Consider the following 144,179-nt stretch of genomic DNA (forward strand, 5'->3'; position numbering starts at 1 on the left):
ACCGGACCAGGATTGGACTGATGGGTTGTGCTCGCCTACCAGCAGGTGGAGACTGAGAAAAACTCTAACTCTAGAGAGCCAATAGGAGCCCTGGCCATGTGACCTTAGCCTCAGTATTTGAATAACAAAGCAGGAAAGAAAGAAAGAAAGACCATCTGTGCCGTATGGAATCCTAGCAGCCACAAAGCACTCGGCAATGCCAAGTATCAGAGCTCACCAACAACTCTTACCAGAGAAGTGGTATGGCCCGATTTGTATTACAGCTCACCAGCAACTCTCACCAGAGAAGTGGTATGGCTCCCTTGTCTTACAGCTCACCAGCAACTCTCACCAGAGAAGTGGTATGGCTCACTTGTCTTATAGCTCACCAGCAACTCTCACCAGAGAAGTGGTATGGCTCACTTGTCTTATAGCTCACCAGCAACTCTCACCAGAGAAGTGGTATGGCTCACTTGTCTTATAGCTCACCAGCAACTCTCACCAGAGAAGTGGTATGGCTCACTTGTCTTATAGCTCACCAGCAACTCTCACCAGAGAAGTGGTATGGCTCACTTGTCTTATAGCTCACCAGCAACTCTCACCAGAGAAGTGGTATTGCTTACTTAAAGTTTCACATATGTATACTAGCATGGCTTACTTAAAGGTTCACATATATATATACCAGCAATTGGGTACCCAGCAACTCTCACCAGAGAAGTGGTATGTCCCTTTTGTAGGAAAGCTCACCAGCAATCCTACCAGAGAAGTGGTATGGCTCACTTGAATTAGAACTCACCTGCAACTCTCAGCACAGAAGTGCTAAGGACCTCAAAGTTCTATACATATATAGATATATAAATATATACATACATATAGATATATAAATACATACATACACATATATTCCAGCAACTGAACCCACCAGCAACTCCGACCAGAGACGTGGCATGGTCCACTTAAAGTCCTATATATGTACAAGCGTCTTTGTTTTTCTTTTTTCTTTTTTTTTAATACCCCGTTGAAAAAGTGACAAAATATGGGAGGGGCCTGGTCCGGTCCGGAGGGACTAAAGGAAAGCAAATTAGCAGGTAAGATCTAATTTCTCCTTCCTTAGCGTCCCTCCGGACCGGACCAGGATTGGACTGATGGGAAGTACCAAAGCAGTAACCTTAAGGGAGGGACCCTTTCAAACCCCTAAGCATCTCCGAGTTGCATAGATCACCTCCTGGCGACCATGAACATGTAGAGTGTATATCAATCAAAAGAGAATGAAGATAAGCTCAAAATGGCACCGTACAAAATGTGCACCTAGTGCACCAAAAATCGCTGTGCGAAGGAAAGAACCCCGCTTCTCAAGATGGAGCATATGTTAACACTCTCAGGAAATGGTCCCCCAGTGAGTAGACAAATAGAAGGTATGAATTCCTTAATACGTCGAGATATAGTGAGGCCGAAACAACGGCAACCTTACCTTGACTAGAAGTACCAAAAGGAAGGAACAAATAGCTTGTAACAGCTCTCTAAATATATAAGATCTGTTTTAATATATAAAGCATATATAAAGCATATAATTTCCTGTGATCTTGAACGCCAGTAGAAGAGTCCAGACCAGTAAGAAAAAAGTGATTGGAAAAGATGAAAAATGGGAAACTACGGTAGAGTGAAAAAGAAATACCCAGGTAAAGAAGTACCTCTTACCTAGACGTACTAGCTGATTGGAAAAAAAGAAAACCTTGAGAGAAACTTGCAGTCCTGACCCTGCTAGCTGAAGCCATGGCTACTAACAACAGTGTCTGAAAGGAGAAAGAAACCTTAAAGGAAACAAGATGATTTTGAATTATCGTGCGAAGAATAACAACACCCTGTCCCTCTGACAATGTCACTAAGGCACAGAGGCTAAAAGCTGAGAAGAGAATACTGCAACTACAAAAGATGCCATCCTGCTTAGCAAGGCTGAATGCCTGTCCCAGACTGAGAGCATGCACCAGCCTGAGCAAGAGAGAAACAAAGAGGCCGGACTGGGGAAGAGAGAAGGTCCTCTAGAGAAAACAGAAAACCCCCTCGGCTCCATAAAAAGTCAAGATGACAACCTAAAAGGCAGCCTGGTATATCTGCAAGGATAAATATCTAAGCGAAATGCCCGACCTGAAGAAAAGGCCCCCATGCCAGAAGGGGATGGCATGCTTCAGGGCTGGTCAGATGGTAGATCCATACAAATGACTCCCCTTGAATAAAACAGACATCAGCCATGAACTAAACCAAACGTCAGTGCGGATGTGAACCCACCTAGGAGGCAGGACGACTAGAGTCAGAGTGAGAACCGAAGCTGGGCCTCCCGGATGACATCTCACTGCACTGTTCGCTAGATTACCCCTTAGGCAGCTTACAGAGAAAAGTGAAAACATGCAAAAATAAAATGACATACATGTCAATCGTGTAAAGGGGGGCACATGCAAGCCCTGTAAAGAAACAGAAAGGATGTACCTTCAATACACAAGAAGACCAGAGACCTACCAAGGGCCTCAATATGTAGCCTAAGAAGGCAACAGACCTACCAGGAGACCGCAGACCATTCTGAAAGAACATAAGCTAGAAACAGTCCTGCCAGAGAGCAGGATTGAGTCTTTGAAGTAACCTAAGATGATAACAGTCCTATGAGAGTCCAGAAAGAGCATTCCGGACTAACATAACATGGCAACAATGCTGACCAAAGACAGAGTGCTCAGAATCAAACGCTAGCCCTCAGGGATACCTCCTTGCTCCGAGAGCGACTGACAGTCCCCTAGTTTCAATGTAAAGAGACCACATGGTAATCCTGAAAGCAAACCGAATGCCAAGAGCCAAGAAGGAAAAAATTAAGTTGCAAAGTAAAGAGACCACATGGTAGTCCTGGAAGTAACAACCAAATGCCTGGAGGAATGTCCTACTCAACTAATGCCGAAAAGAAGAGCAGCAGTCTCGGGGAAAAAAACAAAAGGGAAGCTGCAAATGCTTCAGAACACTCAAAAAGATAAAGAGCACGGGAGTGCAGCTCATGAGACTGCAAAAGGCAATTGCCCAGGGAAAAAACCTTGCAACTATGTCGCACGTAACCCCAAAATATTGTGGAGACTGCAAAATATTTAGACGACTCTTTACCACCAGTACTAGGCATCCTGAGAAGCATAAAAATTGCACTTCTCGGTCTGCGACTTGCTGACTTGTCGACAAGAGGTTTTTTTTTTTTTGTTTGTTTGTTTGTTTGTTTTTTTAAATAGCTAGCTGACTCGCCATGAGAGAAAAATCTCCCCTTTTCTGAGGGGTAGCATAACTATGATGAACTTTTAGAGACTGGAAAACAGTGTTGTGAAGGGACATTATTGCGCATTGTGAGCTGGTCACCCTTCCAGGACCCAGCCCGGGCGGACCCTGCTTAGCTTCCTTCACACCGGGCTCTATCCTTCTCAGAAACTCTCCTAAGAGAAATATGCAGAAAAGTTTGTATCAAAAAATGTGCTGCACGAAGCTTCACTATGGATCGAAGGCTTTCATGAAAAAGACTTGAGACTTTGAGAGCGCTCTTGACAGCATTTAGAATTGACATAGGAGGAAGGAAAATTCCTTCTTAGGAACTAGGTTCTTGTGATAAAGATTTGAGACATTGAAAGTGCGCATGACGGCAGTGAGATTCCAAATAGGAGGAAGGGAGATCCATTCTTAGGAACTAGAAATTAAAATTGCATTCGGAAGAATCAAGAGAGAAAATGGTCTAAGATCCAAGAGTCTATGTAGGGAGACCCCTACTTCACATGCCTTGCCGTGAGAGCGATAGAGAAAGGAGGCAAAATGAAAAGCATAACCATCTAAAAATAAAACCGCAAGAACTCCTGTACAGAGGAAATAAGAAAATGACTGTCATGTAAGAGTAGCCTGCAACTATGATTTCATGACACAAAGTTAAACAGGTGAGAGTGGCATGTACCTATGACAACATCCTTACTGCCCCCATGCCTGTGGAAGAACAAACGTATAGCTGACATATAGGAAATATCCTGGAATGGAAAGCAACCTTTCGAAAAATGCTATAACAAAAAAAAAACACAACTGTGAACTACCTTCCAACAGTCACATTGGAGCAGACTCTGTGGGTGCTTGAGCACCCCCAATATTGAGAAAAACTCATGTATATGTCCAAGGAGGGGTCATTTCCATTGGACTTAGCACCCCCAATAATTTTGAAAAGTTGGCTCCTAGCCCACAGACAAACGCCACCCGAGATTATAAAGAAACAAACATCAAACAGGCTGGCCACGTGATGAATATATAGTGGGACATAGACATACAGGAGTCCAAGATAGAGAAATAAATTGCTAAAACTTGGACCTGCACCCAGTTCTGTAGCCCACCTTTTGATGCTGCTTTTAACTCCTAACCCTTATTCACTCTGTTCAGAACCCTTATTTTAAACCTGCTCACTTTAAAATCTCCTTGTTTGTTTTGTCTGACCTAATGAGATTGTAAGATCTGAGGAGCAGGGACTGTCTCTTCATATTCAAGTGTACAGCGCTGCGTTTTTCTAGTAGCGCTTTAGAAATGATAAATAGTAGTAGTAGCAGCTTCAGAGACTGTAGTGCTGACTATTAGGCTACAGCAACCAGCTACTCAACATTAAAAACATAAAAAGCAAAGAAATGACCCCCCTAAAGAACATAGGCGACTCCTGAGAAAGATCGGCCCCAAACGGCCCGAAGACGGCGAAAGAGAAAGTCCCGACGCACCCCCCAGTGGCGCACAATATTTACAGGAGCCGGAAGAGGAGATCCCCGACCCTGGCATACAGCGCGTCTCAGCTTCTCGGACATGACGGTAACGCGCGTGCACGCGCGTACCCGATTCGCGCCAAAATCTCTTTTTTTTTTTTTTTTTTAAGCCCTGCGCCGCCGAACAAACCGCTAAGGGAAGAACACAAACGGCAGTGCTAAATAAAATACAGCTCAACTCAAAGAGGGCTGAAAACAAAATGCTGCCGCTTACTCTTTTTTTTTTTTTTTTTTTTTTTACACAGCTGACTCACAGCATTCCCATGCAAACAGAGCTGTCTGCTCATTCAGTCAGTGGGGACAAGTTGTCTTTATTTTATTTATTTTTTTTTTTTTACACCTAAACTCCTCCAAATTACTGCTGCCTCTTTTTTTTTTTTTTTTTTTTTTTAACCAGCTAGATAAAATAGACACCTAAAACAGCAACCAGAGCTGCCTGCTCGTTAAAGTAATGGGGAAAACTCCGCTGAAGAGTAATAGAACAACACATAGCTGTCTGCTCGTTAGAAGCCGGGGGATGTAGCTTGCTCCTTAAAATGCTTATAAAATTTAACTTTCTATAGTGGCTGCCTCTCCCAAAGACATACACCTTTCTAAACAAAGGGTAGTCCTTCCCAGCTATGTATGGGAGATGGGGAGGAAGGGGGGAGGGACCCGGAGACATCCGAGTTTGACACCCCCAGAGGCTATAAAAGAAAGGAAAAGAAGTCCCTACCTGACCAGCGTCTAACAGAGAATTCCTAGGCACAGAAGAAGAGGTAGCAATGTTGTTCTTATTGTAAACCTCTAAAAGAGAAAGAGAGAGACTAATGGGCTCGCTTCCTACCTGCTGGGAGACTGAGAAAATACTGGGGCTAAGGTCACATGGCCAGGGCTCCTATTGGCTCTCTAGAGTTAGAGTTTTTCTCAGTCTCCACCTGCTGGTAGGCGAGCACAACCCATCAGTCCAATCCTGGTCCGGTCCGGAGGGACGCTAAGGAAACACACTGATTGGCTGAGACCTGGAGGAGGGAGCTGTGCCTTCTTGGATCCTGGACTAGAGCGATCTCTCCTGTTACAGTAGCCGCTGACAGGCTGAAAGTTCTGGGCAGCCGACTGGATCACACACGGAGGGAGGGAGCAAGCCAGGACACCAGGGGCAGGAGGGAGGGAGCAAGCGAGAGAAAGACCGTCACAGACGGGGAGGGAGCAGGACAAGGAGTAGTCACAGAGATGCACAGGCAGGAACCCAGAGACGGTTCTGGGGGCAGCTAAGCCCTTGTGCAGCGGGATCGGACGTGCTTTTTTTTTTTTTTGAGTGAAGGACGTCCATAAAGGACGTCCTTGGCATGTGCAGAGCAGCCAGCATAACACTTGGCTGCTCTGCACATACTCGACTGGCCGACTGTTTACCGATGGAATAGAGAATGCAAGTGAGCTACAACGAGCAGCTCATTTGCATTCATTTTCCTTGATGCATGCCCGTTCCTTTAACAATTCGTTAGTGCACCTCCCCCTAATACCCAAGCAGAACCAGGACCCAGTTAACACCAACTTGAAAATGAGCCCTTAGGTGTATTCTAACAGACTGCAATTTTCCATAGGGACAGTCACTACTAGTGTTACAGATAAGAACCACCTACCAGATCTGATTACTGTTTCTCCTTCCCTTTGGTAGGGGAACAACACTTACCACCTGTGTCACATCTGAATGCATGGACCTTTAATTTCAAGATTCACTGGCCCAGCATTTCAGGTATGCTCTGGCAGCTTCAATCACTGCTGGTTGGAGGGCTAGAGGTAAAAATCATGCAACATCTGGCTCAAAGGGACAAGAAGGCTGAGCAAACTTAAAAGGGTGGCACAAAACGGAAAAACAAAAGCTCAATCTACTCTCAAAATTGCCATGTCCCAAACCTCACATATTTTTGTTTATTGGTGCTGTACTTTACTATATTAAAATCCCTCTGTAACAGAAGGAGGTGTTTCTGTGGCACAAAAAAAAACCACAGAAACCCTATTCAGCCATGGCGAATTATGGATAGCCTTTTAAAATGCTTCATTTCTTATGTATACATTGCTTCAGAAAAGCTTTTACAGGGAAAGTATAAATGAAATAAAACATTTCCTTGCCTAAAGTCCTTTAAAGTAGCTTCCTCTACTCTCCTGACAGAAGCCTGGTTGGCAAACACAACCCCAGGCGCCAACACATTTGTGATATCTGGGTCAACCTAGAAGCCTAACACAGCAGAACTACTGAAAGATGCAACTAAAGGTGATTCTAGAACACCTCAACTGGTCCGATTATCTAGAGGGCCTGCCTCTCAAGTGTAATGCAGTTAAAATAAATCAGCTGATCCACTATCTGAACTTGTTATGCTGCCACTATCTGAACTTGTTATGCTGCTTTGTTTATAGACTTCTCAAAATCGTGGCTTAATCCAAACAATTATTCCTGGCACCTTCAGTATATAATCAAACTCTCTCAGGTGTCCAGCCAAATATAAAGAAGCCAATACTTTCTTCACCCGTAACTGTCTTCTCTGTATTTAGATTGTAAGCTCTTGAGCAGGGACTGTCTCTTTGTATCAGGTGTTCAGTGCTGCGTGCGCCTGGTAGCGCTATACAAATGCTAATAATAATAATGAAAATACTTGAGAAATTTTTCATCTAAGTATTGACTTTATATTTGGCTGACACCTGAAAAAGTTTGCTTATAGACATGTCATATTTCTGTAATGCGCTGATTAGATTTTTTTATTCCTTCCAAACTGTACTGCAGATATCCCAATCGCCAATTCTGTTGGAATGTAATTGTATTTTACATGCATTGCCTGTCACCTATTATTTCTCTGTGATTACTCTGTGACCTCTGATGTGAATTACTTAGAGAGGTCACAGCTATGCAACTTCCTGTGGGGGTTAGATGCAACAGATGCAGCACATGGAGCACATGGAGCTCATGATCTCTCCTAACCTGAGAGGATCTATGGTGGTGTGAGCATCCATTACCATCTAAGCACATGGAAGGAGCTGATAATACAAATGTATAGTAATATGTATATATAAGCCTGTCTGATTATAATCTAACTACAAACTGTGAGTAAACAGATGTTTTGTTACTTCAACTTTAAAGTGACTCAGCAGTGAATTATTCAGGGGTGAATGAGAGAGAGATGAAGAAAGAAATTAACATTTCTAAAGCTGAAGCTGTGTGTACTAAAATCTGCTAATTATTTACTACAAATAATCCAACAAAAGGGTTATGGGCCCAGGGCTCAGGAATTGAAAAAGAAGAGAAATATTACCAGGCAGAAAAAAAGGCCACATTTTTTCTCTTAAGTTTTAAAGGAAAGATTCAGTCTGTCTCTCTCTCCCCCCACACAGCAGACAGAAGGCTAAGAAAATGGCTGAGGGAAGAAATTCACCATTTTTCTATTCTCTCAAGGTGCCTAAATTAACTGAGTTTAATTATCAGCAGTGGGAATTAAGATTCATATGTCTCCTTCGAGCAAAAAGATTAAATATATGCTTAGACCAAGACAGAACAGCTGAAAATATGGCTGAATGGGACAATGCAAACTATTATGTGAAGTGCATGCTTTTGGAAGCTCTCTCAGAGAAACAAGCCATATTAGTGGAGGGAAAAGATACACCAAAGGACATTTTATATAAACTGAGAACTATGTATGCAACTACATATGCAAAGCAGCAACCAATTTGGTTAGCAGAGTTGAATGAAACCAAATTAAGGGATAAAAGTAAATGTAATGATCACATTATGCATCTTATGTCTTCATTTCAAAAACTAGAACTTTCTGGAATTCCCATGTGTGATGCATTGAAAAGAGCATTTCTTTTTACCTCACTATCAAAGAAGTTTGATGTTTTTAGGTCTGTAAATGAGGCCATTGAAGGGCAATCTTTTGAACAGACAACATCAAAACTAAGGCAGGAATGCATAATAAATGATTCTGAGGAGATGTGTTCTCAAAGTCAGTCAGAGAGAAATGAAACAAATTTCTTGGCAAAGAACAGAGGAAGGTGGAGCTATGGGAAAACTCCACCCAAGGGCAAGCTGATTTGCTACTCATGTGGAAAGGAGGGACATGTATCTAAATGGTGTAAGGAAACACAAAACACTCCCTCTAGCTCACCTAAGCCAATGGAACTAAAGAATTTTCAAACCAGGAAATGTATGAAGGACAAAGATAAACACAAGGGCTTTCTAATGGCAGAAAAATCTTTGACTATGGTAAATAATAATTCAAATGAAAGTACTTGGATTTTGGATTCGGGGAGTACATGCCATTTAACCAATTGTAAGAATTTCTTTCAGGAAATGTGTCCAGAGGAAGGTATTCTTAAAACTGCAAACGCAGGGACTGCTAAGATCCAAGCAAAAGGTATTGGATTCTTAAAATGCAAAGTGTCTAATGAAGTTAAAGAAATTCCTGTAAGTGATGTCTTGTATATTCCCCAAGCAGTTTGCAATATGCTTAGTGTATCTACATTAGATAAGAAGGGATTTGTGATTCATTTTGAAAACAGTAAGTGCACAATCTCTAAAAATGATGAAGTGTATGCTGAAGCTTTTATGCATAATGATGTTTATAAACTGAGCATTTCAGGTGAAGCCTCACATATGGCGCAAGTAAGGAAGAATGATGGTAAATGTAGTCTGGAAATCCGGCACCGCCGCCTGGGACATCGTGATTTTAAGGTGATCCAGGATCTTTACAGTAAGCAACTGGCCACCGGCATTCAGATAAGTGCAGATGCTGGTAAAATGGAGAAATGCATAGACTGTGTTACTCAAAAAGGTGTGAGACCCTCATTTCCTGCATACACAGGAAATAGGAGTAATAAAGTACTGGACTTAATACACAGTGACTTATGTGGACCGTTTAATATCCCATCATTGGGAAATAACAGATTTGTGCTAATATTCTTGGATGATTTCTCTAGATATTGTGTGGCCTATTTGCTGAAAGAGAAAAGTCAAGTCACAGACATGCTGAAGAAATACGTAGCCATGGTGAGAAATAAATTTGAAAGAAAACCAAAGGTTCTTCAGACCGACAATGGTGGTGAGTTCATTTCACAAAGCATGCGCACATTTCTAGAACAAGAAGGCATTCAACATATCACAACAGTAGCTTATACACCAGAGCAAAATTCTGTTGCAGAGAGAAAATTTAGGTCACTTGTGGAAATGACCAGATGTATGCTGTCAGATAGCAATCTCCCTAAAAGACTATGGGGGGAAGCCATTCTCACAGCAGTGTACCTACAAAACAGAATGCCAACTAAAGGCGCTGAGCGCACACCACATGAGACATGGCATGGTAGGAAGCCAAACCTGTCACACATAAGAACATTTGGAAGTACAGCATATGCTCATGTACCAAAGCAAAGAAGGCATAAGCTGGATTCCACAACAGAAAGGGGCATTTTAGTTGGCTATGCTCCAGGACACAAAGGATATAGAATTTTGAATCTGAAAACTGGCATTGTTGGCATAAGACATGTTACATATTTTGATGAAAACAAAAGGGTTGATAAAGGCTGGATTATCCCAGATGAGCCTTATCATCCAGAATATGAAACTAGAACCATAATAGACATGCCAGTGTATATAAATGCCATACCAAGGCAGATGTCTGAAAGCAACTCACCTGTATCTAACGAGGAACAGGCAGAGGAAGCAGACACAGAAAGGATCATTGAAGAAGACAGTACAGTTGGAGAAGGGGAATCAATTGGAGAAGGACTCTCAGATTTAGAGGATGCGGAAAGGTCAGACCAACCTGTAGTCAGACGCTCATCCAGGGAAAACAAAGGTGTTCCACCCCAAGACTGTCTTACCTAACAAAGTCAGCAGAAGCTCAAGAGCCCTTAACATGGGATGAGATTGAGAAAATGCCAGCAGAAGAAGCTGCTGAATGGCATAAAGCTGCACAAGAAGAAATTGATGCATTGGATAAAAATAATACTTGGATTCTTACAAAATTACCTCCTGGCAAGAAAGCTATAGGATGCAAATGGGTATTCAAGTTAAAAAGGAATGCACAAGGAAAAGTGGAAAGGTATAAAGCCAGATTAGTGGCAAAGGGATATCTTCAAAAATATGGAGAAGATTTTGATGAAGTGTTTGCACCTGTAGTGAAACACACGACAATCAGAACACTTCTGAGCATTGCAGTCTCAAAAGGCATGCAAGTCAAACACATTGATGTGAAAACAGCGTTTCTTCATGGAGATATAACTGAAGACTTGTACATGGAACAACCAACAGGTTTCATAAATACAAAACAAAGACAGCTAGTGTGTAAATTAAACAAAGGTCTTTATGGATTAAAGCAAAGTGCAAAATGTTGGAATGATAAATTGCATGAAATATTGACAAATTTAGGATTTAAGCAAGGTGAAGCAGATAAATGCTTGTACACTAGGTGCAGAAATGGACAATATGCATACATTTTAGCTTTTGTTGATGATCTGCTCATTGCAAGCGAAAGTGAGCAAGAGTACAAGGACATTGTAAAGTGTTTAAACCTCAATGTTGAGATAAAAGAACTTGGTAATGTGTCATACTATCTTGGTATAGAAATTGAGAAACAAAATGATGGTTCTTATCTTCTAAGCCAGAAGCAGAAAATAAATGAGCTTATTGAAAGTTTAGGTATGCAAGATGCCCAAGTTGTAAGCACTCCCATGATCACTGATTTTCTGAAGGATGAAACAGTAAGAGAACCTTTACCAGATAACATCCAATATAGATCAGCCATAGGTAAGCTTTTATATCTAGCTACCACATACAGGGCTGATATAGCAAATGCAGTAGGAATTTTGAGCAGAAGGGTCAGCTCACCTACCAAATCAGATTGGACTGCAGTTAAAAGGATGGTAAGGTATTTAAAGGGTACCATTGATTGTAAATTAAAGATTTCAGCCAATAGTAATCCAAAACTAATATGTTACTGTGATTCAGATTGGGCAGGGGATCATTCTGATTATAAATCCACAAGTGGATATGTGTTTATGTATGGAAATGTACAAATTTCATGGGCCAGTCATAAACAAAGTATTGTGAGTTTGTCTTCTACAGAAGCTGAATATGTGGCTGTATCGGAAGCGTGCAGAGAACTGATGTGGATTGAAAAACTTTTGCTGGATTTTGGAATAGCTGAAAAGAGACCAATCCAGATAATGGAAGATAATCAGAGCTGCATCCGACTGTCACAGAATGACAAGGTTCAGTCACGCACCAAGCACATCGCAACGAAATACCACAACGTGCGAGAGTTGGCGAAAGAAGGGGTCATCAGTCTACACTATTGTCACACCAGTGAGATGACAGCTGACATCATGACCAAACCGTTACCCAGAGAACATTTTGTGAATCTGCGTATAAAGCTTGGACTTTGTATGAATAAATAATTGCATGACAGTTATGCATGAGAAGGGGTTTGTTGGAATGTAATTGTATTTTACATGCATTGCCTGTCACCTATTATTTCTCTGTGATTACTCTGTGACCTCTGATGTGAATTACTTAGAGAGGTCACAGCTATGCAACTTCCTGTGGGGGTTAGATGCAACAGATGCAGCACATGGAGCACATGGAGCTCATGATCTCTCCTAACCTGAGAGGATCTATGGTGGTGTGAGCATCCATTACCATCTAAGCACATGGAAGGAGCTGATAATACAAATGTATAGTAATATGTATATATAAGCCTGTCTGATTATAATCTAACTACAAACTGTGAGTAAACAGATGTTTTGTTACTTCAACTTTAAAGTGACTCAGCAGTGAATTATTCAGGGGTGAATGAGAGAGAGATGAAGAAAGAAATTAACATTTCTAAAGCTGAAGCTGTGTGTACTAAAATCTGCTAATTATTTACTACAAATAATCCAACAAATTCAACATGACACCACACTTTTCACATACTTTTTATTAGTAATTTCACCGTACAGCCCTCTTAGAAGACAAAAAGATACTGCCTAAGACTTATTTGGTGGTCTTCTTTTCCTTGAGTTTCAGCTGTTAAAAAAAAAAAAAAAAAAAAAAAAGATTTTTTTTAAAAATTAAGTTTACATTAAGCCTATATTACCCCCTGCTATACTAGACCAATCTCTATGTACATAAGCTCAAAAACATTACAACTCACCAAGACCTTCCAAGGCTGCCATCCATCTACAGCAATGGTTCTCAAGCCCTGTCAATAGTTCAGGACTTCCACAATGAATATGAATGGATAAATCTGCAAGCAGACTTCTGCCATATATATTCATTATGGAAATCCTGAAAACATGACAAAACTGTATTTGAATTCAAAAAGCAAGGGACAAGTGTGGATGAAAACCTCTAGTCTACAGCTGTAACAGCCAAATCTTTCCAGTTATTTATTTTCACAAGTAACAGCCCTATGCCAGAACTGGATGACAGCACTTGTTACCCTACATGTTCCTGTTCACCATTTACTTGAAAAAGTACACTCAGTAGCTGCTTTAAGATGCACTCACTGCAAAAATCAATTGGAATTGAACACTCTCTCATCTAACAATTCTCCATGTTAAGACATTAATGAATAGATTTGTAGTATGGAATGTTGCTACTCTTTAGGATTCCAGAATCTTGCTATTCTCTTTGGGATTCTACATGGAATGATTCTACTATTTGAGTTTCTGCATGGAATCTTGTCACTCTTTAGTATTCCAGAATTCTTTGGGGTTCTACATGGAATGTTGCCACGATTTGGGTTTCTGCCAGGTACTTGTGACCTGGCTTGGCCACTGTTTGGAAAACAGGATACCGGGCTAGATGGACCATTGGTCTGACCCAGTATGGCTACTCTTATGTTCTTATGTACATACACTAGAAGCACTGTTTGTAGATATTTTTCGTATCAACTGAGGGTAATTCTGAACACTGGAACTAACTGGTAATGAATCCTGCATGAAGATGACAGCAGTGCTCTACTCACGTTCTGAGCCTGACGCAGGATGGCACGGCGGCGGACAGTCTTGGCATATGGGTTCAGTTTCAACATAACTCTCAAGTTCTTCAGTGGGTTCTTCTTCAGAACTCTGCGTTTTATCTTCTTGCTGTTTTTAATATAAGGGACACGTGTGTTTAAAATCAATGACCTCAACATAATATACTATGCCATACTCTGTATTAGAAAAATATTCAATTGCTTGTTTAATTTAGTCTTACTGTACGCTGCCTTGAGTGAATTCCTTCACAACAGTAGTTAAATAAATCCTAATAGAACAGTGCTTGAAATTTCCTGATTCCCAAATATATGTGTGTTACTTGAGAACTCAAACTGAAAAATACAATCTTCTAGCCACTGGAAATCTACCACAATGGCCTTTTGGTGCTACATGTGTTGTCACGTAAATGCTAAGCTTGAAAAACCTTCAGATGCTTGCCAACACTTTGTATTTCATAATCTCTTCACATAGCTCTAACTGCATGCCTTCAAATGCCATACGATGCCAGATTAACACTTACATTGGAGCACGCAAAGCTTTTTGGATCTCTTGACTCTTCAAGATTCTACTAAGGTCAGTGTTTGTCATCTTGTGCATAGGAAGGCTGGAATACAAAAATGAAGAATTTTCAGACGCGATTGACTCACAGCCGCAGTGCTGCAATGGGCAGACTGAAGTTACAGCTCTTCTGTGAATACTGCAATGGAATGGAAACCCAAGCCCTTACTTGTAGTTGGATTTCAGGGTGGCAGCTTTGCGCCAGGTGCCATACAAGTCATCCAGTTTGCGGAAAGCACTTTCTGTCCAAATACAGAAACGTCCAACATGCCCTCCTGGAGCCAATCTCAAGAGATTCAGTTTGTTTACATTAAGAAGAGTGATGCCTTAAAAAAAAAATCACAATATCAGTATGACCAAGTCTCTTCCTTTTTAAGGTGCATTTCTCAGACTGCATCTTTCATCCATCTATCTGCATCTTTCATCCATCTATTTGCATGTGTAAAATACATAGACACAGAGTACAGGGCAGCCAGCAGCTGGGTAATGGACACATGACAAGTAGGTGGTAGATGTTGACGAGCCCCACTGTGAAAGCTGGTGGCAGCTGTGGAAGGAGCTGCAAGACTAGAAAGCTACCACAATGCAGAAGCCTGGCTGGGAGCAGGCAGCATGCACCCTACTCCTCACAGATATTCACATTTCAATAAAGGATAGTAGGACTATGATCAATTATTCAAGAAAATACTAGCCAATTGCTGGGATCTACCTTGAGTTAGCACTCAAGAAAAAGATCTACGTGTCACTGTAGACAATACACTGAAATCTTATGTCCAGTGTTCGACAGTGGCCAAAAAAGCAAACAGGATGCTAGGAATTATTAGGAAAAGGAATGCAAAATAAGATTATAATGCCTCAATGTTCCATGGTGCAACCTCATCTTAAGTATTGCGTTCCATTCTGGTCACTGTCTCAAAAAAGAGATAGTGGAATTCAAAAGGTTCAGAGAAGAGTGACTAAAATGATGCAGGGGATGGAACTCCTCCCATATAAGGAAAGGCTAAAGAGGTTAGGGTTCTTCAGCTTGGAAATGGGAAAAAGTGAATTGATTTTTCAGTCTTTCAAAAAGTACACAGACCAGGGGACACTCAATGAACTTACATAAAAATACTTAAAAAACCCCCCAGGAAATATTTTTTCACTCAAAGAATAGTTGAGCTCTAGAACTTGTTTCTGGAGGATGTGGTAACAGTGGTTAGTGTATCTGGGTTTAAAAAAAAAAAAAAAAAAGGTTTGGACAAGGTCCAAGAGGAAAAGTCCATAGTCTGGCTGTTCTTATGTTATCAACTCACTCTAAACTCCATTCACATAGGAGCTCAGACCTAAATTATCAACCACACAACCCAACTGTTCTCCCTGTAAGAAAATTTAAACTACTGAAATGGTCAGAACTTCCAGTGAAAACATGAAATTCAGAAACAAACCAGATCAATGAAGTGGAATTTATCATCCCATTTACTGCAATAAGATTACCTGGTATATTTCTGAAAGCCTTGATGATACCATTGTCCTCATTGTATATGATGCATGGTCCCCTGCGCTGAATGCGACGACGGTTCCTCATTTTACCCTTACCAGCACGCATACGCTGAGAGGCATAGACCTGAAACAAACACACTGTGAAAGTCAATCAGAAACAGACCAAAAAAAAAAAAAACCAACCCAAAACAAAACGTTTAATTCATTGTACCAGACCAGTCCAGAATGAAATGGATTATGCTCTTCTATCAACAGAGGGAGACAGAACAGCTAGTGAACTCCTGTATAATATAAAGCATAGTGAAGCCCCAATCACTTCAGTTTATGTATAAACAAACTCCCTCAAAGATTACCCCAAGAGAGGGGATCCATACTCTAATATATGTCCCAACTGGGATACCAGGAAAAGGATAAAAAAAAGGGTATTTCTCTTTCCCTGGAGCACTCACAATCTAAGTTTGTACTTGAGGCAATGTGCTATTAACGTGGAGGCGCTAAGCACTTGTACGTTAAGTGTGCAAGACAACGCCAACATGACATCACCATAATAAAATGCAGGGACTGGCCCTACAAATTGCCACGTTAGATCTGGACTTTGTGTATGGTAAGATTCTGCATTACAGCACATTAAGCCCAGATTTTAACTCATTTCACTATAAGGGCCCCCAAGTGTTTATATAGCAAAATTAATTTACGTAAATTAGATTAGCTAAGACTCGTCCTGCTCAAGGTAATACTTTAACTTAGCACGTTTATTTAAAACACTAATATACCCCAGAGCTCAGGAGTAGCTTAGTGGTTTAGAGCACTAGTCTTGACATCCAGAGGTGGCTGGTTCAAATCCCACTGCTGCTCCTTGTGATCTTGGGCTAGTCACTCAACCCTCTATTAGTTACTGTGCAGTAACTCCAGCACACTAACTGAAGGGAGTGCTCCACTCATTCTCTGCCCAGTAACACCTAACCCAAAACTCCACTAATGCACAACTTACTGCTCGCTAGTTGAGTTTTTACTGGAAAGACAGGTTAATGCATTCTTTTAGTTGTGTGCTAAACCATGAGTTAACAGCTAACACAACTTAGTAAAAATCCCTTAATTCTATGTAAGCTTTGCAGAGAAAAATCTGAGTCTACTGAAACGGGCTATAATACACACCTTATTAAATATGTACTAAAGGAAATTCATACTGGACAAGAGTTAAGATTTATCATCATCTGATATACTGCCCACTGCAGAACATCTGAGCGGTATACCACAACTAAAGTATATACCAAACACAGTATAAAAAGATAATCAGCTATACGTCAGACAACAGGTTTGTCTGAAAAGACTTTTCACCAACAGCATTCAGTGCAAGTCACCTTTTTTATGTCATTCCATGCTTTCAGCTTCTTTAGAAGTAGCACTGCCTCCTTGGTCTTTTTGTAATTCTCTACTTTATCTTCAACCACTAGAGGAACTTCTGGGATCTCTTCAATGCGGTGACCTTGAAAACATGGGTAGGAAAACAATTATGTTATCTAATTATGTTCACAGCTACAAGCAAAAAAAAAAAAAAAAAAATCATATCATATACCAGAAAGCACAATGCCATGTGTCATTAGGGCAATTCTTTCTGTAGGAGAAAAAGGGTACAGTAACAAGTGTACCATACCACTGATAAATCACTTGCAGGGGCAGAGCTTCAGAAGAAAAACACAAAAATACACATCTTCAAAGTTTTATGGTTAGCACTTAATTTGGCTTGCTTTATGTATTTTTAACCACATTAAATTTTAGAGGAAGAGTTGAGAGGCAATGGATTCATGTTAAGTTGTACCACTTGCAGTTTCCACTATCCAAAGTTTCTCCCTGCCACACCGAGCCGATAGCCTGGCTCCAAATCTAAAGCTGAAATTTGTACATTACCTCTAAGGTGATTACAAAATGTAAGAATTGACATACTAGGTCAGATCGAAGATCCCATCAAACCCATTCATTTTGTCAACCTCTCCTCTCTCCGTATGCCCTTCTGGGGAAAAGTCCATACACCATAAGGGGGGGGGGGGGGGCTTAGGGAAAACGCTGCTTACCCCAGGAACGAGCAGCGTTTTCCCTAAGCCCCCCCCCCTTCTTATGGTGTATGGACTTTTCCCCAGAAGGGCATACGGAGAGAGTAGAGGTTGACAAAATGATGAGCCAACGCAGACATGTTGCTTGAATATTCCTTTGATCAAAGCACCAGGAAAAGGTCTTCCTCCTGGTGCTTTGATCAAAGAAATTTTCAAGCAACATCTTCGTATTGGCTCATCCTTTGGTCAACCTCTACTCTCTCCTGGTTTGTTTGGTATGGACTCCCCCCCCAGTAAATTGTCAAACTTTTATTTTTAAACCCAGCTATGTTAAGAGCTATTCCCTTGGTAAAAAATTCCAGAACTTGATTATGCTTTTGTGTGAAAAAAAAAATCATTTTTCTTCAATTTGTTTTAAAATGTACTACTTAGTTAATTGAATGTCCCCTAACCTCTGTACTTTAGGACAGCGTAAACCCCCAATTCATATTTCCCTGTTCCAATCCGCTCAGAATTTTATAGACCTTAACATATCTCACCAAAGCAGAAACAGCCCTAGACTCTTTTACTTCTGCTAAGAGGGCCATTCCAGCTCCTTTTCCATTTTGGTCATCTCTCACACAATGCTCAAGGTGCGATTGCATCATGGAGCTACAGAGACATTATGACAGTATTAGGACAAGAAACAATAAAATGAGACTAACATTCTACTTGTTTTCTTGGCTGCCACTACACCCCCAAAGGATTTCAACATTGTCCACAATTGACACTTAAATCTCTTTCCTGAGTGTTGACTCCTAATATTGAACCTAGCCCTATGAAGCTATAATTTCCATTTGTCCATATTAAATTTAATCTCTTATTTGGATGCCCATTCTCCTAGTCTTGAAAAGAAATTACAAGCTCTTGTCATTCAAGAACTTTAAATAATTTTATCTAAAAGTCAGAAACGGGAACAAGCGAAAATCAAAACTTATGTTGGTCCCAGTATTGTACCAATAACTCATGCTTTAATGTAGAATTCATTTATTCCAGAGAGATCAGAACTTCCACTGAAATCATGTGTCTCATAAACACGGACCAATGAAGTGGAAATCATCATTTTTAGAAAGAATCCTTAGAAATACACTAAAGAATTCTCCACTAGCATGGTAGGTTTTTGGAAGTAGAAGAGCTGTGAACATGCCATATTTATATGTCAAGTGCTTACCCTTAGACATAACCAGTGCTGGAAGAGCTGACGCTGCCAGGGCAGAGCAAATGGCGTAACGCTTCTGGGTTGTGTTCACACGGCGGTGCCAGCGCCTCCACGTTTTGGTTGGGGCAAACATGCGACCTCCACGACACATCTAGATTTTTTTCCAATTAAGAAACTAACACATTCTGAATGAGGTTTTGCCTTTTTTTTTTTAATTGTTGCTCAGATAATACATTTTCGTCAATCATCTGCACTGGCATAAAGACAGCAGGCAACTGTCACCATGTACAGAGTAAGACGCAAATTACAACATCACAGCAAGTAAAATTCATTAAAAAAAAAAATTAGTACTGGAGTGTTCAAAAGCACATTAATGTTCAACAACTTGCAGAATGTCTTCTTCATTACTGAGAAAGAGTCATTATCACAAAAGGCACCTTACATTAGTCATAGAGCAAAGGATACATTTCCAAAAGCACCTTGGCCAGAGCGATGAGTACCACCACCACGCACTCGGGGAATACGAGCAACAGCACGCCCGGTGCCCCAGGATTCAGCACTGGTTTGGTGTCCTGGGGAGGGGGGGGGGGGGGGGGGGGGGGGGGGGGGAGAGAAAAAAAAGGTTTCAAATGGTAATTGTGCAAGTTCAAAAGGACAGAAAACCCATACCTTACACACTAATGAAAAGCAAAGATCAGAACTTCCACAGAAATCATGCGTTTCAGAAACACGGACCATGAAGTGGAAATCATCATGTCTGCACAAAGGTGCACATTAACAGCAGAACCTGACAATCTTACTGGTTAGGGCATGGCCAACATTTTGGCCTTCTTGCTTCAACATGTCTCCATGAAATTGTTTGGCACAATGCAAATATTAAATTACTAGTAATAAATTAGCAACAGATAATGTCAACATAGCCTGATATGAGCAGTGTTCTTCTGGTCATATGTGCAAACAAAACAAACAAGATAGTCCAATAAAGTTCTTGCCTTAATAGATATTTTGACAAGTGAGAAAGGATAAGTGGCTAGAATGATCATTCAGAAGATGACAAAGCAGTAGAATTTTCTAATGTGATAAACCCAGATCATTTTCTGTCCTGTCAGGTGTGTGGGAAGTATTTTCTCATCTTAAACTTTGAAGTTACCTCTTGGTATTTTGATAGAAAGTCACTAAGTACCCAGGTTCTGCAAAATGCTCCCCTGTAAGAGGTGTCATCTTTTGTTTGATTTGTGGCGTTTGATGTGGTGCCTGAGAGTTCATGGATAAATGTCTTACGTGATGACTTTCTTTTCTTTAGCCAGCAACAGTTCTGAACCAGGTGTTATTCCTTCCTATCAGGAGGTGGAGAAAATTAATTCTGTCAATGACATCAGCAGCATAAGAACAGGTAGACAAAAGCAGGCCCATCTGACTGCCCCAGTCTACCTTGGCCCAGGGCTCCAGCATCTCTGCTGTCCCCAGCTCTCTGGGTGTGCCTACAGGGAAATTCCCTACTTGGTACTTTACAATAGCATTAGCCCCTGACAAAGGGCATGAAGCTAGCCAGGCCATTTTTTGTGTGTGTGGTATATGTGCTGCCAAACAAGCACTTTTGGAAACCCTGGGAGCTGCAGGGGGAGCCTGTGCAGAGTACACCCAAACAGGGTGAACAGACAAGAGGGGTGAGGGGATGGGGATCTGCACCCCTTGGGCCAGGCCCCACAGGACCGAGCCAAACCTCACACAATGGCTCCAAAAAGAGTGACTAAGGACTGTGGGACCCTAACTCTGAGCTCAACCAGGTATGGTCCTGAGACTGACCTGAGAATGGCCATTAGGCTTGGTCATGCTGTGTGTGCCTGTAGCCAGAGCATGGAGCTACACCAGGGACAGGAGCACAGTCAGCACAACCTACCATCTGCTGAAGGTAGAGAAAAATACTGGGATTGTTCCAGGGAGCACCTCTGCTTATGCTGGTGATGTCGCTGGCAAGATTCAGTTTTGCTGGTCGGCAGGGATGACATCTTATTTTTAGCATCTATTCTGTCTTTTCAAAGCATGTTCTGCACCAAATATACAGAACATTTAAGGAAGAGCATGTGTATATAATGCTGCACACATCTAGTTGTGTTACAGAAATTAGTAATCATACTAAAACAAAACCTGAAGCTTAATGGATATTGTTGAAGCCACAATGATTCTTTTACCAAATCCATATAGCCATAGTCAGTAATTTTATGAACCAATTTGGTGTTTAGACTTATTCCTCACCTTTCCCTGAGCTCAAAGCAAGTTCTATCTTTGCTCAAATTGGCTTACTATTTAGCTGGAGCTGTACATGGAAGGTAAACCGACTTGTCCAAGAACACAGAGCATCAGTGGGAGAAGCAGATTTGAACCCTGGCTTCTGACCTGCTTTTCTAACCACTGAGCTATTATGTCTCTGCTCAGGATGCTTATGTTGTGAATGGTGCAACGTAAGTATCTACAGAAATAACATAAGTGCCTGTATGAAATTCCTCCCCAAATGCTCCTATACAAAGATACACCTTGTGAAAGGCAGGCTAGCTTTTTCTCTTAAGCTTGCACCACCATGCCCAGGTATACCAATTAGGGCTGCACCAAATATTTATATTTGATTTGGCCCTGAATAGTGCCCCAAATATTAAATTTTAATTGGCCAAATAGTGATTTGAATACAAATAATTCAGGGCTCTGTGCTAAATCCTACCAAAATAAACACTTGATCTCCGATGTGACATTGCTTCTTTTATGATTTGTGTTAAAGCTCAATGCCCATTATTCTTAGTCGGCCAAATATTTTTCATATATAGTAAAATATGCTATTCGGTACTTCTGTTAATATATACCCAGAGGTAATTTTATAAGCACTTAGATGCACAACACTTACGTTACCCTAACTACTTATCCATTTCTAGTAATTAATAAAAACTAAAGTCAAGGTTTCAGAATGAAAACAAGAATAAGTTATGTGTATGTACTACCTCACCTGCTAGTTCACTCACAGCATAGGGCTGCCTGTTATTCTTGCGTAAATTTGTGTGAACAAAATTTACGATATCTGGGCGAATAGGAGCCTTGAAGACAGCTGGGAGAGTAACATTTTTGCCCGATGCCTCCCCCTTTTCAGAGTATACCGATATTAAAGGACGTGCACAAGCCTGAAATGAAAAAGGATGACAGTAAATGCAGACTTAGTTATGCAACATAATCCAGATAATATATCAGGCGACAGGTTTGACCTATTCTTCACCACCTCATCAATAGGAACATAGGCATGTGTGGCTGTAAGGGAAGCTTGTTTTGAACTGGTGTCAGTCTTTTCACATTGTAATGCAAGCTATCTAGGTCTATTTTAGTTTGTCCTAAAACCCCTACTATAAAGGCTACAAAGAGCCTAGAAAATGGCCAACTTGGTTGCCAGTTGTCACCTTTGTTGTCTGCCTTACACAAGTTTTCCTTGGGGGGGGGGGGGGGGGGGGGGGGGGGGAAGGGAATGGGACTTACATACCACCTTTCTGTGGGTTTTCCAACTACATTCAAAGCGGTTTACATATTATATACAGGTACTTATTTGTACCTGGAACAATGGAGGATTAAGTGACTTGCCCAGAGTCACAAGGATCTGCAGTGGGAATCAAACCCAGTTCCCCAGGATCAGAGTCCGCTGCACTAACCAAAGGGATATACAGAACCTGGACTTCTTAGAGAAAGACAGCAGCACATTCTTAGCTGGTTTCATAGAATATAACTATATTCTACACCACTAGCACCTTCCAGAACACTCTTCCTTTGGAACCAAAAGCAATATCAAACTATGTACAATTCTACCAGGCTGTGGCTGCCTTAATTTTCCATATAATAAATTACAGTATTTTGGTAAAGTATAGATTTTTTTTTGAATTGATGAATATATGAAACAATTCCATGCCAATCGGTATAACTTTGGTAATAAGCATTTCAAACCTGTACTAATACAGCTAAACAGCTATCATCAACATTTTTTCTTTTGTATTCCCCCATCCCCCCTTTCCGTATTAATATATTGATTAACTTTGGCATATATATGCAAATGTGCTGTACATAACTATTGTCAAGAAACCTATATTTTAACTTTGAAATGTATCAAGTAGCAACCTGGGCATTACTCAACAAAAAGTTTTTGAAAAATAAAATGTAGACTGCTGACAACATTCTGTGGTCTTGGTTATGTATTTCATTGCTCTATTCATGTAATTTCTTCCCCGCCCTATACTGTAATTCTGCCAATCAACAATGTATCATCCACTAAGCAGGAGAATCACATCGCATCCGTGTGGTGCCACTATCTCTGTCCCTACTACTACTTAGCATTTCTATAGCGCTGCCAGGGTTACGCAGCGCTGTACAAGTTTAGACATGGGGAAGGACAGTCCCTGCTCAAAAGAGCTTACAATCTAACGGTAACAAGCTATGTAGCCAGTGTAGGTATCAGGAAAGGGGAAGGTGGTTAGGCGCCAAAAGCAAGGGAGAAGAGATGGGCCTTGAGTAAGGACTTGAAAATGGGCAGGGAGGGCGCACGGCGTATGGGCTCAGGAAGTCTGTTCCACCCCCAGAAGCTTCCCTCCCCCCTATACTGTGCCTACCCTCTCATCCCCCCCCCCCCTAAGGTATCTTCCAGAGATAACCGACCTATACCCTATGCCCACCTCCTTCAAAATCAAAGGGAATTTAGTACTGGTATAGATTTTATATATAGCATTTTAACATAAAATGTAAACCACACTGCTCTATTCAAAGACAGTAGGTTGTGTAATAAATTTTGTAAATCAAACACCATTTCCTTTAAAGATTATCAAGCCCAAGAACAGAGTGACTACTACATATTTAAGGGTTCAGACTTAATTCTGGGTGAATCTCTTCATAAAGGCGGTTAATAAATCCCAATAAATAAAAATTCTGGCTCAATCCTCAAATGACCAGCCCCCTCCTCCCGCACTGGCAAAAAGGTATCACCCCTGGCTTGAACATCAATATTGTAATACTTCACAAGAAGGAGTGGAGAGAGAGTTGTGTCATCACTTTGCAAATATCCTCTGGGCTGATTCCCAAGCCTCCATAGAGGCTGCCTGTGCTCTGGAAGCATGAATGCAAGGATCTCCTCCTAGGCAAGCACATAGGTAACTAAAATCACTTCATTAGTCCAACAGCCATGACAGTTTCATGGCTGCGGGTACTTTGCACGGCCCACAAAAAAAGCACCAATAGCCCGTCTGACAACAAAATGGATTCATTATCTCCAGTATCACAGAGAGGGCCACCATCCTTAGGAGCTGACCAATCAGAGGACATGGGGAAGATGTACAGATTTCCCATCCTTGGCCAAGGTTGGAGCAGGGTATTGATTCGTGCTGAGCCCCAGTCTTTTCTGCAGCAGAAGACACTTCATTTCAGATTTCGGTTTCAGCTGAAATACCAAGTGACAACTCTTGCTCCGGGATACATGACAGACTTGATCAACCTACCAACTAGAAACACATCCGAATCAACATAAACGTACCTAAATCTGCACTACCCAAGCTGCAAACTTACACGTCCAGTTTTTCCTACAAAAGCACAAAATTGTGGGACACATTGAAAACTACGAACGACCACTTAACTTCCGGAAAACACTAAAAACCTGTTTAAAAAGGCATACCCTACCGATCCAACATAAATGCCTGATCTCTGCAACACAACAAAACTAAAGAACGTAATGGACATTACACAACTCTTCCCTTGTACGATTCCCTAGTGTGGCTGTGCCACATGAACTTTATCTTACCACATCACTTTGTATTTGTTTACACCGGAGTCTGTAACTCCTCTCCAGTAGTATGTAAGCCACATTCAGCCTACAAATAGGTGGGAAAACGTGGGATATAAATGTAAAATAAATTCTCACTCCCCTAGATCCTAGGCATGCCTCCTGAGAAAACCCACTTGCACGTTGTGAGACTCTGGTACCCCACTTTGCAGGAACAAACATGAGAGCTCCCGAACTTCCTAGTTATAAGGGCTGTATACAAATGGAATACGACGGAAAAAATGGAAAGCAGGAAACATGCAGTTTCTTCTAAACCACAACAAAAACCCCACAATTCAAGGGCATAAAATCCCATGTGCCAAGTGCAATTTTTAAGTGTCAAGAATAGAGAGGTGTGCTAGCCGTGTTAGTCCACTTTTAAAGGTAATCAATACAAATAAAACATGGAAAATAAAATATGATACCTTTTTTATTGGACATAACTTAATACCTTTCTTGATTAGCTTTCAAAGATTGCCCTTCGTCAGATCGGAGCAATCTGGCACCTGGGATTTGTCAAGCCCTGTCCCTGCCATAAAGGCAATCAAGGGACAGAAATATCCAGAGTACCTCCTGGGACAGAGAAATATCCAGAGTACCTGAATGTAACTCACCCTGAGCTACTACTGAAAAAGGTGTGAGCAAAATATAAAAAAAAAAAAGATGAACTGGGACAAATTAGTGCAGGGACAATTTAAAAGTGTACTGATCAACTCCAGATCTCAGGGAAAAGGAAAGTTCCTCTGCAGAGGTTAATGCTGTCAATAAGGCTAAAGTTACCCCCTCCAGACCAGAGGTCCCAGGGCAGAAAAACTGCCAACAAATCCCCTTAATACCTGTTATTTTATTTATTAAAATGTATCTACTGCCTTTTTGAAATAATTCACTCAAGGCACTGTACTGTAAGAATAAATCAATATAAGCAATAGACAATTTATTTTTTGGGTACCCTGTAAGGAAGAATGGCAAGCAGCAGGAAGGGTGAACAGAGGTTGGGGAGCAATGTGTCACCACCAGGTGTACCCCATCCCCCCAAAAAAGTAGGCACCAATTAGCTTAAATACCCTGAAGCTTCACTGAACCCAGAAACACAGGACAGGAACTGTAGTAGCAGAGAAGGGATGGAGCTTGCCAGAGTCCGTTCACCCTCTGCTGGAGATAGAGAACATTACCTGGCCAAGGAGCTTATCCCCTATAACACATAGTTCAGTTTAGTGCTATCTCCAGATGTTGGTAGACATCATGGCCCACAAGTCTCTGGATTCATCTGCTGCTCAGAAGGAAATAATGACTTGGAAAACTTCACCCCACCATCGGGGCTATCCAGTTGTACAAGACATAGTGCCACTGTGTATGTCTAGTAGCACTATACAAATGGTAAGTACTGGAAGTAGTAATATAAAAAAAAAAATAAAGCTTGCTATTGCCTAACTAAATCCTGATCTTGTTAGGTTTAGTCACACCCAAGACAAAAACCAGAATCTGTATAAATCACACTATCACAGCCCTCTCCCCCCTCCCAAAAAGAAATTAGAAAGTGATGGGCTGTGGAGCATAACTAACCCCCCCCCCCCCCCCCGTTTATTAAATTTTAGCTCAAGTTATTTGCAGCAGGGCCCATTTTATTCCTATGGGCCCTGCTGCAGATAACTTGAGGTAAGCTTTAGAAGCCAACTCCCCCCCCCTAAAAAAAAAGGATATGAATGAGCACGCAGGTACCCACGGCCTCCTGAAATAAGAACTCTTCTCCCCATCCAAATATGCACTACTTGGTCACCTTTGGCATAAGAATGTAAAATATTGACTGAATTTAGCCAGGGTTTTTTTTTTGAGGGGGTACTGAGTACCGGCACCTTTTCCATTGTCTGCAAAAATTGACCCACGGTCCCCAAGTTTTAATGAAAGAGCTTATTTATTGCATTTGTATCCCACATTTTCCCACCTCTTTGCAGGCTCAATGCGGCTTACAATACATCATGGATAGTGGAAATGAGAAGAGAACAGGCACTTGGTGTTACAGAAGGATTTTGGGTTACATGCTCAGGCTCTACACACCAATTCTATCTTGTCATAGATTCTCTGACTGGCTTCATGTGGGGCCTAGCTATTTTATTTATTGCATTTGTATCCCACATTTTCCCACCTTTTTGTGGGTTCAGTGTGGCTTACAATACGTTATGAAAGCTGGAAATACAGTTTATTACAACTCAGTTATGGATTACATTATGAGGAGTTATGCGAGACAAAGTCAAGTATCATCAAGGAATATAACAATGGAAAAGATCATTGAAACATTGGAAAAGAACCAGCGGGAAACTAAAAGGGGCGATACATTGGGAAGGAACCAGCGGGGAAACTAAAAGGGGCGATACATTGGGAAGGAACCAGCGGGGAAACTAAAAGGGGCGATACATTGGGAAGGAACCAGCGGGGAAACTAAAAGGGGCGATACATTGGAAGGAACCAGCGGGGAAACTAAAAGGGGCGATACATTGGAAGGAACCTGCGGGAAACTAAAAGGGGCGATACATTGGAAGGAACCAGCGGGGAAACTAAAAGGGGCGATACATTGGAAGGAACCAGCGGGAAACTAAAAGGGGTGATACATTGGAAGGAACCAGCGGGGAAACTAAAAGGGGCGATACATTGGGAAGGAACCAGCGGGGAAACTAAAAGGGGCGATACATTGGGAAGGAACCAGCGGGGAAACTAAAAGGGGCGATACATTGGGAAGGAACCAGCGGGGAAACTAAAAGGGGCGATACATTGGGAAGGAACCAGCGGGAAACTAAAAGGGGCGATACATTGGAAAGGAACCAGCGGGAAACTAAAAGGGGTGATACATTGGAAAGGAACCAGCGGGAAACTAAAAGGGGTGATACCTTGGAAAGGAACCAGCGGGAAACTAAAAGGGGCGATACATTGGGAAGGAACCAGCGGGGAAACTAAAAGGGGCGATACATTGGGAAGGAACCAGCGGGAAACTAAAAGGGGTGATACCTTGGAAAGGAACCAGCGGGAAACTAAAAGGGGTGATACCTTGGAAAGGAACCAGCGGGGAAACTAAAAGGGGCGATACATTGGGAAGGAACCAGCGGGGAAACTAAAAGGGGTGATACCTTGGAAAGGAACCAGCGGGAAACTAAAAGGGGTGATACCTTGGAAAGGAACCAGCGGGAAACTAAGAGGGGCGATACATTGGAAGGAACCAGCGGGAAACTAAAAGGGGCAGTATATAATGACAGGAAAGCATTTGGTATACATTTTCTGTGAGTAGAGAGAGGTACGAGCGTGGTGAGATTACGGGGGGGGGGGGGGGGGGGGGGGATGAGAAATTCAGAGTGGCTGTAATGAAGCACTGTTGAACAGTGAGTGTGGGCTTTGTGTGTTTTGGTTCTTTTCGTAAATTTTCTCAAAAAGATGGGTCTTGAGTAGTTTGCGGAAGGTGGTTTTGCTCGTAGATCGTATTGTGGGACGAGCCCCTCGGTGATCACCCCACCCCTGAAGGGTGGCCTAGCATTTGAGTACCTACACCTTTTGCTAGGAACCCCCCCCCCCCGAACTGAATTTAGCCCAAACACTAGAGACTCCCTCTGTAGCGCCCACCGAAGTCACACATACGCCGGGTCCACTTATTAAGAACAAAAAACAGGCAACTGAAAAGTTTATTATTATTTTTTTTTTACAGCCATAATAAAGCACATTCCAAGCCTTTAAACTACTCTGAAAGCAGCAGCAGTCGACGCGCCCCTCCCCCACCCCCTAAGACACGCTGCAGCCACAGCGCTAAAATGGCTCCGGCAGGGCCAAGGCTCCGGCCGCCACATTTCGCCTTCATTCCTTCACCCACGCTCGTAGGTCCTCACTACACCACTCCTAACGGCTCCCTTTCCCCCCCTTCTCCCTCGGCTACGCCGCCCCGGCCCCACCGCCTCACCATGGCTGGCAGGAGTCCCCTCGGCTCGCCGAGCTCCACGCGCTCCTCTCTGTCGACGGCGGCCACGGAAGGAAAAAGGAAGCGCGCACTACTCCCCGGGAACTATATATGTCTCCAGGAGCCCTCACACCTGGCTCACAAAACCAGAACAGTCCCGGACGAAAGCGCTGCGGAAAAATTCTCCAGCCGGGTCTCCGAGGATTTCTGCCTGCAAAAGTCTTCTTCCAGCCTTCTTTTGCTGATCTATCTGGGCCAGAAGCGAGGCACTACTTTTACCGCGGAGGAACACGTAACAGGAAGGACTCATCGAAAATATTCATCGCTTTTGACTAATCGATATTATTTTTCACGGACGCGAAAACTTGTTTAATAAACATTTAGAGCTACTACTTTATCACAGTGTTTCAAATTATTATATTTTAGAAAAAAAAAAAAATATATATATATCTCCGGAAGTGACGCGCCGAGCCCGCGCGATTCGGTTGTGTTGTGACATTAGAGGGCGGAAGTTTGTTCAACAAATGGTCTTTTTTCCCCCCTTAGTTTAGACGAATGATGAGATAACACTACAAATATGTGGAAAAGCCGACATCAGGCAGCTGTGGAGTGGCACACATTTTTGCAAAGGTACGTTAGGTTGTAGGTTATATATTTTTTTGAAGCTTTATAAAGAAAATGTGTGTTATTTTAGAAGGTTTTGGGTATTTCCCATGTCATAAATCTTAGCTTGAAAAATTAGATCATAATTTTTCCTTCTTGATCTCAGAGTAAAATGAAGTAAAAGAGATTTTTGTATGCTGTCAAAAGGTGAGGATCCCATTCAGACGGTTTCCATACGTCCTGCTTTCAGACATGTTCTCCAGTTTATTGAATATGCCTGTGGCCAATTTATCTGCGCTACTTAATTGGGTAATGAGCTAATTAGGGATGATAATTGGCTGATAAATATCACTTACTGGCAATAATTGGAATTTATGTGCCTTTCTTTTTAAGCATATTTTTAAAAGAAATGCTAGCTGAAAAGGGGGTGTGGCCATGGGAGTAGTGTGGGCATGTCAGGGGTGTCAATCACATTTGCGCATGTTGTTTTAGAATTCAGGGGAATGCACGTACATTTAGGTGCAGGCATTTACACCACATTTTCAGTGGTGTAAATGTCTGTGTCTAGATATGCCCGTTCCAACGCACGTTATTCCAACACGCCTGAATTTTGGATGCCATATACAGAATGTAGCCCATAATGAGCGAAACCATCTCTGGCTTATTAGTCACTCTGGACACTTGAGAGTGCTAAAGAGAGAAATACATTCATGATCTCCTTTCTGTTTTCCTGCTATTTGAATCTGTCAAAGGGTGCATCACAACTTTAAGCATATGTCATGCAAAGAAGTACACGTATCTCAAAAGCCAGCTGAAGTTGTCATTAAAAAAAACAACAATGAAATCACTAACTACCGTCCAGTAGCATCCATCCCATTGTCAGTCAAACTGATGGAAAGCATGGTAACCAAACAACTGACAGATTACATAAACAAATTCTCAATACTACATGAATCACAGTCAGAACGCATTGCCTTCAAAATCTGCACTACGGTTCACAAAAATATCTACAGCGAAGCCCCGGGATACATGACAGACCTGATCAACCTACCAACTAGAAAGACATCCGGATCAACACGAACGTACCTAAATCTGCACTACCCAAGCTCCAAAAGAACTCAAATACAAATCTACGTATGCATCTAATTTCTCCTACATAGGCACACAACTGTGGAACGCATTACCAAAAGCCTTGAAAACTACGTACGACCACCTAAACTTCCGGAAATCACTAAAAACCTGTTTAAAAAGGCATACCCTACAAACACAACATAAATGCCGATTTCTACAACATACTAATACTAAAATAAGTAAAGGACATAACACAACACTTCCGTTGTATGCTTCCCTAATGTGGCTATGCCACATGAACTGTATCTTGCCACAATCATAAGTACATAAGTAATACCACACTGGGAAAAGACCAAGGGTCCATCGAGCCCAGCATCCTGTCCAAGACAGCGGCCAATCCAGGCCAAGGGCACCTGACAAGCTTCCCAAACGTACAAACATTCTATACATGTTATTCCCGGAATTGTGGATTTTTCCCAAGTCCATTTAGTAGCGGTTTATGGACTTGTCCTTTAGGAAACCATCTAACCCCCTTTTAAACTCTGTCAAGCTAACCGCCTTTTAAACTTTGTATTTGTTTACACCGGAGTCTGCAAACGCCACTCCGGTACTATGTAAGCCACATTGAGCCTACAAATAGGTGGGAAAATGTGGGATACAAATGTAACAAATAAATAAAATACTGATAGGAACTGCTGCACAGTAGGCTCTATCGTTCTCTCTATCTCCACCTACTGGTAGATATGCATAACCCACAAGTTCTGGATTGATCTGTTGGGATGGTAAAATGACAGATGATATAGGTCAGGGTGGGAGTGGCCTCTCAAGTCAGTTGTTAGTCACCTTTGAGATGTTTGAAGGTGCCCATGTCCTTCTAAAGTGTGGGATAGGTTTTTGGTCTGTTGATGTGTGGGTCATTCCATGCCAAGTGGTCTAAAATTAAAAAAAGTTCCCACCATCATGTTTTCCAATTTTGTTCAAATTTTATCTGTTGTGCGAGTCAGGTGTTAAACGAAGTTTCCCAAAATTTGAGTAACTGCAATAGTTGCAGATCTAGACCCCCTTTTCTGAAAGGTTGTCAGTCCATGAGCGCGCAACATTTACCAAAATGCCATTTTTGTGGTCTAATAAAATCCGAACACATTTATAAGAATGGCTAAAAAATTCAAATCCTGTACAGTTTTTGATGCTAATTCCGATGAAATACATTTTAACATTATGGATGCAAAATCCAGTCAAACAAGTTGACTAAGTGTGCATCAAAATTGGTCGCGACTCATCGGAACATATTTGGACAAATATTCAGACTGCAACAACTTCCATGCAAACAAAGATACGGACTTGAAATTTTGAACAAGCATTATGCTTGTGCTGGACATAATACTGCCAGATTTGCAACTAACCAGCACCTATAACTGCCCTGCAGGATCTCTTCAAAGTTGTACCAAAGTTCAAAGACAATTATTAAAAAAGAGTCTGCCTGAATCAGCTTGTGAACAGTATCATCTGAAAGAGAAAATTGTGTTCTACAACACTGATATGTTTAGTGAGGTAAGATTTCTCTTGACTAAATGCACGCTGGCTTTGTCTCATAGCACATAAGCACCGCCATACTGGGAAAAGACCAAGGGTCCATCAAGCCCAGCATCCCGTCTCCGACAGCGGCCAATCCAGGCTTGAAGAACCCGGCAAACACCCCCCCCCCAAAAAAAAATAATATATATAATAATCCAATATAATAAAACGCACCTCCAACATTCTGAAGCTTACTGCATGGCTGAGGCATTCCTGCTCTCTGTATCCATCTCCTGAATTGACATCACGTACTTCCGGGTTCGGCACAAGCAGAAGTGACCAACCACACGAGGTTTCTCGGCTTCAGAATGTTGGAGGTGCATTCTATTAAATAGGATTGGTCAGTTCCTTGAAGCACAGCCAGAGCTCAGCATCCTGCACAGTAACACTCAGACACCAGAGGGAGGGAGGGAGGGGGGGGCCTAACACCTGAGAGGGGCGGGTATCTCTGTCACACACACACACACACACACACACACTCTCTCTCTCACAGTTAATGTCTTTCTCTCTCTCACTCTCACACACTGTCTCTCACACACTCTATGTCTCACACTGTATCACATTCACTCTATGTGTCACACAGTCATTCACACACTCTCTTGGTCTCATACACTCAATCTCACAGGGAGTCTGTGTCTCACACACACTCTCTCTCTCGCACTCACTGTATCTGTGTGAAACACACTCTCTTTCTCTCACACTGTGTCTCGCATATGCACTTGCACATACTCTCATTCTCACAGACACACTCGCACCCAGACTCACTCACTCTCTCTCTCTCACACACACACACACTCGCACATTCACTCTCTCTCTCTCACACACAGTCATTCTCTCAAACATACACACTCCGAGGAAAACCTTGCTAGCACCCGTTTAATTTGTGTCAGAAATGGGCCTTTTTTACTAGTTTTTTAATAATGTTAAATGGACTTTTCCTTCAGGAATCTGTCCAAACCCCCCTTAAACTCTGTAAGGCCAGCTGCTGTCACTACGTTCTCCAGCAACGAGTTCCAGAGTCCAACTACACGCTGTCCTTGATTTCATCAAGAAATTTTATCTCTCTGGCGTGTACCGATGTTACATTAACCCAGTCTATATCCGGATAATTGAAATTACCCATTATTATTACATTGCCCATTTTATTTGCTTCCCTAATTTCCTTTGACATTGCTGCGTCCGTTCTGTCGTTCTGGCCAGGCGGACGGTAGTACTCTCCTATCACCATTATTCCATTCTTATGTATATGCTCTATAATTTTGTTCTTTATAATAGTCTCTACCATTTTGCCCGGCACTGACATCAGGCGCACTGGTCTATAATTTCCTGGATCACCTCTAGAACCCTTTAAAAAAATTTGCGGTACGTTGGCCACCCTCCAATCATCCGGTACCATGCTTGATTTTTAAAGATAAATTATATATTATGAACAACAGTTCTGCAAGTTCATTTTTCCATTCTGTCAGTACTCTGGGATTATATACCATCTGGTCCTGGTGATTTGCTACTCTTCAATGTGTCAAATTGCCCCACTACATCTTCCAGGTTTATAGAGATTTGATTCAGTTTCTCTGAATTGTCAGCATTAATACTATTTTTGGCATTGGTATGTCTCCCACATCGTCCTCGGTGAAGACCGAAGCAAAGAATTAATCTAATCTCTCCACTTTGGCCTTGTCGTTCCTGAGTGCCCCTTTTACCCCTCTGTCATCTAGCAGTCCAACAGATTCTTTTGCCAGCTTCTTGCTTCTAATATGCCTGAAAAAGTTTTTACTAGGGGGCTCATTTTCAAAGCACTTAGACTTACAAAGTTCCATAGGTTACTATCCAGCTTATTTTTGAAAGAGAAAGATGCCCATATTTTGACCCAAATTGGGAGATGGGCATCTTTCTCCCGTGGGCATCCAAATCGGTATAATCGAAACCCGATTTTGGGCGTCTTCAACTGCAATCTGTCGTGGAAACGGCCAAAGTTGATGGGGGCGTGTCGGAGGCGTGGTGAAGGCGGGACTGAGGTGTGTTTATCGGCCGAGGAGAGATGAGCGTCCTCGGCCGATAATCGAAAAAAGAAAGGCGTTTTTAGCGCGAATTTGGGTCACTTTTTTGGACCCTTTTTTTTCACGAACAAGTCCCAAAAAAGTGCCCTAAATGACCAGATGACCACCGGAGGGAATCGAGGATGACCACCCCTGACTCCCCCAGTGGTCACTAACCCCCTCCCACCCAAAAAAAAACAACTTTAAAACTTTTTTTTTTCCAGCCTGTATGCCAGCCTAAAAAGTCATACCCAGCTCCATCACAGCAGTATGCAGGTCCCTGAAGCAGTTGTTAGTGGGTGCAGTGGACTTCAGCCAGGTGGACCCAGGCCCATCCCCCCCTACCTGTTACACGTGTGGTGGTAAATGGGAGCGCTCCAAACCGCCCCCAAAACCCACGTTACCCACATCTAGGTGCCCCCCTTCAGCCATAAGTGCTATGGTAATGGTGTAGAGTTGTGGGGCTCAGCGCCCAAAGGAGGGGAGCTATGGACTTCAGAGGTAGTTTGCTTTGTTTTTTTAATTGTTACAAGTGCCCCCGAGGGTGCCCGGTTGGTGTTCTGGCATGTCAGGGGGACCAGTGCACTACGAATCCTGGCCCCTCCCACAACCCAATGCCTTGGATTTGGTCATTTTTGAGCTGGGCGCCTTTGGTTTCCATTATCGCTGAAAAACGAATCTGCCCAGCTCAATCCGCACAAATCCGATGCATTTGGCTGGCACAAACCGTATTATCGGAAAAAAGATGGACGCCCATTTTTTTCAAAAATACAGTTTGTCCCACCCCTTCACGTATCCGTTCTCGGAGATAGATGCCCATGGAGATGGGCATTCGCGTTCGATTATGCCCCTCCACGGAACTTTGTAAGTTTAAGTGCTTTGAAAATATGCCTCTATGTGTGTTTGCCTCCAGCACAATCTTCTTTTAAAATCTTTGTCTTCCTTATCAATGCTTTGCTTTTATATTTCTACTAGTAAAAAAGCCCCGTTTCTGATGCAAATGAAACGGGGGCTAGCAATGGTTTCTTCTGTGTGCATGTGGGAGTGTGTGTGTCCCTGCCCTCTGGCCTCTCTCCCCTCCCCCCTCTGAGTCCTTCACTGTTACAGAGCCAGCGATTTGATTGATTTGATTTCGTGCTCTGCTGTTTTCCTTCACTGACTGTGTTACAGAGAGGGCGGGGCAGACACTCATAGGGAAACCGGATATCTCCCCCCTTCACACTTCCGGCTGGAGGCTTCATAGAACGTTGGTGTTGCCTTTTATATAGAGAGATTATTTTCGGTCAGATCCTTCTTCCATTTTCTGAAGGATTTTTTTTTAGTTCTAATAGCTTCCTTCACCTCACTTTTTAGCCATGCTTCTGTCGTTTGGCCTTTCTTCCTCCTTTTCTAATACATGGAATATATCTGGTCTGGGCTTCCAGGATAGTATTTTTGACTAGGAATGTAATACCAAAACAGAAAAAAAAAGTTTTTAACAAATGAAACTTCAAAAGCTCCCAGTGAGGATATTTAAACACGAATATGTGTGCAGCTAATAGGCTGACCCCCAACTTTAATGGAGTGGGACATTATCATTGGTTTCTATATCATAAAAGGGGGGGGGGGAGAAGAATCAATGAAAAAAACTACAATCTGGAGAGAAAGGATTGATTCTAAAAAAATCTACCCTATACCATTGCTAACTAAGAAACCATGAAAGACTGTACTTTATAATGTATAAAAAACAACGAAAGTGCTACACCATAAATTTCAAAAATCAACAATGTATATCAAAAAAACTGAACTAGAAATATTCAAAGCAATTTTTGCAAACAACCAGTACTTATCAATATCAACACTCCAACTTCATGAATCCTCCCATGGATCCTTTTGTCGAATGATGTACCGGACTAAGTTAAAATGATATCAAATCCACTGTTGAATCTAACATGAAGTTTTTCAGACTCGTCTTCTTTTTCAACAAGAGTGCCTTGTTTCGCTAGAGCCGGCTGCTTCAGGAAGAAACCGATCCATTATTTCACTTGCTGAATCCTTTTATACAGACTGAAAAAATATTTTTGGTATTAAATTGTTAATCAGTTTATATATCCTTTATATTGGAATTTTTGAACCGCATCCATGCCTGATGTAAATTTTTGACTCAACGTGTAATTAAACTTTGGAATTTGTTGCCAGAGAATGTGGTAAAGGCTGTTAGCTTAGCGGGGTTTAAAAAGGGTCTGGACGGCTTCCTAAAGTTCTGGGATAACATCATAAAATGTATTGAGCTTTTCTGGGATCTTGCCAGGTATTTGTGACCTGGATTGGCCACTGTTGTTGGAAACAGGATACCGGGCTTGATGGACCTTTGGTCTGTCCCAGTGTGGCAATACTTATGTACTTATGACTTGGGAGAGGCGAGTGGGAGAGAGTTGCCGGACTGTGCATGGGGGTTGGGGAGAGATGCTGGATTCAAGAGAGGCGAGAGGGAGAGAGGTGCTAGACTGCGTACAAGAAGGGGGAAACTGCTTGAGGTGGCGAGAAGGAGAGAGATGCTGGAATATCTGTGGTGGTGCTGGACTAAGGGGAGCTGGGAGAGAGAGGAGTGCAGGACTCGGTGGGAGGGTGAGGAAGAGAGAAGTAGAGACACTGGGTCCACAGAGGGAAGGAGAGAGAGAGAGAGAGAGACTGAGGGGAAGAGGGTAGAGGAGAAAGATGTTTACTGGTGGGGGTGGTGGACATGGGCACAAATAGAGACATAGAAGGGGTAATGCTGTACAGTGAGGGGATGGGAACACAGAAAGCATATTATAGTAACTTAGTAAATGACGGCAGATAAAGACCTGTACGGTCCATCCAGTCTGCCCAACAAGATAAACTCATTTTATAATTATGAATATGAAAGGAGAGAGGATAGGGTGAGAGACACAGAAAGGAGATGCCGGACGCAGAGGGAATGTATGATGGACATGGAGAGAGATGCTGAAGGGGAAGAGAAACAAGAGATGCTGCATTGGATTGGGGGGGGGGGTGTGGAGAGAAAGCAAGAGTGAGGAGGATGCTGATTTATGGATTGCAAGGGGGGGGGGGCCACCAGAAATCCTAACACCAGCAAGACGTGGCAAATCCAAGAGGGTCGTCCAGCCCACTTGGTTATTTATTTATTTTATTTGTTACATTTGTATCCGCCTTGACCGATATACTCATATCACCCCTCTCCTCAAGTCACTTCACTGGCTTCCGATCAGATACCGCATACAGTTCAAGCTTCTCCTACTAACCTACAAATGCACTCGATCTGCAGCCCCTCCTTACCTCTCTCCCATCATCTCCCCTTACGTCCCTACCCGTAACCTCCGCTCTCAAGACAAATCCCTCCTTTCAGTACCCTTCTCCACCACTGCCAACTCTAGGCTCTGCCCTTTCTGCCTCGCCTCACCCCATGCTTGGAACAAACTCCCTGAGCACATACGCCACGCCCCCTCCCTACCCATCTTCAAATCATTGCTCAAAGCCCACCTCTTCAATGTCGCTTTCGGCACCTAATCACAACACCTCTACTCAGGAAATCTAGACTACCCCAACTTGACATTTCGTCCTTTAGATTGTAAGCTCTTCTGAGCAGGGACCATCCTTAGTTATTAATTTGTACAGCGCTGCGTAACCCTAGTAGCGCTCTAGAAATGTTAAGTAGTAGTATATATATAATATAATATATGTGCACAGGAGTCCTCATAGACAGAGTTAGAATCTGTCTTTTAGGGGATAATGGTAGGCAGTGGCTTTTGCTTCCATTGCACCCCTTCTCTAAGTGCCTTATTGTGGTTATGCAGGTCTGGAAGTTCAATACCTTAGGCGAGGAGTCATGTGAGTTATCATCACTTCCTCCTGCCTGGCCTAGGTGGAGCTGATTGCCTGGGACCCCGCCCAGAACAGGATCATACCTGGTCCTTTATTTAAGGCACCTTTTTGTGTCTTATTGGTTAAGAAAACAGGTCTAGACCAAAACGTTGAAGTTTTCACCCTAGACGTTTTGTTTTTATTCCATTATGGCTGTAAAACATCCAAGTGTTAGGCACACCCTAAGCCTACCCTAATCCCACCTTCGAAATGCCCCCTTTTGATTTGGACACACTACAGACAAAATACGTAGGTAGACCTCTGCAAAACAGGTTTCGAAAATACTGATTTGGATGTTTTGAGAAGAAATCCACCCAAATGGTGCTTTGACAATTTTTGGACGTTTTTCTATTTCAAAAATGAACCCCTATGTAACTTTGTAAGTCGGTGTTCTTTGAAAATAAGCACCAAAATGTTTATTCAAATTGCTTGCTCTTAGAATATGAGTGAGCCTTTTTATCAGTGTAGCTATCACTTTTTTAATCCATTTGCATATTTTTTTTCCTCTTTGCAGAATATATAATGAAGAAAAGACTCCAACAGTCCCATTTATCTATGAGGTAATTAACATTATCGCTTGTATTATTTGTGTCTTTGTTTTCTTGTCAGTGATTCTAAGTGAACAGAAGAATCTTTTACTGACTGAGGGCTAGAATAGTTCTGAAAGCAAATTCTTCTGTGCTGTCTTTTGCTAGCAGAGCCACCATACTTCTTGTATGCACAGCCTAATCACTTCTATAAAAATACTCAAACCCATACAGTCCTGAGGTTTCTGCCAGGTACTTGTAACCACTCGCCTCCACCTACCCTCCTCTCTTCCTTCCCGTTCACATTAATTGATTTGATTTGCTTACTTTATTTATTTTTTGTCTATTAGATTGTAAGCTCTTTGAGCAGGGACTGTCTTTCTTCTATGTTTGTGCAGCGCTGCGTATGCCTTGTAGCGCTATAGAAATGCTAAATAGTAGTAGTAGTAGTAGTACTTGTGACCTGGCTTGGCCACTGTTTGGAAAATAGGATACTAGGCTAGATGGACCATTGGTCTGATCCAATGTGGCTACTCTTATGTTCTTATGGGAAACCCACAGTGACCTCTCAACTCTACATCTTCAATGCTCAAATTGCCCTAAACAGTGTAATAAAGATAAGTAGTATTCCAACAAGGTAGCTTAAGGCATCTAGTGCTTACAGACCCCATTAAGTAAACGAATGCTGACAAGCAGTGACTCAAGAAGTACATAAGCATTGCCATACTGGGAAAGACCAACCGTGTCCAATCCAGGTCGCAAGTACCTGACAAGATCCTAATCCCAGAAAAAGGTAGTGGGTTGTCCCAATCCATCATAATAATGGCTTAATATGGATTTTTCTGATGTGGGGTGGAGGTCCTACTGGTTTAGTGCAGTGGACTTTGATCCTGGGGAACCGAGTTCGATTCCCACTGCATCTCTTTGTGACTCTGGGCAAGTCACTTAACCCTCCATTGCCCCAGCTACAAATAAGTACCTGTATATACTATGTAAACCGCTTTGAATGTAGTTGCAAAAACCTCAGAAAGGTGGTATATCAAGTCCCATTTCCATTTCCCTTTTACAATATCTGAAAAAGCTGAAGGATCAAAGCCTCTCCTTGCCCTTCAAATAGCATTACCTGACAAATATTTTAATGATTTCTTTTCATATTCCTTTAAGGTTAAAGTAGATGCTTAAACATTGGAAGGAGTAATTTTTCAAAATATTTCTGGCTATTAAATGCTCTGTCCGTAGTAATAGAATTTTATTAATGTCCCATGTACTTGGAATACACGTTTAGCCTTATTTGTTAGGCAGTATGTTGGAAATGCACAAATTGTTTTTTGTTTTTTGTTTTTTCATTTATGACTTTGCCAGAATGATCTCCAGGTGCAATTGATCAGGAAAGGTGAAAGAAATCCTTTAGAAAGCTTTTGGAATGGAAATGATATGGCATTTATTGTGGAGAAAAAGGTAAATATTCAGAAACTTGATTCTTCTCTAAATCTCTTTTTAGTCTTTTGCCTAATGTTTTGAACCTTAGTTCATTATAGTCTTCAGTATGTTTCTTTTCACTGAAATTTTTAATGCAGAATGTAAGTTAACCTTTTGTAGCCTAAAACCTCTGAATTGTCCCAAGCTGGAAGTGCCCTGTGCGATGCATCCACAGGGAGCAAATTTTGTGCCCCCTACTTCCCCTGCACTGCTCACATAGCCCTCAGGATGGTACTGCCTAGAAGGCCATGAACCTCTTGGCTCAGACTATGGGATCTCAGCCCTGCTGAGGGTGAGAGATGTCCAGAGCCAGTTGTAAGTAAAAGAAAGAAGCAAGACCTTCCTACAGGATGGATCAGATAGAGCAACCTGGGAACTGGATTTGGGAATGAGTAGTTAAAGAATTAAAAAATGGAGTCCATATGTTTCTAAGTTCATTATTTCCTGATATACCATTTGAGTTCCTTTATTTGATATCTCCCCTTTTTCTTTTGTCCACATTCCTTGACTTAAACATGAGAACAAAAAAAGATAGGGTGGAAGTTGTAGCATCTTTGGGGGAGGGGGAGCATGCAGGAGTTAAATAGATTTTTAATAACTGTACCTGATGCATATTCCTTACTATGTTCTGTTCTGATATTGTTCCTATATGTTTGTAAGGTTGTTGTTTGCTAATTTAATAATCATGATAAACAAACAAAAAACCAAAACCATGTCACAGCATCAAGGGCCCTGAAAAACTTCCTCCAACCCCTCTTCCTGCCCCCCACCCAAACATATCACTGGTGTCTAGCAGAAGCCCCGCTGCCCCATATGACTGATTCCCCCGTTCACCTAATATTAAAAAAAAAAATACCCAGGTGGTCTGATGTCCCCCTTTCCAGTGCTAAATTCACATAAGAAGCTTTTTTTTTTTTCTTTTTGACCAATCTGCAGTAATGTTTTCTGCACTAGTTAATACTCATGCTGAAACCATTTGAGCATTGCTCAGCAAGTAAAACCTGAAGTTAGAACTAGGTTAAAACTGAGCTAATGCTTTGTGCATCGACTTCTCAGTTTTATTTGGCGTTTATGTGGGTTTTCATGTTTCGGGGGGGGGGGGGGGGGGTCCACATGAAGTACGCTTTTGCAAAATCACTTTGCACCTGAGTACATGAGCAAAATGATCATGCTCTAATTTTTCCATTTATGGAAACTCTTTTTTTCACTGTTTTGCCCTTTAGAGGCTGCAAAGGAATCTCAAATAGTTATTTTACAGTTGCATAAATGTGTTAGAAAATTTGCTAGTACTAAAAGTAGACACAAAAAGAACCTGTTCTATTTTATTCTTTGTTCTTATATACTCCTTCTACGCTTAAAAAGGTCCCGGAGTAGTTTACATCAGAAATACAAAATAAATTAATTTACAAACAGAAAATACTATTACTACTACTACTAATTGTCATCAATTCTATAGCACAGCACTAAGCAAATAGAGAGGGCAATACAGCATACAAACAAGATATACAAACAAAAAAAGCAACACTGGGCCTTCAAGACTAGGACAACAGGAGTACTTTATTGACAGATGACCTGACAGGGGCCATGTTACGGCGTCAAATGATTGCCTGCCTCAGGGGTCAAAATCTGATTCTGCAATATATAAATTGTGCAGGTCAAGTGCCTCAATACATCAAAGTGCTATAATTCAGAGATATTCGCCGCAGCGCGAAAAAAATGCTCCTGTGGAAGCTACTACTACTACTACTATTTAGCATTTCTATAGCGCTACAAAGCGTACGCAGCGCTGCACAAACATAGAAGAAAGACCGTCCCTGCTCAAAGAGCTTACAATCTAATAGACAAAAAATAAATAAAGTAATCAAATCAATTAATGTGAACAATTAAGTTGTCTCTTATGCATAAATAGCCGTGTCGGGCCATCTGTCAATAAAGTACTCCTGTTGTCCTAGTCTTGAAGGCCCAGTGTTGCTTTTTTTTGTTTGTATAGCACAGCACTGTACACATTATATGCAGGTACTTTCTCTGTCCCTAGTGGGTTCACAATCTTAGGGGGTCTTTTACAAAGTTGCAGTAGCGTTTTTAGTAGGAGGCAATCCACTAGGTGGATGAACACAAACTCCCACGAAAAACGCTACTGTATGATAGGGAGTGGGAAGTGGACCAAAGACTCCAGGGACTATGGTGATAAAAGAAACAACTTTATTCACAGACTCGACACAGTACTACCGTGTTTCGGCCACAGGCCTGCCTCAGGAGTCTCGATCAATCCTTGAAGCTTGTATGTAATATCGGGTAGTCTTGATAAAGACTATAACCATATCATTCGGGTAATATAGTGTCACTCTCTGGTGTACAAAAGACAAACGAGAAAGTGACGCTATATTACCCGAATGATATGGTTATAGTCTTTATCAAGACTACCCGATATTACATACAAGCTTCAAGGATTGATCGAGACTCCTGAGGCAGGCCTGTGGCCGAAACACGGTAGTACTGTGTCGAGTCTGTGAATAAAGTTGTTTCTTTTATCACCATAGTCCCTGGAGTCTTTGGTCCACTTCCCACTCCCTATCATACAGTAGCGTTTTTAGCACACGCTAAACATTAGAGATGCCCATAGGAATATATGGGCATCTCTAGCATTTAGCTCATGCTTAAAAACGCATGCCATTGTAAAAGGACTCCTAAGTTTTTGAGGGGTCTTTTTGTATCTGGGCCAATGGAGGGCTAACACACTGGTTTACTAAGCAGAATGGCCTGCTTTATAAAAAGACCCCTAAGTGATTTGCCCAGGGTCATAAGGAGCTACAGTGGGAATTGAACCCAGTTCTCCAGAATCCCACTCCACTGCACTAACCATTAGGCTACTCCTTCATCTAAGGTCTATATATGAGCAGAAATAGAACTAAAACTTCAACAGCATATTTCCTTAAAATAAAATGTTTTAAAACTTCTAAACAAGAAATAAGAATTTTTAGATCTAATGATTTCAAGGAGAGCATTCTATATTGAAGCTGCCTTATAAGAAAAAGATTGTTCTAGTGACTAATGCAAACACCTTTAAAAGAAGTGTACTTAAGCGTAAAATTTCTAGATTGTCTACAAGGTAGTTTTCTAGCAAGAACGCATACTATTGATAGAAACTGTTCCGGTATGTCTCCACAAAATATTTAAAACACACACACACACAAAATTTTAAAATTTGTAGTCTTAAGTGGCAGCCAATGACGTTCCGTAAAAAGAGATGAGACCTGATTGAATTTGGACTTTAAAAATCATATTAGTTGCCATATTTTGAACCAGCTGTAATTTCTTTATTAAACTAACCATAATTCCAACATAAATTGAATTACAACAATCAAGACAGCACTATATATTGGGGTCAAAATTGCAAAATGATGTTTAAAAAAAAAAAAAAAAGTCAGTCCAGTTCTCAACTGCTTTAATTAAAAAAAAAATGTTTGCATTACTCTGTTCACCTGAGGCTGAAATGTAAGCAATGAGTCCAGGGTAATTCCTAGAACTTTTGATGTGTATTCAAATGGAAGAGAAACATTTGCATTGAGGGACACATGATCTGGAAGTGACTGGGCAGAATCTGCCTTCTAGTTTGTAGATTTTCTTTGACTAAAGTTGATTTTCATGTAAGCCTTTCAGAATTGAAGAAGATGGCACCTTAGGTGAATCGCAGGCAGAAGGCAGCGTGGATGAATCTCAGAAAGATGAAAGCTTTGTTTTCAAGGGCCTTTATCTGGAGCAGACTGGATCCATTGCTTTGCCTGTTATGAAAGCGAGGTAAATTTGGGGGTTAAACTCAATTATCTTATTTAAACTCCTGTAACTATGAGAAAAAAGTTTAAAAGCAAAGATAATCATCACTTGAACTGTTTTCATTGTACTTTTGGCACAACATGAAATTGAGCTGCTTTTTTGGGATCTGTCAGACACTTGATTTGCACTGGCCACTGTCAAAAGACCGATTGCTGGGCTCAGTGGATCTTGGTCTAACTGAAAATGTCTTTTTTTTGTTTGTTTGTTCTTATACCTCCGTCTTCTACATGCTCCTTTTAGTCTAGTGTTTCCAAGTTCAAAAATGTCAATTTGTGGCTGGGTTTAGCCTGCTACATGAAGTGCTGCTTTTTAGGAAAGCTCAACTATGCCAGTTAAAGAGCAGTGCAGAGACTGGGCCATTGTCATTGCCATGGACTTGCCTGGCTTCTCACATGTGGTGTGGAAAAGCCGAGGCTATGGGTGAAAGGGAGAAGACAAAAAAGCTCCAGAATACTAAACTTCATTCTTCTGTTTAACTCGCATAGGAGAGCTTTCTTCATTTGAGCAGGCTGCATTTAGTAGAACAAAAGCCAGCTAGAACAGACATTTGTTTTAAAAATGCTCTGCAGATAAGATTTATAGAATGGCTATTCAGTTGAGTTGTAGCACGTTAAACACCTGCTTTATCAATCGCAAGTAGTTAAAACACATAAACTAGTTTGCAAAATTATTAATGTGAAGTCAGTTCTAATAGGATAATGAGATGCAAATGTGTACAAAAGACCTAATTAGCGTGTAGTGAACAGTATTCATCTTTAAAATGTGCACAATTCATTGCAGATGCAAAGATCATTTTTCTTCCTTTACAGCATATAATCCTTCAAGGCAATTTTCTGTAGGTTATACATTTTAGTGGTGATATTGTTAAGTCTCAGATGTCTACCAGAGGTATGCTAACTTGTTTTAATCCAGGGCTATCCAACCTCGGTCCTCAAAGGCTGCAGTCCAGTCGGGTTTTCAGGATTTCCCCAGTTAATATGCATGAGATCTATTTGTATGCACTGCCTCCATTGTATGCGAATGTATCTCATTCATATCATTGGGGAAAGCCTGAAAAGCTGACCTGGTGAGGGCTGAGGTTGGATACCCCTAATTTAATCTGACTGCTTATTCTATCCCTGAGAAGATTTTATATGGACAGAGAGTGATCAACACATTGTCAATAAGCATAAAATGACATGATGCATTAAAAGAATATGCTGAATGTACAAGGTAGTTCAACAATCTCTAAAGTTTTCAGCTGCGTAAGATCGCCATCTAGTGGCAAAATACAGTGGACAAAACCTTTATTTCAGAAAACAGTCTGTTTCCTGTCTCAAGAAGTCCTACAAAAATGAGTAGGAAACATTTCTTCAGGACCTTCCTGCGGTCTCCAGAATTGTACACCAGTACTCTAAATGGGGTCTCACCATATACAGTGTCACTATCACCTTCTTTTTCTCGGTGACCATTCCTCTCCCTATGCAACCAAGGAATGGCTTTTGAGTGTGTCTGTCAACCTTGTTATTCAAAGTATATTTATATTGACACATCTGTGCGGATAACAATAAAAACCTACACAGTTCAATATATAAAAACCTTATGCTATATTTAAAAAAAAATTCCCCTAATAACAAAACTACATCCACTGTTTCATATCATCAATCATAGTAGAATCTTTGATTTGTCAGTCGTCAACTTTGCAGTCGTTAGGTTATATATCATACAGGGATATCCAGTGACATCGCCCGATTCGGACCCATATCCATGGTGGACAAGATTGATTGCTAGAGCTCCCTTTCGTGCACTTGAAAAATGGAGGGTAGCACATCTTCCGCACTAGGCCCTCATGACCCCTGGTGCACTGAGACGGGACTAGCCACTGTTGGGCCACAGTGCAGCTTCTCTGGTCTGGGGCCTCCGCTCACTTCACATCCTGTGCGCTCCACGGCCGAAGTGCGGAGGGTGCTGCATCTTCCCACGACCCCAAACACACCGAAGCCCCACCGGTGCACAGAGTCCTACCGGCACACCAACACCAATCTGCTGAGCCCTGGCATGGCTTCCCCATGCTCAGGCTTTCCTTGTAGAGTGCTCATGCCCTGCAGCAGAGGGAAGCACTCGAGAGTGTGGTCCATTAGGAACGTAACATCCAAAGGGCAGAGGTGACGACAGGGGCTCGTGCCCAGGGTGGCCACGCTGACTGCACGTGTCGACGACTGTACTGAATGCCTGTACTGGTGGTGGAAGCTGGAGGAGGAAAGGTGGAAGGGGCATGGTAGCAGCTAAGCGGGCAGAGAAAGGACAGAGTGGAAAATAAATTAATTTTTAAAAATGTAAGATCCCAAAGGGCAGAGGTGACGACAGAGGCTCGTTCCACGGGCGGCCATGCTAACTGCCCATGCAAATGGCCATGCTGAATGCCGGTGCTGGTGGTGGAAGCTGGAAGAGTCACATCTTACTAATCACTAACCTGTCCTACCGATCAAGCAGAACAAACTGTAAGTAACCTCTGATTGCTTCAGAACTGGTACAGTTAGGGCCTAAGGGAAACCCTTCCCAAGCTACCACACACTTACTTAGGAGCACAAGCTCAAAGGCCACATTTTCCTAGTGCTGCCTTATTCAGAACCATCGCTTCAGTACACGGAGACAACAACAAAAAAAGACACAAAGGAACACAGCTATGCAAAGGCACTGGCTCCTAACGACATCACAGCAAAACTGAACAAATGCACTAAGTGAGCAACCCGGAGACAACACCAGCAAACTGCTAACAATAGATCACAGGCGACTGAAAAACTACACAGGAGATGAAGTCAAACACACCAAACACAGCTCCTCTGACTCTACCAGGGGAAACAACCCATCAGAAAACAAATGTAATAGGGGAAACAGGAGATACCAGAACAAATGCAGAGACAACAACCAATAGAAATTGACAAAGATAACACTAGAACCCACACACTAGGAAAGCTGTCTACCCATCCCCGTAGGCTGCATTAGCGCACAATTGGTACTAAACAAAGCAGAAATCATCAAGGACTGGATTGAAGAATTAAAATTAGGACTAATTTTTATCACAGAAACGTGGCTTCGCTCCAAAGAGGACCCAAAGCTTAAATGAGTTATGCCCACCCAGGTTAAAAAATATCACATTGGACCAGAGAAAAGAAAAGGGGAGGAGGAATAGCAGTGCTCTACAAATCTTTTTTTCAAAACCGAGACAGTTTCAGAATTCATAGCTCCCCACCTAGAAATAATCACTCTCAAAATAACCGATGAATCACTACTAGGCGGTCTTTGTGTTAACCTATTTTACAGACCACCGGGCAACTGGAAGGAGTCCCAACCAGACTTCATGGATTTTATCTCCAACACCTGTGTGACTTGTTCCGATACCATACTTATAGGGGATATCAACCTACATATGGCTGAAATAGAAGATGAAAACACTAGAGAATGTAGAGAAATACTAAAAATGTGGGATTTCCTGTATCCAACAGTAACCAAAACTCATGAAAAAGGGCATGCACTCGACTTACTAGCATACAGATTTATTGCCAGCCAAAACTTACAAATAGGAGACTATAACTGGGAGGAAATACCGTGGTCTGATCATCACAGACTGTACCTAACCCTTAACTGGAAAGAAATCTTGTCACAAACCAAGAAAGCACCGACTCAGTATGAAACCTGGGGCAAGATTAATGGCCAAGAGTTTTGGGACTGAATCCTTAAAAACACTAGAAACCTACCAACTGAAACCACAGAATTCTTCACAACTTGGGACAAAAAAATGCAAATCCTTACTAGATGAAATCACCCCAATAATGAAGAAGAAGAAATACAGAGCCAAATCATCCTCTTGATTCAATGAGGATTCAAAGGAACTAAAAAGCCAATGCAGAAAACGAGAACAGAGATGCCTCAAGTAAAAAACCGACGAGACAAAGTTGGAATGGAAAAAAGTAATAAAAACCTACAAAATTCAATTCTTGTATACCAGTAATATCCCCTTTCCAGGGTTCAGTGCAGTTTACATTCTAGGTGAGACAAAAGCAGATAGTGTTAGTGTGAGGTATGAGAAACATTAGAGACCATTGTGTGTAAAGCATGAGACTAAAAACATAAAAGGAAAGGATAATGGATGATACTAGGAAGTAGAAGTCATGATGGATTATTATGAAGCAGTCTTTGGGAAGAGAGAGGTTTTTAGCCTGTTCCTGAAGCTGAGGTAACTGTTTTCTGTTCTGATCAGAATAGGTAGAGAGTTCCATATTTTGACTCCAACAATGGGGAATAGAGAGCTGAAAATATTCTGATTTTGAATTTCTTTTGAAATGGTGATGCTAATATTAGTTCTTCTTTCAGTCTGTTAGATTGAACTAGATATAGCAAATTGGTCTTAGGAGTTCAGAGGTGAAGCCCTGTAAGATTTGAAAAACTAAACAAGCAGCTTTGAACCTGAGTCTTTCTGCTATGGGAAGCCAGTGCAGTTTGTTTAGATGAGTTGAAACACTAGTGTATCTATTCCATCTGTATATTAGTCTTGCAGCTGTATTCTGTATGATAACCTTTATGGTAGCAAATTACATAAAAGTAAGAGGAAAAGAAGGCCTCTCTGGTACTCGAATGTAGTAGCTGAAAAGATAAGGGAAAGGAAGCTAGCCTTTGCATGTTATAAGACGACTCAGAAACATGAAGAGAATACCTAAATAAGCAAAGAGAAGCTGGAAAAGCTATCAGGAAAGCGAAGCGGCAAATGGAGGAAAATACAGCTAGTACGGTAAAATTGGGGGACAAGAGGAAGTGCCATAATAGCATTGTGAGGCTCAAAGCTGAGGGAGAGAAATATGTGGAAGATGATAAGGATAAAGCTGAACTGCTTAACGATTATTTTAGCTCTGTGTTCACGAATGAAAGACCGGGGGTAGGGCTGCAGAAAACAAAGGTTAAATGGGGACCAAGACCCATTTACGGAGGACTGTGTTCGTGAGGAGCTTGGTCCTGGGGAACTGAGGAACTGAATTTGATTCCCGGCACAGGCAGCTCCTTGTGACTCTGGGCAAGTCACTTAACCCTCCATTGCCCACTGCATTGAGCCTGCCATGAGTGGGGAAAGCGCGGGGTACAAATGTAACAAAAACAAAAGTAGACAGAGTGATGAGGCCTGATGGGATACACCCGAGGGTGCTTACGGAACTCGGAGAAGTTCTGTCGGCTCCGCTGACGGACCTCTTCAGTGCTTCCTTAGAAACTGGAGTGGTCCCGGTGGACTGGAGAAGGGCGGATGTGGTTCCTTTGCACAAGAGTGGAAGTAAGGAGGAGGTTGGGAATTACAGACCTGCCAGTCTGACCAGGGCCGTGCCAACACGGTAAGCGGGGTAAGCATGGCAGGGGGGCGCCACCCTCTGGGGGGGGGGTGCTGCCGCACCATGCTCACCTCGCTCGCCCTCCCGCTCCCATTGTTCAACTGCCCGCCCTCTTCTCCCCCCCCCAACATCCCTTTTCTTTTTTTTTTCTTTTTAAATTTACCTCCATGGCGGTCCAGCAGCGTCAGTGAAGGAGGCGGCGCTCCCGACTTCTCTAACCTTCCCTTCGCTGTGTTCCGCCTTCTTCTGACCGCCACGGAGGTAAATTTAAAAAGAAAAAAAAAGAAAAGGGATGTTGGGGGAGAGAAGAGGGCGGGCAGTTGAACAATGGGAGCGGGAGGGCAGGGGAGAGAGGAGCATGGATGTGAAGGGGGGGGAGAAGAGGGCGGCGGGCCAGGCCAACTGGGACATGGGAGCGGGAGGACAGGGGAGAGAGGAGCATGGATGCGAGGGGGGGTCATGGAAGGGAGAGAGGGGAATTGCTGGATAGGGATTAATGGAGGGTGACAGAGTAGCATGGATGGGAGGGGCAGGGCTCAGGGAGAGAGGGGAATTGCTGGATAGGGAATTAGGGATGAATGGAGGGGACATAGGAGCATGGATGGGAGGGCAGGGCTCAGGGAGAGGGGAATTGCTGAATAGGGATGAATGGAGGGGACAGAGGAGCATGGATGGGAGGGCAGGGCTCAGGGAGAGAGGGGAATTGCTGGATAGGGATTAATGGAGGGGGACAGAGGAGCATGAATGGGAGGGCAGGGCTCAGGGAGAGAGGGGAATTGCTGGATAGGGATTAATGGAGGGGGACAGAGGAGCATGAATGGGAGGGCAGGGCTCAGGGAGAGAGGGGAATTGCTGGATAGGGAATTAGGGATGAATGGAGGGGACAGAGGAGCATGGATGGGAGGGCAGGGCTCAGGGAGAGAGGGGAATTGCTGGAGAGGAATGAATGGAGGGGGCATGGGACAGAGGAGCATGGATGGGAGGGCAGGGCTCAGGGAGAGAGGGGAAACTGCTGGACATAGAGGGGAGGGAAGAGAGATGAAGGAAATGAAATGAGGGAAAAGGAAGAGAGGAGAAAAACTGCACATGGATGAAGAAAATAGGCAGAAGCTGAGGACCAGAAATGAAGAAGAAAGGAGGAAAGGAAAGAAATAAATGGAAAGGAAGCCCTGGAAACGGGACAGATAGCAGCAGAATCAGATACTGGGCCAGCATGATCAGAAAAAGAAAGTCACCAGACAACAAAGGTAGAAAAAAATCATTTTAGTTTCATTTTAGTGTTTGGAATATGTCCACTTTGAGAATTTACATCTGCTATCTTATTTTGCAATGTATAGCAATTTGTTTCTAAGAATATTGCTGACAATTCCTGTCAGTGTGGCAAGTGGTGAGCGATCATTTTCACGGGGGGGGGGGGGGGGGGGCGCCGCCGCCGCCGCCAACTGATAGTCTGCAGGGGGGGGCACCAACTGATAGTCTGCAGGGGGGCGCCAGAGACCCTAGGCACGGCCCTGAGTCTGACCTTGATGGTGAGTAAGCTAATGGAAACGCTTCTAAAGAGGAGGATTGTGACAATTCTTGAACTACATGGAATGCGGGACCCGAGGCAGCATGCCTTCGCTAGTAGCAGGTCGTGTCAGATGAATCTGACTGTCTTCTTCGACTGGGTGACCAAACAGTTGGATGTGGGAGGGGCGCTTGATGTGGTATACTTGGATTTCAGCAAAGCCTTTGACACAGTTCCACACAGGCGACTAGTAAATAAATTGAGTGCCCTCGGTGTGGGACCTAGAGTAAGTGATTGGGTTAAAAATTGGTTGAATGGTAGGAGACAGAGGGTGGTAGTAAATGGAGCTTGCTCTGAAGAAAAGGATGTTGTCAGTGGCGTACCGCAGGGATCGGTCCTAGGGCCGGCTCTTTTTAACGTCTTTGTGAGCGATATTGCGGAAGGGCTGTTTAAGGTTTGTCTCTTTATGGATGATACTAAACTCTGCAACAGGGTGGACACCCTGGAGGGTGTGAATGACATGAGGAAGGACCTAGCGAAGCTAGAGGAATGGACCGATATTTGGCAGCTAAGGTTTAATCCCCAAAAATGCAGGGTCATGCACTTGGGTCGCAAAAATCCGAGGGAACGGTACAGTATAGGGGGTGTAGTGCTTCAGTTTGCGAAGGAAGAGCGGGACTTGGGGGTGATTGTATCTGACAACCTTAAAGCTTCCAAACAGGCAGAAAAAGCGACGGCCAAAGCCAGAAGGATGCTTGGGTGCATAAAGAGAGGCATGACCAGCAGGAAAAAGGAGGTTATAGTGCCGTTGTATAAGTCTCTGGTGAGGCCTCGTTTGGAGTACTGTGTGCAGTTCTGGAGACCGCACCTTAGGAAAGATATAAACAGGATGGAGTCGGTCCAGAGGGCGGCTATGAAATTAGTAAGCGGTCTTGAATGCAAAAATTATAGGGACAGGGTTATGAACCTAATACAAATATATACAGGCTTTAGCTTCATTCATTCACAAATGCTCTAGTACTACTTAAACACTTATAGGTTAGGAGAAAAAGCCCTCAGAAACCTAGGACACTTTGGAAGGCTAAGTGCTTTGAAAATATGCCTCTTTGTCTCAGGTTTTGAACACTGTTACTGAGTTAGAATCTGAGCACTGGATACATTGCAAAAAACTCATATCTATTACACTTTGTAAATTCCGTAAATACTTAGCTAAGACTTCCTCTATATCTCAAACAGACTCTTAGCTTAGGAATTCCAAGATTGCGAGTCCAGCAAATGACTTAAGGTGTTATGTTCCTTGATCGTTCAGGATATGGGCATCTGAGGATGGGGCAGCCATCTTCATTCATTCATTTCAAATTCATTTTCAAATTCATGCTTAACTCCTTCCAGTCTGCCCTTTCACTTGCCAAACAGGATTACTTCACCCAATTGACAATTTCCCTTGGCTCCAACCCTCGACTCCTGTTCGCCACACTGAACTCTCTTCTCAAGGTACCTCCATCCCCAATTCCCCCATCTCTTTCTCCTCAGACCCTAGCTGAGCACTTCCATGATAAAATCCATAAGATTAACCTTGAATTTTCATCCAAACCTTCCCCTCCTCTCTCTCCCTTAGTCCTCACCCCCTACTCTCCTTCCTCTCCTTCTTTTTCCTCCTCCTCAGACGTTTCTACTGAGGAAACTGCCCTTCTTCTTTCCTCCTCTAAATGTACTACCTGTTCCTCTGATCCCATCCCCACTTATCTACTTAACACTATCTCTCCTACTATCATCCCAATCATCTGTCACGTCCTTAATCTTTCACTGTCCACTGCAACTATTCCTATGGCCTTCAAACTTGCTGTTGTCACTCCACTCCTTAAAAAACCCTTACTTGACCCTACCTGTCCCTCCAACTATCGCCCCATCTCCCTTCTCCCTTTCCTCTCCAAATTACTTGAACGTGTTGTTCACCGCCGTTGTCTTACATAGTAACATAGTAACATAGTAGATGACGGCAGAAAAAGACCTATACGGTCCATCGAGTCTGCCCAAGATAAACTCATATGTGTATACCTTACCTTGCTTTGTACCTGTCTTTTTCAGGGCACAGACCGTATAAGTCTGCCCAGCAGTATTCCCCGCCTCCCAACCACCAGTCCCGTCTCCCATCACCGGCTCTGGCACAGACCGTATAAGTCTGCCCTCCACTATCCACACCTCCCAACCACCAACCCCTCTGCCACCCAATTTTAGCTAAGGTTCTGAGGATCCATTCCTTCTGCACAGGATTCCTTTATGCAATCCCACGCATGTTTGAATTCCGTTACCGTTTTCATCTCCACCACCTCCCGCGGGAGGGCATTCCAAGCATCCACCACCCTCTCCGTGAAAAAATACTTCCTGACATCTTTCCTGAGTCTGCCCCCCCTTCAATCTCATTTCATGTCCTCTCGTTTTACCGCCTTCCCATCTCCGGAAAAGATTCGTTTGCGGATTAATACCTTTCAAATATTTGAACGTCTGTATCATATCACCCCTGTTCCTCCTTTCCTCCAGGGTATACATGTTCAGGTCAGCAAGTCTCTCTTCATACGTCTTGGAACGCAAATCCCATACCATTCTCGTAGCTTTTCTTTGCACCGCTTCCATTTTTTTAACATCCTTCGCAAGGTACGGCCTCCAAAACTGAACACAATACTCCAGGTGGGGCCTCACCAACGTCTTATACAGGGGCATTAAAACCTCCTTTTTTCTGCTGGTCACACCTCTCTCTATACAGCCTAGCAATCTTCTAGCTACGGCCACCGCCTTGTCGCACTGTTTCGTCGCCTTCAGGTTCTCAGATACTATCACCCCAAGATCCCTCTCCCCGTCCGTGCCTAACACATACGCCTCCCTTGGATTTCTACTCCCTAAGTGCATCACTTTGCATTTCTTCACATTGAATTTTAATTGCCATACGTTAGACCATTCTTCCAGTTTCTTCAGATCTTTTTTCATGTTTTCCACTCCCTCCGGGGTGTCCACTCTGTTGCAAATCTTGGTGTCATCCACAAAAAGGCAAACTTTACCTTGTTACCCTTCGGTAATGTCACTCACAAATATATTGAACAGAATCGGCCCCAGCACCGATCCCTGAGGCACTCCACTACTCACCTTTCCCTCCTCCGAGCGAACTCCATTCACCACCACCCTCTGGCGTCTGCCCGTCAACCAGTTCCTAATCCAGTTTACCACTTCGGATCCTATCTTCAGCCCATCTAGTTTATTCAAGAGCCTCCTGTGGGGAACCGTGTCAAAAGCCTTGCTGAAATCTAAGTAGATTACGTCCATAGCACGTCCTTGATTTAATTTTCCTGTCACCCAGTCAAAGAATTCAATGAGATTCATTTGGCACGATTTCCCTTTGGTGAAACCATGTTGTCTCGGATCTTGCAACTTATTGGCTTCCAGGAAATTCACTATCCTTTCCTTCAGCATCGTTTCCATTACTTTTCCAATAACCGAAGTGAGGCTTACCGGCCTGTAGTTTCCAGCTTCTTCCCTATCACCACTTTTGTGAAGAGGGACCACCTCCGCCGTTCTCCATCGGAACCTCTCCCGTCTCCAAGGATTTATTAAACAAATCTTTAAGAGGACCCGCCAGAACCTCTCTGAGCTCCCTCAGTATTCTGGGGTGGATCCCGTCCGGTCCCATGGCTTTGTCCACCTTTAGCTTTCCAAGTTGACTTTCTTTCGTCGCAACCTATTCTTGACCCACTGCAATCTGGTTTTTGCTCTCTTCACTCTACTGAAACTGCACTTACCAAAGTCTCTAATGACCTGCTACTGGCTAAATCCAGAGGTCTCTATTCTATCCTTATCCTTCTTGACCTATCTGCTGCTTTCGACACTGCTGACCACACTATACTTCTGGATACGCTGTCCTCGCTTGGATTCCAGGGCCCTGCTCTTTCCTGGTTCTCCTCTTACCTCTCACTTCGTTCTTTCAGTGTTCACTCTAGTGGATCCTCTTCAACTTCCATCCCGCTTTCTGTTGGTGTGCCTCAGGGTTCTGTCCTTGGACCCCTCCTTTTCTCCATCTATACCTCTTCCCTTGGTACCCTGATTTCATCCCATGGCTTTCAATACCATCTTTACGCTGATGACTCTCAGATCTACATCTCCACCCCTGAAATCTCAACCTCGATCCAGGACAAAATCTCAGCCTGCTTGTCCGACATTGCTGCTTGGATGTCTCAATGCCATCTAAAGCTCAACATGACCAAAACTGAACTTCTCATTTTTCCCCCTAAACCCACCTCCCCTCTTCCCCCTTTCTCTGTCTCTGTTAATGGCTCTCACATCCTCCCTGTCTCCTCGGCTCGTAACCTTGGAGTCATCTTTGATTCCTCTCTCTCCTTCTCTGCGCATATTCAACAGATCGCCAAAACCTGTCGTTTTTTTATCTACAATATTAGCAAAATTCGCCCCTTCCTTTCTGAATACGCTGCCAGAACCCTTATCCACACTCTTGTCACCTCTCGCTTGGACTATTGCAGTTTACTTCTCACTGGTCTTCCGCTCAGCCATCTCTCTCCTCTCCAATCTGTCCAAAATTCTGCGGCACGACTTATTTTCCGCCAGAATCGTTATACCCACACTAGCCCACTCCTTGTCACTTCACTGGCTCCCTGTCCGCTTCCACATTCAGTTTAAACTTCTCGTACTGACCTTTAAATGCATCCACTCTGCAGCCCCCCATTACCTCTCCACTCTAATCTCTCCCTACATTCTTCCCCGTGAACTCCGCTCACTGGACAAATCTCTCTTGACGTTCCCCTTCTCCTCCACTGCTAACTCCAGGCTTTGCTCCTTTTCTCTTGCGGCACCTTATGCCTGGAATAGACTTCCTGGACCTATACGTCTAGCTCCATCTCTACCTGTTTTCAAATCTATGCTGAAAACCCACCTTTTCACTGCTGCTTTTTAGCTCCTAGCCACTACTCAATTGCCCTCCCCTTGTCCCTTCCTTCCTTCTCACCCATTACTTCCCTCACCCGTAACTGTCTTGTCTGTCTGTATTATTTAGATTATAAGCTCTTTTGAGCAGGGACTGTCTTTTTGTATCAGATGATCAACGCTGCGTGCGTCTGGTAGCGCTATACAAAGGTAGCGCTATACAAATGCTAATAATAATAATAATCTTGGATTTGGGTATCTCTAGGATAGGGCGGCCATTTTCCAGTGTTCCCTTTGCTATATGTGGTGGACATGGTGAAAAAGTGCCTATAAAAGGTATTGAGTATTTCTAATGAGTTGCTGCCCCCCATTGTCCGTGTACAATATCTATCTGGAATAGGTGGAGGAAGGTGCTCTGGACAGGGAGGGGATATCAGCTGTGGATCAAGAGCAGCAATCAATCTTACTGAGTTTTTGGAAAGCTCAATGGATGTAATAACTGAACACACCTCAGTCTTAGTGACATTTGCTGTAGAGCCAGATAAGAATAATAGTCCTCTGTTTTATTTTTGATGTATAAATGCAACTTTTAGGATCAAAAGTTCAAATTTTTTTCTGACTTTTCTAGAGAAATCCAAAAAAGTAGTAAGGAACCTGCTGAGGTGTTCATGGAGTCCCTAAGGGATGTGGTTTCAAAGTATCCATATTTCTCTTCTGAAATTATCTCAGAAAGTTGGTGTGTATTTGTACTCTCTTCAGGGGAAATTTGTAACTATTACTATGGCTCTGGAATAGCAGGCTGATTAAACTTGAGTGTTTTGGAGCATCCTGCACAAGCGAATCAGACTTTTTTTTTGTTTGGTGACCTTAAAAGATAGAGATATTACAGTTTGTAAAGTGGAGTATTTAGAAATCAGATTAGAACAATTTAAGGTTCTTAGCTTTGAGGCCGAGAGTCCTTGCTTTTGGTGCCACTTTTTTTGTTAAAATTTGCACGTACAATATACTTTTTTTGGATGGTCATTATTTGTATATGTTCTTCGATCTGAAAAGTTAGAATTATTGGTCCCTAAAGAAGGGGGGGGGGGGTATTTTTTTTGGTTCCTGTGAATCATTCCACTTGATAAAGAATATACTGTTACTCTGTTTTTTAGTCTGTTTTCTCCTTCTCCTGGTTTAGGTATTTTTCCTTTTTTTATGAAAATATTTCTTTGTTCTTGGCTCTTGTGGTCTGAATGAGGTGATTTATTTTTGTTACTTTTTTTTTCTTTACATTTATTGTATAACCTTTAATGTTTTTTTTTTTCTACTATATTTCCTTTCATGTACTTTATTATTTAAGGGCCCTGTTTACTAAACTGAGTTATTGGTGCGTTAGCATTTCGAACACACGTTAACTGTATATGCGCCTACAATATCTCTATAGGTGCCTACACAGCGCGCACGCTAATTGTAGGTGTTTAAAAATGCTAACGCGCCTTAGTAAACAGGGCCCTAAGTAATTTGTCATTAATTAAAAAAAAAAAAAAAACAGTTAGAGAAGTCAAGAAAGCCTGGGATAAGCACAGAAGATGAAGAGAAAGTTGTAGATTAACTGTGGTATATCACATTGCACCAGGAACTAAATTGAGTGATTAAAGCATGTTCTATGATTCTTACTTGCCATCATAAGTAGGTAGGGAGAAGCAAACTTTAGTATAAATATTATGGTGATGGAAATCAGAGGACAGTGATTCTTAACCTTCTCTCTTCTCCTATTCTTTTTTTAAAATGTCTTTTAAGGCAATTACTCTCCATTTACACTCTAGCACATAATCCAAACATGAGTAATGGCAGTCCAGTTGTTGTGCTTCCTCCGCTGTGGGTGAGATGTGATAGCTTGGATCCAGAAGGCACCTGTTGGCTTGGAGCAGAGCCGATCAAAACTAGCAACAACAAGATTGCTGAAATGAATTTCCACACAGTAACATGCAAAGGTAATGTTATGTAATGTGGCATTTGTATTCCACCACCTCCCGATAAGTTTCAAAGCAGGTAACAAAATTAAGGGCTCCTTTTACAAAGGCACACTAGCGATTTCCATGCAGCAAATGTGACAAAGCCCATAGGAATTGAATGGACTTTGTCACATTTGCCGTGCTAGAATCGGTAGCGTGGCTTTGTAAAAGGAGCCCTAAATTTTGAAGAAGATAAAAAGTATTATGACAAAAATGTCTTCAACAGATAGGTCTTCAAACATTTCTGAAAGGAAAGATAAGAGTTGACAAGAGTTGGGCAAGGAACTCAAAATTTGAATCACCCGATAGCTAACTGATTTCTCTAATATCCTCTTGAAGCATACACCTGAAAAGGAATGAAAATAGAGTCTGCAGGAATCAGTGGCCCTAGAAGATTGATGATCACTGAGACTGGGTGGGCCTGAGCCAAAAATGGGTGGGCCTGGGCCCACCCATAGCTACGCTCCTGCAGTAGAGGGAGAGGAGCATATTTTACCCCACCCCAGAGTGCATGTGTTTCATTCCATCAGCTTGTCTGCAAAAAACAAACACATCCCAGACCTGTATACAGAACAGTGTTTTCCAAGTCGGTCCAGGAGTACCCTTTGCTGGTCAGGTTTTCAGGATATCCACAATGAATATTCATGAACTTGATTTGTATACACTGCCTCCATTATATGCAAATCTGTTTCATGCATATTCATTGTGGATATCCTGACTGGCAAGGGGTTGCTCCAGGACTGACTTGGGAAACACTGATATAGAAAACCTGTCACACTAATAGAAATTAGAAACTGAAATGCAAGATATCACAGATACATAATTCCCAAAGCTGACATATTTACAATTAATACATTCAGAAAAAAAACCACAACTTTTTTCTACCTTTGTTGGTTGGTCATTGCTTTGGTCCCAGTGTCTCTTTTTTCTGTTTTTTTTTTTAGCTCTCTTTCCAGGGTCTGCTGTCTTTTTTTCCCTATGTCCACTATCCATTTTTCTTTTGTGTCCCTATCCATCCTGTCCAGTGTCTCCCCTCTGTGCCCCGTCCCTGTCCTCCTTCCATGTTCAGCAGCTGTCCTCTCAGTATCCATATTCTCCTCTATATTCAGCATCTATGTCCCTTTCCCTATGCTCCCTCCATGGTCTCAGCAATGCCTGCTGTGCTGGAGACTGAACGCCAATGAGTGAGATTTTTCTCATGGGCCACAGGCACATCTAACACCAGTTCTGGCATATGTACATTACAAAAACTGACATAGTCTAATCAATAAATAGAAAATAAAATGTATTTTTCTGCCTTTGTTGTCTGGTCATTTTATTTTTCCTCTGTCTTCTTTTAACTCTTGCAAAATAAGGAGACCCTGGCATTTCTTTTCTGTCCATGTCCATCATTTAATTCCCCTCTGTGTCTCTGCCTCTATCTCCCATGTTGAGCATCTCCACTCTGTGTCTTTATTCTTGCTCTGTCCAGCATCACCCCGCTGTGTCCCTATAGTAACATACATAGTAACATAGTAGATGACAGCAGAAAAAGACCTGCACGGTCCACCCAGTCTGCCCAACAAGATAAACTCACATGTGCCATTTTTTGTGTATACCTTACCTTGATTTGTACCTGTCTTTTTCAGGGCACAGACCGTACAAGTCTGCCCAGCACTATACCCGCCTCCCACCACCGGCTCTGGCACAGATCGTATAAGTCTGCCCAGCACTATCCCCACCTCCCAACCACCAGCCCTGCCTCCCACCACTGGCTAAGCTTCTGGGGATCCCTTCCTTCTGAGCAGGATTCCTTTATGTTTATCCCACGCATGTTTGAATTCTGTTACCGTTTTCCTCTCCACCACCTCCCGTGGGAGGGCATTCCACTGATAAGTGCAAGATTCGCTTATATGCATGGTTTAAAACCGCTCTTCTGCAGGAAAGACTCTGCATAAGCGCACGCACGGAGTATGGAAGCCGATTGGCACGTGACAAAGGGGGCGATAAATTTGAAATCTCATTGGTTAACTGCCACAGGCAGAATAAGGGAAAGAAAGTTGTTACTTCTCACAGGTCTCCCACTGAGCCATCTCTCTCCTCTTCAATCTGTTCAAAATTCTGCTGCACGACTAATATTCCGCCAGTGTCGTTATGCTCATATTAGCCCTCTCCTCAAGTCACTTCATTGACTCCCTAACCATTTCCGCATTCAGTTCAAACTCCTCTTACTGACTTACAAATGCATTCACTCTGCAGCTCCTCAATACCTCTCCACTCTCATCTCTCCCTACACTCCTCCCCGGGAACTCCGCTCACTGGGCAAATCTCTCTTATCTGCACCCTTCTCCTCCACCGCTAACTCCAGACTACGTTCCTTCTATCTTGCTGCACCGTATGCCTGGAATAAACTTCTGGTACGCCAAGCCTCATCTCTGGCCATCTTCAAATCTAGGCTAAAAACCCACCTCTTCGATGTTGCTTTTAACTCCTAAACCTTCAACTGTCCCCTATTCCTGATATGTCCTGTCTGTCCTAACCCTTATCCCTTACTTGTCCTGTCTGTCTGTCATAATTAGATTGTAAGCTCTATTGAGCAGGGACTGTCTCTCCATGTTCAAGTGTGAAGCGCTGCGTACGTCTGGTAGTGCTATAGAAATGATAGGTGGTGGTGGTGGTAAGAGTGTACACTGGAGTCGTCGTCGTCGTCACGCAACTGTAAGACTTTAACACTGGCTGAACGTTCTTAAAAAATTAGAAAACAAAGTCAAGCATGTATTGCTAAAGAATATGGTGTCAATCCCAGTCAAATTTCACGTATCTTGAAGCAGAAAGATCAGCTCCTGGAAGACTGGCAAAACAATACAAATCCACACAGGAAACATAAATGGGCAGGAAAAGCTGAGGATGTAGAAGATGCTCTTCTTCGGTGGTTTTCTCAAGTCAGGAGCAGACAGTTTCTTGTCAGTGGTCCACTGCTTATTGAGAAAGCTGATCAGCTAGCTGAAAGTCTTGGACTAACTGAATTCAAAGCCACTGTTGGATGGTTGGAAAGATGGAAGGAGAGGAACAACATAAAATTCAAGAAACAGCATGGTGAGAAACAAGATGCTGATGACTTTAGTGCTGAAAATCGGGTTGTTTCAGTTCTTCCTACCATCTTGAATGAGTTTGCACCTCATGACATTTTCAATGCTGACAAAAACGGTCTCTACTGGCGAGCAATTTCCTGATGGAACCATTTGCATTCAAACATAACTACATAAGTAATGCCACACTGGGAAAAGACCAAGGGTCCATCTAGCCCAGCATCCTGTCCTCGACAGAGGCCTATCTAGGCCAAGGGCACCTGGCAAGCTTCCTAAACGTACAAACAATTCTATACATGTTATTCCTGGAATTGTGGATTTTTCCCAAGTCCATTTAGTAGTGGTTTATGGACTTGTCCTTTAGGAAACCGTCTAACCCCTTTTTAAACTCTGCCAAGCTAACCGCCTTCACCACGTTCTCCGGCAGCGAATTCCAGAGTTTAATTATGCGTTGGGTGCTGAAACTACTGGAGGTAAAACGTTGAAGGACCAACTGACGATCCTCCTTTGCTGCAATATGGATGGGAGTGAGAAGCTGGAACCCCTCGTCATTGGAAAGAGCAAACAGCCCCGTTGCTTCAAGAAAGTTAAGCGACTTCCTGTGTCACACGAGGCTAACGCAAATTCATGGATGACTGGGGAAATTTGGAAGCAATGGCTAAAGAAGTTAGACACTAGAATATGGGCACAAAAGTGTCAGATTTTGTTGCTTTGTGATAATTGTTCTGCACACAGTGATGATGTCAGGCTGTCTAACGTCAAGGTGTTCTTCCTGCCACCAAACACAACTCTCTGATCCAACCTATGGATCATGGCATAATAGCCAATTTAAAAAAAAACATTATCGGGCTCATGTGCTACGTCGTCTGATGAGCGTTATGGATGACCAGACTGGCAAGGATAAACATACTGTTGAACTGGCCCGTAATCTGAAAATAACAAGAAACAGCATAAGGAGTGTCAAAGCAAATGCAAGGCGCAGATTAAGAAGGCCAAGAGGGAGTATGAAAAAAAGATAGCATTAGAGGCAAAAAAACATAGTAAAATTTTTTTTCGGTATATTAAAAGCAGGAAGCCGGCAAAAGAATCGGTTGGGCCGCTGGATGACCGAGGGGTAAAAGGGGCGATCAAGGAAGACAAAGACGTAGCGGAGAGACTGAATGAATTCTTTGCTTCGGTCTTCACCGAGGAAGATTTGGGTGGGATAACGGTGTCGGAAATGGTATTTCAAGCGTACGAGTCGGAGAAACTTACTGACTTCACGGTAAACCTGGAGGACGTAATGGGGCAGTTCGGCAAACTGAAGAGTAGCAAATCTCCTGGACCGGATGGTATTCATCCTAGAGTACTGATAGAACTGAAAAATGAGCTTGCGGAGCTACTGCTAGTGATATGCAACTTATCCTTAAAATTGAGCGTGGTACCGGAAGATTGGAGGGTGGCCAATGTAACGCCCATTTTTAAAAAAGGCTCCAGGGGAGATCCGGGAAATTATAGACCGGTGAGTCTGACGTCGGTGCCTGGGAAAATGGTAGAGGCTATTATTAAAAACAAAATTACAGAGCACATCCGAGGACATGGATTACTGAGACCAAGTCAGCATGGCTTTTGTGTGGGGAAATCTTGCCTGACCAATTTACTTCAATTCTTTGAAGGAGTGAACAAACATGTGGACAAAGGGGAGTCGGTTGATATTGTGTATCTGGATTTTCAAAAGGCGTTTGACAAGGTACCTCATGAAAGGCTACAGAGGAAATTGGAGGGTCATGGGATAGGAGGAAATGTCCTATTGTGGATTAAAAACTGGTTGAAGGATAGGAAACAGAGAGTGGGGTTAAATGGGCAGTATTCACAATGGAGAAGGGTAGTTAGTGGGGTTCCTCAGGGGTCCGTGCTAGGACCGCTGCTTTTTAATATATTTATAAATGATTTAGAGATGGGAGTAACTAGCGAGGTAATTAAATTTGCTGATGACACAAAGTTATTCAGAGTCGTTAAATCGCGACAGGATTGTGAAAAATTACAAGAGGACCTTACGAGACTGGGAGACTGGGCGGCTAAATGGCAGATGATGTTTAATGTGAGCAAGTGCAAGGTGATGCATGTGGGAAAAAAGAACCCGAATTATAGCTACGTCATGCAAGGTTCCACGTTAGGAGTTACGGACCAAGAAAGGGATCTGGGTGTCGTCGTCGATAACACACTGAAACCTTCTGCTCAGTGTGCTGCTGCGGCTAAGAAAGCGAATAGAATGTTGGGTATTATTAGGAAAGGTATGGAAAACAGGTGTGAGGATGTTATAATGCCGTTGTATCGCTCCATGGTGCGACCGCACCTTGAGTATTGTGTTCAATTCTGGTCGCCGCATCTCAAGAAAGATATAGTAGAATTGGAAAAGGTGCAGCGAAGGGCGACTAAAATGATAGCGGGGATGGGACGACTTCCCTATGAAGAAAGACTAAGGAGGCTAGGGCTATACAGCTTGGAGAAGAGACGGCTGAGGGGAGACATGATAGAGGTATATAAAATAATGAGTGGAGTGGAACAGGTGGATGTGAAGCTTCTGTTCACGCTTTCCAAAAATACTAGGACTAGGGGGCATGCGATGAAACTACAGTGTAGTAAATTTAAAACAAATTGGAGAAAATTTTTCTTCACCCAACGTGTAATTAAACTCTGGAATTCGTTGCCGGAGAAAGTGGTGAAGGCAGTTAGCTTAGCAGAGTTTAAAAAGGGGTTGGACGGTTTCCTAAAGGACAAGTCCATAAACCGCTACTAAATGGACTTGGAAAAATCCAAAATCCCAGGAATAACATGTATAGAATGTTTGTACGTTAGGGAAGCTTGCCAGGTGCCCTTGGCCTGGATTGGCCGCTGTCGTGGACAGGATGCTGGGCTCGATGGACCCTTGGTCTTTTCCCAGTATGGCATTACTTATGTACTTATGTAATCTATCACTGTTGGATTCACTACATATGCAGAAAGAAGCCTGGAATCATGTTACACAGGCAACCATTGTGAACTGCTACAAGCGGGCAAGCTTTGTTAAGGATGTGGAGAGAGACGAAACAGATGCAGCTGTTGCAAATGCGTCAGATGAACAGGCTATTAACTTCCCAGCCAGTGTTACTGAAAAGGAGTTTCATCGCTACGTAGCTATTGATTATGATCTACAAACAACTGACGACAGCACTGATGTCCAGATATGCGCCTACACGCAGGCAACGGCTGATGATGAAACAGATGATGAAATGAGCAGCGAGGCACATGCTGACGAAATTCAACAACCTCCTGTCACTTTTGCAAGAGCGCTGGAGAGTCTCAACACCGTGCGGGCCTATCTGGAGGCCACTGGATGTCAGTGCTATGACAGGTTTTACCGTCTGGCAGACGTAGTCTAGGAACTCACAGACACAATAGTGTACAGAGGACTATGACTGATTACTTCAAGTAAGCCTAATGTCAGTTAACGGAGACTGTATAACGTCAGTTTACGGAGACTGTATACTGTACGTATAATAAACAGTACTGTACATATGTTTATCAGATGTCAAGCTTCTTTGGGTCACAACGGTTAAGTGCACGCTCCGGTTAATTGCATGTATTTCTTTGTTCCCAGACCCTTGCACTTAAACGGATTGCACTTTATATCAAAGGCCTCTCATTTGCTTTGTTTTGGTGTGCCATCTTAAAAAAGAGGTTTATAGAGGATATTTTTCCCATAAACACAGAATGAGAGGAAATCTTTTGGCAGTCGATTAGAGTGATGGTAGGTTAGCTTTCTCTTTCTCAACTGCACCGTTCATCAGCTTTACATCTGCAAATAAATCTATTGTTTTGCTCATTTTGTTCTCTGATTCTTTTCATATATTTTTACAGGCCCTGTGGCTGAGAAAACTATTGCAAATCTGGGACAACTCATTAAGATTCACAAGGGAAGACATCATTCATCAGCTGTAGGTTTTCCAGCATGTATGAGTTCCTCTCAGCTCATGAGTAGGGCAAATGTATTGTGTTAGTTTTACTGTTTGGGAAAGATTGTTTCTTTGCCTGATCAACAGATTCTTGTAAGCAATATCACCTATTCAGTTGTTAGTAGAGTGGGGCCATCAGAAGGTTTAGTCCGGTGTAAAGTACAAACAGCTCTGTTTTGTGATTGTTTTCATGCAGAATGCATTGTGTTTGTGTGGAATGGTCTGTCCTCCCCGTTACAGTATCCTTTTGAAACAGCATCATATCTATACATTACTAAGCTTGCTGGGTCAGCTGACAAAGGGACTGGGTAATTGAGTGGAGAAGCTGGAATTTATCAGGTTTTGGTTTTGGACTAGCAGAGAATATGGCTAGACAAGATTCAGGTACTTGGCAGATGTTTACTAGACCAGTGTTTATTTGTTGTGAGGGAGTGAGTGGTACAGTGGTAGATTTCCTTAGGAACACTCCCTCACTGGTGCTGACAGTGAAGCCAGACAGGCAAACAAAAGGAGGTGACACCAAAGATGATGCAAAACAAAATGTCCAACAAGACTCAGATTTCACATCAGAAGCTTTATTCAAAGTATAATGGACTCGACACGAATCATGTTTTGGTCAGCTGTGACTTTGTAGGTGATCCTGCAACTGATACACATAGACTAGGTAATTTGCCTTCAATACCTATAGAGCACTGAGTAGCCATATTATTACAACACACAGGGACTCCTGAAGCAGACCTTTTCGTTGGACATTTTGTTTTACCTCATCTTTGGTGTCACCTCCACTGTACTTGCCTGCCTGGATTCACCTGTGTGGAGGACTTTTGCTCTTCTGTGCTTATAGGTGGAGTTTACCTTCTGAGTCAGAAAGGTGAGGCTCAGTCAGGGAGGAGGTTAAATGCCATAGAGCTCAACTCAGCCTCCAGGAGTATGTGCAAGGAAGACTGCCAAGGTAGGAGATAGCTTAGAAGTATATCCAAAGAGTACCTGATTTTGGTGTATGCCCAGACAGGGCCCAAGACAGCATTAGGAGCCACCGTGTTTGGGCCTGGCTAGGAGCCAGCCCTGTTAAGAGTATTTCCTGTGACTATATTGAGAGAGAGAAGGAGACTGTAATTAAAAGGACTAAGCCTGTGAAGTAATGGAGCTTATTAATGTCCCTTTGTATGCATAAATAAAGTATTTAGACCTCTGTGTGTGCACCACATTTCTGTGAGGTCCTGCTGCTAGCCACACTTTCACACTTGTATAGAAGATTCACTGTAAACAAAGATTGCGCACTGACTGACCTCTTGTCATCACAATTTTTGTCCAAAATATTTTTCTTCCAGATTGCAACCAGGGGCCTTGCTCAGTATGATTTGTATGGAAGTGCCACAGTGGAGAACTCAATAATTGAATCTGAGAGTAAAGTGTGTGTGGATTTTATATGGAATAATGTGGATAAAATTTTACAAATACCACCACTCACATCAGCTGCAACACTGGTAAGAACCAACAAGTGTAATCTGTTTTCTATAGTGTCATCACTAGAGCAGTTCAATACCAGAGAAATAAAATATTTTTGTGTGTTTCGCCCTTTAAGGCCCCTTAGCTACTCAGTATTCCTCTGTCTCCAGCAGATGGCAATAGGCAGAATGTGCATCTTGTGCCCCAGTTGAAGAACTGGATGTCATTTGAGCAGAGGGGTACTTCATTTGAAGTTTATGCTTCATTTAAAAAAGGCATAAAGCAATTGAATTGGATCTGGAGCAGGGATGATACTCAGGAGACCAGGTTCTTTCCCCCCCCCCCCCCCCCCCCTTGTTCACTACTGTTTTTTTGTCTTTTCCTCAAAAGAGGTTTAACTAATTGGATAGGAAGTTGCTTCCTCACTTCAAAACATTAGAAGAGCTTGAAATTTTGCGTGCTTGTTCAGGCTACTAAACCAGTTAGTGGAAACGAGTGGGAGTTTGCACTCGTACCACGAGAAAGAGTGGTTTCCTATTTTATCAGAAAGCCCTGAGGGAACTTGTGTCAGAGGCCAAGTGCCTGGGCTGGCATCGGAGCTTATTTCAGAACTGCTAGGCTGAAGCACCAGCCTTTTTGCTGGCTCAGCCCACACACCTGAGGTCATTTTCAGGGCTGACTTCTGGACGCAGGCCTCTGCAGAAGAAGATAATTCAGAGGAGTCTCAGTCTTCCTCCACCCCTCTAGTTTCTTTTTTCTTCAAGCAAGAAGGGGTGGTAGTTTAGCACCCAGCCAAAAGCGAAGCTGGAGAGGTTTCTCAGATTGAGCTATGGCCTGTGTTCTGTATGTGGAGTAAGACCTAACATGATTTCTCTTGAGGGACCTATAATTTCTGGCTTTTTTTTTTTTTTGCAGCTTTGCGTTTAAAAAAAAAATCATACTAAAGCAAGCTGGGTTATTTCTCTCTAACATAGTGAGTGATGGTCCATCTAGTCTGCCCAACAGTCACATTCATTCTCAATTCTAGATTAAATCAACAATGAACTTGTTATTATATACTTGATCATGGTCTTTCTTTGTTGTTTTTGGGACATAGACTGTAGAAGTCCACCCGGCTCTGTCCGTATGTTCCAACTACTGGAGTTGCTGTCGAAGTCTATCCGATCCGTCTGCCCGGCACTGTTTTCTCTCTCTCTCTGATAGAGAAGTGGGAAAGTTCTTGAATGCTATATGTCTACCCTCAAGCATGGCAGAGCCTGCCTAGCTCCAGTTCCTTACTTCAAACCATCTACCCCTGCGTACAAGCTTCCCAGAGTACCTTCAAGACTAGATTAGGCTTGTGATGCATGAAAAAAATTTGGAACTTGAAAATAATTTTTTTAAACTCCTGGGTGACTTGCTTCAACAGCTTCTAATGTTTGCCAGAGCATCATTCCACTGGCTGGGGCAAGGAATGAGAGCCAGTTCAGCAGACAGAGGGAGATTGCCGCCTTAAGGGGAAGAGAAACTGGTAATCCTCTAAGTCTTGATCTCTAGGTAACTCTTGAATGGGCAATGAGAGATGTTAATCTGTAGGAGGATCCTATATTTCTGAGTGACCTTTACATAAGTACATAAGTATTGCCATACCAGAACAGACCAAAGGTCCATCAAGCCCAGCATCCTGTTTCCAACAGTGGCCAATCCAGGTCACAAATACCTTGCCCCCTACCCCCCCCCCCCCACACACAATGCTTCCTGATACACTTGATAGCTGGAGAGGGATCTCCTCTGGCTGTGATACCTGATCCTAGCTTAAAGTGGCTAAGGCGAAGGATTTTATATTCTCTTCATGGAAAGAGAAGAATAAGGTGTTTGGTCACGTAGGGGGGGTTGTCCTTAAGTAGAAACATAATTAGAGGGGAAACAGTGCATTCATAGACCTCCGTGATAGGAAAATTGGAGTCTGTGTGGTAACATGAACAAGGGTAGGCCCAGAGCCTGGATAAAATGGAGCCACACAGTTGCTTAAGGTGAACAAAAATAATATTTATTCCATACGTAGTTTTCCACTATTCCAGAACCTGTGGGATAGTTGTGTCCATTAACCAGCAGGTGGTGATACAGAACTAAAAACTGAGCTGCGATATCGCTTGTCATCCAGTCCAGCTCCTCAGTATTTTCTATCTTCAGCAGGTGGATGGAAACACGTTTCAGCCTCTGGCTCTCTTTGCTCCTGGTCCAGTTGGTATTCTGGTCCCCAGTTGAGCCTTGTAGGTGGCTTGAGTCTGCAGTCATTTTTGAAGATCTTCAGATCACTGTCTCTGGTGCCCCATGAATTTACTTCTTCCCTCCCTTCACATCTCCTCTGTTTCCTGAGGAGCTCTCCTTTTCCAGCAAAACAACATAAAAAAAAAGAAAGAGGTTTACTGTAGAATGTGGGACAGAGTATCAATCCTGATTCTTTCTCATCTGGAGTAAGACTTGTGGACACTGTGAGCTTGGGGGGAGCAGCTGGCAGTGGTAAATCCAACTAAAGTTTGACTTGGAACCACTTGGAAGGCTGCAAGTTCTACTTGGTGCAGAGCAGAGATCCTAATTCTATGCTTCATTGTACTACACTGATGCCAGTGGTGTGAACAGCAAACTCCCGCGAAGGCATTTAAGCGGTTTTCCTGCTGTTGGGACCCATCAGCCAGCATCAAGGCATTGCAGTTCGTGCAAGCTGGGAATCCCACGGGGCGTGGGAGAAATATGCCAGGAATTTCAGGCTCTCCAACAGGGATAGTGTGCTGGATTGAGGCAGGAGAGCACAGGAATGGGTGCTGTTTTGTTGGGGCTGACTGGCAGTGAGGAACAACCTCTATCTGATCACACACAAAGCCCAGCAGCCATTTTACAGTCTCAGGGCCCAACAGAGCATTGTCACGACTGTTGTCATGACTCCCCATTCAGTCTCACCTTGTCTTCCGGTGGTCAGCTTCAGAGGTGGCTCCAGTCTGTTCTTTTCTTTGCATTGTTGCTTCTGGTGCCACTTCCTTTGTGTTCCAAGCCTCACTCTGGTGTTCAGTGTTCCAAGCCTCACTCTGGTGTTCAGTGTGTTTCAAGTCTCTTTCCTGTAGTCGTGACATTATCAGTGAAGGCCCTCATAAGGAAGGTGAGGACATTCATTCAGGGCCTTTGCAAAGCCAAAGGTCTCCAGGTTTGTCGGTGTGCTTGTGTAGCACTTCTGTCCTGTTTCCTAGTTGGTGTGCTTGTGTAGCACTTTCTGTCTTGTTTCCTAGTTAGTGTGCTTGGGTTAGCACTTCTGCTTTAGTTCTGTTTGTCTGTGTGCTACAGTTAGCACTTCTGCTTTAGTTCTTCTGTTTGTCTGTTTGCTAGGGTTAGCACTTCTGTCTTGGTTATTTCCTGTTTGATCTGTTATTTGTTTGGTGGCCGTGTGGCCCAGCCTAGAGTCCTGCCTAGTGTCTTCTGTTGTGTTTGGGTTCCAGTTCGGCATTGCGGCCCATATGAGAGGGCTCTGTGTGCCCGGGTTCCAGTTCGGCCTTGCGGCCCCTATGAGTGTTTTCTCTTCTGGCTTTACTTGGTTTTGTCCCAGTGTTCCCTGACTAGTCGAGTACTGTTTCTTGGTACCGTCTGTGTGCTTTGTGCACTTCTGGTCTGTTTCTGCCTGTGTGCTTATTGCACTTCTAGTCTGCTCCAATCCTGCTTGTTTAGTCCAGTCCTGGTTGGAGAGCTTGCCTACTGCTGCCGTTCGGCAACAGTAGCCCAAGAGCTCACATTGTCCCTGAGACCCTGACAGTTTGCGAAGACCCTGAGACCGTGACAAGCATTCAGCTATAACAGGATCTTTTTCTCTTGAGTTGATATCGCTCTTACACCAGACCAATCTACTAAAGCAGGGACAGTCAGAATAGCTGCAAGGTGCTTCAGTTTCTCACACTGCTGCTTCTCCGGCTCCTAAGACATCACGTTTAGCCTCATCAGTCTGTCCCTGTAGAACATGTAGAAGTGAATCGATATTTTTTAACTCTTTGAAAAAGTACAAAGATCAGTGGATGCTCAACGAAGTTATACGGAAATACTTTTAAAACAAATAGGAGGAAATATTTTTTCACTCAACAAATACTTGAGCTCTGGAACTCTTTGCTGGAGGATGTAGTAACAGCTGTTAGCATATCTGGGTTTAAAAAGGTTTGGACAAGTTCCTGGAGGAAGAGTCCATACTCTGCTATTGAGACATACATGGGGAAACTACTACTTGCTTTGGGATTGGTAGCATGGAATGTTGCTACTAATTCGGTTTCTGTCATGTGCTTGTGACCTGGATTGGCCACTGTTGGAAGAATGATACTGGCCTAGATGGACCATTGGTCTGACCCAGTATGGCTGTTCTTATGTTCCAACTATCCCACAGGTTCTGGAATAGTGGGAAGGACTAATAATAATCAGTTAAGACTACTACTACTACTACTATTTAACATTTCTAAAGCGCTACTAGGGTTACGCAGCGCTGTACAATTTAACATAGAAGGACAGTCCCTGCTCAAAGAGCTTACAATCTAAAGGACAAATGTACAGTCAGTCAAGTAGGGGCAGTCAAGATTTCCTGAAAGGTAAAAAGGTTAGGTGCCGAAAGCAACATTGAAGAGGTGGGCTTTGAGCAAGGCTTTGAAGATTGGTAGGGAAGGGGGCTTGGCGTAAGGGCTCAGGAAGTTTATTCCAAGCATAGGGTGAGGCGAGGCAGAATGGGCGGAGCCTGGAGTTGGCGGTGGTGGAGAAGGGTACTGAGAGGAGGGATTTGTCCTGTGAGCGGAGGTTTCGGGCGGGAACGTAAGGGGAGATGAGGGTAGAGAGGTAATGAGGGGCTGCAGACTGAGTGCATTTGTAGGTAAGAAGGAGAAGCTTGAACTGTATGCGGTATCTGATGGGAAGCCAGTGAAGTGACCTGAGGAGAGGGTTGATATGAGTATATTGGTTCAGGCGGAATATAAGACGTGCAGCAGAGTTCTGAACGGATTGAAGGGGGGATAGATGGTTAAGTGGGAGGCCAGTGAGGAGTAGGTTGCAGTAGTCAAGGCGAGAGGTAATGAGAGCGTGGATGAGAGTTTGGGTGGTGTGCTCAGAGAGGAAGGGGCGAATTTTGCTGATTTCTCCTTTATGAAAAGACCTAATTTCTCCTTTATGGTGTCAGGTAGAGGCTTCTGTTCAGTTCACTGATAGGAGAGAAAGTAAACACAAATCTAGTGCTTATATGTAAGAATGTCTTCTCATGGCTTGCTCCTGCAAGAATACAATAGTCCAGTAATCAAAATTAGAAACCATCAACCCAAAAAGGGCTCTAATTATTTTTCAAGGAGGTAATATTCTTCTTTTACTGTAGAGAGATTAAAAAAAATCTTTTTATAAAAATATAAACTCTTTATTTATCTACCAATATATCCATATTTTAGAATTCATGTGAAGGAGTAGCCTAATGGTTAGTGCAGTGGGCCTAGATCCTGGGGAACTGGGTTTGATTCCCACTGCAGCTTCTTGTGAGTCTGGGCAAGTCACTTAACTCTCCATTGCCCCAGGTACAAAAACTTAAATTGTGAGCCTGTTGGGGACAGAGAAAGTACCTGTATATAATAAATGTAACATAGTAACATAGTAGATGACGGCAGAAAAAGACCTGCACGGTCCATCCAGTCTGCCCAAGAAGATAAATTCATATGTGCTACTTTTTTATTTGTACTGTCCTCTTCAGGGCACAGACCGTATAAGTCTGGCCAGCCCTATCCCCGCCTCCCAACCCCCAACCCCGCCTCCCACCACCAGCTCTGGCACAGACTGTATAAGTCTGCCCAGCACTATCCTCGCCTCCCAACTACCAGTCCCGCCTCCCACCACCAGCTCTGGCACAGACCGTATAAGTCTGCCCAGCACTAGTCCCGCCTCCCAACCACCAGCCCCGGCACAGACCGTATAAGCCTGCCCAGCACTAGCCCCGCCACACAACCACCAGCTCTGCCACCCATTCTAGGCTAAGCTCCTAAGGATCCCTTCCTTCTGCACAGGATTCCTTTATGTTTATCCCACGCATGTTTGAATTCCGTTACCGTTTTCATCTCCACCACCTCCCGCGGGAGGGCATTCCAAGCATCCACCACCCTCTCCGTGAAAAAAATATATGTAAACCGCTTTGATTGTACCACAGAAAGACGGTATGTAAAATCCCATTACTTTCATACTGCCATATCTGCTCCTCTCTAACTGGTTTCACCCTCCACGGGCTTCTTCAGAATGTATCATAGATGTCGCAAGGCAGCACCGCTCATCCAAGGGTCCAATCATATGTAATACGGGATTGTGGAAATGCATAGAGGAGGTTGGAGGTTTTGAAAATAGGCATATGAATTTACGATTTGTTAGCTTTCTTCGTTCATAAATGTTTTGACCTAAAGATTTACTTAGGAGATATCTGAAAGAAGTCTTGAAACAACAACTTGAAGGTGTTTTGGAACCAAGGGAGATTGGACCCTCTGATGTCATCTGTCTTGGAAACATCAGAGGATGAACTGACAGACGGGGCTTCCCTACCAGTTACTTTCATAATCAAGAGTGGTAAAAATTTAATGCAAGCTTTTTTTTTTTTTTTTTCCAAATTTGTTTTATTATTTTCCATTAGAAACATAACAGTATCCACACTTTATCTTTGTACAGACATTAGAATTCCTCTTTCAACTAACATGTTTCCAACTAGTACCCTCCCTCCCCTATTGTTTTCCCTCCTCTTAGGAAGTTTTGTGACCAATTCTCTTTAGACTTGTCCATGTGACACATTGATCTGGGGTGTCCGAGAGGTTAACCATTGTTCATAAGGGTTCCACGTTTTATGGTACTGCGGAATACGGCCAGTGCGTAAAGCTGTCAACTTCGACATCAAATGAATATAGTCCAGTTTCCGCAACACTGACCGCAGTTCCGGAAGTGTGGGTTGCTTCCATGCCGCCGCCAGCACCAATTTGGCGGCCACGAATAGTTGTACGGCAAAGCGGTGTATGGCATTAGGAATTCCTGTAGGTCTAAAATGGAGTAAGCAGTAGTCCATTCTCATCTGGTAGTTCGCTCCTGTAACTTCACCTAGAAACTTCAATATCTCCCCCCAATACTCCTGCGCATGCTTGCATGCCCACCACACATGAGTCATATCCCCCACTACTCCACATTGCCTCCAACACAAAGCTGACCCTGTTTTAAACATTTTAACCAAGCGATGGAGAGTATAGTACCAGCTGTATAATATTTTATGACCGTTTTCAGTTAAGGCACTAGACACCGAGACTGCTAGCAGAGATCTAAGTGCCACTTTCCACTGGGGCTTTGTGTAGGTTTCCCCCATGGCCTTCTCCCACCTTGATAGGTATCGCTCCACTGGGTTAGCATGTAGAAGTAGTGCCCTATATATTCTTGAGATGCTACCCCTTCCTCCTCCCTTCATCATCGCCTCCTCCAATTTAGTTTCTGGTAGCTTTAACTCATCCTGTGCTCTGCGAACTATAAAATCCTTCACTTGATAATACTGAAAAGCTTGCAGGGGAGAGAGGCCATGCTCCTGGCATAATTCCTGGAATGGCACCGTCTTATCCGTTTCCCACATTTGGCCTAATTCATAGAGCCCCATCTCCTCCCATCGCTGGAAAGCTATATCTTGCTTGCCCGGTCTGAACTGGGGAGCAAAGCGAAGGAACATATGCCTATAATATATTCGCCCTGGGAAAAAATGTCCCCTGATCTTACTCCACGTCAATAGAGGCCAGCGCATCATAGGCGGGCTTCCCTTGATTATTTCTCCTAAATCTTCCCGTGACAACCAGGGGATAGCTCGCAGCGGAAAAGGTCCCATCCATTTTTGCTCCACCCTTGTCCAGGCCTTCCCTGTATCCTGGAGCCATGTAGCTATTACTCTAAGGTGGGCTGCTTGTAAGTAGTGTGTGAAGGAAGGAACTCCCATCCCTCCCCTCTCTTTCGATTGGTACATGACTTCTCTTTTCACCCTCGGGGGTCGTTTTCTCCAGATAAATGAGAATACCTTGTTCTGGAGGCCTCGCAAAAAACTATCTGGGATGGCTATGGGCAGGGCCATAAAAAGATACAAAATTCTAGGTAATATAACCATCTTAACTGCATTGATCCTCCCACTCCAAGACAGTGTCAATCCCTCCCATCGATGTAGTTCTGTAAAGAGCCTTTTTACCATTTCTGGGAAATTTGATTGGAATAGCTCATCCAAACTCCTCGGAATATTGACTCCCAGATATCTAATATGTCGTGCAGCCCATCGAAATGGGGAAGTAGTCTGCAACTGTGCTTTTTGTGGGGCTGGGATATTTATATCTAACGCTTCTGACTTGTCTAGGTTAACCTTGAAGCCAGACACTCTCCCATACGACTGGAGCAACTCTTGTATCTTCGGAACTGCGGGTCCTGGCTCCCGTAGCATAAGTAATATGTCATCCGCGAAGAGGAGCGCCCGTGTTTCCAGGCCCCCCACCCGTGGTCCCCTGATATCAGGGTGCGTTCGTATCTGAATAGCCAATGGCTCCATGACTATCGCGAAGAGCAATGGTGATAGCGCATAACCCTGTCGGGTCCCCCTATGTAGTTGAAATGGCTTGGAGAGTCTCCCATTTACCCTTATCGATGCTAAGGGTGCCTTATAGATCAGTTTAAGCCAGTGTGTGAATCGCCCGGTGAAACCCATCTTACCTAAGACTGTAAACAGGAAAGGCCAACTCACCCGGTCGAATGCCTTTTCTGCGTCAAGGGATAGCAGGCACATAGAAAGTTTATGTTCCTGTGTGTGATGTATCATGTGGAGGGCCCTGCGGATGTTATCAAAAGTCTGTCTTCCATGTACAAAACCCTTTTGGTCTTCATGAATTAGCGTTGGGAGGTATCTCTGGAGTCTGGTCGCTAAAATTTTTGTAAAGATCTTATAATCTACCCCCAACAAAGAAATCGGCCTGTATGATGCACATAATTGCGGGTCTTTTCCCGGCTTAGGGATAACTGTAATGCTAGCCAAATTCCATGTGGGGGGGAGCTCCTGACTAAATTCAAGCGAGTTGAAGACCCTTAATAACAGTGGAGCCAACACCCCCCCAAACACCTTATAAAATTTGTTGGTGAATCCGTCGGGCCCCGGTGCCTTACCTATAGGAAGCTCCTTGAGAGCCCGCAGGAGCTCCTCTAGCTCAATTGGTTGTGACAGGACTTGGTCTGCACTAACTGCTAGTTTAGGGAGTTCTATGTCAGCAAAATAATTCTCCATTTCCTCTTCCGGTACCTCCTCCCCTGCCATATATAGTGTTTTATAAAAGTCCCCAAATGCCGCCTCAATATACTCGGGATCTACTCGTGCTATCCCTCCCTCATCTTTTAGACTCACCACCACATTCCGGAGTGTAGTTTGTTTAAGTTTATAAGCCAAAAGCCGGCTGGCTTTATTGCCAAATTCAAAGTGGGACTGGCGGACCCGCTGAAGTTTTTCCGCCAAGTCCGCCAGCTCCAACTCATTTATCTGTTTTCGCAGTCTATGAATTTGATCGATAATCTCCACTGCCGGCCTGGGCCCATCTCGGTGAAGTGCGGTCTCCGCTTTCCCTAGTTGTCCCCGCAATTCGGCTTCTTTGGCTCTCTTTGTTCTCCCTATGTGGGTTTTTAATGCTATCAGATGTCCGCGCATGACTGCTTTGAAGCTCTCCCAAAGTACTATAGGAGTCACTTCCCCTGTATCATTGAACTGAATGTATTCCTTGATATGTCGCTCCAGGCTTAGTATGTTAGCGGGCTCTTGGAGCAAAGTGTCATCTAGTCGCCAGCCCCCTTTTTCTCGTCGAGTCTTATGGAGGATTAGTTGTAACAATATGGGAGAGTGATCTGTCCATGTGCGGGGTAGGATTTGCTGTGAGCCTATAAGCCCCTGCATCGCAGCCTCTCCTAGCCAGAAGTCTATCCTCGATGAAGACTGGTGCACTGTCGAAAAATAGGAATAGCTGCGCTTGGTATGGTTTGCCTGTCGCCAAAAATCGACCAGGTGCCAGCGCTCAATAAATTCTTGTAGCGCCACCCTATCTCTTTGGCCATATCCTGTGTGTCGTGAAGAGTTGTCTAAATGGGGCTGCAGCGTTAGATTAAAATCCCCTCTTATCAGTAATGAGCCCTCTAAGTGTTTTAAAATTATCTGGTCTAGCTCACAAAAAAAAGATCCCTGATCTGCATTGGGTGCATAAATGTTAACTAATGTATATACCTGCTCTGCTAAGGAAAAAATCACTAAGATGTAACGTCCCCCTTTATCTTTAACAATTTTTTGTATCTTCCAGGGCTTGGCTCCGTTAAATGCTATTAATACCCCTTTATTTTTGACGTTATCCCTATTGGATGCAAAGTATATACCAGGAAATTTCTTATGTTGACACAAATGCTCATGCCTAGGTAGGAGATGCGTTTCCTGTACCAGGGCCACATCCGTCCGAAGGCGGAGTAGCTCCCTGAACAGGAGCTGCCGTTTTCTAGGAATATTCAACCCTCGTGCATTAAGCAGTAGAAAATTTATTTCAGCCATGGATTATCTAAGATAATCATATAAGTTGCTTAAATTAAGTGTCCCCTCCTGTGACTCTCTCCCTTGCTTTCGAGTCATGGTCACTCTCCTCATAGTATTCGCTCTCTCCCTTTTGTTCCCCTCTTCCCTCCCCCCACCCAACCATCCCATCCCTTCTTCTTCCCCTCCCTCCCTCCCCGTCTCTCCCCCAAAAATCTATAGCTGCCCACGTTAAGTAACGTGGGTAGTGTAAGGAGAAAGTGGAAGGCGGATGGTGCCTCTCAAGTGCCCCTACAGGGCTCATTATACTAATTAACGATCCTCGACTGACATTTTTTAACTATAACCCAACAATATTTATACAGTGTCTCATTTTGTATAGCTCTATTAACTTTTGCAAACTATTTCAAACCTTTTTCCTGACTTTACGTCAAGCAGTGTCCTGTGCCCAACAGTCTTTTAGTCATGTCTCTTAGTAGATTGATTAAGGGCAAAGTCAGGTTATCTTAGCAGCCGATTGCTGCCGCTGTAGGCGTCGTGGTCCCTTCCCCGCTCTCTGCCATTTTGGGGGAGCACCCGACCTTCTTTGTGGTGGTTTCAGTGCCTTTAATGACTCCCAAGTTTTCTTCTGGCAAAATCTCCTTGGCCTCCATCAAAGATCGGATTTGTTGCATCTTTCCCTCCTTGTAGAAGACCAGCGTGAAGGGGTGTCTCCATCTGTAGCGGATACCCATCTCTTGTAATCGCTTGGTGACTGGTTTTAAATCCGCTCTGCGCTTTAGAGTGGCTGCCGCCAGATCTTGGTATATTTCTATTTCATACGAATCCCATTTAAAGTTTGGGGTCTGGCGCGCTATGTTTGCCACCTGCTCCTTCAGCTTATAGTCTTTGAAGCACACAATGATATCTTTGGGCAGATTCGATCGCGGAGTTCCGAGCGCCCTGTGAGCCCGCTCTAGATGAATCTCTGATTGTTCCAGCTGGGTTCCGCCCGTAGCCAGGAGGTCCCGTATTAGCCTCTGGATCGTGTCCTCACAATTTGAGTATGTTGGTGTCTCAGGCAGGCCCCTAAAGCGCAGATTACTTCTCCGGCTGCGATTCTCTAAATCCTCCAGTTTGTCCAGGATTTGCTGTTGGGAGGTCTGCAAGTCTCCCACTTGTTGGTCAAGTGTGCTCAGTGTTTCATCGTGGGAATCCAACCGGGTCTCCGTATCCTCTAATCGGGCCCCCAGCTCTCGTATTTCCCCTCTGAGATCTGTGCCTAAAGTTGCCAGATCGCCCCACATGGCCTTCAAGTCCGCTCTGATTTCTTGTAGCCACTGTTTCCAGTCAGGCCATTGGTCCTCCTCCGAGATTTCTGCTTCCATACCCTCCCTCTGGGGCTCTGCAGTCGATGTGCTTGCCATTTGCTGTTCTTGGGTGTGCGCCGCGGCCGCCATTTTGTTCGCCGCTCTTGCTGTCCCCGCACCCGGGAAGGCGAATCGCGAAAGATCCACTTCTGCACTTCGCGTTCAGCACAGCTGTTCGACCCGCTAAAGTGAGCAGTGATGTTTAGCGTTTTTGCGGAGAGTTCCTGCGTTCGTGTCGAGTATTATTTCTGCTTTTTCCCTGTGGGTCACTCGGAGCTCTATCTTCAGGCAGCCATTCCGCTGGTGACGTCACTTCCTCCATGCAAGCTTTTTTTTCATAACCAGGCCACTGAGTTTTGTGGTCAACCTGCATGATGTTTCCCCGACTTACGCACAGAGGCACAAGTACATAAGTATTGCCATACTGGGACAGACCAAAGGTCCATCAAGCCCAGCATCCTGTTTCCAACAGTGGCCAAAGTCATTTCTGACCCTGTGTCAAGATGTAGTGGCTAAATACCCTGGAAAGTGTTTAGTTCAATTTTCAAATATTATGATTACCAATTCAGACAGAACCACAATAGCTTAGAGTCCTGTCTGTAATGTGAACTAAAGTCACTCCGAGGGCAACTTTCAAAGCCATCGATGCGGACAAATTGACTGTCTCATAGCATCTAAAAGTATATGTAGTACAATGCAGGGGAGGAAGATGATGTGCATTTGAGATTTATTTTCCATGATAAAACTGTACAAAACAGTTGCAAGTGTCTAGAGCAACCTTTAAAGTGAAAATACAGGCATGCTTTGAAAATTGGTGCAGAGCTCACTGGTAAAAGTAAAAAAAAAATACCCGTGGAATTTCTCAATGCACACAGTTTGAAAATGTGTCCTGTAAATCTCCTTTGACCTCATTTTTAATCTAAGTGCTATCTCTGATTCTCTGTAACCAAGGGCAAGTCACTTTTTCATTGTGTACCTTGATTTATCCAACTGTTACTGTTAAAACTGGGAAAAAAATGTGTGTGTGAGAGAGATTATGATGTGCACTATGGACCCCTTTTACCAAGTGGGGGTAAAGGGGGCCCTGTGGTGTTTGGTGTGCGCTGTGGCCCCTCTTTTACAGCCACCCGGAGAAAGGAAATTCCGTCCAGGGGGTGGAAATGGCTGTGTGGTCAGTGAAACATTTGCTGTGGAACCATTTCCCAGGGGAGCCCTTACTGCCACCTATTTAGGAGGTGGTAAGAACTCGCGCGTTAACTCAGCGGTAACCATCCCGGATGCAAAAACATTTTTTAAAAATCTGACACACTGGAAATGGTGCTTGTTGGGGGCAGGCACTATCACTGGTAGTCCTGGATTGGCACACAGCAAAGCGGCAGTACGGGTACTTTGTAAAAGGGGCCCAAAGTTAGTAATTAAAATGTGTGTGAGAGAGAGAGAGATTGTGATATGTACTAAGTCAGTAATTCTTGTGCATAAATTATTTTTGGTGCTTTCAGAATATTCAACTGGAACCTGGGGATCCACGAAATCCAGTATATCAGGTTTATAAAGAACTGGATTTTCTGCTTGTGAGTACACATCTGAAGTTGCTGAATTAATATTTCAATTTTTAATCACCAGTAAGTATAAGTGAAAACTGATGCATAAGAGTTTCATGAAAACATTATTCTGTCTCCTTTGTGCTGCCAGGTTTTGGTGGAAAGCTTGAAGACTGGAATGACTGAGTGGCCAGAGCCTTTAGAGAGTAGGACAGCCATTGACCTTGTCCAGGAACTTTTGAATGGTAACTTGATTCATTTATATGGCAAAAGACAAAAGTGGAGGAGTGGCCTAGTGGTTAGGGTGGTGGACTTTGGTCCTGGGAAACTGAGGAACTGAGTTCAATTCCCACTTCAGGCAGCTCCTTGTGACTCTGGGCAAGTCACTTAACCCTCCATTGCAAGCCGCATTGAGCCTGCCATGAGTGGGAAAGTGCGGGGTACAAATGTAACAAAAAAAAGAAGTGGCCTAGTGGTTATAGCAGTGAATTGAGAACCGGAGAAGCCGGGGTTCTAAATATATGTGGTTCAAGTAGGTATGTATTTGTGAGTAAACATGCTCGGGAGTGGAGTTTTGGCATGGCGTGGTCAGTCACGATTTACATACATATTTTATATACTAACATGCCTGCTTAAAGCCTTCAATGTAACGGGATTTCTGTGGAGTTTGTGCTAGTATTTTATAGGAATGAGGGGTAACAGTGGAAATGAGAATATTGCTGCCTGGTTACTCAGTTCCAGAAAGGAGACTTTTGGCCAGATTCTATCCATTGAAATATATGGTCCATAATGCACCAAGATGAGGCTGGTAGAAATCCAGTACTAAACCAAAATCTCCCTCCTGGAACTGAGTAACTTGACAGCTCTGTGAGAATTACGGGGTAGGGGATTAAGAAGAGAGACAGCTGGGGACAAAAGAAAAATTAAGAGTGCTGTAGATAGTGTGAGAGAGTAACTGAAAGGACCTAGAGACAGAGATATTGGGGAAGACAAGGTAGGATATTGAAAAAATGGACTGGGGAAATGGGAGTGGCTGGCTATCTGCTTTTACCAGTGGCATGCAATCATTTATTAAGGGACCTGATTCCCTAAAAGTTTTTCCCCTTAGATACTATATTGTAACTGTGCATATTTAATATGATAGTGCATATTTAATACGATGGGCACTATTGAGTGCATTCGTGGTTATATTGTTGAAAATGCTGTTTTTTGCTTTGAACATCAATAAAAATCAGTAGTTGATTTTTTTTTTCTGTGTCGTCTCTTTATTGTTTCTCCAGCATGAGTGCATGGGCTCCCTTTTTCTTCTGTTTTTATTTCTGCTCATTAGTTTTCTTAGTTTTGTGGGACCTTTTAAGTTTTCTTTATTTTTGGCACAGCTCCACAGCCTGCTTAGGTTTGAGCTCCCGGTGGGGACTTCCTTTATTTTTCAAAAAATGGAGCCATGTGAATTTGCTGCAGCTATTTTTGCCACAATGCCCCTTAAAATTGCCAGTGGTTTTAAGAAATGTTCATGGTCTGTGACTGACCCTCATAATTGCTGCTTTTCGTGCCTTGGACCCAACCACCAAGCCTTCTAAAATGCATGGGCGGAAAAACCCAGAAGAGTCATAAGGCCCTGTGCAAGAAGCTTTTTGGCATTACTAAGTCTGGCCCATCAACATCAGCATTGGAGGCATTACTCCCCATGGCTGGCGGAGCTGTATCAGACACTGGGGACGTTCCGATACTGAGGAGGTCTCTACCTACCTCAATGTCGGGTGTCAGTAGGGCCCCATAGAGCCAGGCATCATCAGACCAGACACCAGGGACACAATAGGATTCGGTGTTGTCCTCGTTGGCACCGAGACCCCAATGCCATTGAGTAAAGGCAAAAAAGCATTGGTATCGGACTTCTTCGACAAAGTTCCTCATGAGATACTCCTGAGAAAATTAAAGTCATGGGATAGAAGGCAATGTCCTTGTGTGGATTAGGAATTGGTTATTGGATAGAAAACAGAGGGTAGAGTTAAATGACCATTTATCTCAGTTGAGGAGGGGGAATAGTAGAGTCCCACAGGGATCTGTACTGGGACAGGTGCTATTTAACATATTTATAAGTGATCTGGAAAACAGAATGATGAGTGAAGTGATTAAATTTGCAGATGACACAAACCTATTCAAAGTTGTCAAAACGCATGCAGATTTTGAAAAATTGCAGGAAGACCTTAGGATACTGGAAAACTGGCCATCCAAATGGCAGATGAAATTTAATGTGGACAAATGCAAAGCGATGCACATTGGGAAGAATATTCCAAATCTTAGGAGTCGGCACTTGAGAAAAAGATCTAGATATCGTTGTGGACAATATGCTGAAATCTTCTGCCCAGTGTGTGGCGGCAGCCAAGCAAGCAAACACTGTTGCAGTTATTGTGGAGAATTCTTTTTTTCTCTTGGGGGTACCACTGGAGCACAGTGATCAGCGTTCCATTCAAGTCAGTGACAGCACTTGACTTCCTCAAGAATATTAGCATTGGTTTGTCTGTTTCTTATCCCTTGGTTCTGAGGCAAATTAGTTACTTTATTGCTGTGTTGTGGAAATTCTGGCTGACTGTGAACTGCATAGGATCCTTATAGGGTGACTTCATAGAGCCAGTAATTCTCAGTCTCTGCTGGCAAGAGAGCGTATTCCCACACATCTGGACTTATCTAATGCATTTTTTTGAGGGGGTAAGCAAACATGTGGACAATGGGGAGCCGGTTGATATTGTATATCTGGATTTTCAGAAGGAGTTTGACAAAGTGCCGCACGAAAGACTCCTGAAGAAATTGCAGAGTCATGGAATCGGAGGTAGGGTATTATTATGGATTAAGAACTGGTTGAAAGATAGGAAGCAGAGAGTAGGATTGCGTGGCCAGTATTCTCAGTGGAGGAGGGTAGTTAGTGGGGTCCCGCAGGGGTCTGTGCTGGGTCCGTTGCTTTTTAATGTATTTATAAATGACCTAGAGATGGGAATAACTAGTGAGGTAATTAAATTCGCCGATGACACAAAATTATTCAGGGTCGTCAAGTCGCAGGAGGAATGTGAACGATTACAGGAGGACCTTGCGAGACTGGGAGAATGGGCGTGCAAGTGGCAGATGAAGTTCAATGTTGACAAGTGCAAAGTGATGCATGTGGGTAAGAGGAACCCGAATTATAGCTACGTCTTGCAAGGTTCCGCGTTAGGAGTTACGGATCAAGAAAGGGATCTGGGTGTCGTCGTCGATGATACGCTGAAACCTTCTGCTCAGTGTGCTGCTGCGGCTAGGAAAGCGAATAGAATGTTGGGTGTTATTAGGAAGGGTATGGAGTCCAGGTGTGCGGATGTTATAATGCCGTTGTATCGCTCCATGGTGCGACCGCACCTGGAGTATTGTGTTCAGTACTGGTCTCCGTATCTCAAAAAAGATATAGTAGAATTGGAAAAGGTACAGCGAAGGGCGACGAAAATGATAGTGGGGATGGGACGACTTTCCTATGAAGAGAGGCTGAGAAGGCTAGGGCTTTTCAGCTTGGAGAAGAGACGGCTGAGGGGAGATATGATAGAAGTGTATAAAATAATGAGTGGAATGGATCGGGTGGATGTGAAGCGACTGTTCACGCTATCCAAAAATACTAGGACTAGAGGGCATGAGTTGAAGCTACAGTGTGGTAAATTTAAAACAAATCGGAGAAAATTTTTCTTCACCCAACGTGTAATTAGACTCTGGAATTCGTTGCCGGAGAACGTGGTACGGGCGGTTAGCTTGACGGAGTTTAAAAAGGGGTTAGATAGATTCCTAAAGGACAAGTCCATAGACCGCTATTAAATGGACTTGGAAAAATTCCGCATTTTTAGGTATAACTTGTCTGGAATGTTTTTACGTTTGGGGAGCGTGCCAGGTGCCCTTGACCTGGATTGGCCACTGTCGGTGACAGGATGCTGGGCTAGATGGACCTTTGGTCTTTCCCAGTATGGCACTACTTATGTACTTATGTACTTATCTGGAGGGACTCAAGGAAACAAAATTAGCAGGTAAAATCTAATTTCTCCTTCAGGGTGATGAAGAAGCTATACATTCAGAAAAAGCTTGATAAAATTACCCCTTGCACATTGTTTTTGGATATTTTAGGTTATGAAATTGGTTTGATTTATTTGATTTGATTTATTAAAATTTAATTTATTGCTTTTCCTCCAGAGATGACAAAGCGATATACATAAAAACATAAGATTAACGTGAAAGAGGAAAAGAACATCAAAATATAATAGGAAAGAAAAGGATAACAAAGAAATAGGAGATAAAAGAAAAAGAGACGGAGGCTGCAAAGTTTGTGGATCCTGGGGGGACCACCAGGGTTGATGTGAACAGAAAAAGCGGTCTCAAAAAGGTGGAGTTTTAGGAGAGTTTTGAATTTAGAATAAGAATATTCAAGGCGGATAGGGGCAGGAAGAGAGTTTCAAAAGGAGGGTGCTAGCCAAAAAAATGGCAGGCTTCTTTGAAGGAGGGGGGTAAGTTGTAGCCAGTTATTATTTAGGGAATGAACTCTAGAAGGGGTGTAGGGGATAAGAAGGAAAGAAAGATAAGAGGAGATAACTGAGTAAAAAACCTGCTCCCTATCATGGTTTGCCTTGCAGACCGCTGAACCCTCTCCGCTTCTGGAATCTACTAAGACCGGCCTATCTCTGAATGCCATCTTCAGACTTTCCTCATATTCCCTACAGTCCTTCCTAATGATATGTCTATTGCCCTTTTTTTATTTACGCTCTCTTACCCTTTTCCTATTTCTTCTTCCTCTGTTCCTTCTATCCTATTTCATGAAATTGTAATTGTTTAATAACTGGTCTGGCTATAGCCTTTTCAGTACATTGTAAGCCACTTTGAGTCCGCATACCTGTGGAAAAAAGTGGGATATAAATGTGCAAATAAAAAAATAAATAAATTATAAGCAAGAATAAGAATTTTGTAATGGATATGGAAAAGGGATGGGAAGCCAGAGGTATGTGGAGGAGTGGCCCAGTGGTTAGGGTGGTGGACTTTGGTCCTGGGGCACTGAGGATCTGAGTTCGATTCCCACTTCAGGCACAGGCAGCTCCTTGTGACTCTGGGCAAGTCACTTAACCCTCCATTGCCCCATGTAAGCCGCATTGAGCCTGCCATGAGTGGGAAAGCGCGGGGTACAAATGTAACAAAAAAAAAAAAGCCAGAGGTAGTGTATAAAGAGAGGTGTGACAATCTAGATGCACTGGAGAGGATATGAACTGCTGTGTTTTGGATGGTTTGCAGGCGGTGAATGGAATACTGGCGAAGGCCAGAATAAACAATGCTGCAGTTGTGTAATTGTGTAATCAAGAGTTTGTGTAGAAGTGTCTTTTTTTGATTGTGACTCAAGTTAGAGAGAGAGTCTTAAATTGGCAGAGATACACGAAACAGGCACAAGCAAGAGAAGATAGCTGGCAGATGAAAGAAAGATCCTGGTCTAAAATAATGAAAGTGGGTGACAAAAGATATGGGGGAACCTGGAAAGAACAGGGATTATGATAGGGTTGATAGGGAGCCAGAGATCCAGCAAGAAACTGTTTTGGAGTGGTTAAGATCAAGACAGTTTGGAGTTAGCCAAGATTCAGTGGAAGCTAAAATTTAGTTAGGTCAGAGTTGAGTGAGCAAGTATCAAAAAAAGAAGGGTGTCGTCAACATAGTAAGAAGTGTGCATACCAAGATCTTGAATCAGAAGAGCAAGAGGACTGAGGAAAATATTAAAAAGAAGCAAGAGCGAGAACTGAGTCTTTTGGAACACCACGAGAGAAAGTGGGTGTTGGAAGTGGACCAAGCTTGATAAATGTTATCTCTCTATACCTGTTTGCTTAATTCTATTATGTAATCCATGTTCTTTATGTAATACCAATTATATCTTTTACTCTGGTATGGCGAATGCCATGACGGAACATTGTAAGCCACATTGAGCCTGCAAATAGGTGGGGAAATGTGGGATACAAATGCAACAAATAAATAAATATGAAAGGTGTATTTAGTGAGAAATGAGGAAAACCAGGAGTAGACAGTACCAGAGGTACCTAGAGATTGGTGTCTAGCTAGGAGCAAAGTGTGATCAACCAAGTTGAGTACATCAGTGAGGTCAAAGGTCAAGTATTTCATAAATACTTTTCTTTTTAACAAGGCTTATCATAATAATCAACAATAGGAATTCCAATGCATCACTACTTACTTGATAATCTGTCTGTTTTCTGATTTACTGAATTGATTATATCCACTATGTTACACTTGTTTTGTTGTATGTAACCAATTGTTTATCTACTCTTGAATGGCATCTGCCACGATGTAATATTGTAAGCCACATTGAGTCTGCAAATAGGTGGGAAAATGTGGGATACAAATGCAACAAACAAATAAATAAATAAATAAATAAATATACAAAACATAAATTAGCAGTTAGGGTGGTGGACTTTGGTCCTGGGGAACTGAGGAACTGAGTTTGATTCCCGGCACAGGCAGCTCCTTGTGACTCTGGGCAAGTCACTTAACCCTCCATTGCCCCATGTAAGCCGCATTGAGCCTGCCATGAGTAGGAAAGCGCAGGGTACAAATATAATTTAAAAAAAAAATAGAGTGTAAGTCAAAACCTTTCCCCCCTTACGTGGGACTTTTCAAGACAGGTTTCTTCTGGTTTCCCTCTAGTAGTTCCTGTACCATTTTCCCACTCCTCTGAATTACTGAACATACCAAGAAGGAGCTGCAGGGATGAGCAGCTCACTCAACAAGCTCAGCAAGGCTTTATGACAATATATTTTAATCCTACAGTATTCTTTTAAGGGAATAAAAAGTACAACAGTGTAGGAGGGGCTTGTTATGCTCGCTGGTGGTGGTAATATTTATTTTTCTCTTTTCATAGATTTAAAGAATAAACTTAATGGGGTTAGTGTGACAACTAAAAAAGACATTGAGGTATGTCATTTTACATTAGCTTTTCCATTTGTTCTGTGTTACATTTTACAATAATTCTGTCAGATATGTGCCTTTTTATCATGTTCTGCTAACATCGGCAGTGTCTCCGCAGTTTTACTGACTGATTTTCTCATGATATGAGACTGAGGTAAGAGGAATAGGCGAAAACATCCTATTACTGTAAGAAATTATCTTGAGTAAGTTATTGACAAATGCGAGCTTGGCAAATTCCACTTTATATGGAGTGGAGGAGACCTAATGGTTAGTGCAGCGGGCTTTGATCCTGGCAACCTGGGTTCAATTCCCACTGCAGTTCCTTGAGACTTTGGGCAATCGACTTAACCCTCTATTGCCCCAGGCACCAAAACTTAGATTGTGAGCCCTCTAGGGATAGAGAAAGTATCTGCATATAATGTGTACAGTGTGCTTCGTATGTCTGGTAGCACTATAGAAATGATTACTAGTAGTAGTTAAAGAAGGCCAATATGTGCAAATAGAAGTATTTGTTTATTATAGCCTTCTTTATCTATATTGACAAAGAAGGGCCCTTTGATAAAAGAAGTAACAGAGGGGCTCAAACCAACCTGTATTTATGATAGATATCTTCTTTTGGAAGAGTAAATCGTAGGCTGTATTTACCTTAAGAAAACAGATTTTTTAAAATTGTATTAGGCATTTATACTTTAGACTTTTAGCATATTTGCTTACAATAAGTTCTGTTTTCTAAAAAGATGGCTTGCTGATGCTATGGATTTCTTTATAGATGGATCAATGACCTCATCTGTGGTTTGAGGGCTACAAATATAAGCATTTGTACTGCTGGGCATCGGGGGAGATTTGGAAGTAGAGAGATTTCTCCGACAGTCTCCCTCCTTGTTAACAAGATACCTTATGCAGGTCTAATTAAAGATCAGCTTTACTGATCTTTTGTAGAGTGTATTTTATTTCTCGGAATTTAGTTTCTTCAAGGGTATCTTTGGCTGGAGCTCTTGTAGATATTGCTGCGTTAAGGTTGTTCAAACTATCTTGCAGAAAGTACAAAGTAATGTTGCAGCTGTAGACCACTCCATTCAGTCCTTCCTGACTCTGCGTGGAGACCTGGACTTTGCAGAACAGTTATGGTGCAGTATGAGAAAAAGTAGGTGTCATCTCTTAATATGTCATATTTTATTCATGTAGTTAATTTAGGTATTGCATTTTTATGCTTTTATATGGCATCAACATTCATTTTCTAAAGGGGAACCTGTTTTATACGTGAATCTACAGTGGGGGGGGGGGGGCAGAGGAAGATGTCTATATCCCTTTGCCCTGGCACAGAATCCAGGGAGAGATAAAGCCTCTAAACACTCACTAGTTCACTTCCTACTCGGTGCCTGTCGCTATCTCATCCAAGCTCAGGACCAGCCCCATAAACCACCCTATAAATTGGGAAAATGAGTTCACAGAGCGGACTGATATATATATATGTATTCAGTTAAAAGTAAAGAGTCCATAACTTCCTATCCAATATAGTCTTTGTGCTTATTTTATCTCAGCATCCCTGTAATTAGTCACTTGCATTTCAAATTAGTGATTTAGGTCTGTCTGATTATATTTAACTCATTTTTATTGGTGGTATACATTATATAGCATTGTACAAATTATATTGTATAAAGTGTATCTACACGTACCAACAATCATTTTCAAAATGTTCTCCCCAAACAACTTCCCCAACCCCTACATCTTTCTCCTAGTGATTGCTACCGCCCTCTTCCTGCCCTCCTCCCAACCTTCCCTTTAATCTACTTCTTACTCCTTCCCTTCCCATGTCCAGTGTCCTTCCATCTTTATTCATTTAATTGCTATAGATTTAACAAATGACTACGTGCTGCTGGGGTTAATGTGTTCCAAAAGGGGGTCCGCTGGTTTTGGAATTGCTTCCCCTTCACTGAGTCAATGTCTGTAATACCCAGTCGCTCCATCCGTAGTAACCATATCATTTTTGTGCGCCACTGTTGTATCGTTGGGGTTCTTGGAGTCAGCCACTCCGTCAATATCACTTGTTTGCTGATTATTATGGTGTATTTTTCAAATGTTACAAATCCTCTTGGTTTGTTGCATCCCAAACTTAAGCTCCCAAACAGCAACGCTGGGTTGTATCTCCATTTTTGGTTCCAGAGTAAATTAACATATTTTATAATGTCTTTCCAATATTTTTGTATTTTTACACATGTCCAATACATGCGGCCCAAACTTGCATCTTCTGCCCCACATTTGGGGCATTCTCCCCAAGGAGATAGTCCCATGTAAAATGCCCGCCGGGGAGGAACGTGCAGTCTAAGGGCAAATTTATATACTCCCAATGTGTTGCTTGTGTGGTTGTTTTCCTGATTGAGAGGACATGGGCCTGTATCTGTGTGTAGCTGTTATGTCCACATTGAGGTCTGTTGTCCATTTCTTTAGGTCTGTCTGATTAGTAAATGATTGACAGTTGTGCTATAATGACCCTGCAATTTCTTTCTTCTGTGTTACGGCATCTCTGACAGTTGTGCTAGTATTGGGGCAAACCATTTTAGATTAATCACTTCGTGGTCCTTTATTCATTATGAAATGTTTATCGTGTGATTTCATGTCAATATTGTGTTGTCATTGTAAGTAGTATACAATCCTTATGCTATTTACCACGTGGTATTCAAAATATTCTGCTTCAAACATCCACAGCTGCTTGTTAATCACAATTTTTAGTTCTTAATTTAATTTTATTAAGAGGACCTCAAAACTTCCCAGCTTGCCTGTTCTATTCAGAACTCATTTGCATAATATTTTCATACATGCACTCAAGCTGTTTACTGAAAGTAGTTGTTATCACTGGTCCTATATTTGCTATCAAAATCTTTCAGAGGCCAGATCTCTTAAGTCACTTGGAAAAAAAACTCCCATTTAGGAGAAAAACCAATGACTCCTGACCTCGGAAATACAGCTTCACAATGTACCGAGCAGAATATTTTCTGCAACTGATTCTGTCGTCCTTACATTTGAAAACGACTTACTACAGTGCCCAATCTTGACTGTTATCCAGCCCAGCTTATTACTGCAGCTCCCTGTCTCACAGGTTATCTTTGAACTTTCCCATTCGTTCTCTCCTTCCCATGAGTCATTAGCATTTCTTTTGCATCTTTATCCAACAAAAACAGTCTGTACTTAGCTTCAGGGCTGTCTGCAAGCTGCAGGCTGTCTGTTGGACTGCTTATTTCCTCATTCCCATTGTGTTGTTTTCTAATTCCTTCTGTCCCTTCAACAAGAACATCTCCCCTGGTGCACCTCCTTTTTGAATGTCCTAATTGACAAATGTTTTGATCGGACAATTGTCTTAAGATACAAGACGCTTTTAAGGTTCAGTCACTTTTATTTTTTTAAATACCTTCTATGGAAATCCATATTGATACCTTTTACTCTACCAGATGACGACAAACCTTTATTTGATAATTACAGTGGCACTAAAGTTAGTAATATCATACTGGAAAAATAATTAATCCATTAATGTTTACATGTGGTAGAATTGACTATTATTCAAAAAATATGAACAATCTATAATTTTTCATTCTTCAGGCATACTATCTAGACTATGCAAATGGAAAAAACTAGATGAGTACCTTGATACAACTGATTGAACTAAATGTGTATCATTTTGTAATACTCAACTATCCTTACTGTTTGTATTTTAATATTTGGTACTACCGTATTTACAATTATAAAATCAAAAATAAGATTAAAGAAAAAAAAATAAAGCAATCCCCAGTTACTTCTGTTCTAGCCGGCACCATCTCCAAAATGATGGCCCTACTGGTAGTCTTATGCTATTACTGCTAGGAGCTTCATTTTGAAGATGGCGCCAGCCAGGGCAGAAATGACTGGGGATTGCTGCTGCCCTAAAGACCACTAAACCACCATAGAAACTATTGGCCCTTTGGAATAGCAAGGGGATTGGGGGGATGACACAGGCTCTGCAGTTCAATCCAAGAGCATCAGGCTGGCTGTAGCGCTATAGAAAAATAGTAATGGTAAAATAACCCCACCCAAAGGCGCCTTGCGGTATGCACCTGGTACACACTGCATGTCACTTTGTGGTTTTTATATAGTAATGAGCTGTTCTACATGCATTTGTATGTTTTGCATCTCATTACTATGTAACATGTGGTAACCTAAATGTCACCATAGTAGAGCAAGACAAGCTTCCTTAGGGCACGTTGTCATGTTAATGGGCAAATAATGCAAAAAGTCCCTGATACAGCTTGATAACTCCCCCTTAGTTACCTAGGAATCAATTTAGATTCCTCCAATAACAGTCCTCCCTCCACCTCCCCCCCAAATTCACAGTAACGGGCACTGCTTTCCTCCAGTTCTCCCCTTCCCCCCCCCCCCCCAGCGATACTTGGATCTCTCTTCTTACCTTTTCTCATGGTCCTGGCACTGGGCTGGTGCGGGGCCTTAAGCATGCACAGATGATCAAGGACCCACACTAGTCTAGTGCTATAATCATGAGGAGAGGTAGGAAAAGAGATCCGGACTTGGGAAAAATCCAAAATTCCAGGAATAACATGTATAGAATGTTTGTACGTTTGGGAAGATTGCCAGGTGCCCTTGGCCTGGATTGGCCGCTGTCGTGGACAGGATGCTGGGCTCGATGGACCCTTGGTCTTTTCCCAGTATGGCATTACTTATGTACTTATGGAGATGGGACCGGGTAGAGAGTAGAGGAGAGCAATACTGATTATCGTGTGAAACAGGGTGCATGGGAGAAATGGTTGTCATTGCAGGGAGCAGGGGTGGAGGAGAGAAATGGTGTAGGGTACCTCCATTTATAGCCCACCCTAGACTTTAGAAAACCCATTGTTTATAATTATAGCCCAGGTGTTTATTAGAAACAATATGATATATATAAACTTCTTTGGTTGTACCATAGAAAGGCAGTATATCAAATCCATGACCCTTTACCCATTTGCCTCTTTTTCTTAGTTGTTCGCCTACTTTGATCCCAACCGATTGTCTTTCCAGTCACCAAACAAACTTTAGCAAATGCTAGCATCCTATATCCACTTCTGTAGTAAATAATATGCTCATCTAACCACTATAGTAATGTAAAATCTCATCAGATCGGAGATGCTGCAGCTACTATGACTCTGCTGGTCTGCTTAACTGGATACTATTTGTAAAGTGGTGACTTTATTTCATACTTTTATCTCACACTACTCTGTGGACCAGATCAAAGTAAGAAACGGTGTATTTGGTCTAAATGTGCTAGCCAATCTGTCTATGTGGGCTTGCAACTCCTTTTTTGATGTGCAGCATGCTCCTGAAAATAGACAATACATAAACAGTTGAGCAGACCTGAGCTTGGTAGTCACCCACTTGAGTGTTGACTCGGTCATGCTTATTAACAGGGAAGCCATTGTTTTTTCCCATAGATAGTAGGATTGATCAGGCACACAACCCTTCCCACCTCCCCAAAAGTTTTATTCATTCTTGAGCTACGGAACCAACTGAGATGGTGAGGAGACTAATGTGCACACGAAGGGCCATGAATGCTCAGAACTTTACACTAAGTTTGAGTTTTGTAAGAGCTGTTCTGTCCTGACAGTGTGATGACATCACCCACTTGTGTATGATCAATCTTGATGTCTACAGAAGACACCTTCTACAGGTGAGCAATAGTGCTGTTTCACAAGACATATTTCACATTCATGGATCCTTTCTTATAAGGAAGGTAATTGTGGGTAAACAGAGACCTGCAAGCTAAGTGGGAAGACTGAAATTGCCCTGCAGGTGTTCTTTAGAGCGATATGAATTACCTTATATACTTTCCTCTCAAAAATCATCTGCAGCAAATAATGGGTTACACTTAAGGTTGCTTAAATCAAATGTGTGGAGGAGACTTCCAATGAATAAATTGATTATGGTGTAAAATGCTGACAGAATACTTTGCATTTTCAGCTGCTTCATCTTATCAGGATGTCGTAGATTGCTTTACACTGCTTATCCAGTCACTGAAACGTGGTGATGTACAGCCCTGGGTAAGTTAGCCATTACACAGACACTCATGTTTGAGCATGAGCACTGTATATGAACAAGGATCTTTTCAATACACCTTGTCTGGCTGCTTGATTCAGCAGTGAAATTCTGATCATTTCTAATGTCGGATTCATGACCTTCCTTAAGTCATATGTTACTGCTGCTGTAGCAGTGGTTACAGATGAAAGGGAGCCTTTCATTTTTGGCACATGAGAGAGGATTATTTCTATTATCAAAGGACATATAGACTAAATAGAATATAATTACTACTATGTTTAAAGGAACATAAAAATAGCCATACTGGGTCAGACCAATGGTCCATCTAACCAAGTATCCTGCTTCCAACAATGGCCAATCCAGGTCACAAGTACCAGGCAGAAACCCAATTAGTAGCAACATTCCATGCTACCAATCCCGGGGCAAGCAGTGGCTTCCCCCATGTCCATCTCAATAACAGAAATTTGGTCTCCTCCTTCTATATCCAATCAGTATACTGACAAAAATGTTCATGAGAGTCTCTTAGGCCGAGAGGTATCGGGCTCCCACTGACCAACTCTTGTTGGAGTTGGGGAAATGATTTCCTTCCCTGCTTGTTAATACTTGACTTTTCCCAGGAGACAGCTGACAGTGATGTCCAATCTGATACTCTCGTACTTTTCTTCTTGGAAAAAAGTGGTTGATCTAGAAAGATGAGAGGTGTCCTATAACGAAGACTTTGTGTTTCATTTCTAGATCCACAGAGGGAGCAGCAGTTCTCTAAGCAAATTAATTCAGCAGTCCTATTATGGACGCATGGAATCAGTTTCCCTCAGTGGCCTCACACCCATTCACATGCTGATAGAGATTGGATTGGAGAAGATGAAAAGAGATTACATCAACTGCTTTATAGGTGAGGCTGTTTGATTGCACGAGGATTCAACCTATAGAAGAAAGAACAGCAGAAGCCTAGAACTTGCTGGGCTTTATATTTTTTAAAAATGCATGTAATAAAATTTTATTTTTCTTTTTGTAGGACAAGAACTTGCGACTTTGAATTACCTGGTGAGTAATTCTTTTTTCATAAGAACATAACTGGGACAGACCAAAGGTCCATCAAGCCTAGCATTCTTTTTCCAACAGTGGCCAATCCAGGTTCCAAGTACCTGGCAAGATCCCAAAACAGTACAATACATTTTATTATTATTATTAGCATTTGTATAGCGCTACCAGACGCACGCAGCGCTGAACACCTGACACAGAGAGACAGTCCCTGCTCAATAGAGCTTACAATCTAAAAATACAGACAGACAGGACAAGGGCGAGGGAAGTACTGGGTGAGAAGGAGCAAGGGGAGGGCAATTGAGTAGTGGCTAGAAGCCAAAAGCAGTGGTGAAAAGGTGGGTTTTCAACATAGATTTGAAAACAGGTAGAGATGGAGTTAGATGTACAGGCTCAGGAAGTCTATTCCAGGCATAAGGTGCCGTGAGGAAAAAGGAACGAAGTCTGGAGTTAGCATTGGAGGAGAAGGGGGACGACAAGAGAGATTTGTCCAGTGAGCGGAGTTCCCGGGGAGGAATGTAGGGAGAGATGAGAGTGGAGAGGTAATGGGGGGCTGCAGAATGGATGCATTTAAAGGTCAGTAAGAGAAGTTTGAACTGTATGCGGAAGCGGACAGGGAGCCAGTGAAGTGACTTGAGGAGTGGGCTAGTGTGGGTATAACGATTTTGGCGGGAAAATAAGTCGTGCTGCAGAATTTTGGACAGACTGGAGAGATGGCTGAGTGTAAGACCAGTGAGAAACAAATTGCAATAATCCAAGCGAGAGGTGACAAGGGTTTGGATAAGGGTTCTGGTAGCGTATTCAGAAAGGAAGGGGCGAATTTTGCTAATGTTGTAGATAAAGAAACGACAGGTTTTGGTGATCTGTTGAATATGCGCAGAGACGAGGAGAGAGGAATCGAAGATGACTCCAAGGTTACAAGCCGAGGAGACAGGGAGGATGTGAGAGCCATTGATGGAAATAGAAATATCCTAGAAATAAGCGGTGGATTTTTCCCAAGTCCATTTTAATAATGGCTTGTGGACTTTTAGGAAGTTATCCAATCCTTTTTTAAACCCCGCTAAGCTAATTGCTTTTGCTACATTCTCTGGCAACAAATTCCAGAGTTTAATTATACATTGAGTGAAGAAATATTTTCTCTGATTTGTTTTGAATTTACTACTTTGTAGCTTCATTGCATGGCCCTTAGTCCTAATATTTTTGGAAAGAGTAAACAAGCGATTCACGTCTACCTATTCCTCTCCACTCATTATTTTATAGACCTGTATTGTGTCTCCCCTCAGCTGTCTTTTCTCTAAGCTGAAGAGCCTTAGCCACTTTAGCCTTTCTTTATAGAGAAGTCGTCCCATCTCCTTTATCATTTTTGTCGCCCTTCTTTGTACCTTTCCTAATTCCACTATATCTTTTTTGAAATGCGGTGACCAGAATTGCACACAGTATTTGAGGTGCGGTTGTACCGTGGAGTGATACAAAGGCATTATAATGTCCTCCTTTTTGTTTTCCATTCCTTTCCTGGTAATACCTAACTTTCTTGTCATCAACAGCAGACGAATCCATTAACTGATGTGTTGTATCCTTCTATCAGCAGGTGGAGATAGAGAACACTGAAAGCACATGGTGTTCCAGGACGCCCAGCCCCCTCTGCCTTCAGTATATCTCTATCTCCCAGCAGGTATGGACGTCGCTTCTCAGCTCCTGGATTTCTGCCTGGGGTGGCTCCTGTGCTTTGCCAGTAGAGCAGGGGGTGTTATGGCTGGGGGTGCCCACTTTAAAGGCATACTTGGTTTTCCCTGTCCCTTTTGAACGTCTTGAGAACCATTTTAAAGGATCTTTGAAAAAAAAAAAATTTCTGGTAGCGCTTGCAACTGCTAGAAGGGTTTTCAGAAATTCAAGCACTTTCTTGTAGAGATCCCTTCCTTTGTTTCACAGAAGAAGGAATTTCCATCAGAACTATTCCATTATTTCTTCTGCAGATAGTGTCCTCTCTCCACTTAAATCAGCCTTATGCCTGCCATCCTTCAACCAAGAAGAATATGGGAAAGATTGATTCCTTGAAACTATTGGCCATTCATCGTTCCATTTATAGGTATCTTCGGGTTATGAATTATTTTCAGCACTGTGATCATCTCTTCATCCTTTTTGCAGGATCCAATAAGATTTCCTGCCTCTAAAGCTTCCATCGTTCATTGGTTGAAGGAAATTATTTCATCAATGTATATTCTGGCAGGTGGGGGAAAATGGGACTTTTGATATACCACCTTTCTGTGGTTTTTGCAACTACATGAGTTTATCTTGTTGGGCAGACTGGATGTACTGTCCAGGTCTTTATCTGCCATCATTTACTATGTTATATTCAATGCGGTTTAAGCCCAGCGTTACAAGGAGCTACAGTGGGAATCAAACCCAGTTCCCCAGGATCAAATTCTGCTGCACTAACCACTAGGCTACTCCTCCAGCCGCCTACTTCTCTTAAGGCACATTCTACCAGAGGTCTTTCCACTTCGTGGGCAGAATCACAAGCGATATACCTGGATGAAATTTATGGCTCAGCCACTTGGTCTTCACTTATTGGACGTTTGAGCCAGAAAATAAACTTTCTTTGGAGCTTCGGTGCTTTTATATCAGGGGCTTATGTTCTGTACCCAACTTAAGAATTGCTGTGATACATCACACAGTTTCTGGATTCATCTGTTGGTGATGCTAAGGAAGGAGAAATTAGATCTTACCTGCTAATTTTCTTTCCTTTAGTCCCAACCTACTTTTCTCTGTTTTCTACATTATTCTGTTTCTCTTTCAGTATTCTCTGTTTAGATGCATTTCTTCAGTTTAGGTGTTTGAAGTCTACGAATTTACATAAATACATAAGCATTGCCATGCTGGGACAGACCAAGGGTCCATCGAGCCCAGCACCCTGTCACCAACAGCGGCCAAAAGAACAAGCAATTTATCCCGCCCATCCTAGAAATACTGTATTATTCCCTCGTCCATTCAATAACATTCTATGGCTTTTTCCTCCAGGAAGCCATCCAACCCTTTTTTGAAGTATACTAAGTTAACTGCCTTAACCACCTTTTCCGGCAGCGAATTCCAGAGTTTACTCGTTGAGTGAAGAAAAATTTCCTCTGATTTGTTTTAAATTTACTACACTGCAGCTTCATCGCATGCCCCCTTGTCCTAGTATTTTTGGAAAGCGTAAACAGACGCTCCACATCGACCTGTTCCGTTCCACTCATCTTATAGACCTCTATCATATCTCCCCTCAGCCGCCTTTTCTCCAGGCTGAAGAGCCCCAGCCTCTTCAGCCTATCCTGATAGGGAAGTCGTCCCATCCCCTATATCATCTTTGTTGCCCTTCTCTGCACTTTTTCCAATTCCACTATGTCTTTTTTGAGGTGTGGCAACCAGAATTGAACACATTACTCGAGGTGCAGTCGCACTATGGAGCGATACAACGGCAGAGTAATATTCTTATTTTTGTTTTCAATCCCTTTCCTAATGATACCCAACATTCTATTTGCTTTCCTAGCCGCAGCAGCACATTGAACAGACGTTTTCAACGTATCATCTACGATGACACCTAGATCCTTTTCTCGGTCCGTGACTCCCAATGCTGAACCTTGCATGACGTAGTTATAGTTTGGGTTCCTCTTTCCCACATACATCACTTTGCACTTGTTCACATTAAACGTCATCTGCCATTTAGACGCCCAGTCTCCCAGTCTCGTAAGGTCCTCTTGTAGTTTGTCACAATCTTCCCGCGATTTGACTACTTTGAATAACTTTTTGTCATATGCAGATTTGATTACCTCACTAGTTACCCCCATTTCTAGGTCATTTATGAATATGTTAAAAAGTAGAGGTCCCAGCACCGATCCCTGAGGGACCCCGCTAACTACCCTTCTCCATTGCGAATATTGACCTTTTAATCCTACTCTCTGTTTCCTATCTTTCATCCAGTTTTTAATCCACAGTAAGACACTACCTCCGATCCCATGTCCCTCTAATTTCCTCTGTAGTCTTTCATGAGGGACCTTATCAAACGCCTTCTGAAAATCTAGATACACAATATCAACCGGCTTACCTTTGTCCACATGTTTGTTTACCCCTTCAAAGAAATGCAGCAGATTGGTGAGGCAAGACTTCCCTTCACTAAATCTATGTTGACTTTGTCCCATTAGTCCATGCTTTTGAATGTGCTCTGTAATTTTGTTCTTGATTATAGTCTCTACCATTTTGCCCGGCACCAACGTCAGACTCACCGGTCTATAATTTCCCAGGTCTCCTCTGGAACCCTTTTTAAATATCGGCGTTACATTGGCCACCCTACAATCTTCCGGTACCAAGCTCAATTTTAAGGATAAATTACAAATCAATAACAGTAGCGCCGCCAGCTCGTGTTTTAGTTCTATCAGTACCCTAGGGTGAATACCATCCGGTCCAAGAGATTTGCTACTCTTCAGTTTGCAGAACTGCTCCATTACGTCTTCCAGATTTACAGATATTTCAATAAGTTTTTCCGACTCTTCAGCTTCGAATACCCTGTCCAGCACCGGTATCCCACCCAAATCTTCCTCGGTGAAGACCGAAGCAAAGAACTCATTTAGTTTTTCTGCTATTTCTTTGTCTTCCTTGATCGCCCCTTTTACACCCCGGTCATCCAGCGGCCAACCGATTCTTTTGCTGGTTTCCTGCTTTTAACGTATCTAAAAAAAATTTTACTATCAGTTTTTGCCTCTATCGCTATCTTTCTTTCAAAATCCCTCTTTGCCTTTCTTATCAGCGCTTTGCATCTAACTTGATATTCCTAGTTATGCCGCTTCTTATTTTCCTCATTCGGTTCCTTCTTCCATTTTCTGAAGGATTCCTTTTTAGCTCCAATAGTCTCCTTTACCTCACTTTTTAACCACGCCGGCTGTCATTTGGTTTTCCGTCCTCCTTTTCTGATACGTGGAATACGTTTGGCCTGGGCCTCCAGGACGGTGTTTTTGAACAGCATCCACGCCTGTTGTAGGTTTCTTACCCTCTCAGTCGTTTCCCTAAGTTTTTTTTTTTACCGTTCTTCTCATTTTATCATAGCTTCCTTTTTTAAAGTTAAACGCTAACATATTTGACTTCTATGCTTACCTTTTTGAAAGCAAATTTCAAAGGCGATCATGTTATAATCACTGTTTTCAGGCGGCCCCCGGACCGCTACCTCCCGTACCAGATCATGTGCTCCATAAATGACTAAGTCTAGAATTTTTTCTTCTCTTGTCGGCTCCTGTACCAGCTGCTCCATAAAGCTGTCCTTTATTTCATCGAGGAAGTTTACCTCCCTAGCGTGCCCTGATGTTACATTAACCCAGTCTATATAGGGGTAATTAAAATCACTATAATAATTCGGAATAAGTAGGATCTATTTTCAATAATACTGTCACTCTCCTACCGGTTATGCAACGTGTTTGAGGGACACTTCTAATAAAAATGCAAAAAAGTACAAAAAAGTGGAGAAAAAAAGACCTCAGGTCACTCGGCTAATCCTCGTTCTTAAAGGACAAGCCTTTTGTATAATGAGGAGGCCTTATCAATCATGGGTCTCAAAAAAAACTCCACTTAATTTCTCATAAATTTCAAGTCCCAACAAACAGATGCATGAGAGACACTGTTTTCATATACATTCAAGCTTGGCAAGAGTACTTATCTCAATATGTAAATGCTTAGAAAGTCCAGCCGTATTCAAAATATTCTTGACAATCGAAAGGTCCCGACAGGGAAGCCCTGTTTCGCTAGATATAGTAGCTGCTTCAGGGGAATCTTTCACAATGTACGCAATCCCAAGCCTGTAAAATATCTCCGTCTCCAATCTCACTGGAACAGAAAATGGCGGACAGCTTCTCAATACCCGTGAAAAGTTTAAATACTCAGCGTCTGACGTCATCTCATTTTCATCCAATCAGACGGAGCACTATTCAAAGAAACGCTTTCCACTCAATTGCCACATTTAAACCTTTGGGAATGACAGTCTGTAAATTAAATATCCAACGTTGTTCTCTTTGTCTTAAAATTCGTCTGATGTCTCCCTTCCTTTCTGTTATTTTTATTTGTTCTAGTACAATGCATTTTAAAGCCGAAAATTGATGTTGATATTTCAAGCAATGTGTAACCATGGGCTCATAAATTTTACCCGTATGTATACAATGTCGGTGTTCTATTAACCGTGTTCTTAAATTCCGTGATGTTTGTCCCACGTAGCATAAACCACACGGGCATGTAATAACGTATATTACATGCGATGAAGCACAATCTGTGTTAGCGTATAACGTGTACGTTTTCTTTGAATGAGGATCCGTAAATATACGAGACTGTATCATGATATTGCATACAGAACAATGTCCACATGGACTATGACCACCTTCGTCTCTTCGTCCGACGGTGTCCCGATTCCAAACATCCGCGGGACATAACACATCATTAAAATTACTATTTCGTTGGAAGGCAAAAATCACACGTAAATCTTGAAAACAAGGGTGGACTTGTAGCAAAGATAGATGGCGTTTAACAATTTTAATCATTTTGTTTGAATGAACATTAAAACGTGTAACAAATGTCAATGTTTCTTCTGCCTCCTGAGTTTTTGGAGGAGGGTGTAACAACCAATCTCTGTGATTATTTCCAGCTCTTTTCTTGGCTTTAGCCACCAATTGTTTAGGATAGCCTCGATCTATTAACTTAGATTGTAATTGGGTGGCTTGTTGTGCATAACCATCTCGAGAAGAACAAGTTCTTCTATATCGAAGAAATTGTGCGAAAGGAATGTTGGTCCTGCAATGATACGGATGCATACTGTTGTATTGTAAAGTCGTATTCCTGTCAGTAGGTTTGATATGCACAGAGGTGTTCAAATGGTGTTGTTCTAAACTTACATCCACATCCAAAAAAGCAATCGATGAAACACTATGTTTAACTTCAAATCTAATCGTGTTATGACATGTGTTGAGTTCTTGTACAAATGAATTCAACTGTTCCAATGTCCCTCTCCAAGCCATGAAGATGTCATCTATATAGCGAAACCAACATATGGCATGGACAAATAACTCAGAAGTGTAAATCCACCGATTCTCAAAATATTCCATGAAAAGATTAGCAATAGTGGGAGAACAAGCAGCTCCCATAGAGACTCCTGTTTTCTGAAAATAGAATCTCTGGTTCCATGTGAAATAATTTCTAGATAAAGTAATGCGAATTAATTCAATGATAAATTCGGTAGGAATTAACTGGGGATGAGGTCTAGATTCTAGAATCTGTTCCAAAACTAGAATGGCCTCTTCCTGGGGTATGGATGTGTATAAAGCACATACATCCAGGGTGACTAGCAGAACAGCTGATTCGTCTTGTATCTGTAAAGATTCTAACAGCGTCAAAAAATGGGTGCTGTCCCGTACATATGAGCGTATTGTCAACATATGGGGTTGTAAGATCTTATCTATATATTGAGCAATTAAAATCACCCATTATTATTGCGTTGCCTAACTTATTTGCCTCCCTAATTTCCTTTAACATGACTTTGTCCGTCTGCTCATCCTGGTCGGGCGCACGGTAGTACACCCCTATCACCGTCCTTTTCCCCTTTGCACATGGAATTTTGATTCACAATGATTCCAAGAGGTCTTTTGTTTCCTGCAGAATTTTCAATCTATTTGATTCAAGCCTCTCATTAATATACAATGCTACTCCTCCCCCAATCCGGTCCACCCTATCACTTCGATATAATTTGTACCCCGGTATGACAGTGTCCCACTGGTTATCCTCCTTCCACCAGGTTTCAGAGATGCCTATTATGTCTATGTCTTCATTCAGTGCAATATATTCCAATTCTCCCATCTTATGTCTTAGGCTCCTAGCATTTACATATAGACACTTCAAGCTAGACTTGTTATTCCTTATCACATCATGTTGAACTATTTTACTATCTTTTGTCTGGTTTTGATTATTTTTATTTAAGGACATTGAATCTACTACAGTATCTTTTGCAACCTCCCTATCAAGAAACCCTGTCTTCCCTGTTTGGGCGATATCTTTGCAAGATACCTTATTCCAAACCATACGCTTTTGTGCGACTGTCTGCCTGCCCCCCATTACTAATTTAAAAGCTGCTCTATCTCTTTTTTAAATGATGATGCCAGCAGCCCTGGTCTTGGATGGTTTTTGATGAAAATTAAAAAGCTGTTAATAGTTCATTGAAATTTAACTGCTTTGGTATTGAATGAACCAGTTGCACACCATCCTATTTGACAAAGTGTAATTTGTTTGTATCTCCACCTGTTGGCAGATGGGCATAACCCACAATTTCTGGACTGATCTGTTCGGTCTAAATGAAATAAAATTAGCAGGTAAGATCTAACTTCATTTGTTTCTGCAATACTGTGTATCTTTTAAAGCATCTCTAGCAGAATGTCACCCTGTCAGGTAATGGTGCCCTACTTTTCCATGCATCAAACTCCCAGAGACAGACTAAATGAATTAGTTGCTAGGAGGTGGAGTGAATATAAAGAAAGAGTTTCTAATAAGTCTAATGTCAAAAGTAGAAAACACACAGATCAGATACATTGACATCTACACAAACATGTGACAGTTTTATCCAATGTTCTTATTGGTGCTTACTGAGAAATACATATATTAGAAAATAGGGCAGAGATTTTCTAAGCCTAATTCAATTCTTTCTACAGAGGCAATTTTATTAAAGTACCAGATTATTCGGTGTATAGCAGAATCTAACAGTGATGCAAGATTAATATTTCTAGTCTGGTGAAAAGTTTGCCCAAAGTGAAACCTTTTCTAAATGATGGTCTGGTACTTCGTTATACATTGGGTCAGTCTTGGAGGAAAGAGTGTCCCCTAACCCCATGCCGAGTCACAGGGACAGTACTTACTTATCTGCACCCTTCTCATCCACTGCTAACGCCAGACTCCGTTCCTTTTATCTTGCTGCACCATATGCCTGGAATAGACTTCCTGAGCCGGTACGTCAAACTCCATCTCTGGCCGTCTTCAAATCTAAGCTAAAAGCCGACCTTTTTGATGCTGCTTTTAACTCCTAACCCTTATTCACTTGTTCAGAACCCTTATTTTATCATCCTCACCTTAATATTCCCTTATCTCTTATTTGTCCTGTTTGTCTGTCCTAATTAGATTGTAAGCTCTGTTGAGCAGGGACTGTCTCTTCATGTTCAAGTGCACAGGGCTGCGTACGTCTAGTAGAGCTGTAGAAATGATAAGTAGTAGTAGTAGTAGTGAACCTCTGTATTACTCTTCCAGTAGAGGTTATGGAAACCAGGACAATGACATAATTCAGACATGCATAGGATAGACACAAAGACCCTTATTGGCAGATGGAGATGGAGAGTCACATTTCAAGAAAGATCTATGACAGCACAATAGATGTGCTCAAATAGACAGACTGGATGGATTAGGTGATTCTTTCTCTAACAACATACCAGGACATTGAGTCAATACTGCCTCAGAGGAAATGCCCTCTTTTGAGCCATTTATCTCACTTTTCTGCAACAGTGAGTCCCTTGGAGGTCTTTCATCTAAATAATTACTAGATCCCACCCTGCTTATCTTTATTAGAACTCAGTGGTTAATATTTCCTTGTTTTCTTTTCTCTGTTACAGGAATACTTTATTTCCTCTTCTGTTGATCTCCAGGAGCAAGTTCATCGTGTTCAGAAACTCCATCACATACTGGAGATTGTTGCCTACTGCGATGCTTTCCTGAACCTTAAGCACGAGAACCTTTATCCTCTGACACAGTAATTGCTATTTCTTTCAAAACACTCTGTTAACTGATTTGTTTTCCCAACTAGTACAGATTTTGCCACCAAGTTTGTACACTGTTACTGACACCTTCAAGCATGCTGTAGTCACACCACTCCTCAAAAAAACATCACTTGACCCTACCTGTCCCTCCAACTACCGCCCAATTTCCCTCCTGCCCTTCCTCTCCAAGATACTTGAACGCGCCGTTCATAGCCGTTGCCTTGATTTTCTCTCCTCTTATGCCATCCTTAATCCGCTTCAATCTGGCTTTCGCCCCCTACACTCGTCAGAAACGGCACTTGCTAAAGTCTGCAATGACGTGTTCCTTGCCAAATCCAAAGGCCACTACTCCATCCTCATCCTCCTCGACCTATCCGCCGCTTTTGACACTTCTTGCCACACTGTCATCATTTGTGTTCCAGGGCTCTGTCCTCTCCTGGTTCTCCTCTTATCTCTCCCACCGTACCTTCAGAGTACATTCTCATGGTTCTTCCTCCACCCCATCCCGCTCTCTGTTGGAGTTCCTCAGGGATCTGTCCTTGGTCCCCTTCTTTTTTCAATCTACACCTCTTCCCTGGGCTCCCTGATCTCATCTCATGATTTCCAATATCATCTTTATGCCGATGACACCCAGCTTTATCTCTCGACACCGGACATCACTGCGGAAACCCAGGCCAAGGTATCGGCCTGCTTATCCGACATTGCTGCCTGGATGTCCAACTGCTACCTGAAACTGAACATGGCCAAGACCGAGCTTATTGTCTTCCCCACCCAAACCCACTTCTCCTCTTCCTCCACTCTCTATCTCAGTTGATAACACCCTCATCCTCCCCGTCTCATCTGCCCGCAACCTCGGAGTCACCTTCGACTCCTCCCTCTCCTTCTCTGCGCATATCCAGCAGATAGCCAAGACCTGTCGCTTCTTCCTACTACTACTACTACTTAACATTTCTAGAGCGCTACTAGGGTTACGCAGTGCTGTACAATTTAACAAAGAGAGACAGTCCCTGCTCAAAGAGCTTACAATCTAATAGACAAGTGAACGGTCGGTCCGATAGGGGCAGTCAAATTGGGGCAGTCTGGATTCACTGAACGGTAAGGGTTAGGTGCCGAACGCAGCATTGAAGAGGTGGGCTTTAAGCAAAGACTTGAAGACGGGCAGGGAGGGGGCTTAGCAAAATTTGCCCTTTCCTCTCTGAGCACACCACCCGAACTCTCATCTACTCTCTCATTCTCTCGCCTTGACTACTGCAACCTACTCCTCATTGGCCTCCCACTTAGCCATCTATCCCCCCTTCAGTCCGTTCAGAACTCTGCTGCACATCTTATCTTCCGCCTGGACCGATATACTCATATCACACCTCTCCTCAAGTCACTGCACTGGCTCCCAATTAGGTACCGCATACAGTTCAAGCTTCTCCTGCTAACCTACAAATGCACTCGATCTGCAGCCCCTCCCTACCTCTCTACCCTCACTCCCCCTACGTTCCTACCCGTAACCTCCGCTCCCAAGACAAATCCCTCCTTTCAGTACCCTTCTCTACCACCGCCAACTCCAGGCTCCGCCCTTTCTGCCTCGCCTCACCCCATGCTTGGAATAAACTCCCTGAGCCCATTTGCCAGGCCCCCTCCCTGCCCATCTTCAAATCCTTGCTCAAAGCCCACCTCTTCAATGTCACCTTCAGCCACCATACCTCTATTCAGGAAATCTAGACTGCCCCAACTTGACATTTTGTCCTTTAGATTGTAAGCTCCTTTGAGCAGGGACTGTCCTTCTTTGTTAAACTGTACAGCGTTGCGCAACCCTAGTAGTGTTCTAGAAATGTTTAGTAGTAGTATTGCAGTGCACGCAATGCTTGTTACTTAAAACAACAGGTCAGTTCCTCCCACATTTAAGATTACAAAAAGACAGTGTTTTCCCATTAGAATTACAGTGACTAATAAGAAAAATGCCACAACATAGTAATATAGTAACATAGTAATATAGTAAATGACAGTAGCTAAAGACCTGTATGGTCCATCCAGTCTACCCAACAAGATAAACTCATTTTACATGGCATGTGATACTTTATATGTATACTCGAGTTTGATTTGTCCTTGCCTTTCTCAGGGCACAAACCGTAGAAGTCTGCCCAGTACTGTTCTTGTTTTTTTTTTTTTTTAAAGTATTTTTATTACTTTTTTAACATACAGAGAACAGATGCTAATACCAACATTTGAACCAATCTCCTGCGTGTTCAATCCTCTACTCCCTCCCCCCCCCCAACACATAATATTGATAATGACCGTTATGTCTACATGGTGCTGTTTTGTCCTAGTTCCATATTAAGGAGTTACTATAAGTTTGGGTGCGTCCAAATCCACGCCAGCTGCCAGTCTCCATGCTGTATACTTGTCCCACTGCTTGTAGAATTGTGTAATCCGTCCTGCCTTTATTGCAGTCATTTTGGACATTTGATAGAGATAATCCATCTTGTGTATCACCTTTATCACTGGTGGCATCGTGGGTTGCTTCCACGCCGACGCCAATGCAATCTTCCCTGCGACCAGCCACACCGAGGCCAGCCGATGTGCTGTCGATGGAATGGCTGCTGGTTGAAAATGTAATAGGCACGTCTCAGCCTTAAAGTCATATGGTTTCCCTATGATTTTTCCTAGCGTCTGAATTAGCTTCAACCAATACTCCTGTGCCTTGGGGCATGTCCACCATATGTGAGTCATATCACCCTTCTCCTTACACCCCCTCCAGCACCACCCGTTGCCTTTCTTATACATTTTTGCTATTTTGTGAGGAGTCATATACCATTGATACAACATTTTATATCCACTTTCCACTAGGGAACTAGAGATGGAAACTCTTAGCATATACATCAGTGCCTTATCCCACTTTTTGTTATCATAGCTTATCTTTAAAGCTTTTTCCCACCTTTGGGTGTAATATAGTATGATCCCAACGCTCTATATAGTCGAGATATACACCCTCTTTTACATCCTCCTCCCAAAGCCATCTCCAAGGCAGTATCCTCTATGGTCAGCTCCCTTTTAGCCCTCCTATTTACATAATCCCAGATTCTAGTATAGTGATAAAGGTGTGACCCTGGCAAATCAAATTCTTCTTGTAATTCTGCGAATGGTATCATACTCCCTTCTGCCCATATTTGGTTTAAAGCTACCAACCCCTTTTGTTTCCATATTGGAAACACTTGGAGGGGCATAATCGACCAGAAACGCCCATCTCCATGGGCGTTAATCTCCGAGAACGGGTCCGTGAAGGGGCGGAGTGAACCGTATTTTTTAAAAAAAAATAGACGCCCATGTTTTATTCGCCAAGGTGTGAGCTGGGCGTTTTTGCTTTTCACCGATAATGGAAAATGAAATCGCCCAGCTCAAAAACGAATAAATGCAAGGCATTTGTTCGTGGGAGGGGCCAGGATTCATAGTGCACTGGTCCCCCTCACATGCCAGGACACCAACCGGGCACCCTAGGGGGCACTTTTACAAAAACAAAAAAAAAGGGAAAAGAGCTCCCAGGTGCATAGCACTCTTCCCTTGGGTGTTGAGCCCCCCAAATCCCCCTCAACACCCACTGCCCACAAGTCTACACCATTACTATAGCCCTAAGAGGTGAAGGGGGGCACCTACATGTGGGTACAGGGGGTTTGGGGGGGTTGGACGACTAGTAGCATTAAGCAGCACAATTGTAACAGGTAGGGGGGGGATGGGCCTGGGTCCACCTGCCTGACGTCCACTGCACCCCCTAACAACTGCTCCAGGGACCTGCATACTGCTGCTTGGGAGGAGGGTATGACATTTGAGGGTGAAAGTAAAAAGTTGTGAAACATCATTTGTTGTGGTGGGAGGGGGTTAGTGACCACTGGGGGAGTCAGGGGAGGTCATCCCCGACTCCCTCTGGGGGTCATCTGGTCATTTAGGGCACTTTTTGGGGCCCTATTCGTCAAAAAACAGGGTCCAGGAAAAGTGCCCTAAATTCTAGCTACAAACGCATCCATTATCGGCGAAGGGCGCCCATCTCTGTTCGCCCGATAACCACGCCCCAGTTCCGCCTTCACCACGCCTCCGACACTCCCCCGTCAACTTTGTCCGCATCCGCGACGGAGTGCAGTTGAAAGCGTCCAAAGTTCGGCTTTCGATTATGCCGCTTTATTTGTTTTTGTGAGAAGAACGCCCATCTCCCGATTTAGGTTGGAACTTGGGCGTTATTCTCGTTCGATTATAAGCTGGATTGTCTGCTGCCCCTATAGGGCATCCCATTGCTGTCTGTATCTTCATGCGCCTAAAGTGTTTCCTACCTGGAAGGAACTTCTGTCGCAGGGTACTCCAAGTTTGTAAGGGAAAACGTACTGCGGGGGGTGCCCATCCTATACATGTTAATAATTGTCTCTGCGGGGCCCATAATATAGTGTCTAAGTTCTCCATACCCAACCAATGCTTCTCAATTTGTATCCAGGGCTTTACAATGTTGGAACCCCATGCCACCAGCACACGTAATTGTGCTGCTTGATAATATTGGAGGAAATTGGGTACCCCCATGCCCCCCTTGTCTTTAGGTTGGAACATGATAGCTGCCCTTACTCTAGGTGGTTTATGTTGCCATATGTAAGCAAATACTTTGCGATGTAAGCGACGAAAGAATTGTTGGGGGATTGGCAGGGGCAGTGCCAAAAATAAATATAGAATCTTTGGCAGGACCATCATCTTTACCGCTGATATCCGTCCCAGCCATGATAGCTCTAGCCCTTCCCACCTCTCTAATTCCTGGAACAATTCTCGAATTTTGTAAGGAAAATTTGCCTCATAGAGATCTGCTATTTTTGCTGTAAGATTGATCCCCAAATATCGCAGTGATCGAGTAACCCAGTGGAACGAATACCTCTGTCGCAGCGACTGCTCCAGCTCCTCGGGTAGGCCCACCCCCATTATCTCTGATTTGTCCATGTTCACCCGGAATCCCGATAGCCTCCCATACTCTTCTAAACTTTTCATTACCCCTGGTAGTGATTCTTGAGAGCGGGTTAATGTAAGCAAAATGTCGTCCGCAAACAACATTATCTTATAGGTCTCTGCCCCCAGGGTCAAACCATGTATATCAGTATGTTGTCTAATGCGTTGAGCCAGCGGCTCCATTGTAAGTGCAAAACAGTGGGGATAACGCGCAACCCTGACGGGTTCCCCGCCCTAGATGTATTAGCTCAGAGCTCGATCCGTTAATCCGCAGTGAAGCAATGGGATTAACATACAGCAATGCAAGCCATGAGGTGAACTGTCCCGAAATGCCCATCTGCTCCAATACTGAGAACATGAATGCCCAGCGGACCCGATCAAACGCCTTTTCGGCGTCTAGTGATAATAGTAGTGTTGGCTGTTTCGTGTCCCCCGCTTCATGAATGAGATGGATCGCTCTCCGGATATTGTCAAATGTCTGTCTCCCTCCTATGAACCCCGTTTGGTCAGCATGGACCAATTTCGGCATCACACGTTGTAATCGGTGGGCTAGGATTTTAGTGAAGATTTTATAGTCTGAACCTAGCAAAGAAATTGGGCGGTAAGATCCACATTTTTGAGGATCTTTTCCAGGCTTCAATAAAAGTGTTATAGTTGCCAGTCGCCACGAGTACGGTAGCTCTGTTTGAGAGTCCATTTCGTTAAATACTCGGACCAGTACCGGGGCCAACAGATTACTGTACTTTTTGTAATATTTATTTGTGTACCCGTCGGGGCCCGGGGCCTTCCCATTCGGCAGATCCCGGATGGCCCACTGCACCTCCTCCAACGTGATTGGGTTGGACAATGCCTCAGCTTCCCCTGCTGTCAGCTTTGGTAGCCTTGCCTGGATCAGATAGTTCTGAGCCTCTTGCGGTGTTGTTAATTCCTCAGCCTGGTATAACCCCTGATAGAATTTATAAAAGACATCCTTAATGTCCTCAAGTTTAGTGCATGTTTTCCCCTCGTCTGTGTGGATTGTGTGTATATAGGAGTTTAAAGCACGTTTCTTCAATTTATATGCTAATAATCTCGATGTTCTATTGCCAAATTCGAAATGTGTTTGCCTGACCTGTTGTAGCCGTTCTGCTACGTCTGCTAACTGTAGTTCCCTCAAAGCTAGCTGGATAGCATGTATGCGATTTTGATCGTGCTTTGATAGAGGTTGCTGTTGAGCTTGCAAGGTCAAGCCTAGCAATTCCGCGTGTAAAGCTTGTGTATGAGCATTCACTTGCTTCTTGATGTGTGCTTGGATCGCTATTATTTTCCCCCTGATTGCTGCTTTTAGGCCCTCCCATAATATCTGCGATGTGACCTCCCCATTGTCGTTAATAGCTAAATACTCCTTTATCTCTGCTTCTAGGCGGGTAATCACCGTAGTGTTTGCTAGCAACTCATCTCTAAAGCGCCACGTTGGGGTCTCTGGGGATCTCACCACCCACTCTAATTCCAATGTAACCGGTGCATGGTCTGACCACGTTCTTGGGAGTATTGATATTTCTTCTACTCTGGAGAATATGTTGGGAGGCCCTAGCCACATATCTATGCGTGAGTGTGAGTTATGAACCCCCGAGTGATATGTGTACCCCCTGGATTGTGGGTGTCGTTGGCGCCATAGATCTATTAAGTGCCAAGTCTCCTGGAATTTGTGTAACTGGGCTCTTTCTGATTGAGCATATCGCACTCCCTCTGTTGAGTTATCTAGCTTTGGACACAACGTCAAGTTGAAATCACCGCCCACTAATAAAGTGCCATTGATATTCTTACTCAGTATCTTGGATACTTCCTTATAAAAGGCGCCCTGGCGTTCGTTAGGGGCATATATGTTTAATAAGGAAAGCGTCTCATTCCCCAGTCTCACTATCAAAAGTAGGTATCTACCCTCCCTGTCCCTTATTACGTTCTGCACTTGCCATGGGTACTTGTTGGTCAATATGATAAGGACTCCCTTTTTCTTTTTTTCTTTGTGGTTAGATGCGAAATATATATGTCGACCTTTGCCCCCTGGACAGAGATGCTCCTTATCTGGTAGCAAGTGTGTCTCTTGTATAAAGGACACATCTGCCTTTAAGCGCTGCGTCTCTTTAAATAGCAGCTGGCGTTTTATAGGGGAATTTAGTCCCTTAACATTGAGGGTCATACATGTTATTCTACTCATCCCCAGATCTTGCAAAATAATCTATAGTTCATGCCCTCTAACTGATAGCTCACCCTTAACTCCCTTATTATGTTGGACACGGTCATCAAGTTTCCTCGCTTACCTCTTCTACCTCCCTTCCCCCCACCCATCCCATTTTCCCTCTTCCCTCCTAATTGGCACAACTGCACCCCGTGCATAGGTGTGCCTTTGGGAAAGAGACCTCACCCCCCTCTTTACACATATAAATATTTAGCATAACCCACCCGCAGAACAGTATCAAACCAGCAAACTGTAAAATATAACAAACCTACCACTTTCCATAAATCAAATGCACATCTTATAACAAAATAGATTTATCTATTGACACCATATCTGTAAGTCTCATTCTGTAGATAATCTTCCCACTTCAACTGCTATTCTGTGCTTCTGTTTTTGGTTTTTATTTTTATTTTATTTGTTTTAGTTGCTTCTTTTGTTCCTGCTCTTCTTCCACTTTCTGTTGCTCATTGTCCACTGGCCTCCAATACCGATCTTAAACGGGGGTCCGAGTATTGTCGCTGAAGGCGTCCCCTGCCCTTTGTCACTCGTTGCCAGCGCGGCTTGGTCGGTTTAGCCGTGGCGGATGGATGAGTTGTATTCCCTTCCTTAGCGCAAGAACCGTCAGGCAATATCTCTCTTGCTTCCTCCAGGTTACGTATTTGATGAAGCTTACCGTCTTTATAGAAGCGCAAGGCAAAGGGATAGCTCCAACGGTATCGGATCCCCTCAGTTTGTAGCAATTGTGTGAAGGGTTTCAATTCTGCTCGCCTCTTCAAAGTGCAAGCCGCTAAATCTTGATAGCAATGTAACGCATACGAATCCCACTGAAAGTCTGACGCCGCCCGGGATGCCTGCATGATCTTTTCTTTTAGCTTGAAGTCTGCAAAACATGCAATGAGGTCCCGCGGCTTATTTGCTCTTGGTGGTCCCAACGCCCGATGGGCGCGCACAATCTGAATCTCTGCTGGTTGCTTGTTGATTTGTATCGTGGTCAGCAATGCACTTGCGATCTTCTGCGCCACCCCCTCACAGTCAGCATATGTTGGAACCTCTGGAAGTCCTCTAAACCTTACGTTGTTTCTTCTGCTGCGGTTCTCCAAATCCTCCAGCTTGTCCCAAATCCGTTGTGACTCTTGTTTCGACTCAGCTGTATGGCGGTTCAAGCTCTGTATTGCTTTGGCCTGCTCCTCCAGCCTGTCTTCATTCTCCGCCACGCGGACGCCGAGTGCCCCTATCTCTCCTCTCAGGTCCGCCCCCAGCGCCGCGAGGTCCGAGCGCATGGCCTTCAGGTCTGATTGAATTTCCTTCACCCAAGAGCCGATATCCCGCAAGGTGGTCTCCTCCTGTCCCGGGCCGTCCCCCGACTCAAACAGAGGTGGGGAATCATGCTCTTGCTGTTCGCTTGGTGAGTCGGGCGGTCGATCCGCCGAGGCGTCGCCATGTTTGTTCGCGGTTGCGTTCGCGTACGCGAATGCCGACAAATCAACCACGGAGGCTTGTGATAACATCATTCCTTGCTTGGCTGTTGTTTATTATTGTTTATCTCTCTCAGCTTCCTCAAAAACCGCTGTTTTAGCGAGGTGGTTTTATTATTTCTGCTCGGGGCTCGTCGGAGCTCTTGGCTTAGGCTGCCATCTCCGCTGGTGACGTCACTTCCTCCCCAGTACTGTTCTTGTACTAAGTTCTGAAGCTAACATTGAAGCCCCTTAAAATTTGCACTCTATTCAGTCACGATCAGGGCATAGACCGTAGAAGTCTGCCCAGCTCCCGTTTTGTTTCCCAATTACCAGCGTCGCCACCCAATCTCCGCTAAGATTCCACGGAACCATTCCTACTAAACAGGATTCCTTTGTGTTTATCCCACGCATGTTTGAATTCCATTACCATTTTCATCTCCACCACCTCCCGCAGGAGGACATTCCACATATCCACCACCCTCTTCGTGAAAAAATACTTCCTGACATTATTCCTGAGTCTGCCCCCCTTCAACCTCAATTCATGTCCTCTAGTTCTGCCGCCTTCCCGTCTCCGGAAAAGGTTCGTTTGCGGATTAATACCTTTCAAATATTTGAACGTCTGCATCATGTCACCCCTGTTTCTCCTTTCCTCCAAGGTATACATGTTCAGGTCAGCAAGTCTGTCCTCGTACGGTTTGCAACGCAAATCCCATACCATATTTGTAGCTTTTCTTTGCACCGCTTCCAGTCTTTTTACATCTTTAGCAAGATACGGCCTCCAAAACTGAACACAATGCTCCAAGTAGGGCCTCATCAACGACTTGTAGAGGGGCATCAACACCTCCTTTCTTCTGCTGGTTATACCCCTCTCTATGCAGCCTAGCATCCTTCTGGCCATGGCTGTCGCCTTGTTGCATTGTTTCTTCACCTTCAGATCCTCTGACACCAACACCCCAAGGTCTCTCTCCTGAGTCGAGCTTACTAATTTCTTCCCTCCTATTCAGTATCTCTCTTTTGGGTTTCTGCATCCCAAATGCATCACTCTACACTTCTTGGCATTAAATTTTAACTTGATACTCAATACTATGCATTGGGGTCTATGTAATTCAAGCTGGTGTGGTTAATGAATAATTACAATTCCACCAGTATATTCTATGTAATAATTCAATTATTCTTATTTTTATATTTTTATAATGCAGTGCTCGGAATTTGCTTGAGTGCCTTATACCATAAAGAATGGAGTCTGCTCGTAGCAACCCACCATCATAGCACCAATCCTGCCTATCTCCAAAGTTATTTAGGTGACCGCTGCAATGCTTTGTTAAAATATGATACGGATCACTTATCTGTAGGCGGTCGGTTACATAGTAACATAGCATAGTAACATAGTAGATGACGGCAGAAAAAGACCTGCACGGTCCATCCAGTCTGCCCAACAAGATAACTCATATTTGCTGCTTTTTGTGTATACCCTACTTTGATTTGTACCTGTGCTCTTCAGGGCACAGACCGTATAAATCTGCCCAGCACTATCCCTGCCTCCCAACCACCGACCGTATAAGTCTGCCCAGCACTATCCCCGCCTCCCAACCACCAGCCCCTCCTCCCAACCACCGGCTGGCACAGACCGTATAAGTCTGCCCAGCACTATCCTCACCTCCCAACCACCAGCCCTGCCTCCCAACCACAGGCTCTGGCACAGACCGTACAAGTCTGTCCAGGACTATCCCCGCCTCCCAACCACCAGTCCCGCTGCCCACCACCGGTTCTGGCACAGACCGTATAAGTCTGCCCAGCACTATCCCCGCCTCCCAACCACCAGCCCCACCTCCCGATCTTGATTAAGCTCCTGAGGATCCATTCCTTCGGCACAGGATTCCTTTATGCTTATACCACGCATGTTTGAATTCCGTTACCGTTTTCAATTCCACCACCTCCTGCGGGAGGGCATTCCAAGCATCCACTACTCTCTCCGTGAAAAAATACTTCCTGACATTTTTCTTGAGTCTGCCCCCCTTCAATCTCATTTCATGTCCTCTCGTTCTACCACCTTCCCATCTCCGGAAAAGGTTCGTTTGCGGATTAATACCGTTCAAATATTTGAACGTCTGTATCATATCACCTGTTTCTTCTTTCCTCCAGAGTATATATGTTTAGTTCAGCAAGCCTCTCCTCATACGTCTTGTAATGCAAATCCCATACCATTCTCATAGCTTTTCTTTGCACCGCTTCAATTCTTTTTACATCCTTAACAAGATACGGCCTCAAAAACTGAACACAATACTCCAGGTGGGGCCTCACCAACGACTTATACAGGGGCTTCAACACCCCCTTTCTTCTGCTGGTCACACCTCTCTCTATACAGCCTAACAACCTTCTAGCTACGGCCACCGCCTTGTCACACTGTTTCGTCGCCTTCAAATCCTCAGATACTATCACCCCAAGATCCCTCTCTCCGCCCGTACCTATCAGACTCTCCCCGCCGAACACATACGTCTCCCGTGGATTTCTATTCCCTAAGTGAGAAATGCTAAATAGTAGTAGTAGTAGTAAGTGCATCACTTTGCATTTCTTCGCATTGAATTTTAATTGCCAAACCTTAGACCATTCTTCTAGCTTCCTCAGATCCTTTTTCATGTTCTCCACACCCTCCGGGGTGTCCACTCTGTTGGAAATCTTGGTATCATCCGCAAATAGGCAAACTTTACCTTCTAACCCTTCGGCAATGTCACTCACAAATATATTGAAGAGAATCGGCCCCAGCACCGATCCCTGAGGCACTCCACTACTCACCTTTCCTTCCTCCGAGCGAATTCCATTCACCACCACCCTCTGGCGTCTGTCCGTCAACCAGTTCCTAATCCAGTTCACCACTTCAGGTCCTATTTTCAGCCCCTCCAGTTTATTTAAGAGCCTCCTGTGGGGAATCGTGTCAAAAGCTTTGCTGAAATCTAAGTAGATTACGTCCATAGCTCGTCCCTGATTCAATTCTCCTGTCACCCAATCAAAGAACTCAATGAGATTCGTTTGGCACGATTTCCCTTTGGTAAAACCATGTTGTCTCGGATCTTGCAACTTATTGGCTTCCAGAAAATTCACTATCCTTTTTTTCAGCATCGCTTCCATTACTTTTCCAATAACCGAAGTGAGGCTTACCGGCCTGTAGTTTCCAGCTTCTTCCCTATCACCACTTTTGTGAAGAGGGACCACCTCCGCCGTTCTCCAATCCCTCGGAACCTTTCCCGTCTGCAAGGATATATTAAACAAATCTTTAAGAGGACCCGCCAGAACCTCTCTGAGCTCCCTCAATATCCTGGGGTGGATCCCGTCCGGTCCCATGGCTTTGTCCACCTTTAGCTTTTCAAGTTGTTGATACACACTTTCTTCCGTGAACGGTGCTCTATCCACTTCATTCTCAATTGTATTATTTCCAGTCCATCGCGGTCCTTCTCCAGGATTTTCCTCTGTGAAAACAGAACAAAAGTATCTATTTAGCAAATTTGCTTTTTCTTCATCATTTTCCACATAGCGGTTCGCAGTATCTTTTAGTCTCACAATTCCCTTTTTAGTCATTCTCCTTTCACTAATATAACTGAAGAAAATTTTGTCACCCCTCCTTACATTTCTAGCCATTTGTTCTTCCGCTTTTGCCAATCGTATCTCTCTCTTGGCTTCTTTCATTTTCATCCGGTAATCCTCCACGTGTTCCTTTTCTTGAGTTTTTCTGTATTTCTGGAACGCCAACTCTTTAGCCTTTATTTTCTCAACCACTTGCTTGGAGAACCATATCGGTTTCCTTTTTCCTCTTGCTTTTATTTACTTTCCTTACATAAAGGTTCGTGGCCCTATTTATAGCTTCTTTCAGCCTGGACCACTGTCCTTCCACTTCTCGTATGTCCTTGTGTTCTAGTGACGTGATAACAGGGATAAGTCAGACGAGAGACCCCTCCTGTTTCTTTTACAGTTGAGATAAATTCCCTTGAGAACGCCATGATTGTGAAACGTGGTTCCAGGTCGGGAATAAAGATGATTTTTTAAATTCACGTCACTAGAACACGGGTGAAGGTTCGGCAACAACCACATGAGATCAACCGTTGAAATCAACCGACCGCCTACAGATAAGTGATCCGTATCATATTTTAGCAAAGCATTGCAGCGGTCACCTAAATAACTTTGGAGGTAGGCAGGATCGGTGCTATGATGGTGGGTTGCAACGAGCCAACTCCATTCTTTATGGTATAAGGCACTCGAGCAAATTCTGAGCACTGCATTATAAAAATATAAAAATAAGAATAATTGAATTATTGCATGGAATATACTGGTGGAATTGTAAATATTTATTAAATTTTAACTGGCAGACCCACGACCATTCTTCTAAGGTTCGGAGATCCTTTCTCATCGTTTCTACTCCCTCCAGGATATCCACTCTATTGGCTATTTTCGTGTCATCCGCAAAAAGGCACACCTTTCCTTCCAACCCTTCAGCAATATCTCCCACAAATATATTAAGACAGAATTGGCCCCAGCACCGACCCCTGAGGAACTCCACTGCTCACCTTTCTTTCCTCCGAGCGGATTCCATTTACCACCACCCTCTGCCACCTGTCAGTCAACCAGTTTCTTATCCAGTTTACCACTTATGGTCCTAAGTTCAACCCTTTTAACTTATTCACGTATGGCATTTACAGAAAAGCAGCGTGCTGATGGGTTGCTACTTCTGGCAAGCAGATTAGAAGGAATTTTTTAGGCTTATTTGTGATGTTTTGTAAGTTTTTTTGTTTGTTTAAAAATAATCTTTGCTACTTTCTTACTCGTTTATTTTAACTTTGTAGGTTCTGTTTAAAGTACTACAAAGAAAATCCTTGGAATGTGCAGCATGTGTTCCAGCTACCAATCAGGCCATCTTTCATCCATGACTTTTACCAAAAGTAAGCCTTATGTTACAATTAACAGGCCCCTCACAGGGGCGTAGCCACGGGTGGGCCCTGGCCCACCCACTTAGAGCTCTGGCCCACCGAGCAGCAGTGCATTCCATAGGCGCTCAGAATATAAAGCTCAGGGAGGCAGTTTTTCCCACCAGCTGTTGCTTCACTGGTATTGCCCACACCCGCAGCTGGCATTCTAAAAGTTTTGTTCCCTCCCTCGCTTACTATCACTTCTGGGCCACGTTTTTTATTCTACAGCAAAGCCACGCTGGACCGGGACTCTTTGCAGGCTGCGGCTGCTTCCTACAGGCCAGCCCCTACCTCCTCTGAAAAAGGAAGTTATATCTGAGAAGGCAGGGCTGGCCCAAAGGAAGCAGCATGCAGAGAGTCCCGGTCCAGCATGGCTTTGTTGTAGAATAAAAAATGCGGCCCAGAAGTGAGAGTAAGCGAGGGAGGGAACAAAACTTTTAGAATGCCAGCCGGGGGTGGGGGGCAATACCAGTGAAGTAGCAGCTGGCGGAGAAATACTGCTTCCCCGAGCCTTATATTCAGCAACATGCCGGTGGGTAGCTTTGGGGAGAGTGTCAGGTAGACAGGAGCATTGTTGGTGTGGGAGAGTAAGATGAGGCAATGCTGGGTGGGGTGGAGAAATAATTGTTGGACATGCATGGGGGGGGGGGGGGGAGTGAGATGCTGTATGGGGAGAAAAGGAAGCGGGAGGGAAAATTGCTTTACATGGGTGGGGAGAGGCTGCACAGGAGTTGTGAAGGACGAGAGAGGGAAATCAATGCTGAACAAGGCAGTAGAGTGGAGGGAAGAAAAAAGTGTTGGACATGGCAGGGGAGGGAGGGTGAGATTAGGGGAGAAATGTTGGAACATGGCAGTGCGGTGGGGAGGGAGAAATGGAGAGATGCTGCATGGAGGGAAGAAGAAATGTTAGGGCACAAGAGAGAGAGAGAGAAGTGGTGGACAATAACAGAGGAGGAGGGAAGATAGGAAGAGATGTTGGACATGGGGTGGAGGAGAGGGAAGGAGAAATGCTGCACAAGAAAGGGGTAGGAGAGAAAGAGGGAGATGTTGGATGGATGAGAGGGAAGAGAGTGGGAGACATGCTGGACTATGGGGAGGGGCAGGAAGGAAGGAAGGAAGGAAGAAAGAAGGGATAGGAAGATGGTGGGGGCGGAGTGGAAGGGACAGGGAGATGTCAGGCTGTGAGGGTAGGGAGGAGAGAAAAAGGGATCAGATGCTAGGCTAGAAGGGTGGAGGATGGGAGACAGTAGGAATGGTGGAAACCATGTGGGAGAGGGTGAGGGGTAGGGTGTGTGGCAAGAAAATGAATGAGGATAGTGATTACAGGGGGTAGAAATATGGTAATGGTGAATAAATTGACAGGAATGGAAGGCTGGGAAAGATGGGGAATAGGAATGCTAGTGGGTGACAGAAGGAGATGGAAATTTGATAGGTATCTGAAAAGTAAAAAGAAGGAAAAGGTTAGAAAGAGGGTGAAATTTGAGTGGACAGAGAGCAGAAGAGAAGAAAAAAAGAGAGGAAAGAGCGGAAATGAAAAGATCAATATGTAAGAGGCAAGTGTAGTGAGGAAATGGAAGAAGAGGGGACAAAAGACAAATAGCAGCTGATTGAAGGAGAATTAGCAGAAGACACAGGAAAGCGGGAAAGAGAAAGTGGAACCAGCATGATGGAATAATAAAATGTCCAGACAACAAAGGTAGAAAAAGCATTTTATTTTGAATGTTTTAAATGGAGTATGCTAGCTTTGGAAAATGTGCATAGTGGATGTCTTATTACTGTATTCAATAGAAAAGGAATTTTATTTCTCCAGTGTTACAGTATATGCGGAGGTTCCCAGTTCAGTTTTTGTCTTCATATTTTTATTTCTAATCTGTGATCCCTTGTTCTGCTGGTATGATTATAATGGTAGATGAGGAGATTAGAGAGAAGGCAGAGAGGAGAGGGAATTGATGGGGGGAAAACTTTTGTTTTTATTTTCTGCCCTGGGCCCCAGCATGTCTTAACACCAGCTCTGACCCTTCTGTTAGCTGGTGAGGATCCCCGCCAGGTGAGGATCTCCTCTGAAGGTAACCAGAAAGCTCAGCAGACAAGGCAACATCCTTGAACCAACAATAACTAAGCATGCATGGAGTGCTGGCATCGGTGGCTCAAGGAGTTTTTTTTTTTGTTTGTTTTGTTACATTTGTACCCCGCGCTTTCCCACTCATGGCAGGCTCTATGCGGCAGGCAATGGAGGGTTAAGTGACTTGCCCAGAGTTCACAAGGAGCTGCCTGTGCCGGGAGTCGAACTCAGTTCCTCAGTTCCCCAGGACCAAAGTCCACCACCCTAACCACTAGGCCACTCCTCCACTCCTGCCAAGCTTGGTAAAAGGGAGTTCTGGCCATCTTTGGAGGAAGTCTTCAGCTGGCAGAGCTTGGGGATCCTCATCACCTAAAGTATTTATATTTTGAGTTGGGAGGTGCTAGGGAGGGAGGGGGGGCAGAGAGAAAACTTTGTTCCCACCCACTTTGGGCTCTGTCCCATCCATAATTAGCAGTCTGGCTATGCCACTGGCCCCTCAGACCAAAAAATATGATTTTCTGCTATGTCTTTGTGATGGTTTCCTTAGCTCACATCCACAGATGTGGAAGGTGGAAATAAGCAGTGGGCATGGGCAGAAGGAAGTGAAGACAGTGTGGCAGGTCAGCACGAAGCCCCCAGTTCAGCATGTAATCTTCACTGATCCAGGTAAGGAGACCTTGTCTCTAAGACTTCATTATGTCTTTTCAGTGGGTAAAGCACAGGTCTTTGACATCTGGAGACACAGGTTTCAGTCCGGCCTCTCCTATATTTTTTTTTTGTTACATTTGTACCCCGTGCTTTCCCACTCATGGCAGGCTCAATGCAGCTTACATGGGGCAATGGAGGGTTAAGTGACTTGCCCAGAGTCACAAGGAGCTGCCTGTGCCTGAAGTGGGAATCAAACTCAGTTCCTCAGTTCCCCAGGACCAAAGTCCACTCCTCCACTCATAGCACTCTTCATAAAGTAATTCCCTCATATTCTCTCTGATTGCCATGTCCCTCCTCTTTATGGCGGTGGTCTAGATCTCAGCTTGAGAAGCATGCTGTCTTGCATTTTGCCTGTTCACCTGAAGGTGCTAAAGTTCCATATCCGTCTCCTTACTAGACTGTTTGGTCCCAGGCTTGAACATGTTTTGGAGTACCAGGCCTCATACCAAACCCCTCTCTTCTTGTTTGCCTTTAACTTCATGTTTCACACTCTGATAATTTTGCTGTGGGACCTTTAACGCTTCCACTTACTGTATTTTGTTTGTGGTACAGATCTTCCTTTGGAAACGACAGTCAATGGCAGCGGTGAAGAAGTTTTGTATTTTATCACAATGGTTAGCTGCAGCCAGGTGCATTTTGTATAAAAAAGAACAAACGCTGCTACACAGGATATCCATTTTACAGGTATGTTTTTCCTATCCACTCATACATAACATGTTTCTGGTTCTAAACTGACCATGTTTTGAGTTTGAATAGACAAAGTTTGAACCATCTTGCTTGCGTGCCAGAGTGCATAAGGCTGGTTATTGCTGTTATTCCAAAGATAATTCATAAGAAGCAACATTTTTGTTTATATTATGGACATATTATTGTCACATTGCTATCTTTTAAGTGTTTCCCCTTCAACTCACAAGATTTCCCTGGCAGGACTCATGTTGGCAAAGTGTGTAAATAGTATCACAAATGAACCTGATAATGCACTATGCCAGGCACTTCTCTTATTGACCTATAAATGCATTCACTGCCGCTCCCCAGTACCTTTCCACTCTTGTCTCTCCCTACGCCCCCCCCCCCCCCCTCGGGTACTCCATTCTGTTGATAAATCTCTCTTATCTGTCCCCTTCTCCTCTACTGCTAATTCCAGACTCTGTTCCTTTTATCTTGCTGCATCTCACGCCTGGAATAAACTTCCCGAGCCTGTACATCTAGCCCCCTCTTTGGCTGTTTTCAAGTCCAAACTTAAAGCCCACCTCTTTACCACTGCTTTTGACTCCTAACCACTGCTCACTTGCCCTGTCCTTTTTATCCTCACCTCTTTATTCCCTTAACCTTAATTGTTCTGTCTGTCTGCCTGTCTTATCTAGATTGTAAGCTCTTTCAGCAGGGACTGTCTTTTTTGTGTATGGTGTACAGCACTGCTTATGCCTTGTAGCACTATAGAAATGATAAGTAGTAGTAGTAGTATTTATTTATTTATTATATTTGTATCCCACACTTTCCCACTAAAAGCAGGCTCAATGCGGCTTACATAGTAATAGGTAACATAGAATTTTGTTATGTAAAGTAGGAAATTAAGTATAACATTATAGAAGGATGGATGGGTAGGTAGGTAGAGACAGGTGATAGAGAGAGGAGGGTAAGGTGGGAGATAGATTCTGGGTCAATGTCGTTTTCTCTTTAGTATATGTAAGGTAGATGGGTTCATGAGATTAATCTGGGTCTTTTGGGTAGGCTTGTTTGAATAGATGGGTTTTTAATGCTTTTCTGAATGCTAGGTGGTCATGGATTGCTCGGATAGGTCTAGGGAGAGCGTTCCATAGACGGCTGCCCAGGAAGAAGAAATTGGATCCATAATAAGTTTTGTACTTGAGACCTTTACAGCAAGTGGATCTCAGTACTGAGATGGGGAGGAGGGGAGTTCTGCAGGACAGAATCAACATGCATTGGCATGAATACGGGAATAAAAGAGCAGAACACAACTGACGTGTTGGTGGAGCTGAAAATCTAGACATAAGCCTAGAGAACGGTCATTAGCATTTTGGCACTTTTTTTTCCAAATGCTGTTAAATTACCCACTATTAAGACTGTAACTTAATTTGATTACATTTCCTTACTGACATTTTCCATTCTTATACAGAGATAGGAAAGATTCAGTGGTTTCAGGCTCACAGCAGTCTAAGCCATCCTGGCTTTTACTGTGGATCCTAATTAGCCATCCTTGAACCAGTAAGCGGCAACTAAAAAGGATGTCGGCTCGCATGAGTTTAACACTTGAGCATTGCATCAAATGACCATTTAATGCAGTGCTGCCATGCCTGTTAGTAAAAATATTTATCTTGAAGGTATGTAGGCTGCCTCCTTCCCATTAGCTCTGCGCTGGGATTGTTATTCCTTAAGCCAGAGAAGGCATTTACTTGAAGTTCCAACTTTCACAGACATCTGAGGATAGGTCTAGAAGCCTATTCCATATCATCAAGCTGATCAATCCATAGACTGGTGGGTTGTGTCCATCTACCAGCAGGTGGAGATAGAGAGCAAACTTTTGCCTCCCTATATGTGGTCATGTGCTGCCGGAAACTCCCCAGTATGTTCTCTATCTCAGCAGGTGGTGGTCACACACAGCAGCAGCTCTGGCTAGGCCTCCAAGCCTAATCCTTAGGTTTTGTTGAGGCCTGGGGTTGAGGGCTCTTTTGAGCAAGTGCAAACCTGGTGGTGCCAGGTCCCTCCTTTTCTCCCCCCTCCCGCTGGCTCCGTTTAAAAAAAAAAAAAAATGTTAAACGTCTTTAAAGGCGTTTAATTCGACGTTTCTTTAAACGTTCATTGCAGCTACTCACTGGGACACCAGTTCGTTACAGCTCGGAGCGGCAAGCAGGTAATTTTACCTTTTTATAGCGGGCAGGGGGTTCCCCGATTCTTCTCCTCGTGGCTATGGCGTCGGAGGGCGAGGGCGCAAAGGGTCGCTCCCCGGATCGCTGGAGCGCTTCTAGAGGGGATGCGGGGGTTTTACAACCTGATTCGCCCTTGATGGGTGATAGTTTAGTGACCGATGAATGTCCCGGTCGTTCCTCCGGCGTGGCGGTTTTTTCCCGCCATAACCGCCCATCCCCCGCTCCTCGCCTCCGCCATCTTGGCCGGCCACGCGGCTCGGACGGCTTCTTCGTGGGCCGCCCTTGAGGTTGGAGACATTAATGCCATGAACGCCCTTAATTTGGGCGATGGCACAAAGCGGCTAAAGTTAAGCGCCGTTCTTCCCGCGCGGCTCTTTCACGGAGTTTCGCGCCGGACGCCATTTTGGATGCGCAGCATGTCTCTCCCTCGCTAGTGCGAGCGCCGGTTGAGAGTGCGTCTAGGGCTGTTGCCCAGGCTGCGGAAGTGCACAGTCTGGGGGGTTTTTCCCCCGAGTTTGTTTTGCTGCTGCATCAGGCTTTCCTCATGCAAAACGCTGCCCCTGCTCCCTCTTCTGATAAAGAGGTTGAGGTTCCCAGAGGTAAACGCCCTCGGGTTGATTTCCAGGCCTTGGAGGACTTTTGTCTCCTCCGATGTAGATGAGGGCAGCGTGTCTGAGGTCTCCCAACGATCCTTTGCGGATTCCTTGGAGGAGATAGATCCCCGCTCGGATGGAGCGGATGACCCCTCTGCAGCGCGGCTTTTTAGCCCAGAGGATTTGTCCAACCTGTTGTTACAGGCCATGGACACTTTGAAGATTTCCTCTCCGGAGGACGTCTCTCCCTCAGCCCCTGTTGGCTCTGCCATTATGCTGGGGACGAAGCGCCCGCCTAGAACCTTCCACGTGCATGATGCCATGCACACCTTAATTGCGGCTCAATGGGATGTCCCGGGAACGAGCCTTAAAGTGGCTAGGGCTATGTCCCGCCTCTATCCTTTGGCTGTGAGTGAACGTGAGGCCTATCTGTGGCCTACCGTGGATTCTTTAATCACTGCGGTGACTAAGAAAGCGGCGTTGCCGGTGGAAGGTGGCACGGCCCTAAAGGACGCCCAAGACAGAAGATTGGAGGCGGCCTTAAGGTCGTCCTTTGAGGCAGCTGCTTTAAGTTTGCAGGCCTCAGTTTGCGGCTCCTATGTGGCCAGGGCGTACCGGACTATGGTGCAGCGGGCTTCCCCCTCGGATCATTCCTTGAGGGCTGATTGGCCGGCCCTGGAATCGGGCTTAGCCTATTTGGCAGACTTGCTGTATGATGTCTGGGGAGCCTCAGCTAAAGGCATGGCTCAGACAGTCTCTGCGCGGCGGTGGCTTTGGCGGAAACATTGGTCTGCTGACCACGCCTCTAAATCCCGCCTGGCTAGATTGCCTTTTAAAGGCAAGCTGCTCTTTGGGGTCGAGCTGGACAAAATCGTGACCGATCTCGGCACGTCTAAGGGCAAGAAATTACCAGAGGTCAGGGCTCGGGTTAGTACTCGTCCCGATACCTCCATACCGCCCAGGCAAGTCGGGTTCCTCTGCCCCCTCTTCCTTCAAGAGGAATTTCTCCCCCAAGCAGCATTCCTTTCGCAGAGACCGCCGTCCCGGAGGTGCTCCCTCCGGTCCTCCCCCAGGGTCTCGTACCCAATGACGGGGCCTTGGTCCACGCCCCAGTGTAGATTGGAGGACGGCTGTCCTCGTTTCTGGGCGAGTGGACCACTATAACTTCAGACACGTGGGTGCTGGAAGTCATCAGAGACGGCTACAAGCTAGAGTTCTGCCAACCCTTAAGAGACGGGTTTGTACTCTCTCCCTGCAAGTCTCCGGTCAAGCTGTGGTAGTGCAGCAGACCTTGGACAACCTGATCCGCCTGGGTGCGGTCGTTCCGGTGCCAAAAATTCAGATTGGCAAGGGACGTTACTCCATTTACTTTGTGGTTCCAAAGAAAGGAGGTTCTGTCTGGCCTATCCTCGACCTCAAAGGGGTCAATCGGGCCTGGAAAGTGAGGCACTTTCGCATGGAGACTCTCCGCTCTGTTATAGCGGCAGTGAAGGCAGGAGAGTTCTTGGCTTCCTTGGACATCAAGGAAGAGTACCTGCATATTCCCATCTGGCCTCCTCTCCACCGCTTTCTGCGTTTTACAGTCCTGAGACGACACTTCCAGTTCAGAGCCCTCCCTTTCGGGTTGGCTACTGCTCCGCGGACCTTTTCCAAAGTAATGGGGGTCATAGCGGCCTTCCTGCTAAAGGAAGGAGTACAAGTCCATCCTTATCTGGACGACTGGTTGATCCGAGCCCCCTCTTATGCAGAGTGCGGCAAAGCTATGGACCGGGTAGTTGCTCTTTTGAGCTCCCTGGGATGGATCATCAACTGGAAGAAGAGCCAGCTGCGCCCGACTCAGTCCCTGGTGTATCTGGGAGTTCGATTCGACACCCAAGTGGGCAGAGTGTTCCTGCCAGACAATCGGATTGTCAAGCTTCAGGCTCAGGTGGACTAGTTCCTAGTAGCCTCTCCTATTCGGGCTTGGGACTACGTGCAGCTGTTGGGCTCTATGACGGCCACGATGGAAGTAGTGCCCTGGGCCAGGGCTCATATGAGACCACTACAGCTATCTCTGCTGCTGCGCTGGACTCCGATGTCGGAGGATTATGCTGTGCGCCTTCCCGTGGACCCAGCAGTGCGCAAGGCGCTGAGCTGGTGGACGCAGACAGACAAGTTGTCTGCTGGATTGCCTCTGGTGACCCCGGAGTGGATTGTCGTCACGACAGACGGCTCTTTGATGGGCGGGGGAGCCCACTGCTTGGGAAGGACAGCGCAGGGGCTCTAGTCTCCTGCAGAGGCAAGTGGTCTATCAACCTCCTGGAACTCAGAGCCATTCGGTTGGTGTTATTGGAGTTCATCCCGGTACTGGTGTTGAAGCCTGTACGGGTCCGGTCGGACAATGCCACGGCTGTGGCCTATATCAACCGCCAGGGAGGTACCAAGAGCGCCCCTCTAGCCAAGGAGGCTATGAGTCTTTGCCAGTGGGCGGAAGCGAACCTGGAGCAGCTTTCAGCGGCCCACATTGCCGGAGTCATGAATGTCAAGGCGGTCTTTCTCAGTCGCCATCCCTTGGAGCCCGGAGACTGGCAACTATCTGCTCAGGCGTTCTTGGACATCACGAAGCGCTGGGGCCAGCCGAGCCTAGTTCTGATGGCGTCATCGGCCAATTGCCAAGTGCCGCGCTTTTTCAGCAGAGGACGGGACCCTCGATCCCTGGGAGTAGATGCTCTTCTCCAACAGTGGCCGACACAAGAGCTCCTCTATGTGTTCCCGCCCTGGCCCATGTTGGGCAGGGTGCTAGACAGGGTGGCAAAGCATCCCGGCAGGGTAATCCGGGTGGGTCCGGATTGGCCCAGACGTCCCTGGTATGCGGACTTGATCAGGCTTTCAGTCGACGATCCTCTGCGGCTGTCAGTGGAGCAGGGCCTGTTACATCAGGGTCCCGTGGTGATGGAGGATCCCTCCCCCTTTGGTCTTACGGCCTGGCTATTGAGCGGCAGCGTCTGAGGAAGAAGGGCTTCTCAGACAAGGTCATCGCCACTATGCTGAGAGCGAGGAAGCGCTCTACTTCTACTGCTTACGCCAGGGTTTGGCGTATCTTTGCAGCGTGGTGTGAAGCAGGCTCACTTTCTCCCTTCACTGCTCCAATTTCTTCAGTGTTGGCGTTCCTGCAAGAAGGTCTGGAGAAAGGCCTGTCGCTCAGTTCCCTTAAAGTCCAGGTAGCGGCTCTGGCTTGCTTCAGGGGTCGCCTGAAGGGTGCTTCCCTGGCTTCGCAGCCAGATGTGGTGCGCTTTCTCAAGGCAGTTAATCACCTGCGCCCTCCTCTGCACTCAGTGGTGCCTGCGTGGAATCTCAACCTGGTGCTAAGAGCATTGCAGAAGCCGCCTTTTGAACCCTTGTCGAGGGCATCTCTGAAAGACCTGACGTTGAAAGCAGTCTTTTTGGTGGCTATTACTTCAGCCAGAAGAGTTTCCGAGCTCCAGGCGCTCTCATGTCGAGAGCCTTTTCTGCAGTTCACTGAGGCAGGAGTGACTATTCGCACAGTGCCTTCCTTCCTGCCCAAGATTGGTTCTCGCTTCCATGTGAATCAGCAGCTCTGTCTCCCTTCCTTTCGTAGGGAGGACTACCCAGAGGAGTACTCCGCTCTTGAATATCTGGATGTGAGACGAGTCATCATCAGATACTTGGAAGTGACCAATGATTTCCGGAAATCGGATCATCTGTTTGTCCTGTTTGCAGGTCCTCGTAAGGGTCTGCAGGCTGCTAAGCCTACAGTGGCAAGATGGGTCAAGGAAGCCATTGCAGCGGCTTATGTGGCCGCGGGGAAGGTGCCGCCTATCCAGCTGAAGGCTCACTCCACTAGAGCTCAGGCGGCCTTGATGGCAGATGCCGGATCCGTCTCCTTGGAAGAGATATGCAAGGCGGCAACTTGGGCTTCGGCTCATACATTCTCCAAGCATTACCGTTTGACTGTGGCTGCACGGGCGGAGGCCCGGTTTGGAGCTTCAGTGTTGCGGTCAGGGTTTTCAATGTCCCGCCCTGGGTGAGTACTGCTTCGGTACATCCCACCAGTCTATGGATTGATCAGCTTGATGATATGGAAGGTAAAATTATGTATAATCATACCTGATAATTTTCTTTCCATTAATCATAGCTGATCAATCCATAGCCCCTCCCAGATATCTGTACTGTTTTTATTCTGGTTGCATTTCAGGTTCAAGTTTAGTCTTCAGTTACTTCAGAAAGACTTCGTGTTCAAGTTTTTTCACTTGGATTCTTCAAGAGTTGAGACGAGTTTGTGTTACAGTGAGCTGCTGCATTCCTCTCCCCCCCGTTTTACGGGGCTGGATTGAGACATAAATTCTGCCGGCACTCCCTCCCGCTTCGTGCGGCTGTAGGGCAGTTTTGTACCCTTCCCGCTTCGGCGGTGTTACGGTCAGTCAGCTCCTCCCGCGGTTGCGGTTGCAGGATAAGCCAGATCCCCCCCGCATCGGCGGGTGTGGTGTCCCTCCCCCGCTCCGCGGGGATGAGCTGGACGGATTCCCCTCCCCCACTTGTGTGGGGATGAGCTGGGTTAATTCCCCTCCCCCGTTTCGGCGGTGGTGAGCTGGGCAGAGTGTCCCTTCGTGGGTGTAATTCTCTAAGTGCTGAGTCCTGCGGATGGAGCTTTGATATCGACATACTGAGGAGTTTCCGGCAGCACATGACCACATATAGGGAGGCAAAAGTTTGCTCTCTATCTCCACCTGCTGGTAGATGGACACAACCCACCAGTCTATGGATTGATCAGCTATGATTAATGGAAAGAAAATTATCAGGTATGATTATACATAATTTTACCTTTATAAAGGCACATAGACACCTTTATTGTCTTATAAAATAAGTGCAATTCTCTGAGAATAAGCAGGCCGATGTCCGACAGAGCCCTGGTATGGACACTGAATCATTAGTGTTCTAGCAGTATGCCACTGTACATGCGCTGGTGCTTTCCTGCCCAAAGCTCTAGCGTGGGTCCCTCAGTCTCTCTCTCTTTTTTTTTTTTTTTCCGTGGACCTGAGAGGACGCGTTTCATTAGTCTTCTCCTCACACTTGCTTTTCAGAACATTTTTTCATTGTCGCGAGTGCCTTCCCTTGTGGGTAATCATCTTTTTTTTATTTATTTCTCCTGTTCTCCCTTCCTTGTATTTTTTGATTCCAGCCCATCCTCGACCTAAGGGCCCTGAACAAATTTCTGGTGAAGGAAACGTTCAGGATTATTTCCCCAGACACTCAACTTCCTCTCATTTCAGGACAACGATTGGCTATGCTGCCTGGACTTAAAGGATGCCTATACCCACATTTTGATACTTCCCAGTCACAGGAGGTATCTCAGATTTCGAGTGGGGAAATGCTACTTCAAGTTTTGCATTCTGCCATTTGGCTTAGTGTGTGCCACCAGAGTATTCACTAAGTGACTGGAGGTAGTTGCAGCATATCTATGCAGACTGGGAGTGTATGTGTTTCCTTAACTGGAAGATTGGCTGGTCAAGAACACATTGCAACCGCATGAGTGGTCTCCCAGCACTGGCATAGCCCAAACGATCTTCTGAGAGTGGGGCACCCCCTCAGTGGATCTTTTCGCCACTCATCTCAACAACAAGGTCTCTCAGTTCTGCTCCAGGCTCAGATCACATGGCAGACTAGCGTTAGATGCCTTTCTCTTACATTGGGGAAGAGGACTTCTGTATGCTTATCCTCCTATACCTCTGATAGAGAAGATCTTCTGAAACTCAGGCAAGACCAGGGCACCATGATACTTATCGCTTCTCATTGGCTGCGAGTTGTCTTCAGAAAATCTTTGGAGATTGGACTGTTTTCCAACCATTATTACACAGAACGAGGGGTCCCTTCTGCATCCCAGCCTCCAATCTCTGGCCCTCACAGCTTGGATGTTGAGAGCATAGAACTCGAATCCCTCAGATTGCCTGAGGATCTCTCCTGTATCTTACGGGCTTCCAGGAAAGACTCTATTAAGAGGTGTAACTCTTAAATGGAGAAGGTTTGCTGTCTTGTGTAAGGATAAGGCCTTAGATCCCTTCTCTTGCCCTATACAAAGCCTGCTTAAGTACCTCCTGCACTTCTCTGAGTCTGATTTGAAAACCAACTCTGTAAAGGTTCATCTTGGTGCAATTTGTGCTTATCAGCGTGTAGGAGGCAAGTCCATCTCTGTACCACCTTTAGTTGTTTGCTTCATGAGAGGTTTGTTGACAAAACCCCCTACCAAACCTCCAGTTGTGTCATGGAATCTCAACATAGTCCTCATCCAGCAGATGAAAGCTCCTTTTGAGCCTCTGGATACCTGCCATCTGAAGTTTTTGACCTGGAAAGTTGTATTTCTGGTGGTGGTCACTTCAGCTTGCAGAGTCAGTGAGCTCCAAGCCCTGGTGGCTTATCCACCATGTATTAAATTTCATCACAACAGAATAGTCCTCCGCACGCACCCCAAGTTCCTTCCTAAGGTCGTGTCGGAATCCATCTTAACCAGTCAATTGTTCTTCCAACATTTTTTCCCAGACCTCATTCCCATCCTGGCGAATGTGTACTGCAAACTTTAGACTGCACACAAGCCTTACTGTTCTATCTGGAGCAAACTAAAGCTCAAAGACAGTCCACGTCCACCCAGCTTTTCATTTCTTTTGACCCAACATGTTGGGGGTGGCCATCAGAAAACACACACTTTCAAATTGGATAGCAGACTGCATCTCCTTTACTTATACCTAGGCTGGGCTGAGTCTTGAGGGACATGTCATAGATCACAATGTCAGAGCAATGGCTGCGTTGGTAGCCCACTTGAGATCAGCCTCCATAGAGGAGATTTGCAGGGCTGCAACATGGTCTTCAGTCCATACAATCACATCCCACTTTTGTTTGGATCAGGACACCCAACGCAACAGTTGGAAAGCAGTTCTGTAGAATTTGTTTGGTGTCTAGAATCCAGCTCCACCCTCCTAGGCCCTGTTTTATTCTGTTTCAGGCTACACCTATACAGCTAGTATGTATATAGTTTCAGGTTCACTGAAGTTTGTCTCTACATTTTGAGACTCCATTTTCCTAGCTTTGTTTTTGGTGAGCCTGGTAGCTAGGGATTCCCACATGTGAGAATAACGTGGCCTGCTTGTCCTTGGAGAAAGCAAAGATACTTAGCTGGTGTTCTGTGAGGACAGCAGACCGCTTATTCTCACATACCCTTCCATCTCCCCTAGGAATTGTTTTTGGTTGTACTCTTTATGCTTTTCACCTGAGAGACCCGCGCTTGAACATTGGGCAGGAAGGCACCAGAACATGCACGGTGGGACGCTGCTAGAACTTTCTTTAATGCTAGTGATTCAGCATCCCCACTGGAGCTTTGTCGGATGATGTCACCCACATGTGAGAATAAGCGGCCTGCTGCTACAGGTAAGTATCTTTGCTATATTTATAGGTGCCCTTTTATAAAATTATCCCCTATGTTATTAACTGTTCTCTGGTTCAATACATCTTTAAAATCCTGAGTGACCATATCAAGGGAAAGACAGGTTTTTATTTGCATGTCTGCTTCATCACTAGATGCACACAGCACTGAGATGAATTTTCTCCTCATTCCAGGAAGATGGACTCCAGAACCTTTTATGCATTCAGTAGACAAGGATGGACAGGATCTGGAATCTTTCTCACAGCCCAGATGAAGTGTGCATGGAAACTGGGTGTTTAGATCTGCTTCTGGAGGACAGCGCTGAGCACACTATCTCGGTCACCATTTCCATATGATTTGTCATGGGATTCTGAAACACCAAGAGACAGCATTGGTCTTTCAGATCCTAGAAGCAGGCACTTATCACATTTTAGCTATATTTTCACACACAAATAACCCCATCCCTTGGTATACAGAGGGAGAGTGTGCTAACATTCTTCTATTTAAGATTTCAGAATCCTTATTTAGTGAATCAGTCTCCTGATATAGAGATTAATCACTGGATGGGTGACTTTTTAAACGGACACATCATTTACTTTAAGCCTTATTCTGCTCCAAACATTTTCTGTTATTGACAGTGACATCTTAACAGTTTAAAACAGAAATTATGTGTGTGGGTTGTTTACCCGCATCTGTTAAATTTTTCCCATTTTCTAGACACTTAAGTTGGTATTTATTCTGTCATGACCAATACAAGCTGAAAGAGACAGCTTGGATGGATACTTTTATGTAAATTCTATTTCTGTCATTTTCCTTAAAATAAAAATTTAAAAAAACCATAACAGTTTCAAACTGTCAACTTATTAGTAACTAAGAACATTACTTTTTGAGAAGCAAATTGCACAATACATGATATAATCTTAAGGCTTTTTATATTAGTTTGGATTGTCTTGGGGTCTTCTCTTTATGGAGGCTATTCTGTGGAGACTTTGCTTAGTCATGTGTGATATAGAAACAGCATGGAACAGTGTGGAGTGAAAGAAGACACGGGATGAGTACAACTGTGTCACAAAATGCCTAGCACCCACCTGGGGTTACACTGTGGCCACCTGAAGGGTCTGCCCAGTCTCGCCTGCACTTGGGCTTGTACTCTATACTAGCACCCTCTACCCTCCAACTGGGTCCCGCTTGCCCTCTGGGCTCGTCTCCACTCTCATAAGCTGTCCAGGACAGCAGAGTCAATAAACTAAAAAAGGTTTATTGTCACAGAACTTGAGCAGTGAACAGAAAAAGGTGAAATCAACAAGCAATAACAGGTAATTGAATATGGATCAATTATAAAACTATAACAGGTAATTGAATATGGATCAATTATAAAACTATGTAAACATTTGTTTACTGCCTGGGTAGTACCTGGGGAGGTCAGGAAATATAGCTGCTCACAGGGTCTCAGTACAGAGATCTTTCTCTCTCTGCTTCCTGGCTGAGACTGGTGAAAATGCAGTACCTTCAGGCTAGATTTGAAATCCAGGGCCAGTCAGAGCCCAGGGCATCAATTTTGAAAGTAGCTGCCCAATGGTACTGCAGATTGCTTTTCCATAAGCTGAAACTGGAGAAGAGGAAGTCTTTTTCTATAACATCTTTAAAACTCAAAACAAGCACCATTTGCTGTGCTGGCCAATTAGGAGAAATACACTATTTATTTATTGCATTTGTATCCCACATTTTCCCACCTATTTGCAGGCTCAGTGTGGCTTACTTCATGAAGAAAACTGGGAGTGGTTTCTTCATAAAGCTAAGTAATGTTTGAATGTTTTGAGAAGAGACTATTTTTGATATTTTTTGGAAATCATTTTTGTATTTTGGAAATCAGAATGAACTGTAATTATTTTGGCTGCACTATTCAGGGTTTTTTGTGAACAGTTTGTTCTTCAACAGTTTGATTGGAGATTTTTCATACTGTATTCTTTTTTTCCCGGTTTAGAAGACAGAAACACCAATGATGATTTTTGGGTACTCCGTTCCTGAGCCGCCAAGAGACACAGCCGGGCCCGGGGCAGGACTGGATCGTTAAGCTCGTGCCCTCCCCCCTGCACCCCTATTCCCACACACTCAGGCCGCCGCCCCTACACCTTTCTGTCTGCTCCTTCGCTGTGTCCTCTCCTGCGCTGCTCCTGTCCATGCTGGGAGTTGGGACCTGGATGATTACATTAATGTGATATTGCGTTAATGCAATCATTCGGATCCTGGGTGGCATGCAGGAGCAAGAGAGGACAGACCCGAAGCAGGCAAAAAGAAGCTTGCTGGGCCCAGGGAATTTTGTCCCCCCCCCCCCCTTCTTGGCGGCCCTGTTCTGTTCAGGGCAGTCAATGTGACCTGGATTGGCCACTGTTGGAAGCAGGATACTGGGCTAGATGAACTATTGGTCTGACTCAGTATGGCTTTTCTTATGTTCTTATGTACCAGTCATAGTGCTGCGTACGACTGGTAGCGCTATTTTATTTATTTATTACAGTTGTACCCCGCACTTTCCCACACAATGCAGGTTCAATGCGGCTTACATAGTAATTTGAAATAAAGTCTTATAATAGAAATTTCAAAACTGTAATGAAACATTATAAAATTGAGCTTGATAATGTATGATTAGGATAAGAGAGGGTAGACAGGATAGTATAAGTTGGGAGAAAAGGGGTAAGGAGGGATATAATAAAGGAGAGATGGAGAAGAGAAGGATGGGATGAGTAGAGGGGGAATGGGGAGGTGGGGTAAGTAAAACTAACGATGAGGTCGGTATCTAAGTCAGAACAGAATTGGGAGTGGAGGTTGGTAAGATTAGGTTGGGACATTAGAGTAGGCTTGCTTGAAGAAATGAGCTTTCAGCATTTTTCTAAAGGGCAAGAAGTCGTTAATTAATCGGATAGGTTTTGGTAGAGCATTCCAAAGTTGGCTGCCTAAAAAGGAGAAACTGGATGCATAGTAGGTCTTGTATTTAATTCCTCTGCAATTGGGAAGGTGCAGGTTGAGATAAGTTCGTGAAGAAATAGATCTGTTTCTGGCAGGGAGGGCGATCAAATCACTCATGCAGCCGGGGGATTCACCGTGGATGATTTTGTGGGTCATTGTGTTGATCTTGAAATTTATTCTTTCTTTGATGGGGAGCCTGTGAAGCTTCGCTCGAAGAGGTGATGCACTTTCGAATTTTGATTTGCCACAAATAAGTCTGGCTGTCGTGCTTTGGGCAGTTTGGAGTCTCTTCAGTATTTGGGTTTTGCATCCTAAAAAAAACCTGTTGCAGTAGTCAGCGTGGGTAATAACAGTGGACTGTACCAGGTTGCGGAAAGTGTTGAATGGGAGATATGGCTTCACTCGTTTCAATATCCACATCATACTAAACATTTTCTTCGTGGTGGATTTGGCGTGGTTATCAAAAGATAAGTGGCTGTCTATCATTACTCCAAGTATCTTTAGAAATAATTTGTAGTAGTAGTAGTTCTTAATGACTGTTGAGTTGGGGTATGCCTGAAGATTTTATGAGACTTTGTTTATTAATTTTTTTTTTTTTGTTACATTTGTACCCCGCGCTTTCCCACTCATGGCAGGCTCAATGCGGCTTACATGGGGCAATGGAGGGTTAAGTGACTTGGCCAGAGTCACAAGGAGCTGCCTGTGCCTGAAGTGGGAATCGAACTCAGTTCCCCAGGACCAAAGTCCACCACCCTAACCACTAGGCCACTCCTCCACTGTGAAACTACTTTAACTTGGTTAAAGTAGTTTCAACCTTTGCAGTTCCTTCTAAGTAATAGCAAACATTTTTTTATTTCAATTACTCCAATATTGACTGGATAAATGTTACATCACTGAACTTTAGGAAGGTAAAATTCCTAGATGTAATAAATGACAGCTTCTTGGAGCAACTGGTTCAGGAACCGACAAGAGAAGGAGCTATTTTAGATATAGTCCTTAGTGGAATGCAGGGGATAGTACAAGAGGTTGCGGTGTTGAGTCCGCTGGGAAACAGTGATCATAAGATGATCAAGTTTGAGCTGATATCTGGAGTGAAGTCACTAAGGAAATCAACTGTAGCAGCATTTAATTTTCTAAAGGGACGACTATGATAAAATGAGGAAAATGGTTAAAAAGAAGCTAAAAGAATTGGCCGCAAAGGTTAGGACTTTCAATTGGGCATGGTCGCTGTTTAAAAATGAAACCAGTTCTACTTAGTTTGCCCTAAAACCTAACAGTAACCCAAAAGATTATGAAGATTGTATTTAAGAAAAGAAACCTGAGTAGCCAGGGGCACCTACATTGATGGTCTTCCCCCTTAAATGGCTCTTATCACAGGTTTCAATTATCCTCTGAAACAAACCGCAGCGGAAAACAATTCCAATTTGGAGAAAAAAACCCTGCAGCCAGAAAAACAGGAAAATATTCAAACAACAATAATCTAAAGGGTTAATGTCATTTGTAGCACACTGAAAAATATACAAAGTGCTACATGTGCACAGGAAAAATTCCACTTAGCTTATTTATTTTATTTATTTATTTATTGCATTTATATCCCACCTCTTTGCAGGCTCAATGTGGCTTACAATTCATTGTGGATATTGGAAACAGAAAATAGAAAATATACATTTGGTTTATAGAAAGTTTGGGTTACTTGGTGGTGAAGTACATGGTTGTATTACAGCAAAAGACGTTATAAGACATTCCTATCTATATTAGAGATTGTGCAGTTACTCGTGTTGATCTTAGTGATATATCCATCCGGGTGGCCACCTCGACCCACAATGTCTGCAGAAATATCCATCCAGGCACAGCTCCAAAAGTAGTTCCACTGTAGCACAATGTAGTTCCCCAACAAGGGTCCCCCTTGTTTTGCTTCTGCCGCAGGAGGAATCGAACAGGACGAGTTTTTTCAATTTCTTTCAAAGGGTAATTGAAACCTGTGATAACTATCTATAACACACCTACCTTTATTCAGAATGTCTTGTTCTATAACTGCTTGACCAGATACGCTTGTTTTAGTTGATTTCTTTGTAACACCGACTGTACTCTTTACCCTGATATGGTGATGCCATAACAGGTCTTTGTAAGCCACATTGAGCCTCCAGCCCAGACCTGTCAAACAAGTGCGGGAGGATTGTGCTGAGCGCATGCTCAGGCACAATTCTCCCGCACTTCTACCCCATAATCAGAGATAATTGCGCTGCTTAAATTTGCATGCATTATCTCTGATCATAGGTCTAATAGCGCCCCGCGCTGTTCCAGCACTATTTTAGAGCGCTGTTTGGAACAGTGCGGGGCTTTTGATCATCAGCCTGTTGGGGAATTCTGCTCAAATTGCATTGTTGTGCGGAATCCCCCTAACCCTTGGAGGACCTTAGCAGCAGCTCAGGACCCAGCAGGGAGGAGCTGGTTCACAGGAGCATTAAAAGGACCCGGCTGGCATTCTTCAATCACCTCAAGCTTGGCATGCTGCTTAAACAGTGGGATCAACGTTTTCCCAGAAGCATCCCATGCTCAGGATTTCCCTAATGCCAAGGCCGCATGGTGTGAAATGTGCTGCACTTTCCACAGTTAAAAGTGACCAGGTCCTTCCCAGCTCCTGTCTGCTAATGCAGGTCAGCTGAAAGTCCCATTGGAGCTGTTCCCGTCTCCCCTTTTGAACTTGGCAGGCTCTAGCTGGGCTGCTGCTCACATTAAACTCTTACCCGGATCTCCCAGGAGAGCCAGCCTGGCATTCCTCCCATCACAGAAAGCCAATCTGCTGAAACAGCTGTGGTCAGGGATTACCAAACCTTCTCTGCCTGCCTGCTTCTTGTCTCCCACATCCCAGGAACTCATAGGCAGATGCTCAAAACTCCAGCGCTGTTCTGAACAGCGCCATACAAATACCACTGGCGCAGAAGAATAATTCTCTAATGCTCAACGCTAATGAGATGCAAATATAGACGTGCGCATAGTGTTGAGCATTAGGGAGTTTGGCGGGAGGAGTGTGGTTGGCAGATGCGCAGAGGGGTTCTGCAGTAACATAGTAACATATAGTAACATAGTAGATGACGGCAGAAAAAGACCTGCATGGTCCATCCAGTCTGCCCAACAAGATAAACTCATATGTGTATACCTTACCTTGATTTGTACCTGCCTTTTTCAGGGCACAGACCGTACAAGTCTGCCCAGCAGTATTTCCCGCCTCCCAACCACCAGTCCCGCTTCCCATCACCGGCTCTGGCACAGACCGTATAAGTCTGCCCTCCACTATCCTCGCCTCCCAACCACCAACCCCTCTTCCCCCCACCTGCTCCGCCACCCAATTTTGGCTAAGCTTCTGAGGATCCATTCCTTCTGCACATGATTCCTTTATGCATATCCCACACATGTTTGAATTCCGTTACCGTTTTCATCTCCACCACCTCCCGCGGGAGGGCATTCCAAGCATCCACTACTACTACTTACTACTTACTACTTAACATTTCTAGAGCGCTACTAGGGTTACGCAGCGCTGTACAATTTAACAAAGAGAGACAGTCCCTGCTCAAAGAGCTTACAATCTAATAGACAAGTGAACGGTCCACCACCCTCTCCGTGAAAAAATACTTCCTGACATCTTTCCTGAGTCTGCCCCCCTTCAATCTCATTTCATGTCCTCTCGTTCTACCGCCTTCCCATCTCCGGAAAAGATTTGTTTGCGGATTAATACCTTTCAAGTATTTGAACGTCTGTATCATATCACCCCTGTTCCTCCTTTCCTCCAGGGTATACATGTTCAGGTCAGCAAGTCTCTGCTCATACGTCTTGGAACGCAAATCCCATACCATTCTCGTAGCTTTTCTTTGCACCGCTTCCATTTTTTTAACATCCTTTGCAAGGTACGGCCTCCAAAACTGAACACAATACTCCAGGTGGGGCCTCACCAACAACTTGTACAGGGGCATCAACACTTCCTTTCTTCTGCTGATCACACCTCTCTCTATAGCAACCTTCTCGCTACGGCCACCGCCTTGTCACACTGTTTCGTCGCCTTCAGATCCTCGGATACTATCACCCCAAGATCCCTCTCCCCCTCAGTACCTATCAGACTCTCACCGCCTAACACATAAGTCTCTCGTGGGTTTCTACTCCAGTTAGCTGGGCTCCTGTGTGCATGAGCCTGGCAAAACCCGAATCTGATGCACACATTGGTGTCTCTTCTGTGGCCTAAATATAAGCGTTTAAAAATAATGTTTTAGCTTGGATGCTTATATTTTAACACAGGAAACAGACACCAATGTGTGCTTTCTCTTTTGGGTCTGCTGTGACTCGCGCATATTCATTTCTCACGATCAGCGCTTAAGGGCTTTCACAGGCTTCCTTCTGCCTCCAAAAGCAATCAAAACTGGGCAGATTTTGAAGAAAGGATAATTTCTTCCAATACCCTAATGCCTGCTCCAACCTGGCGTTATTTTTTGCAGCACTAAGACAGTTTTGTTTTGGGTGCTCTTTTCTGAGCATTGGGAAGGAATACAAAATGACCTTGTTTAAGCTTGACTATATTAGCATGCTACTTGCGCTGTTCATCTGCACCCTCGTTCATTCCCATGCTCTGGACCTCTGAACATTTTGTGTAGTTAAATGCAGGTGCTAGGTCTGGTTAGAGCAGCGGGCTAAGAACTAGGGAAACTAGGGTTAAAATCCCCCTGCTGCACCTTGTAATCTTGGGTAAGTCCATTACATCAGGTACAAACTTAGATTGTGAGCCTCCGGGAACAGAAAAATGTAACTCACTTTGAGCTACTAATGAAAAAGGTGTGAGCAAAATCCCCAATCCTCTCCCTTTGCCTTCCCCTTCTCTGGTAAATTCTGCAGGTAGCAGCTTGGCCTCCACTCTGAAGAAGCTGCAGATTCATGGGGATGGGGGTGTACAAGATCCCCGTTCTTTACCCTGAATGAAGTTTGACTAGCAGTGGCTTGGTGCTATGTTTCATAATAAGGTGAAAGAGACCCCAAAATAGGCTATTTAATTCCACAGATAGACGGGAATATGTACCCTGATGAGACAATGCCAAAATATACACCATGAGGATGTGGAAAGGAGAGGTATCCCACCACCACCACACCCACCCACCCACCCACGAAACAGAAATATGTCCATGTATATATACAGACTTACATATATATAGATATATACTTACTGCCAATATTCAGCCAGCAATGGCCAGCTCAGTTAGCCCTGGATATTCAGTGTCAGGTCATGTGCAGGCACTGGACCGATATCCGGGGCTAAATGTTAAAGCAGTGGCTGTCAAAGCTTATTCTAGAGGTCGCGGCAGCCATTTAAAACAGGCTGCTGTGCTGGGCAGGAACGATTGGGCATCATTCGTGCTTGTTTGCTCCAGGGACCATCCGGGGAAGCCTACGGAGGAGTGGGGGCTCAGGGCCACCATCTTCTTTCTTCAGGGGGGATTGGAAAGGTGAGGGGACAGCTAGCATTTCTCTCACAAGCCAGAGATTAACCAGACACTGACCAAGTTTCAAGTTTATTAAAAGATTTACTATCCTGTCAATCAGTGTGTCTAAGCGGCTTACAGTCTAATAAGGGGAAGATATGAGGAAAGGCACATTTCAAAGGCCCGGTTACCTCTGCCTTTTTCCTGTCCTAATTTTTGTGGCTTGCTTAACCAGTTAGTGGTCTAAATATGGCCGCTAACCAGTTAAGTCCCAGCTCTGCCCACAGACAACCCTGTCACTACCCAGACAGTGCAGGGCAGTCTGTGGTGATAATTCATCGACACTGTTCAGTTAAGTGCCACTAAATTCTATTCGAGTCTTATATACATACCATTGTTCCACAAAGGATTCACAGCAATTAATAGTTAAAGCAGCTCTCAAAATATAATTGGAGGAATTACAATATAAAATACAACAGAGCAAACCATATCAACAGATAGTCCAAGACAAGCAGATATCAGTTGCTGACTTTTCTTCTAGGAAAGAAGGAGCTGGTGGTCGCATGGGTGTAGAGCTAGTCCTGAGGGATGGGGGGGGGGGGGGGGAAGGAAGGGAGTAGCCCAATGGTCAGTGCAGCAGGCTTTGATCCTGGCAACCTGGGTTCAATTCCCACTGCAGCTTCTTGTGACCTTGGGCAAGCCACTTAACCCTCCATTGCCCCAGGTGCAAAAAAGAAACGCAGATATGGAATGCTCTATCCACAGACCTGAAATCAATTGTCGAAACAAATAACTTTCGCAAATCTCTGAAGACACACTTCTTCAACAAGGCCTACAACGAGAGCCAACAGCTTCACTAATTCACTTTCCCAACTCAACCAGTTAGGAAAATCCACTTCTACTATCACCCGCCTAATCACTTCCTCTTTCTTCCCTACTTATCTCTACACACTACTAACTGTATCTGATATTCTGGAATGACAATGTCATAACAAAACTATGTAAGCCACATTGAGCCTGCAAATAGGTGGGATAATGTGGGATACAAATGCAACAAATAAAAAATATAGATCATGAGCCCTCTAGGGACAGAGAAAGTACCTACATATAATGTATACTAATAACTAAACTAAGGAATTCACTCCCTCAGTGCAATTCAGACATTGATCATTTCTTTAGCGGCCTGGATCCTGACCAGGGAGTCTTCCCATACTGCACTCAAATCAGAATTAACAACATTCCCGTTTCAAGATGCCTTCTCTTCCTGAACTACATAATATTACACTCTTATATCCCGCAAACACCATCAAGTTTTAAGCGGGTTACATACGTCAAGAGAATCAGAGCATTTCCCTGGGATATGAAAGTAAACTCAGAAAAGAAACATAATTAAGAAACACATTTTCTGAACAGTTTTTTATATTTTTCCGAAAGGAGAGGTATGATTGAGAAAATGAAAATCCCTCAGCAATATCCCTCCACAAACGTACTGCTTGGACAGCCAAAGATCTATCGAGAATCTCTTTTTCCCTCTAATTGATGGAAAAGTAAAAACAAAAAAAAAATTGATGATATATCTCCTGGCTCTTTGAGATGTTACACAACAAAACTGAATAAGCAAAAAAATCCCAAGAATCTGACCAAGCAATATCTTAAAATATAATTTAAAATTAACTCTAGCCTCTATGGGCAACCAGTGAAGCGTATTGTAGTAAGAGGAAATACCGTCAAAACTGGATAGACCATAGATCAGTCTAACTGACGTGTTCTGTACCGTTTGGAGTCTTCTAAATGAATGCTTTGTGCAACTACCAGCGAGAAAGGGACTGCTATATCACTTCCTCCCCACTGCCTGGGCCTCCCACTTCTGCTTGCACCCTAGGGACCAGACCACTGCTTACCAATCATCTTTCTTTCCTTTTCGGACAATGGATGATGGTTTTTTTCTTGTTCTTTGTCTTCCTTTGCTCCCTACCTCTTCTCACTTCTCTGTCCATGTCTTACCAACAATGTACTTCCTTTCTTCTTTCCTTCTCAGAAGTTGAATTTGTGCACTTCTCATGGTTTTCAATATCATCTTTACGCTGATGACTCCCAGATCTACCTCTCCACACCAGAAATCTCAGCCAAAATCCAGGCCAAAGTATCAGCCTGCCTGTCTGACATTGCTGCCTGGATGTCTCAGCGCCATCTGAAACTAAACATGACCAAGACTGAGCTTCTCATCTTTCCCCCTAAACCAACCTCTCCTCCTCCCCCATTCTCTATTTCTGTGGATAACAATCTCATCCTTCCTGTCTCATCAGCTCGTAACCTTGGCGTCATCTTTGACTCCTCCCTCTCCTTCTCTGCACATATTCAGCAAACTGCTAAAACCTGTCGTTTCTTTCTCTATAATATCACCAAAATTTGCCCTTTCCTTTCTGAGCATACTACCAGAACTCTTATCCACACTCTTATCACCTCTCGCTTAGACTATTGCAACTTACTTCTTACAGGTCTCCCACTTAGCCATTTCTCTCCTCTTCAATCTGTTCAAAATTCTGCTGCACGACTAATATTCCGCCAGGGTCGTTATGCTCATATTAGCCCTCTCCTCAAGTCACTTCACTGGCTTCCTATCCGTTTCCGCATACAGTTCAAACTCCTCTTATTGACTTATGAGTGTATTCACTCTGCAGCTCCTCAGTATCTCTCCACTCTCATCTCTCCCTACATTCCTCCCCGGGAACTCCATTCACTGGGTAAATCTCTCTTATCTGCACCCTTCTCCTCCACTGCTAACTCCAGACTCCGTTTCTTGTATCTTGCTGCACCATATGCCTGGAATAGACTTCCTGAGCCGGTACGTCAAGCTCCATCTCTGGCCGTCTTCAAATCTAAGCTAAAAGCCCACCTTTTTGATGCAGCTTTTAACTCTTAACCCTTATTCACTTGTTCAGAACCCTTATTTTATCATCCTCACCTTAATATTCCCTTATCTCTTGTTTGTCCTGTTTGTCTGTCCTAATTAGATTGTAAGCTCTGTCGAGCAGGGACTGTCTCTTCATGTTCAAGTGTACAGCGCTGCGTAAGTCTAGTAGGGCTTTAGAAATGATAAGTAGTAGTAGTAATAGGATGCTCCAGGCAGTATAGCAATGCTAAATAAAACTTGAAACTTGATATCACCCCTATCCCTCCTTCCCTCCAGGGTGTACATCTTCAGGTCTTCCAGTCTCTACTCATATGTCTTGTGGTGTACAACCCATACCATTTTTGTTGCTTTTTACATTCTTAGCAAGATACGGCCTCCAAAACTGAACACAGTACTCCAAGTGGGGCCTCACTAATAAGTCGTACAGGGGCATCAACAACACCTTTCTTCTGGTTATACCCCTCTCTATGCAGCCTAGCATCCTTCTAGCCACGGCCACCACCTTGTTGCATTGTTTTGCCACCTTGAGATCCTCAGATCCATCACTCCAATGTCCCTCTTTTAAGAACATAAGCATTACCATACTGGGATAGATTGAAGGTCCATCAAGCCCAGTATCCTGTTTCCAACAATGGCCAATCCAGGTCACAAGTATCTGGCAAGATCCCAAAAGGGTAAAACAGATTTTATGCTGCTTATCCCAGAAATAAGCAGTTGATTTTTACAAGTCGGACTTGACTTTTCTTTTTAAAAAAATTATCCAAGCCTTTTTTAAACCCTGCTAAGCTAACTGCTTTTACCACATTCTCTGGCAATGAATTCCAGAGTTTAATTACATGGTGAGTAAGGAAATATTTTCTCAGATTTGTTTTAAATTTACTACTTAGTAGTTTAATTGCCTGTCCCCTAGTCCTTGTATTTTTGGAAAATGTAAACAAGTGATTCACACTTAACCTCTTCACTCCACTTAGTATTTTATATACTTCTATCATATCTCCCATCAGCCATCTCTTCTTCAAGCTGAAGAGCCCTAGCCTCTTTAGCCTTCCCTACAAGGGAAGTCGTCCCATCCCCTTTATCATTTTCCTTGCTTTCTCTGTACCTTTTCTAATTCCACTATATCTTTTTTTTTTTTAGATGCATTGACCAGAATTATACACAACATTTGAGATGCGGTCACACCAGGGAGTGATACAGAGGCATTATAATATTCTCAATTTTGTTCCCCATTCCTTTCCTCCTTTCCTAATAATTCCTAACATTCCAATTGCTTTCTTAGGGAAGGGGAGGTTTCTTAGCCACAGCTCACACTAACCAGATGGATTTAATGTATCAACTAATTCAGGGGCATAGTCAGCCCTCCAATTTTGGGGGTTCCCAGGGGTGTACTGGGAGAAGGGTTTGCTGGGGGGGGGGGGGGAATGCTGAGGTCCCGCCAACCAAATAAATACAGTGCCTGAGCCTCTACCCCCCTTCTTGGGCTGCTTCCTTCCTGTAGATAGGGTCGTCGTCCCTTCAGCTGCCAAAACTGAGCCTTTTCACACATGCTGTCGGTGGCTGATGGCACGCTGCCGGTCTGAAGGAAGGAAGGAAGGAGGGGAGCGGCGACACTGTATTTGTGTGGTTGATGGGGCTTTGGCATCCCCACCTGCAAAGGTAAAGGGGTGCTGCAGTTCTGGAGGGGGCCCGAGCCCAAAATGTGTGTGTGTGTGTGTGGGGGGGGGGGGTTCCAAGGCCAATAAGGCATCAACTCTTCGAGCAAAGCGTCACTGGCTCCCCATCAAAGAAAGAATAAGTTTTAAGATCAACACAATGACCCACAAGATTATCCACGGCAAATCCCCTGGCTACATGAATGAATTGATCGACCTCCCTGCTAGAAACAGATCTATTTCCTCACGAACTTATCTTAACCTACACCTTCCCAATTGTGGAAGAATTAAATACAAGACCTACTACGCATCCAGTTTCTCCTTTTTGGGCAGCCAGCTTTGGAACACTATACCCAGACCAATCCGATTAATAAACGACTTCTTGCCCTTTAGAAAAATGCTGAAAGCTACTACTACTATTTAGCATTTCTATAGCGCTACAAGACGTACGCAGTGCTGCACAAACATAGAAGAAATACAGTCCCTGCTCAAAGAGCTTACAATCTAATAGACAAAAAAAAAATAATAA

At 43.7% G+C, this 144,179-nt stretch overlaps 2 protein-coding genes and 4 non-coding genes across 6 annotated transcripts; 1 reads left to right on the forward strand and 5 right to left on the reverse strand.

Moving 5' to 3' along the window:
* Window positions 1–12,703: 12,703 nt before the first annotated feature.
* Window positions 12,704–28,926, reverse strand: RPL4 (ribosomal protein L4). Its single transcript, XM_030189791.1, has 10 exons — window positions 28,820–28,926; window positions 22,048–22,219; window positions 19,518–19,624; window positions 19,065–19,203; window positions 17,165–17,289; window positions 15,798–15,927; window positions 14,494–14,650; window positions 14,287–14,370; window positions 13,754–13,874; window positions 12,704–12,810 (listed from the first exon to the last, which is right to left on the reverse strand). The coding sequence occupies exons 1-10, from the start codon at window positions 28,820–28,822 to the stop codon at window positions 12,778–12,780; spliced, it is 1,071 nt and encodes a 356-aa protein (XP_030045651.1). The 5' UTR covers window positions 28,823–28,926; the 3' UTR covers window positions 12,704–12,777.
* On the reverse strand, window positions 15,706–15,779 carry LOC115460851. Its single transcript, XR_003940624.1, has one exon. It is a non-coding gene; the product is annotated as a small nucleolar RNA SNORD18 (small nucleolar RNA).
* Window positions 18,891–18,961, reverse strand: LOC115460850. The gene has a single exon (XR_003940623.1). It is a non-coding gene; the product is annotated as a small nucleolar RNA SNORD18 (small nucleolar RNA).
* LOC115460852 lies at window positions 19,272–19,372 on the reverse strand. Its single transcript, XR_003940625.1, has one exon. It is a non-coding gene; the product is annotated as a small nucleolar RNA SNORD16 (small nucleolar RNA).
* On the reverse strand, window positions 19,743–19,812 carry LOC115460849. The gene has a single exon (XR_003940622.1). It is a non-coding gene; the product is annotated as a small nucleolar RNA SNORD18 (small nucleolar RNA).
* A 398-nt stretch (window positions 28,927–29,324) lies between the features above and the next one.
* On the forward strand, window positions 29,325–120,414 carry ZWILCH (zwilch kinetochore protein). The gene is made up of 18 exons (XM_030189792.1): window positions 29,325–29,446; window positions 38,498–38,543; window positions 39,873–39,968; window positions 43,642–43,787; window positions 57,393–57,586; window positions 64,555–64,631; window positions 65,981–66,136; window positions 79,517–79,588; window positions 79,710–79,803; window positions 86,469–86,521; window positions 87,554–87,659; window positions 92,492–92,571; window positions 93,302–93,458; window positions 93,582–93,610; window positions 103,261–103,397; window positions 116,874–116,969; window positions 119,606–119,724; window positions 120,319–120,414. Exons 1-18 carry the CDS (start codon window positions 29,394–29,396, stop codon window positions 120,408–120,410), a joined length of 1,803 nt encoding a protein of 600 aa, XP_030045652.1. The 5' UTR covers window positions 29,325–29,393; the 3' UTR covers window positions 120,411–120,414.
* Window positions 120,415–144,179: the final 23,765 nt, after the last annotated feature.

The sequence above is a fragment of the Microcaecilia unicolor genome, chromosome 1 (genome assembly GCF_901765095.1).
Source record: "Microcaecilia unicolor chromosome 1, aMicUni1.1, whole genome shotgun sequence".
In the NCBI taxonomy this organism is placed as follows: Eukaryota; Metazoa; Chordata; class Amphibia; order Gymnophiona; family Siphonopidae; genus Microcaecilia; species Microcaecilia unicolor.

What these genes read in the sequence shown, in the direction of transcription:
- RPL4 (XM_030189791.1), bottom strand. An exon ending in TGCTGTGAGTGAACTAGCAG is followed by an intron (nt 19,625 to 22,047) that starts GTGAGGTAGTAC and finishes CCCCCTCCCCAG; the next exon opens with GACACCAAACCAGTGCTGAA. An exon ending in CATGGAATGACATAAAAAAG is followed by an intron (nt 15,928 to 17,164) that starts GTGACTTGCACT and finishes TGTTTGTTTCAG; the next exon opens with GTCTATGCCTCTCAGCGTAT.
- ZWILCH (XM_030189792.1), top strand. Translation starts at nt 29,394, where the DNA reads ATGTGGAAAAGCCGACATCAGGCAGCTGTGGAGTGGCACACATTTTTG. An exon ending in ATCCATGACTTTTACCAAAA is followed by an intron (nt 116,970 to 119,605) that starts GTAAGCCTTATG and finishes TGGTTTCCTTAG; the next exon opens with CTCACATCCACAGATGTGGA. An exon ending in TGTAATCTTCACTGATCCAG is followed by an intron (nt 119,725 to 120,318) that starts GTAAGGAGACCT and finishes TTTGTGGTACAG; the next exon opens with ATCTTCCTTTGGAAACGACA.